Raw genomic sequence first — 138,647 nt, forward strand, 5'->3', positions numbered from 1 at the left:
AGTGCGACTCTCCAAGGACCCCCAGGCTAAACAATGTTTTCTGGGAGTCCTTTTGAGCTCAGGTGAGGAAAAAACCTCAATTGCATTCACACATACACTCATCCCAAAAGAAAAGAAAGAAAAAAAGGTAAAATATTTCCTTAAAAAAATAAAATATTCAAGACTATCAGCTTTTATATAAAAACACCAGCAAGCAAGCAAAAAAAAAAAAGAAAAGAGAAAAGAAAAGAAGAAATTAGGAATACTGAGGTAACAATACCCTGAGGTAGGTTTTTTGTTTTTTTTTCTTAATTTCATTTTATCTAATCTGTTCTAGGTTCAGTGAGAAAGGCCAACCTCATCGGCAAATGTCGAACAAAGCGGGAGAGAGAGAGCACAGAAGCCATTTTGCGGTCACCCGATCTTGACCTCTGATCTAAAGGCAGACTTGTACCCTTGTCATATCACGCCTGGCATTCAAGCCAACTATCCTCTGCATATTTATTCTCAGGAAAAACACAGAACACTCCGTCTGAGGGCCAGGTTTTTACGACTGCTTCTTTAAAAAATGCGAATATGTACAATCACACATTCCTAAAGGAGCAAATGTTTTGAAATTGTGGTCCTCTCATTTTTTAGTCTGCCTGCTCCAGTGCAATGAGGGGCCAGGTTAACTCACATATCATATATATATAATATACATAAAATATGCCGTTTGGGTGTGAGCGGCGCTTCGGCGATCATCGCCGGCGTAGTTCAGGGCGGAACTGATGGGTTTCCGCGCATCAAAGCAGAGCCACTGCAATACAACTGCAGAGGTCGGCTTTAGCCCACACGCTTACTGAACTCTCGCCGCGCGTCCCGCCGGCCAAGCGGCACGTGGCCTAAAAGGGAAGGTTTGCGGAAAAAAACACGCAACCCTTTTAAACCAGGTACGCGATTGGCGGCGGTTAAACATGCAGCGTTTCAACACAAAGTCATGAAGATTATATTTACAACCTCATTTTTTCATCTTTTTTTTTCATCTCGTCACCCCCACAGTTTAGCGTGGGGGGCTTCAAGAGCAGTGTTAACAACTTTGGCCCCTCCCCTCGTCTCTGATAGGCAGGGAGAAGTCACCTGATTGGTGGCTCCGCCCTCCGAAAAAATTGCGGTGGATTCTCTGCTCTCTCTTTCCCATCTCTACCTCACTGCATTTCATTAATAATACCTCTGAATAAACATTTCTATACATATATCTCTATCTTTAAAAAAAAACACAGTTAACATTTTGAAGTGACTGCTGATGGCTGAGGGTCCCGAGTAGCTCTAATCCTTTAGGAAAACACACTTTTGAGGGACCGTCATTTTGCCCTATTCCTAATAAGCGGCTATGTAAAAAAGCGCTCGCCAGCTTTGACAGACCTCCTCGCCATCCTCAGTCACTCCACCTGGCCTGGCATCTGGTCTCTGTTTTCTAGTTCTCTCTCTTTTTTTCTTAAAAAAAAAAAAACACTTTTTTTTTTTCGTTCATTTTCACTAAACTTGCTTCCTCGCCCTCTCTCAGGCATGTTTTTTTTGTCTTTTTTTCCTTTTTTTAATTTCCTCTCAGTTTGCTGCTCATTTCTCCCTGTCTACCGCTGGGTCTGTGTGTCACTCTTTCTCTCAGTCAGTCCGCTCGTTTGTCCTCCCATTTGTCTGTCCGTCTGACTGGGCAGCGGCCCCGGCCTCTCACTTCCTCCTGGGTTCTTGTGCCACTCCCTGAGGGGTCCCCAGCTCAGACATGCCCTGCGGTTGGGGCCCCTGAGGAGCTCCTGTACCTCCTCCTTTCTGCTGCTGCTTGACTTGTGTCAAAATGTCCCTGATCTTTCTCTGTGCCAACTGGAGGGGAGACAAAAACAGTTTTTTTAGCATTGTTTGCTCTTCCAGAGTGCCCACTTCTAATTTAAGAATTACCCCACTCCAGAATAAAAATTTCCTGACACTTAACTCACCCTTGTGTCTTTCATTCTTCATTTGCGAAGAAATTAAGTTTTTTTTTTAGGAAAACGTTCCAGGATTTTACTCCATGTAGTGGACTTCAATGGCGGTCAACGGATTGAAGGTTAAAAATGCAGTTTCAACGCAGCTCCAAAGGGCTCTACACGATCCCAGCTGAGGAATAAGGGTCTTATCTAGCGAAACGATCGGTCATTTTCTTTAAAAAAAAAAAAATTATATTTATACACTTTTTAACCACAAATGCGCTTCTTTTTCTAGCTCTACAATGCGCATGAGTAAAAAACTCCCATCTCGTTTTCTCCTCCAACATGTACATTTTTTAATGGGTGTTAGACCTTCTTTACACGTTTCCTTTGTAAACAGTGGGTCGGTACTTCTGCAGGGATGTAGGATGACTTTGAAGTTGGAGTAGAAAATGAGATGGATGTTTTTCAACATACCCTAATTGTCTTGAACTGGAGTGTGCAGAGTATGCATGTGCATCGCAGAGCTAGACAAAATGAGCATTCAAAGTTAAAAAGTATATAAATTGTATTTTTTTTTTTTTTTAGAAAATAACCGATTGTTTTGCTAGATAAGACTCATATTCCTCGGCTGGGATCGTGTTGAGCCCTTTAAAGCTGCGCTGAAACTGCATTTTTTATCTTCAATTTGTTGAGCTCTATTGAAGGAATGTTTTCCTCAAAAACCTTAATTTCTTTGTGACTGAAGAAAGACAGACATGAACATCTTGGATGACATGGAGGTGAGTAAATTATTAGGATTTTTTTATTTTGGAAATGGAGTAATCCTTTAGGTGCAAAGGAACACAGAATAAAAAGCAACTGACCTGACTTGCGTAGAAGTGGCCGATGATTTTGACGATGACCTGGTCGTGTTCATCAGGGGTCTGCTCTCGAGGAACCACTACTTCAGCAGCGGTGAGGTTCTGCAGTTCATTCACCTGTGATGGTTCGTTTAAACACAGAGGATCAATTAAATCAGCAGCTTAGTCTTGACCAGAACATTCCATGATTTGTTTTATTACATATATACATAATACATATCAGGGGCATTTCCTTTAAAGAGGCAAGGGAGGCAGTGCCTTCTTAAAATATTGAATGAGAAAAAATGTGCGGTACAAAAAAAATTAAACACCACCAATATTACAAAACATAACATAAAAAAAAAAAAGTGTATAAGTGCCTATAAATCATTGATATATTACTATAATTTCAGTTTTTTTAGATAAGGTTTAATTTGTATATTTTCTGTTTTCAATTTTACCTTAGTTAAAGGAGTAGTTGACTTTCAAAGAAAAATTTACAGATAACGTACTCACCCCCTTGTAATCCAAGATGTTCATGTCTTTCTTTCTTCAGTCGTAAAGAAATTTTTTTTTTTTTTTTGAGGAAAACATTTCAGGATTTCTCTCCATATATTGGACTCCTATGGTGCCCCCGAGTTTGAACTTACAAAATGCAGTTTAAATGCAGCTTCAAATGGCTCTAAATGATCCCAGCTGAAGAAGAAGGGTCTTATCTAGCGAAACGATCGGTTATTTTCTAAAAATATTTACAATGTACATACTTTTTCATCTCTACACAGAGTACACACAGAGCATTTGAGGTTAAAAAGTATATAAATTATTTTTATTTTTTTGTTGATTAAATAACCGATCGTTTTGCTAGATAAGACCCTTCTTTCCTCGGCTGTGATCGTTTAGAGCCATTTGAAGCTGCATTTGCGAAGTTCAAACTCGGGGGCACCATAGAAGTCCATTATATGGAGAGAAATCCTGAAATGTTTTCCTCAAAAAACAATTTCCTTACGACTGAAGAAAGAAAGACATGAACATCTTGGATGACAAGGGGGTAAGTATATTATCTGTAAATTTTTGTTCTGGAAGTGAACTAATCCTTTAATGTTCTAGTAATTCTGTTGAGTATTTGTACTCAAAAGTCTTATTTTTTAAATGTCTATATAGACTCTATTCATTTTTATTCATTAATTTTAGCTTATTTATTTTAGTACTAAAATGAGAAATGTTGACTTTACCACAAGCTCAAATAAAATAAATGTAATTATTTTATTTCATTTAACAGTAATTTTTACATCAATTTAATATAGATGACTAGAAGAGATACCTTAAGCATTTTTAGAGCTTGATAAATAAAGCGTACCATTTGCTGCGTTGAATATTATGGAATAAATAAATAAATAATATAATTTGTATTATATCAAACAAAAAAAATAAAATAGTTTACCCAAAAATGAAAATTCTGTCATTAATTACTCACCCGCATATCCTTTGAAACCCGTAAGACCTTCGTTAATCTTCAAAACACAAATTAAGATATTTTTATAGATTTTTCAGTGGGTCAGAAAGCTGTTGGATTTAATAAAAAATATCTTAATTTGTGTTCTGAAGATGAACAGAGGTCTTACGGGTTTGGAACGATATGAGGGTGAGTAATGAATGACAGAATTTTCATTTTTGGGTGAACTATCCCTTTAAAGCCAAAAAAAATTGGTTGATACCCATACGGTCACTGATATTTTGTGCAAACCTAATAAGTAACTTTCTCTCTAACAGTCTCTTAAAATTTTGTCATCTAAAATTTTTCAGCCATATGTTAATGAGGCACGACTTACGGTTTTCCCGCCCTTTCCGATGACCCTTCCTGCTGCTGCGGCTGCTACTTTGATGTGTGTCTCCAACTTCACCTCCTCTTTGGGGCCAAAGAAGTTCTCCTCCTTCAGCTTACCGTATATTCTGCCTTGAGCCTAAAACACACAGAGCTTCATAAATGACTTGGGTCTTCCTGACAGCAAATTCCTCTCAAATATTTTCTGAAATTAGTTTACAAAACATGCATTCATGCAAACCTTGAATTGGGCCTCAGGTGGTCCTGTAACAATGACCATTCGCATTTTCGAGTCTGGAGCCTCTGCTGGTGCAATCTGAGGGAAAAATGCATTCGAGAGCTGAAGTCATCTTGACACGGTTATGTAGTTCAGAAAAAGAGAACCTTTATATTTTACATGACATATAAAGACATTATTTGATTTGAGATTAGCTGTGTGATCATTTTAACAATAATTCCACCAAAAGATTTACCATCATTTAATCACCTTCATGTTTTTCTGAACCTGTAAGATTTACTTTCATCCATGGAACATATAAGATATGAATACTGTCATTCAGCATTGACTAAATTAATCAAAAGTGAGATTAAAGACATTTAAAATGTTACAAAAAAAATCAAACTCAAATAAATGCCGTTCTTTTGATTTTTCTTCATCAAAATCCACCAAAATAAAAATTGAATGATTTCTGAAGGATCATGTGACACTGAAGACTGAAGTAATGATGCTGAAAATTCAACTTTGCATCACAGAAATAAATTAAAATTTTGGTAATTTTTGAACGTTTTGAAGAATAAAATAAAATAAAAAAAAATTAATTTGTTTACCAATCAAAAACATTGCAACAAGACATTAAGGTGAATAAATAATACAGTAATTTTCATTTTTGGGTGATCTACACTCTTAAAAATAAAGATGCTGTAAAGGATAACTATTGCCAAAATGCAACCTGGGCTGTTTTTTTTCCTGTAAACGAGACAAACTTATATCTAAAAGCATAATTACGACAAACGAGCCGTTTTTGAGATTGACCGTGATTTTGTTTTGTGGTCAATGGCCGGTGAATGGGAGTACTAGGGGCATAACTTTGAGCGCATCAAAATCGATATTTTTACACATCTCTACACATGAACTCCAGCATTGAGAACACTGTTTGTGTACACAGAGTTTACTAAAAAGAAAGTTTTTGAACAACTCACTTTCACTGTTTGGGTTTCCGCTCGCAGCCGTCTTGCCAGTTAAGAGGTGTCGATCTCCGAATGCGAATGAATGGACTCCATAGGACGAAATATTAGTCTTATATGAGGCTCTTTTTACAACTAGAAGGTTAATATTGTTTTTCACTTGCGACAAAACAACAAATTAGCCGTGCATTTATATGGAAATATGCTTTAGGAGCTATCCATCCTCGCATTCGGAGATCGACACTTCTTGACTGGCAAGACGGCCGCGAGCGGAAACTCAAACAGTGCGAGTTGTTCAAAACCTTTCTTTTTAGTAAACTCTGTGTACACAAACAGTGTTCTCAATGCTCGAGTTCATGTGTAGAGACCCAGGCGATAGTTTCATGGTGTGTCGAGCCTTCTTAGTGTTGTAAAAATATCGATTTTGATGCGCTCAAAGTTATGCCCTTAGTTCTCCCATTCACCGGCCACAAAACTAAATCACGGTCAATCTCAAAAACAGCTTGTTTGTCGTAATTATGCTTTTAGATATAAGTTTGTCTCGTTTAAGGTAAAAAACAGCCCAGGTTGCATTTTAGCAATAGTTATCCTTTAAAAGGTTCTTCACAGCGATGCCACAGAAGAACCATTTTTGGTTCCATTCAGTCAAAGGTTCTTTAAAGAACAGTCTCTTTCTTACCTTTTAATAATCTTAAGAACCTTCTTTTGCCACCAAGAACCTTTTGTGAAAGAGAAAGGCTCATCAGATGTTAAAGGTTCTTTCTGGAACCCTTCAGACAAAAAGGTTCTTCTATGGCATCATGAAGCACCTTTATTTTTAAGAGTGTATCCCTTTTAAAAGTAAACGCTATTTTTTTGAAAGCGTTGTAAACCAAAGAGATTACCCTTAAAGCATTTTCATGAATGTTACCTTAATAGAAGCTCCAGCGAAACGGCTTAGCTGCTTAATATGCTGTCCTTTCTTGCCAATAAGGGCTCCTACGGCTTGGGCTGGGATGTACACATGGACGGTCTCCTGTTCAGAGGCCTGTGGGGAGACACAAAAAATGAATAACCGCTAAGAACCGTGGCACCGCAACATATGGTGAACGCCGCAAAAGAGAATTGCGTTAACCGACCATAATAAGGTAAAGATGCCACAGAAGACTACTTTATTTGACATTAGTATCTATGATTTAAAAAAATAATGAAGAGTGAGAAAATCTGTTCGTACACCAATAGGGCCATAGGGGGGACCAGGCACAGAGTTTCCGAGGGCAGGAGGCGGCATTGCAGAGGACGGCGGGAAGAGGCCGATTGCTCCCAGGTTTAGTCCAGGGATCAGGTGAGTCTGTTGCTGGATGAAGGCGGAATAGATTTTCAGATTACGATTAAATTCATGATTATTGGGCAGATAAATTACAATAAAGTATTCTCTCTTTTTGTCATTTTTGCCATTTGTAAATTTTATGATTGTGGCTTCCAGTCTTATCAGTGTCCAGCTATTTCCAGCTGTGCAAAACAGCTGGTTTTGCGGCTTGATATTGCAAATTGTGGTGCTTTACCATATAATTTAAATCTATTACCTTCATTATGAAACACACTGGTTTGTAGTGCAAACAGTTTTACCGTTTACTGCACTGTGTTATTCTTCACATTACTTCCCTACAAAAATAAGATGGATACAAACTCACATTCATGGCAGCGATGTCATTGTCGTAGGCCTCCCGCACTTTCTTCATGATTTCCTGTTCTGCCAGGCAACATGCTTCGATCGAGCCCTTCACTGTAATTGTCCTCTCTGGGTTATAAAGGGTCAGATCCTGCAGTCTGTTTTAAGAGACATTCAGCAAAATAAAACCATGTTAAGAACACAAAAATTAATATTAGGCGACTGGTTTAGTTTGCGATAGTGTTCTTTCATTGCTTACGGTGAAATTGTGATCTTGGTGTCGGTGTCTTGTTCCACTTTCTTCAGGTTGCGCCCCTCTTTGCCAATCAAGCGGCCAACAAAGTTGTTGTGAGCAAGAACCTTCAGAGGCACCTCGTCGGCACTAAAAGAAATGAAGAGTATGTGTTAAAACTGATCTGAGAACAGACATAAACTAGCACTGACATTTCAATAAACCGTAGGTTGAGAGAAAATAAAATCGAAAGTTTGGGGTCGGAAGGATTAAAGTAGCATGGGTATATTTGTAGCAATAGCCAAAAACACACTGTATGGGTCAAAATGATCGATTTTTGTTTTATGCCAAAAATCATTTGGATATTAAGTAAAGATCATGTTCCACTAAGTCATTTTGTGAATTTCCTACCGAAAATATATCAAAACCTAATTTTTAATTAGTAATATGCATTGCTAAGAACTTCATTTGGACAACTTTAAAGGCGATTTTCTCAATATTTTTTGCACCCTCAGATTTTAGATTTGTATCTCGACCAAATATTGTCCTATCCTAACAAACCATACATACGTGGAAAGCGTATTTGTTTAGCTTTTAGATGATGTATAAATCTCAATTTAAAAAAATTATGACTGGTTTTGTGGTCAGGCTCACATATGAAGAGATCAGATGCAAAAGCCGTTTGAAATTTTCCTCTAAAACGAGCATTTTTATCAGGTTCCTAAATGTAGGTTCAGCAATTTCACTCTAATGGCAATTAATGTGTTCTTTTCATTGACATTAAAGTGAAATAACTGAAAATAAATTTAGGAGCATGATAAAAAATGCTCATTTTGGCAGAAAATTTCAAACGGCACTTAGAGGTTTTTGCATCTGAACTCTTCATATTACAAATAAAAATAACAGTTTTCAGTTTTAATACATTTGTAAATGTATGCTAGTTTATACTTGTGATCAAAGCTGAATTTTCAGCATCATTACTGCTGTCTTCGGTGTCACATGTTCCTTCAGAAATCATTCTAACATTGTGATTTGCTTCTCAAGAAACATTTCTTATTATTATCAGTGTTGAAATCAGCTTAATTTTTTTTGGTGGAAATTGGATTTAACTAATACAAAGTTTAATAGAACAGAATTTATTCAACATATGTAAAAATGTAAAAATCTTTACAGTCAGTTTTGATTGATTAATGAAAAGTACTGATTTATTTTAAAAAAACTGACTTCAATCTTTTGAATAGTATGCATTTATATAAATTGGACATTATTACTTTATTACTTACACTGCTCTTCAAATGTCTGGGATCAGTAAGATTTTTTTAAAAATTTTTAAGAAGAAATATTGTGAAATATTATTGCAATTCAAAATAGTGGTTTTCTATTTTAATACACTTTATAATACAATTTATTCCTTTGATGCAAAGCTGAATTTTCAGCATTACTTCAGTCTTCAGTGTCACATAGTCCTTCAGAAATCATTGTGATATGCTGATTTATTATCAGTGTTGGAAACATTTGTGCTGCTTAACATTTTTTTGGAACCTGTGATCCTTTTTTAGAATTTTTTATGAAATAAAATGTTTAAAAAAAGACCAGCATTTATTTAAAAGAGAAAACTTTTCTAACAATATAAACTACTGTTTAAAAGGTTGGAGTCTGTAATTGTTTTTATTTCTTTTTTGAATGAAATTAACACTTTTATTCAGCAAGGATGTGTCAAATTGATCAAAACACTTTGGGAAAATTCTATTTTGAATAAATGCTGTTTTTTTGTTTTCAACTTTATATTCATCAAAGAATCCTAGAAAATAGTATCACAGGTTCCAAAAAAATATTAAGCAGCACAACTGTCTCCAACATTGATAATAAATCAGCATATTAGAATGATTTCTGAAGGATCATGTGACACTAAAGAGGGTTTCTGCAGGATTTTCAAATCTTATTTAATGCCTTTTAATGCCCTTTTTAATGCCATTTCTAACATTTTTAATGCCATACGCAACCAATAACTTAACACGGCTGTGTTATGAATGCGTGCATATTATAATGCATTTTTTTCATGCGGTCTTACAATGAGGCAACAATGAACATACATTAGTCTGCTGAACATAATTAGAAATGTATCAGGAGACAGCTTAAAATGTCAGCATTTATTTGCAGATTTGAAAATTTCAAATATCAAGTCTGAACAGAAAAAAAAAAAAAAATCACAAACTTCGAACTCTTAGAGGCTAAAACTGGCCGCTCTTAAAAAGTCTGCGTCACGCAATTTTGCACCGGCCAGAAGCAATTACCAAACTGGTTCCGTCTTTATCATACTTTGCGACAGTGAATCAAAGTTATTAATTATACAGGCTACATTCAAGATAACTGTTAATATTTGTTTCTTCAACACTATCTAAATTTTTAATGCCTGTATAAAACAATTTAATGCTTTTTAATGCCATTTAAGGCCTTAATTTTCGCAAAATCAATTTAATGATTTTTTAATGCCCCGCGGAAACCCTGTGTAATGATCACAGAAATAAATTGTATTTTAAAGAATATTAAGAAAAAAAACTGCAATAATATTTCATAACAACACAGATTTTTCTGTAGTTCTGATCAAATAAATACATCTTTATTGAGCAGACGTTTAAAAAAAAAAAAAAAAAAAACGATCCAAAACTTTTGAACGGCAATAAATAGTGTACAAATAGTGTTAGGGATGACTGTTCTGCTTGTGATTGTGGTTGACACTCACGTTTTGGTGTCCTTGGCTTCCTGGTTCATGATTTCCAGGATCATGCGGCAGGCAGCTGAACAGCCCTCTGGGGTAGAATGGATACTTATGGGCTTTTCAGCGGCACCTGCGTTCTCTTTACGATGCACATCAATCCTGAAAGATGAGAAGAGCAAAGAGGGTGGTACTGTAAAGGTTATGCAATAAACAGTCTATAAAATACACAAAGGAAAATCAGTCAAAAAAAGAAATAAAAAGAAGTGACATGAGGGTGAACTACTCCTCCATTTTGACCCTTTAGTCAACCACTCACTTGCTCTGAGTTTGCTTGGTGATGTTACGGATGGTGGCGCCCTCCTTGCCAATAATGGCACCCACATATTGCGTAGGCACCAGCAGCCTGAGTGGGATGTCGGCGTGCTGATGTTTGGTAGGGATTCCACCACCAGGCGACATCTGGCGGGAGTTTCCTCGCGGACCATATCCGGGACGTCGGCCGTTGTCTGGGCCTCGCTGAGAGTCAGTATCAGAGTTCTCATCGGGGATGTATGATACACGCAGGGCGTTGTTCTCAAACTGGTAACCGTTAAGCTTCTGGATTGCTCTGCAGAGACAAAAAGCATGAATGAGATGCATGAATGCAAGAGGGTTTATAATAACTGACAGCGTCATGGTAGAAATGTCACTGCGGTGCAGATGAATGCTGATTGATTAAAATGTACAAAGATTAAATCGTATGGATGATTTCACAGATTAACAGAAATAATTTGCCTAAATAGTTATTCAGCAACATTACGAATTAATCCGATGAAGAATCCAGGCTGACAGATTTCACATTTAGCTCACCTAAGTAAGCCTGCAAAGCAGCTGAATCACCAGTAGGTGTCAGCCGCAAACAAGGAAAAACCATACTGAGAGGACGCATGCTGTGTGGTGAATGTTTCATTTTTACAGAAAGATTTTAAAGCTTATGTTATTTTATGTCTTATGTTAAAATGCTTCCTTTTATCACAGTTTAACATGCACAGAGTGATTTGTAGATTTTTTTTTAAACACAGTGGTACTTTAAAGCATTGAGAATCCAGACAAACCCAGCACAGCAACATGGTCTGAGTTTAAAGAGAGGATCTTTTTGTCTGAACAATGGGGGATTTCATGTGGTGACACTAGTAAACTAGCTTCAATTTTAAGGGTTTAGGGCATAGTTCACTCACTGTCTAGCTTGCTCCCGTGTCCCATATGTGACGTTCACAACTGCAGTCTCACTGTCTGTATTCACTATGGAAAAAATAAGAACAGAGAAAGAGAACATAAATAACTACAGTTTTTGAATCTATTTGATTTCTTTTGATGCTGTAAAAGCACTTGCAACATTTCCAGATGTTCAGTATGCTTTTAATATATTTTAAGGACACACACACTGCCATTCAAACGTTTGGGATCAGTGAGATTTAATGTTTTTTTTTTTTAAGAAGTCTCTTATGTTCATCAAAGCTCCATATTATGTAATATTATGAAAAATTGCAATTTAAAATAACAGTTTTCTATTTTAATATACTTATATTAAATATAATTTATTTCTCTGATAATTTTTCAGCATCATTACTCCAGTCTTCAGTGTCACACGATCCTTCAGAAATCATTCTAATATGCTGATTTATTATCAATGTTGGAAACATTTGTGACCCTGGACCACAAAACCAGTCATAAGGTTAAATTTTACAAAACTGAGATGTATACATCATATGAAAGCTCAATAAATAAGCTTTCTATTGATATATGGTTTGTTAGGATAGGACAATATTTGGCCGAGATACATCTATTTGAAAATCTGGAATCTGAGGGTGCAAAAAAATCAAAATACTGAGAAAATCACCTTTAAAGTTGTCCAAATTAAGTTCTTAGCAATGGATATTACTAATCAAAAATTACATTTTGATATATTTATAGTAGGAATTTTACAAAAAATCCTCATGTAACATGATCTTTACTTAATTTCCTAATTATTTTTGGCATAAAAGAAAATCAATAATTTTGACCCATACCATGTATTTTTGGCTATTGCTACAAATATACCCCAGCGACTTAAGACTGGTTTTGTGGTCCAGGGTCACATTTGTGCTGCTTAATATTATTTGGAACTGTGGTACTTTTTTCCAGGATTCTTTGATGAATAAAAAGTTAAAAAGAACAGAATTTATTCCAAATATAAATCTTTTCTAATAATATGAGTCTTTACTATCACTTTTGGTCAATTTAACACATCCTTGCTGAATAAAAGTATTTATTTCTATTGAAGAAAGAAAGAAATTAAGAGAGAAAGAAAGAAGGAACAAATTTATTAACCCCAAAGTTTGAATGGCAGTGTATATTGTTAGAAAAAAAATATATATTTTAAATAAACGCTGTTCTTTTTTTAAGTTTTATTCATCAAAGAATCCTAAAAAGCATTACAGGTTAAAAAATTAATTAAGCAGCACAACTGTTTTCAACATTGATAATAAATCAGCATATTAGAATGATTTTTGAAGAATCATGTGACACTGAAAAGTGCAGTAATGATGCTGAAAAATCAGCTTTGTATCATGGGAATAAATTATGTTTTAAAAGTATATTAAAATAGAAAACCACCATTTTAAATAGCAGTTTTTAGTATTTTTAAATCAAACAAATGCAGCTTTGACAGGCAGAAAAGACTTCTTTAAAAACATTAAAAATCTAACTGATCCCAAACCTTTGAACGGCAGTGTAAAATAGAAATGCTTGTACAATTTTTATTAGCAATAGATAATTAAAAACATAAATGACATTCGAAACAACTTACCTTGTTCACAGTTCTCAACAGTTCCATACTGGGCAAGCAGACCATCAAGAACCTACAATAGATAAAGGAGAAGAAAACAAAACCTGATTGTGAATTTACTTTTACAAAACAATGCATCAGCAGAATGAATCAGTTTCACACAAGACTATAAGACTATATAAGGGCCATGGCATAGTTCATTTAAAGAAGTGACCCAAAAATGACAAGTTCTAATCATTTTTTATTCATTTTATTCTGTATTACAGAAACATCCCTACTCAGAATTTTATTTAGTATGCTAATTTCACTTAGGAGCTTTCAAGTGTGTGTCAAGAATTACAAAAACTCAGATTAGGACTCATCTCAAACCAGGTGTGTACTTAAAAATAAAGGTTCCAAAAGGGTGTTTTTGCAGTGATGCCATAGAACCACCATTTTTGGCTCCCCAAAGAACCTTTCAGCGAACGGTTCCTAAAAGAACCATTTTGAAGAACATTTTAAAAATCTAAAGAACCTTTTAAAAATATTAAGAACCTTTTCTACATTTGAAAGGTTCTACAGATGTTCAAGGTTCTTCATGGAACCATTGATGCCTATAAAGAATCTTTATTTTTAAGAGTACAAATCTTAACATCTGTCAAACTGAACTACATGTCTCTCTCTCCCATTAGAACCTGGTTGGCATCAGATTTTGGTTTTTGCCACCAAGGTGTCGCCTCCTAGCGGTTGACGTTGGCGCAAGTGGCTGGCAGAAGTGGGGCCTGCTGGAGACGTGCCAAGAGAGACCCCGCCCCGCAAGAACAACAGTCAGCCAGTATAACAACCATCGGAGAAAATGCACACTGTGCCACGCCCGCACACACACACACACACACACACACACACACACACACACGATGTAATCTCATAATCACACACAGATCACCTAACCTGAATGACATGGATAAAACTTGGAGTTTAAACCAACACAGGGCACTGCCCTTGCCAGAACATGTAGGAAAAGTTTCACGTTTTCTAGTCTGATTAAACCGACATGTTGCAGAAATTTGCACCAAACTGACAAATCACACAGCACTGATTACGCTGCTATTATTTTGCTGCGGTTTCTCTGTCCATGCAAAGCTTTAGCTTTTTTATTACTGATTTGAATTCATTTTTGTCAGGTTTCCGTTCGGAAGAGACCAAAGAAAAACTATTCATTTACATTTTTAAATGGCTTTTTAATATATTTTGTTCCCATTTTTGTTTTTTGAAAAGGCTTTAAAGAAAGCATTGATTTTTAAAATGCCTTTTTGTTTTGTTTTTTGGTCATGTTTCTTTTTAAAAGTAGCTAAGAAAATATGTTAAATAATTATAATGATGTTAAACACGTCTGGAATATGCAGAGCCAGCTATAAGTAGGCCATTTGCAACTTAATTTCACCCCAAAGTGTACATTTTTTAGCAACTTTATGGCACTATTAAAACGGATCTGAGCATCCCAACCGGCAACAAAACAGCAGCATTGGTTTGCAACGGCATAATCTGTCCGATCAATGTAAAATGAAATTGCAATTTCTGTTTGGTGATGCTTAAACCTTACATTCAAGCAGTCCAAGTCAAACTAAAGATGCTTCCCTTGCCAAAACATGTACAAATGATGCTATTCAAAGTCAGAACTGATTAGTTTGACTAATTAATGTCTTTTTAGTCCATATAAACACTTAAAATATAATATAATACAATATAATATTCATTGGAGGTCAAAAGTTTACATACACCTTGTAGAATCTGCAAAATTTAAATTATTTCACCAAAATAAGAGGGATTATACAAAAGGCATATTTTTTATTTAGTGCTGGCCAAATTGATTCTTAATATTGTGTTGTTACCTGAATGATCCACAGCTGTTTTGTTTTTTTCTTGTTTGTTCAGCGTTTAGTCCTTTTTTCTGTCCTGAACAGTTCAACTGCCTGCTGTTCTTCAGAAAAATCCTTCAGGTTCCACAAATTCTTGGCTTTTCAGCATTTTTGTGTATTTGAAACCTTTCCAGTAATGACTGTATGATTTTGAGATCCATCTTTTCAAACTGAGGACAACTGAGGGACTCATATGCAACTATTACAGAAGGTTCAAACACTCACTGATGCTCCAGAAGGAAAAACAATGCATTAAGAGCCAGGGGTGTAAACTTTTGAACAGAATGAAAGTGTACATTTTTCTTATTATGCCTAAATATCATATACGTTTTCATTTAGTACTGCCCTACAGAAGCTACAGAAAACACTTGCATGTTTCTCAGAAGACAAAATAAGATAAATTTATCCTGATCTCCAAATTCAAAAAGTTGTCACCCCCAGCTCTTAATGCATCGTGTTTCCTTTTGGAGCATCAGTGAGAGTTTGAATCTTCTCCAATAGTTGCATACGAGTCCCTCAGTCATCCTAAGTGTGAAAATATGGATTCTGCAGGGTGGATGTAAACTGTAATATAAATATAATATAATAATTTACAATTTTTAAATGCAATTTAGTTGCTTCCAAACAAATATGCAGAGAGATCTGTGAGATCTTATAAGTAATCCATTTATTTTAGTACTAAAATCCAAAATTTTAGTACCTCAGTGGCACTATTATAATATGGATTTTTCATATTTCTCTTCATCATGCATAAACATTAACATCCAGGATGTTTTCTAAGTCAAACTTAAAATGATTTCCAAATCTATGAATGGATTAGAATCATCAAGTACACAATACAATAAATTACAATGCTTTAATCGGTCTAAAAAAACATCCTTAGGAGTCACCCTGCCACTTTGGCAGAATACTTGGGTGAAGAGCATCGTTGTGTTGATTGAGAATAACTGAAGAAGTCTTATTGTCAAAACACACATAGACACACCCAGACTCACCTCCCACTGTAGGTGTGGTGGAATGTTTCTGATCTGGAGTTTTCTGGTCCTGTAAAAGAAGAAAAAAAGGGAAATGAGGTTTAGTGAAGGTTCCCTCACCAACTCTGCGTTATGAAACAACAGTCGTATACTGTATGTATACACACACACACAATACAAAACGAATGAGAGCAGCGGTTACAGCCGCAGACATCTGCAACAAAAACTGCTCAAGTTTACACCCACAATAACATAAAAACTAATTACACTAATGACATCCAACATCATCCAAATGCTGATTTACACTGACAGCTAGGGTTCAGAAAGGTCCCGGTCTTGTCTATATCTAAATGATGTGGAAAGAGATGCGTGGAAAGGTGAAAGTCAAAGTCAGAACAGGGATAAATCCACCTGAACGCTAACTTACATCATAAATGCTACTTCATTTTAGCTCTAGTATTAAAACTTTTATCCTTTCACATGTCATAGGAGTGAACAGATAAATCAAATTCTTGACGAATGTTGTAACATTGCAATTATGTGCTGACCACTGTGTATTGATCAACAGCCTATGACGGGGGTGTAGTCTAAAGACTAGTTTAGAACATGTCAAGTTTTTATTAATGCAATTTTCGCATTCATCTTGGTTTCATATCAATTTGATAAGCTTTTTCAAGAAAAGTTTCAGTTTGGCATAAAAACAACATGATTTCCTTAAACCTTGAATGTGCAAAACCGAATCTTAACACTTAAACATCTTAATTATCATTTCCAAAATATAAATACGAATGGTTTTCTAGTTGGTTGATATTATTGTATGTAACCTTATCTATTCAATTTTGCATTTGTGTTTGAATATACACTACCAGTCAAAAGTTTTTTGAAGTTTATGTTTTTACAAAGAAGTCTCTTCTGCTCACCAAGCCTGAATTTATTTGATTCAAAGTAAAGCAAAAACAGTACAATTTTGAAATATTTTTGCTATTTAAAATAACTGTTTTTTAATTTGAATATATTTTAAAATGTAATTCATTTCTGCAAATGTTAAAGCTGAATTTTCAGCATCATTACTCCAGTCTTCAGTGTCACACGATCCTTCAGAAATCTTTCCAATATGCAGATTTGCTGTTCAAGAAACATTTATTATTATTAATTATTATCAAAATTTAAAACAGTTGAGTACTTTATTCTGGATTCTTTGATTTAAAAGGAAAAAGGAAGATTTAAAGATCAGCATTTATCTATACCATTCAAAAGTTTGGAGTCAGTATAATTTTGGTTTTTGGAAAAGAAATGATAGAAATTAGTACTTTTATTTAGCCAGGATGCTTTAAATTGATTTAAACACATTTATAATGTTATAAAAGATTTCCATTTTAAATAAATGCTGTTCTGAACTTTCTATTCGAAGAAACCTGAAAAAAAAAATCTACTCAGTTTTTTTCAACATTTTTTTTAACAGCAAATCATAATTTCTGAAGGATCATGTGACTAGAGTAATGATGCTAAAAATTCAGCTTTGAAATCACAGGAATAAATTACATTTTGAAATACTAAAAACAGTTATTTTAAAAAGTAAAGATATTTCAAAATGTTACTGTACTTTGGATCAAATAAATGCAGGCTTGGTGAGCAGAAGAGACTTCTTAAAAAACATTAAAAATCTTACTGTTCAAAAACTTTTGACTGGTAGTGTACAAAGAGAATAGTAAAGAAAAAAAATTACTTTGAAAATGTTAAAACATTTGACTGAAAATGTGGTTTATTTATGCCTCTATTTATTTCCTTTCAAGAATATTTACCTAGTTTATCATATTAAAAATATAGCTAGGAAATGATCAAATTTAGTGCAGTGCGATTATGTGAACCAACCAGGTTTCGCAAACTTGTTTTTTTTTTTTACAAATGTTTTTGGAGAGTTGCACATACCCTTGACGAAATTAAAAACAAAAATAAACTTAATTTTTTTTTTAAAGAATTGTAATTGAGGAATTAAAAAAAAAAAAGTTGTATTGAAGTCATTGTATTTAACATTCATGATTTATTTTTAATGACTCTCAAAAAAACCCTGATAAAATATATACCTGGAATGCACTGCTCTAGACAAAAGTATAAATAAGCATAAATGTAAACATAAAAATTAGATGTGGATCAGTCCAGAACTTTGACATGGTACGTAAGTAAACCCTAACCTAAGGTGTTGATTGAAAAATCATTCAGATAATTCTAGTACGACATGATTTATGTTCATAAATTAACTCCATGCATCATTTCAAAATCGAGGACAGGACCTGTGAGGTTAGAGAAAATCTCTCAAAATGATCTGGAAGCAGGTATTATTTATAGGTAGATTTGTGAAGATGCTTGGGAGCATCCGTCCTGCTCATCGTTCCTTGGAAGTGAGGCAGAACGGGCAAAGGAGAAAGAGAGAGAGAGCGAGAAAGAGAGAAGAGTCTGAATGGGTATATTGAAACTAGACACTGATGTAGCTTAATGCCAGCTGCCCCGGAAGCATCCAAACTCATCGCCCAAGAAAGAGAGAGAGAGAGAGAGAGAAAAAGAAAGAAATGCAAGTAACTACAGCAATGTCCAAGCAATGCAAAGCTTGAAAAAAAAAAAAACTTAAAAAAAAGAGTGAATTGACTATAAAGTCCAATAGAGAACTGCGGCATGGCATTGCTCCATCACTATAACAATGACACAGTTATAAGGAGACCAGATAACCGTAGCACCCTGGAACCTCTAGAGGGCGTAGCAGCAAACTTCTAACGCAATGCATCTGTTTAGGATCAAGGAGGGAAATGGGTGCCAGGGGTCATGTGGGAGGGGCAACCCTTTTCTAGTAACAGAGAGCAGAAACCCTAAAGACCTCTGAACTCCGGAAGGTTGATGCCCACCGGTTGACAAGCCGAGAAAATGGCGCCGTACGCCCGCTTTCAAGCTCCCTTCATGCAAATGGCGGGCAAAACAGCCAATCAGGGAACAAAGAATCCTGCAAGGGTGTTTCACGCCACAAAGATCAACAAAGCGTGCGTGCCTAGGCCAAAGGAAACCAATTGAAACCACTCACTGTGCAATCTTGAAAATGGCGGTGCACATTTGAAGGCCTTGAAGCTGTTAATAGATGTGTAATAGATAGCATGTGCTTGATTTTTTGGATTATGAGGAGAACTGAGAACACGACCTGGAAAGCACCAAAAGGTACAACAGATGTTAACAAAAGCCAAAGGCCTGGTGAGACCACCAAGCTGTTCGCTCTCCCACTGATCAATCACCTCGTTCCCGAACCCATCCCCCAACCCAACGCATCCACATCCCACCCACAACTGAGTTTTTCATCCCCCATTACTACAAAAACATCCCTCTTGTTTGCCACCTTTGAACCCGTATAAACCCATCACATCTCGCCCAACCAACTCTCGGAGCACTTGGATTGGTCAACGGCGTGGAAATGACATCCAGATCAAAGCGTGAAGCAAACCAACACCCCTTTAAGTCTCTTTTTCCATTGTTTAGAGAAAACATACTTAAACTCTTGCAATTTACCTGGAAGTGGGCCTTACGTCCAGCAATGACGCTGTGAGTGATGGACACAAACCACAAAACCAAAATCTGTCAACATGCTCAGATTCTCCAGAAGGAACTGCATGGGATTTCTCCGTTTTATTGGTGTGGCAAATAAAATCTATGTTTGGATTTGGCTTTAGTTAAAACGGGAATCTCAACGCACTCTGAAACATAGAACGTTCAATAAAAATGCTAATAAAAGACTAAATAACAAGAACAGAAAAGAGTGAAAGAAAAAAAAAGGGAAGAGAGGGATTCACCCCCTACAAGGGTCAAAGGTGAAGACTCTATAGGCAAGCGAATAGCATTAGGGGGAGGGTGTGCGCATGTTCGGGTGAGGGTTGGTATGTGGTATTGTCCAACGGGAGCGGTACGGGTCAGCGGCGCATTAATGAAGTTTACTACTATCATGAACTTGCGAGCGTGAAGGAAACAGTAGAGATGTGACTATATGGCTTGAGATAAGATTTACCAGAAACTACAGCGACAGCAGAGTTTGCGATGTGATTTTAATGACATAACAATAATAACATAATATGATGATCAATAAAATAATCTATAAAGATCACTCTTTTAGTAAAGCCCACTCTGCACACACAGCATCACATGAGGGAAAAAAAACTAACATTAAAGGGAAAGTACTATATGTCTTGACATAGTTAAGCACATTCAGTTCCTCCACATATTACGCAAACATGCTTAAACACAAACGTTTACTTTGCTCATCTAAATGAGGCCATACCATAAACTACCAAGCATTAAAAAAATTAGCTTACATAAAAATATAAAGAGTGGCAAATCAACATTATAAAATGACTTCTGTAACAAATTAGTGTAACTGCAGTGTTTCCCCTAGGTTTCCAGTGTTGGGGGGGGGCTTAGGGGATTGGGTGCCGGTAGCCAACGTTACTTTTTTTTCCCGGTACTTTACCCTACTTTGTGAAATAACGAAAACATTATTATAGACTTATTCAGTGGAAAAATAAGTCCAAAACTCTCTATTTTAACATTTTGAACAATAGGGCTCTACCAACTTTTGCTTTTTTTTTTTTTTTTAAATTCTTGTGTGTATTATTTTTTCTCATAATCAAATTAAAAGTATAAACATTTATTTATTTTTAATCAAATGAAAAATAAACCCTTTTAATTTTTGGCAAACAAACAGAGGTTTACTGTTAAAATCAATAAATAATAATAATTTAACATTTAAATAATAATTGTAGTATTTTTTTCTACAATTAAGTGGTTAATCTTGTTATATTTATTTTTTTATCATATATATTGTTTTATGTCAATTATTTAAATAGGAATATATAAACACCTACATTATACTGTACAAAAGTAATACAAGACTAATGTTCTGTTACATGTTACATGGTACTTTTATTTTGACAGGTTGCCTTGAAGTTTCTGTGTGTACAGCATGATATGATGCTAGTTTTCTCAAATGAAACGGTAAAAGTGACACTCACAGCAGCTTTGGATTGAGTTTATCTGTTCATGTGAGATGCAAATGCCCAAAATTAGCGGGAGCGTCACGCGTACTTCACTGTGCGTGTAGTAAAAAAAAAACGCGTCTCCACCATTCAAACATACTGAGGCAAACGGAGCATGCAGGATTCATATTGAAACGGTCATTTTGCATTTCAGTTTTCACAGACACTAGTCCATATCGCGATTTGAATGAAGTGACAGACCAACTTTTGATTTATTAATCCAAAAATCGACAAATTTACGTGGCATTTCTCGCTATAGTAGATTCGGTTTTTATGAATGGAGTCCGCGATCCAGTCTGTGTTTTCGCGGAGGACACATTGTAAACACGCGATCATGTAAAGACAGAAATGACATGACTTCATGTAAATAAGATAAATAACATAAGGCAATTTAGTTTGTTTAATAAAAGACCAGTGTATAGACCTGTTCTATAGGAAAGATAACCTTAATGACTTCTATTGTGATCTGACGCTATTATCGAAAATAAAATGAACTTGACATTCAAGGGGGGCGGGGGGTGCCGTTGGGGGGGCGGGGCGCCCCCCTAAGATAATGGTAGGGGAAACACTGAACTGCTAAATACTCTGCTTTAACTACTATGTTCTTGCATTTAAATTACTCATTTGGTGGCATGCACTTATTACGTACATGGCATGCATGTTTTTACACTGTGCTTATATTTTTAAAAATATCTGCATGTGATTACATCTGTAAGTAATTTTTTGTAAATATTTTTTTATAATTACACTGGTGACCCATCATTCACACCTCAACCCACTCTTAAAGCTATCCATACCACCAAACCTTTCCCTAACCTTGCCCGTATACCATTTTAATAGCAGCAAGAGTGTTTTGCAATACAATATGAACACAATAAGTACCTTGCAATTATTTTCTGATGCAAGTACAAAAGTAGTTAAGGCCACCTAATATAAAAGTAGCGCCAAATATTCTAAAACACTACGGAAAAAAACTGTTAATAGGCTACTACATACAGGGAAAAACTGTAAAAGATCTAACCAGACATTTCATAGAATTTTAAAGTAAAAGACTTTTAAAATATACAGTTTTTAGAAGTAAAAAGGCTAATCAAATTGCAATTTACAGTGAAAAATGACATATTCCCAGAATTCCCTTTTGAACTCCATTTTTGAAAGTACTTAGTTTGAATAATCATGTTTCTTAATAGGTTTTCTTATCAGATCTGCACATTTGGGTTTTATGTTACATCATCTGTTGTTTAATGAATGTTTATTGCATTACTTTAGCGTTGTGTGTGCTACCATCATGGTGTTTAGTGCACCTTCTGTATACTAGTATAATTCAGCTCGTGCAAAAGCTTGATGAACTTTTTCATGATTCTTCATGTGGCTTTCTCTTTTACCACATGCATTATAATGGTTGTTGTCAGTATGTTAAAGGTGAAAAATAGATTTTAGTAGCAGTGTACATTTTTGTATTTACTGGTTTGAACGGCAATTTTCTTGTTTGTAAATTACAGGTTTATACTGTAAATTTTACAAGTTGTTCTGTAAATGTTTACATTTTTATTGTTTTTTATACAAAATTATTCTGCCAACCACAGATGCCAGAATTGTTTTTTTTTTACAGTGTGTGACACTGCAGACTAAAATAATCAAGGGAATGACATATTGAACTGTTTTTAAAAAGAAAAGTTATTTTAAATTGTAACATATTACTAATTTACTGTATTTCACTGCCTTGGAATTGTAAGGTTCTATCTGCATTCTAAGCCTTTTTGACATATTGAGCTTCAAAATTTTTGCATTCCATAGACATTTGTAGATAGAACCCTTTTTGTTTAAAAAAAAAAGAGCCCTAAATTCACACAACTTACAAAAAAACGACATCACATAATGTAAATAAGTTGTCAAAGAGTAATATGTGAATAACTCAATTTTGACAAAAAAAGTCAGATAGAACCTTATAATTCCAAGGCAGCGGTTTTTAGTAAACAGTCAAATCAAAATTTCTCACATTATCAGAGTTTATTCGCTATAGTTTAGAAAATGTTCATAAAACATGACAAGAACTCCAAGTTAAACTGGGTCAGAACAAATTCATCATGATAATGTCAGATAACTTTGATAGAAAGGTATGTAATGAATTACAATCAACCAAAAATTCATACTAACAATGGTTAGTATGACAGTCTTTACAAAACTACCAACACATTGTTGACTTATTACCAAGCAATGCTTAATTTTGGTGGTGTAAAAAGCAAAACATGGTCGGCTCAGTGTGACTGAATTGTTTTGGGACAATTTTAGTCCTAAATTTGTATTAAGGTTTGGGTATAATATGTCACAGTTTACTTTATTTTGCTATCCTCACTTACATAAATTAACTATAGTGTCTTGCACCAACTAGTAAAAAAAATATCAAAAATTATATCTGATGTCTGAATAATTTTTGGTTTGACTGTAAATGAAGCCCTGGTAAGTATTTTTTTTTTTTGACAAAAAACAAAACAAAACCACACTTTTGAATGGTAGTGAATATATACATGTATATACAATAACTACTAACAATGAGCCATATTTTCTTTTTTTTGTATTTGGTTGTTAATTATGCCCAGATGTGAATTTTTTAAAGCTTTTTTAAACTTTATAATTAGTTATAGACAACTATAGCCAAATAAATCCACACACACAAGGACAATATCACACACATTTATATAAAGCAGGTGCACCATCACCACCTTTGCTAAACATCAGAAAGACCTCCAGTATCCAGATGCGTGATGGCCCAGTCTCAGCTGGCTTGGAAGAATCAGCAGGGCTCTCTTAATGATATATAGACATATTCCATATTTAATATTCACAAACACACTCTGAAACACTGCCATGTCAAAACCGCAATCTCTCACACACTAAACTTATGGACATTGTCTGCTACATACATCTCTTACATGCAAGTTTGTCTTATAAAAAAAATAAAAACATCAACAAAATGTAAGTATTGAAATGAAAGTACAACAGAAAACTTGAAAATCACCAAGCAATAAACAAAATTGCTACCCCCAACACACGCTCACAATCTCAACATTTCAACAAACAACCCCACGGTGCAGGGAACAAATGCGTCACACTGACATTAAACACACAGGCAGACTCCCACACCGTCAGCACTACACAGGTGCATGTCGACGTAAGTCTGTACGAAACCTGCTAAAATATACCAAACCACTTCTGATGAGCGTCGGCCTGTCAAAATAGAAGAAAAGACACAAATCTGGAAGACAAATGCGTGTTGTCGAGGATAATATACGTGCTTCCCAAAACATCGCTCCCCATTTAGTCTCAATGGATACACTATATTAAAAAAAGTGAGCTGTGTCTGTTCTACAAGCTTTACCACGCAATCACCTTAAAAGCTTTAGACACTGGGAATGCTTTTCTGTCAACTGTGTATGTGGGATTTTTTTTTTTTACAGAGTAACACCTGTCAAGAAAAAGGAGCTGAGAGAAATGAAGAAATCATTGAAGACGGTTTGATGCGAATACATCTCGACAAACAATAGTCAATGGAAATAAAATCAAAAGGTTAATAAGATTTGTAGTTTACATTAGCTTACATTAAGGTCAACGTCTCCATTTCAAAGGCCAAGCTCTAAGTCCTAAGTGGCATTTAATTACGCGACTTAAAACGACGAAATGTAGTGATCTAACACTAATTAACCATTCGAGGCCCACCGTGCGAGAGGTCCAACACGAAACGGAGTACGCAGGAAGTCAAAAATCACCCCTTAGAAGTCACAACTTCCTGTCTTGCTTTCAGCCATTTCCACCTCAGCCAATCAGAGGTGAAGTTGGTTTGAAAATGGGGGAAGGGCAGATAAGCAGAAAGAGAGAGAGAGAGAGGAAGAGAGGAAGAAGTGAAACAATATGCCACCAAGAAAAGAGCATTTACTTGCATCCTAAACCCCTCCTCCATAACTTACTTGTTCATTCATCGCTTTACCTCTTTATATATAATATGGATACCTAAGAAGTTTTTCGTTAATGTACATTTTTGGCCAATAAATCAACCTAGCTTTCTTCGTAATTTGTCCACATATTCAAGTAGCAATTTAGCAACTTGTACTTGCAGTAATTCAACTGCATTCAGGCATTAGAGGGATCTGAAATTAAATTGCATTCCAGGTTCTTTCGAAAACACTTAGGAGAGGTCACAAATCCTCTAAATGAACCTTGCATTAACTCAACGTGCATTTGCCCATGCAGGTAATGGAGTCAGTTTAACCAGTTCTGCCATTTTGAGAATTTATTTTCAATTGAATTTAAAAGCAAATATGTAAAGGACTTGCAAAACTTGTATTTTAGGCTAAAAAGACTGTTGGTTTTACTAATACTACTACTACAAAGTTTTTTTTGTTTTGTTTTTAAATGATTGGTTCACATAAATCACACTGCACTAAATTTTATATACTCCTAGATACATTTGTGGTATGGTATATACATGCACCTACATAAATGTAGAATCAGAAACACAATGTACATTGTTAATAAATCAACCTAATTTTCCGATTAGGCTGATAAAAGCTAAATTTTAAAGGACTTGTGAAACCTATAATTTAGGCTAAAAAGACTTTTGGTTTGAATACTAATACAAAGTAAAACAAAATTTTATATGTTCTGAATTTTATATATTCCTACCGACATTTTTGGTATAGTAGTACTTAGTAGCAACTTGCACTTGCACAGTAATTCAATTGCATTTAGGAATTAGATGGATCTGAAATCATACTGCATCCCAGGTTCTTTCGAAAACACTTAGGAGAGGTCACAAATCCTCTAAATGAACCTTGCATTAACTCAACGTGCATTTGCCCATGCAGGTAACGGAGTCAGTTCAACCAGTTCTGCAATTGAGAATTTTTTTTACATTTCTACAAAAAAAAAAAAAAAAACTAATAAATTTAAAAGTAAAAATCTAAAGGACTTGTGAAACGTATAATTTAGGGCTAAAAAGACTGTTGGTTTGAATACTACTACTATGTAAAAAAAACTTTCAGGTAATGGACAATGTTCAATCAGTTCTGCAATTTGGAGAAATTATTTTCAAATTTCTCCAAAATGAATTTTATTAGATACATAAGCAAAAATCTAAGGTACTTGTGAACCCTATACTTTGGACTAAAAAAAAACTACTCTAAGACTGGTTTGACTACTACTACTAGATAAAAAAAGGTTGGTTCACAATCACACTGCACTGAATTTTATATAATGCTAGAAACATTTTTAGTATGGTAAACTAGGTAAACATGCACTTAACAGGCACATAATGAGTGTAGGATACGTTGTTGACCAGTAATCAAACCAGCTGTCCTCGTAATTTGTTCTCATACTCGAGCTGCAAATGATCAACTTGCACAGTAATATAATTGCATTTAGGCATTAGACGGATTTAAAATCAAATAGCATCGCAGATTCTTTCTAAAAAAAAAAAAAATTAGGAGAGGCTACAAATCCTCCAAAAAACCATGCCTAACTCTTTGAGCATTTGCTCATGCAGATAATAAAGTCACTTCAAACCAGTTCTGCAATTTAGAGAATTTATTTTCAAAATTTCTACAAAAAGAAATTTCTTAGATATAAAGGCAAAAACATAAAGGACTTTTGAAACCTATAATTTGTGATTAAAAAAAGACTGTTGGCCCAAATGCTACTACTAAAACTACTAATAATACTACTAATAATTCAATTTGTATTTGCATAGTAATTCAATTGCATTTGGGGATTATAGGGATTTGAAATTAAACTGCATCCTAGACTCTCTAAAACATTCAGGAGAGGCTACAAATCCTCCAAATGAACCATGCCTAACTCATCGTGCATTTGCTCATGCAGGTAATGGAGTCCATTACTAGAAGAGCCAAAGTTTGTCATAAAAGTAAAAATCTAAAGAAGTTGTGAAACCTATAATCTGGGCTAAAGAAAAGACTGATTGTTCTGACTACTACTTACTACTACTGCTACTAAAAATGTAGGGAGGAATTTATAAAATTTAGCACCGTCTGATTGTCAACCTATCTATTTTGTAATAATAATTAGTATTTAAACCAACAGTCTTTTTAGCCCAAATTATAGGTTTCACAAGTCTTTTAAAATTTTGCTTTTATCAGCCTAATAGGAAAATTAGGTTGATTTATTGGTCAATGTACATTATGTGTATCTGATACTACCCTTATGTAAGTGCATGTTTACCTTACCAAAAATGTAGCTACATGAACCAATCTTTTTTCTTTATTTACTTTGTAGTAGTAGTACTAGTAGTAATAGTAGTCAATTAACAGTCGGTATAGCTTAAATTTATATACATTTGTATTATAAACACAGGTTTCGCAAGTCCTTTAATTTTTTGCTTTTAAATGTAAAAAAACAACAACAACAACAACAACAACAACAAACAGATTTGTTTACATAATCCTAGCTAGATTTTTGGTATGGTAAACTAGGTAAACATAAGATAAGATACACATAATGTACATTGTTGACCAATAAATCAACCTAGCTTTCTTCATAATTTGTCCACATATTCTAGTAGCAAATATTCAGCTTGCACTTGCACAGTAATTCAATTGCATTTAGGCATTAGACGGATCTGAGCTTAAACTGCATCCCAAATTCTCTCCAAAACATTTAGGAAAGGCTACAAATCTTTCCAAATGAACCATACCTAACTCATCGTGCGTTTGCTCATGCAGGTAATGGAGTCAGTTCAACCATTTCGACAAAGTGGAGAATTTTTCAAAATTTCTCATGAAAGCAAAAATCTAAAGGACTTGTGAAACCCAATTTGGGCTAAAATAAAAGACTGTTGGTTTGACTACTACTACTACTACTTCTAGAAAGTGAAAAAAAAAGGTTTGTTCACATAATCACACTGCACTAAATTTTATATATTCCTAGCTATATTTTTGGCATGGTAAACTAGGTAAACATGCATTTACATAAGTGTAGGATAAATTTCACATAATGTACATTGTTGACCAATAAATCAACCTAGCTTTCTTCATAATTTGTCCACATATTCTAGTCGCAAACATTCAGCTTGCACTTGCACAGTAACTTAATTGCATTTAGGCATTAGAGGGATCTGAAATTAAACTGCATCTCATGCAGGTAATGGAGTCAGTTCACAACCAGTTCTACAACTTGGAGAATTTATTCTCAAAATTTCTCCAAGAAGAACTCTATAAAGTATAAAAGCAAAAATCTAAAGGGCTTGCAAAACCTGTAATTTGGGCTAAAAACCACTACTACTAATAAGTAAAAAAAAAAAAGGTGGTTCACATAATATCACTGCACTGAATTCTATATATTCCTAGCTACATTATACATTTTTGGTATGGTAAACTAGGTAAACATGCACTTGTGTAGGATAAGATACACGTGTACACTGTTGACCACTAATCAGCCTAGCTTTTTTCATAATTTGTCCACATATTAGTACTACTACTACTACTACTACTACTACTACTACTACTACTACTACTACTACTAACACACAAAAGCTATGATTTGCTATACCAGATCAAATCATAGCTTTTGTTTTTTGTGCTACATTTTATCTATTCCTAGCTACAAACTATATACTAAAAGAAACTATATTAATAAACAAATCACATTTTAAGTCAAATGTTTTAATCATTTTGAAAGTGATTTTTAAAATATTATCATATGTATTCAAATACACATGCAAGAAAAATGAATAGATGATAAAATACATACACAAAAAAAGTAGAAAAAAGGGAAGCTGACTGGGATTACTCAGCACAGCAAAGTTTATATTTATAGCTCTGCAGAAATGTTTCACACTAGGAAGAGTTTGCTAGACATGGCACTTAAAAAAAACTCAGAAGTGTTATTTTTACTAGGCTAATTAAACAGATGTAAATAAATGAGCATATAATAAAGTAAAATATAACTGAGATTTTCAGCTGATCTTCAGCAAATCTTATTTTATTTTATATAATTACTGTATAAAAATAAAAATAAAATAAAAAAAATCACATCTGAAAACCCAAATCGAACCAGTCTCTCCAAAACACAAAATATTCCACTCAGGTCAGTCACGAAACTGCACGCATAAATGTATACACAGCCCAAACTCAAATTATACAAAGCTAAACCACTTTTTAACATTGACGCACTGTGACAGTGGCAGGCAGAGGAACAACATGAAACAGGACTTCAGTCAGTGAACTGCCAGTGGAGCTTCGTACAGCAAGGCCTCTGAAAATGGCGGGTAAGTGTGGGAGGGGAAGGGGTGGATCCTAAGTTCCACACACCTCCCTTTCCCGCTCTTTGCGTAACAACGAGTCCACGGAGGGACGTAGTAAGCTGCTTAAGGTCTAGATGGACGTGGAGGTTCCTCAAGTCAATGAAAACATCCTCGTAACGAAGTTTGGTGGCTGTGCAGAAAGCTATAGGTGCGAGGCGTCATTGGAGATACCCTCTCGCCGGGGGTGGACCAGACACGGCGGTTCCAGGCACTGAATGGAGCAGCAAGGGTTAAGCCATAAATCAAAGTGGTGTAGAGAGTAGCAGCGATGGTGAGACAACTTCACCAGAAATAACAGACGTCCCATCCCCCCCTTTTCCTGCTTTCTTCTCACTCTGTTTCTCGTTCCCTCTTTCTACACTCCTCCCTGTGGAGCTTTCTGCTCTGCATTACCTGATAGGCCTTCCCTCCCCCTCGCAACTCCGCTTTTTTTCCCCCCCTTGCCCTATTCCTATGAGAGGTGAAAGGTCACTCCCCAAGCTTAGCAATCAACACATGCTGATGCAACCCGTAACATACCAGAAGAAGAGAGCGAGGGGCAATATATTGCTTACTGCCGGCTCCGGCAATACAGTCGTATAACAATGAAACCAATAAAAATAAATCTCCCACCTCCAAAAGGTGCCACTTGCCATTGAACACTGGTGCTGGCCAATAGCATGGCAGTAGTGGACCCCGTCTGCATTAAACTGTCAAATCTGGCACTTTGACTTTTGTATTTTGAGCTTACAAGAACTTTAAATCTTTAAAATGAAGAAACTGATTAGAATATGAATCCTATAAAAGCAACTCAATAAGCAATTGCAGGAAAAAGTGTAATAAAGCATCTTCATAAACAGATAAATTTATAAATCTCATCTATAATTAAGCATACACACGTATATATGTGACCCTGGACCACAAAACCAGTCTTAAGTAGCATGGTTATATTTGTAGCAATAGCAAAAAATACACTGGGACAAAATGATCAATTTCAATTTTATGCTGAAAACCAGTAGGATATTAAGTAAAGGTCATGTTACATGAAGATATTTCGTCAATTTCCTACCGTAAACATATCAAAACTTAACTTTTGATTAGTAATATGCATTGCTAAGAACTTCATTTGGACAACTTTAAAGGCGAGTTTCTCAATATTTAGACTTCTTTGTACCCTCAGATTCCAGATTTTAAAATAGTTGTATCTCAGCCAAATATTGTCCTATCCTAACAAACCATACATCAATGGAAAGCGTATTTATTTCAAAAACTTGACCCTTATGGCAGGTTTTGTGGTATAAGTAGAAATGTATCTGTTGTCATTCAAGCATTCAAATGTAACAGAAGAAAAGAGGAAGTTGACATTGTGCTACACTGATCTGAGACTAACCGTAGCTTCTCATAGGCTCCTATAGCTACACTGTCGAGCAGTGACAGTAAATTTTTTATGCTACTGGCAAGCAGAAAAATCAGAGTAAATATTTCATAATCCATGCAAAAGTGACCAGTGACTGAAAGTGTCTTTCTAAAATGGATTCGTGAAACACAAAGATTTGAGGAGCGAGGTCAAACCTTTGCAGAAACACGTTGCGAGAATGTAAGAGAGTAGCCAAATGTTTTGGTACTAGATACATTAAAATTATATGGATATTATTACACCGAAAAGATGGATAAAGTGAGAAAGACAATGAAAGGGAAGTCACAAGCTTTTGTCATTCTCTACATAAAGTAACAAAGACTCATAAAAAAAGGGAGAAAGAGAGAAACCAATTTGCACTGGCAGATAAACAGTATAATACTTTTGTGAAGTTCAGTCTGAATGCTTCCCTAATGAAATCAAATAGAAATAGGGCATGCTTTACATAGTACTTACATAATCTTTTTTTTGCCTGGTGCCTATAGATGTATCTTTACTATTTTTGCCTAAATTCTGTTCCCTCACAGAGAAGCAGAGAATTGCAACATAAAAAAAAAAAAAGTTTAATTAGGAAAAGAATGCCCCCAATGTCATACACAAAACACATTTGAATGCTAATCAAAAGTTATTAAAATCTGCTAAAAATACATGAATTACAAGACCAAAAATGTGTCTTTACATTCTCTTTCTACAAATTATCTTGACACACCAAAAGATTTTAAGTCTACGCATTCAAAGTTTAGATTCATTAGGCAAATGAATCAGTGAAACTAATTCTAACTTTTTTTTTTTTTTTTTTTTAAATGTACAACTATTTTTTTTACTTTGATGCGCCTAGCAGCATAGAGAAACCACTCTGCTTTTGACTGCAAATTTTTAAGCATGTCAAAGTGTGCAGGGAGCGACATGCTCAGCTGAGGAATGCAAACGGCCTCTGAAACGGCAGCCGGTGGGGGTGAAGCGAAGAGAACCTGAGGTCCTTTCCTGCACATTATCATGTGAAACACCCCTCCCTCTCATCCGTCATCTTCTCTTTCTCTCTCTCTCCCTTGGCCATTTGACTGAGACAGAGAGCCATGGGGAATGAAGAGAGAAAGAGAGAAAGACAGAGAGAGATTTCATCTTATCGACAAAGAGTTTTGTCTGCTAGTAGTTCTCAACCTTGCATCTCAACCTTTGACCCCGATGTGGATGGGGAACGCTATGGACGGAACTTTAAAAAGAGCCGTAGGGCAGGGCAGGGGACTGGGGTTACTAGCAAACAATTGAACTTTTCAAAGAGGCCGCAGATTATGCTGAGGTATGGCGGCTCGGTTAAAAGGGGGGAAGGGATTGCAAAACATAAAACAGCAAATATTAAAATCTTTATTACGTTTTGTGGTGCACTGCACAAAAAAAAATTAAATGTTAAAAAAAATTACTTTCAAATGAACAGGCCCCCAGGTAAGTTGCTGAAAAGGGGCGTTGTCTGAATCATAACTCATCAGCAATAACAGAAGGAATTGACTAAATGTTTTATTAGTTGCACACACTAACAATTGTAGCAGGTAATTGCTATTCAACTTGTACGATATTTACGTAAACACTGCGTAGCCCCCCATCTAGGCTATTCGGAGAAAAGCCGCTCAAGCACTAGCGTGTTTGCATCTTTCTAAAAATTCCATATGTATAGGCATTCCCCCCTCGGGTGGGGTTGGTTTGGTGGGTGGTATGTGAGAAACAACTGTAGAGAGTAACAACTCCGGGATCCAGTTAGTTTACAAAGGCGATATGCCCTTAGTTTGGGTCAAAGTTCATGCTTCGCTCTGCTGTGCCCTACTCAGCGTGGAGAAGATGGAAGCGCTTGTGCGCCTCCATTTTGTGACTCAGGAGCACAACACGGGACAGCATGACTGACTAGAAACTGAGTGAATAGACATACAAGTGAGCTCAAATACATTTGCATTACTATTAATCCACACACAAAGTTGCTTTACGCATTTTATGAAAACAAATTAAGAAAACTTGCGCTTAACTAAGGAGGCATAATCTGACACGCATCGTAAGAGTGTAAATAAACGTCCGGAGGACTTTTGCACGTTAATCAAGTTAGCTAAGCAACTGCAGTGTCAAATCTTAAATCATATTTTTTAATTTATACGTTTCTAATAAATCTGTATAAAAGGGCTTCGCCCTCCCCCCGTCTCGTACGTTCGCCATTTCACGAAAGCCAACCTACAGGAAGAAATGAAATGGCAGGTTGCACTTCAAAACAAACTTGTTCAGCATCAAAAGTCACAGAATCACCTTGTTGCTTTTGGATAATACGCATGCTCACGATTTCATTAAATAATCACGTGTTAATTGATTTAAGTTAAGGCGGAAAAAACGAACTTAAAGCACCGTAGCATTTGAATTGCATATTTAGTTTACATTTGAAAGCAGTAAAAATCTCACCTAACGAAAAAAAAAAATGTTAACATAAGTCTGCATAATTCTTAAATGTTTTAAAAGTCAAATAAGACTTAGGACAACGGACTTTAAGTTAAACAGCTTTATTTAGGTTAATATTAAGTCACGTATTTTGCATGAGAAGCGCATTGAAAAGAGAAAAGATATCAAATTTAACAATTAGCTTTACCAAATTAATTTTATATATATAAAAACATACAGTGAATCATTAAGCATGCACAATAAATACGCATACCCGCCATTTACTTAGTCTACGTCTTTTGTTGTGTGCCTAAGCTTTTACCTATCCATCCTATGCATACAGGTACGTTAGGATGTTTATGTAAAGCAAACTCATACAATTTGATTATCTCGTAGCACAACAAAACCAGCCGGAAATTCTGGCTCAGAGCGAGTAACATGGGCCTGGATACATCTCAACCATGTGGGCCAGTGTACGTTCAGCCATCTTCCACCGACAACGCCCAATTACCACAATGAATCTCAGTCACATGAGCAGGCGCAGAATGTGCTAGAAAACTATAGGTAACATATAGGAGGCGAATAAGCATCCATGTCAGCAGCACAGAGCGAAATGTGGCGTTGTAAGACTGCTTTTGCAAAATGCGTAAAAACAAAGAACGTGCATGTGAAAAATAGTACGTTTGACCTTAAAAAAAACAAAACAAGTAATCATGAAAAGGGTTCTAAGGTTACCATTATTAAAACCATCATTCCCTTTTAAACTACATAATAATGTAGTGTTGTTGCACTATCATTGCACACAGTATAGTGTCGGCTGATATGTAGGTATCATCGTGCATAACAATTACATTGTAGCTCAGGAATAAAGTGCTGTATTCCGCATTAAACTCCATTTACCAGCGCCTTTATTTGAGCCAAATCAAACTAATGATGTCGAATGTAAGGATTTGCCTTTAGATTAGTGCCTGCAGTGCAGCAGGCGCTTCTCTGGATCACTCCCCTTTACGCACGCCGCGCTGTGGCTTCAGCTTCTCGCAGGCAGTGAGGGGGAGACCTGCCTTCATTCATAAAGTCACCGGGCTACTCGAGAGTACTACTACAGCGCCGTGAAAGAGGCGGTGCGCACAGTCACAGCACCGCCCACCGCGGAGGAACGGAGGGGGTTGGTAGAGAAGAGGAGATCTGCACGTTGACGAGGAAATAGGGGGTGTGGAACGGAACAGAAACTGTCTCGTACAGAACCGAGCATCTACGCTTTAAGTGCCACAATGCAGTGCGCACCTGACTCAGCACGGTTTAATAACGATTTTGTCACGATTCGCATTGCTTTCCAGTGCTGTCCTCTTTAAGGGCACAGCTTGTAGCCTATGGATTTGCCGTGTCTTACCATAAAGATTAGCAAATTAATAGTTTCCATGATGTCCTGGTAATAAAACGCGCATTAAAAAGCCTGGGAATAATTTCGAATAAATTATTTCGTTCCACTCTCAACTCATCGGGAATATTAGTTCATCTGCGATTGTAAATAATTTATTCTTTCATATTCAAAGTTGCATATCTAGTTCAAGTTGCAATCTATATCATGTGAAAGTCATATTGTAAGCACGAAGATTCATTGGAGTTGCCAAGTCGACATGTCTAACACTGCAAATGTGAATGAACATGCCCTGTGTAGAGAAAAGTCTGATATTATCTCCTACATACGTTTTATATATATTTCGCAAGGTCAGCTTATTTTCGACCCGCACCAAAGATAGTTTACATTTTTTTTCTTTCAAGTAAATAATCATTTATTTCGTAAAACGATAGATCAAGGCAAATAGGCATGTGTTCTCGCATTTTGCCTTGTTCACACATTTGACGTCTTTTATATATCGCCTAAATGAATGAAAACGAGCAGTTTACCAGGCCATCATTTAGCAAGTAGATTTCTCCTTTTTGGCTAAAACGGAATCTTTCCATGCACAGATTTAAAATAAATAAACACACAAATAAATAAACCATTTCCAACTTTCCATCTAAACAAACTGAACAAACAAATTAGTCTTTCAATTACTACACACAGAGATATCTACTGTTTGCAAAGCCTTTGGCTTTCTTAAGCAATTAAACTAAAATAAAAAGAAAGAAAGAAAGAAAACCAACAGAGTGTTTATTTTAAGGCAGTTACTTGACTATTGAATTCAAATTTTTTTGATCTTTCTATAAATGTTTTTTTTTTTTTTTACTTTGATCAAAATGTTCTCATTCACAAAACAACACAGCCCAACAAATTAAAACTTTTCATTCAGAAAATATGATTAGAAACAACTTTAAAATGCAGCTTTGTTCAACAGATTTATTCAATTAAAACAAAGATTTAACATTAAACTAAACAAATTAACTAAATACATTTCAGTCAGAAAAAAATTAAGGACTCAAATGTTTTTACGGTTTTTATTAATGCACTTATACATAAATATCTAAAAGCTTAAAATCCTCCCACAGACTAGTTATAAATGTTTCAAGCTGTTCTACCAACAATATTCTACCACTAAATAAACCATTAGTTTGTCAGTAAATTACTGTGAATGTCTAATAATTTTAAAACACTTCTTCTGAACTTTAAGTAAATCTAACAAATGTCTCTTTAACCCATAGTCTTTGTTTCAAAGCCAGTTTCTTCTTTTGTTACGAACGAAGGACCTTCTTCCTTTCAAAGTGTGACGTCAGCCCCCTGATGTTATTTTTTTTTAATCTCTTGACTCTGAAAGTAAAGCTCTGCAGCATGGAAACATCTTCTGACAACACTTTCTTCGTACCGGTCTTCATTATCTCTTCTCTCGTTCCTTTCTTTAATGTACTTACAAAATAGTGACAATTAGAAACTGCTTTGTCTAAGACTTTTCTTTTGGAGGGAAAATATTCTTTAGTCTATCCAAAGATTAAAAATGCTCAGTAGTCCACAAAACAGCCTAATGAGGAAACAAAATTATACTGTCAAAAACGTTTTCATAAGAAACAAAGTCCATGCCTAAACAGAAAGCAACACAAAGTAACACATTTAAAATATAAAGTGAAAAAAAAAAAAAAAATTCTTTCCTGGCTGTATAGAAATAGCATAGCATAGCATCAAATCTTTCAAAAACAAGACAAAACATGACTTATGAGAAAAAAAATCTGAAATCAATTCCTGGTGAGCTCTTTTTCAGTATTTTACAACACCCTCTATACTAAGCTCTAAATGAATTGATTGCACTGAAATTATCAGTGCATAAAGTCCACTAAAATATTGTTCCGAATACCATCACATCAAATTGCATGCATTCTGAAAAAAATACTCATATATATATATATATATATATATATATATATATATATATATATATATATATATGTGTGTGCATATACACATGGCAGCTCTCCGCCGCCTGTGTAGGCCTTCGCTCTAGCCTGCAAGAGGAAGGTATGGCTCCATGTATGTCTTGAGGGGGGTGTTGCCGGCCCCTCCCCCCTTTCTATGCTTTTAAAATGCGTGTGTGTGTGTGCAAAGGGGGATAGCATGACCATACCAGCACATGCCTGTTATGAGGCCATGTGATCTAGAGGCTCCATTTTAAGTGATTTGGACTCGTAAGAAGAGAATTGCAATGTGGAGGAAGAGAGAGAGGGGGAGGAAGAGGGATACAGAGAGAAAATAGCATAAAAAGAGAAGAACAGCGTTGACTGATCTCTATGGCCTCATGAAGGGGAAAGGGGAAAGACGTGAACAAGCCATGTAGGTTCTCTTTTACACCTATAGGGAATAAAAAAAAAAAAATCAAACCCCTGCAAACTTCTGTTTTTGCTCATTTATATTGAGAATTGATTGCTAGCACGAATACTGCTGAAAGGCTTGAAAAAAAAGGGTAGTAGTAATAAAAGTAACTCTTCCTCAGCTAAAGAAGAAGGTTTGAAGGTTATGGACTGTGCAAATCAAAACTGCTAAACTAATTTTATTTTAATGCAAGCCAACATTAAAGCTGAGATGTAACTGAAGTATTGATCAAAATCCAAAATTATTTAGACATCAGATATCATTTTTGATATTTCTTAGTGGGTGCATGACACTAGTTCATTTATGTAAGTGAGGATAGACTGTGAAATATTACACCCATAAATTCTTCATACAGTGGACTATAAAACTGATAAACATTGGGACCAAAAATTATTCAGACACTTTGACCTGACAATGTTTTGCTCAAGTGTTTTTTTCTTTAATTGCTAATGTGACCTTTTTACACCACAGACTGAAGAAAATGAAGCATTGCTTGGTAATTGTTCAACAAAGTATTGATAGTTGTGTAAATATCATATCATCATACTAATAGTTGTCTGAATTTTTAGTTGATTGTAATCCGAAGTTATCTGATATTATCAAGATTAATTTGTTCCGACACAGAGTTCTTGTCAGATTTTAATACCATTTTCTAAGCTATAGCGAATAAATGGATAATGTGAGAAATGTTAATTTTGGTCTAACTGTATGTCGTATACATCCAAGTGTAAAAAGTTTAAAGTGGATTAAATGACTAGAAAAGTTCAGTATGCGTCACCAGAGAAGTCCGACGTTTCACTGGAAAACCCCATAATGATATTTTGATTAAAAATTGCAGGTAAAACTACTTTTACTTCTACTTCTTTCTTTTTTCAAATGAAACACGCACAATAAGATTAATAACATGCACTTACAAAAACGACGGTGAATTTGCATTTAAAGCCGATTTCAAGAGTAGACTTCAGTTTATGAAGTGTCCTGTTTATTTGGTGTGAACAGCTATGCAATGGCAGGTCAGCATCCAATTAATAATTGGCTGGCACACAGCTCTCTAAAACATACATTACATGCATGCATGCATACATTATATAAATGCATACATTATTTAAACACACGGTCACTAAAGAGAAAATAAGCTACATCTTTTCTCTTCTAATACGTGGTGTAACGTTCTCGTGATGATTAATACAGCAGTAATGTGATTCTGTAGGACTTGACTCATATCCTCATTTTTAAATTTTCCGGGATTTTTCTCCTCCTGAATTATTAATGCAGCCGAGAGAGAAAGAGCTTTCAAATAATTCTCGGTTTCCGTTACGTTGCAATGTACGAAAACAAACGGAAGCTAATTGGATATTAATTCCGTTTCTAATTATTTGTAGGTGCAAGGAACAATTATATGCTCAATCAATTGAGTAAAAGAGTAAAGCTATTAATAGGAGCTTGTATGATAGAAAGTTTTTTTTTTCTCTCTTTCTCTCCTGGTACTGGAAGATGACACTAAAACTGTCTGAGGCATCACAAGAAATCATTAGGAGCCATATAAAAATGTCACGAGCCTAGTTTTCGCCAGTCTATGATGGTGGCCAGCTTTTTTCTATTGTAACCCAATTCCACAAAAAGGGTATAGTAAATGTATGACCAGATGTGTGAGTCAGGAAAACAGGATTGCTTTGAGTGGCCTGTATATTTTAATATAATCGCAAAAGCAAAGTAGGTATGAACAAGTCAATAAAAAAAAGATTTCAATCAAATGTGACCCTGGACAAAACCAGTCTTAAGCAGCACAGGTATAATATTTGAAGCAATAGCCAAAAATACAGTGTATGGGTCAAAACTGTCAATTTTACTTTTATGACAAAAATCATTAGAATATGAAGTAAAGACCATGTTTAATTATGATATTTTATACATTTACTACTGTAGATATATCAAAACTTAATTACAAAAAAGAAATTCGGACAACTTTAAAAAGTGATTTTCTCAATATTTAGATTTTTTTCACCCTCAGATTTCAGTTTTTCAAATAGTTGACCAAATATTGTCCCATCCTAACAAACCATACATCAATGGAGCTTTCAGGTGATGTATAAATATCAGTTTCCAAAAAAATGACCCTTATGACTGGTTTTGTGGTCCAAGGGCACAAATGATAAAAAGCAGGTGATTTGAACATTTAGAAATAAAAAGCACACAAAGTAACAAAACAACTAGCTAGTTATCTTTAAGCAACTTTTTTTAGTTTTAACTCCATTCGTTCAAAAATAAATAAAAATAAATACTGTCCAAGAATAGCATTATGTCGAATAATAAACATTTTAATTGCTGTGCTTGTTGTGCATGAGTTTGTTTCGCCCAAGCAGGATCAGGAGCACAAAAAGCGCAGGAATTTAAGCCAGCAGCATTTTAACACACACATCCTGCGGAAGAACAATGTGCAAAAGAGCTTCATTATTTACAGTGCAACAAAACCAATTTGGAACACGCTCATTTATTTCACTCCTAACCAAGCAGAGCATACATTTAAATATGCAATGAGAACTTGAATGAATATTAATCCGCTCAAGACGCTTGTGTCAACATCATATGTACAATGACCCAAGCATTCAATGCATGCTCATTGGTCCATTTGGAAGGGGGAAAAGGGAGAAAGAAAAATGTAAAGAATTTAGGTTCAAGGGGCACCCCCCGTTCACCAGTGTTTATGATGGCAACGCCTTCAGAACGGCCTGTTCACCAGAGAAATAAAGAGTCATTTGGGGGGGCAAACAGGGGGCCCATACTTCAGAGGGGTAAACCACCATGAACTTTTTTTCCCCTTGGGAAACACCCCTAGTCTCACATCTCTCCCACACACACTAAAAAACAAAAACACAGACCTACATGCTGCCGTCACACTGTACTGCGTTTTTGTAGAAATACCCGTGTTATCTGAAAATTAAAAAATAAAAATAAAAATACGCTTGAGAATTCGCAAGTGACTCATCCAGCACAAAACAGCACTATTTTTTGGGAAAAGTCAACAGTTTAAATGTATTTCAGCAAATGTATTCAATGTTTATAATTTAAATAAATATGTAAATGTTCTAAACCTGTTCCAAAGTTGCAGCAAAAAATAAGCCCTGAAACCCGTCCCACAACTTGGGCAGCCATGCTGCAAAATGGCGCCAACTGATGATTTGAACTTTAAGCCAAGTCTCATCCACCTGTGCACGCTGCCTTGCAGATTCTGTAGTTAATGTATTCATCTTAGAGAGAGGGTTTCTGAAGCCTTATGTCCCAAATGTTATCAACAGACTAGGATTTCTCCTAAGAATCCTCTAGAATCTCTATTACTAGTTTCCTGAGCAGTAAGCGAACAAGAATCAGCTCTTACCAACACTGTAAATCCAAATCCACTGGCATAGCGCATTAGAAATTCTTATTTGAAGACATATCTCAATTAAACACATAAACACTCAGATTTATTGTGTTTATCTTAGGTTATTTAAAAGCCCTTGGGGTGTGAACGTGCTTGTGGTACCGAACACCAGTCCAAAACTGAGGTAAAGAGACTTCGATCCTTTTAACCAAAAAAAAAAAAAAAAAAAAAAAAAAAAAAAAAACACCGCACAGATGGTTCAAAATAGGGAAAGGGGGAGAGAAGACGACACGTTGGTAAGGGGTTAAAATGGGAGGGGCGCTCTTAAAGGCACAACGCACACTTAACTTTGCCATTTTCAGCATGCCTACGTGCAATGAGCATTTTTTTTTCCTCTTTGTCCCTCGTTCTCCATCTCGATCATTTTCCCTGTTCAAAACAATGGTCGTTTTGAGAAAATCGCTCTCCGTAACAGCAAAAAAAAAAAAAAAAAGGGAAGCCCACAAGGAAGTGCTGCTGAGCAAACCCTCCTCAATCCCCACCCCCTTCTCTCCTCTTCTCCTCGTATCTCCTCTCTTCTTTCCTCCTCTCCTCCCTCTTCCTGCTCAGGCAAGCCCTCAAGTAGGACGTCATATGACCGAACTGACAAGACTGCCTGCCTGGCTGCACGTTCTGCAGCCCTGCAAATGTGGGAATCAATCAAAAATGCATGCAGATTGAAAGACAGCCTGAGCAATACAGAGGGACAAAGAGAGGAAGGAAAGAAAGAGACAGAGCAAAAGTGCAAGCCAGGAAAAGAAAAGGGAAAAAGCTGCACGCAAGCAAGCACGCTGCTGAGAGAAAGAGAGAGGAAGAATGAGAACGAGGTTGCCTCGCGTGCAGCACCGTCAACGGCTTCTGAGAAACTGCACACAGGTGTTCCTGGCCCTCGATTGGTCGCACCTCCTTCTTCGTAAAAACCCCTCCCCCTGCCTTCTGTAGTACTACAATCACAAGCCGAGATGGAGAGAAAAGGACAGAGAGAAAAGGAGGGAGGGAGCCAGCGAGAGAACGAGTGAGGGAGAGGACAGAGCAGGCAAGTGTGGCTTCATACTGCCTGAGCATGCAATCGCAACACGCTCGTTTATTTACGCCGTGATTCGATTCAAAGCTGATGCTTTTTTTGGTTTTAGGTTTTTATCTTCTCCCCTTTTCTCTATGAATCCCCTTTGCAAAGGTCTGGTGAGACGTAGCTTCTTTAAATGCACGAATCCTTATTTAAAAGTTACTTATACAAAAATGCTGTTATTTCAACAATGCTGTAAGTGCCTGTGGGTTTTTAGTTCAGTCAAAGGGACCGAAGCATTTGATAGATACTGGGTGTATTACATTGTGTGTTTAGAAAAAAAATAAATACACACACACACACATACACACACACACACATTAAACAGGCTATTTGCAGCACTCCATAATTGCTAGACAGCAATTAGTCGTTCTTTAAAAAGATATTTTAGCACTAATCACAATGGATTTGACAGCAAACATGGGGAGTGGTAAATGGGGATTTCTAGCTTTCTCCAAAATTGAGCACTTGAAAGAAAAAAATAAAGACTGAACGGTCATAACACAGAGACAAAATCATCTCAACAGAGATAAACTACCAACACTACACACTCCTCAGCAGGTCTTCCCCTTCACTATTTGTGACCCTGGACCTCAAAACCAGTCTTGGGTAGCACGGGTGTATTTGTAGCAATAGCCAACAATACATTGTATGGGTCAAAATGATCAAATGTTCTTTTATGCCAAAAACCATTAACAATATTAAGATCATGATCCATGCAGATATTTTGTGAATTATCTACTGTATATATATTAATACTTAATTTTTTATTAGTAATATGCATTGCTAAAAACTTCACTTGGACAACTTTAAAAGGCGATTATCTCAATATTTAAATTTTTTGCACCCTCATATTCTACATTTTCAAATAGTTGTATCTCAAACAAATATTGTCCTATTCTAACAAACCATACATCAATGGAAAGCTTATTTATTCAGCTTTCATATTGTGTATAACTTTTAATTTACAAAAATTAACCTTATAACTGGTTTTGTGGTCTAGGGTCACATTTATCAATAAACCCACAGACAGTTTCACTTCAGTAACACATTTTTTCCCCCCTGTACTACTTACAAATACACACATACAGTCATACAGCGGCTACGTTATTTTAGACTTCTGTTTTCTGAAATAATTAATTTCAGTCATTTTCCAAAGTATTTCCTTTTTGCAATTTTAAATAAATATTTCTATTGCGGTTCTATACCAATGAGCTGCACCACACTGGTCTCTACTGCATTATTCAGTTCACAAAGAATTGCCACTGCCACTATTTATCCATATACATCTCTTGTCTGTTACAATTTTTTTTTTTTTTTTTTTTTTTTTTTGAGAGAGAGAAACAAAAACCATGTTGTGTTCTGGACCTTGATAGGTGCTTACAAGGGGAAGGGAGCACACAGAGTAGCATCTGGAAGAAGGGGGAAGGGCCATTGTTACACTTTTAACACCCGTTATTGTCATAAAGGTGTGGCTCTTCCCCTTGTCTCGAAATCTCTCCTGCCGAAGAACTTCAAAAGTGGCCCATCAAGCCATTGCAAATGGCCCCGTCAGACCAATGCAACATTACATAAAGCAGGGAGAAACTCAAGGCGTGAGACATGGAGCCGCCCACACAGCTCTATGCACAAAACATTATGGCTTACTCACTACACCCTCTATGGTTTTCACTGTATTCTTTGCACACATTTAACTTCAGTTTTACCAACAACTACTTTACATGCATACCTTTGAATACAAGTGAATAAAAATTAGCTACCGGTGGCCTTGATGTTTTGACAAGTTTATTTGTTTATACATCAAAAATACATTTCTTGTTTTACTTATAAGCATTACATAAGACAGACCCCATGTTTCCAAACGCAAGGGGTGTGCACAATACGAAAGGAGCTCTGCTCTGACCTTCCACCCCACCCCAAATCTTGTTACTCATCCTGCATTCACACTCCTCCAACTCAACAAATGAAACTTGAAGCATTTGAAATATTTATGCACAAAAAAATTATATATATCTGAATTGGTCAGAGTCACAATTCAAGCAGCACGTAAGCATACAACGTAACAAAGGGTCAAATCAACATATATGCTGACCTGGGGTTGTACGCTGCTTTTAAAGAGGCCAGCCCCACAAAGACGTTTATCAAAATGGCGACGAGTAACAGTTCCACTCTAATTAACATTTCTAATGCATTTTCCACAACTCTGGTTGTGTTTTGTGTGTGCGTGCGTGTGTTCTGGTTTCTTGGAATTTTCAAATCAAAAGAACCACACAGCGTCTCACCAGAGCAGACTATACGAATTCTAAAATTATCATACGCACACAGGCAGAAAAAAGTCCCTTAAGTATGAACGTAAATGGCAGAATATATGAGTTCATGGGCAAAACGTATTTTTAGCTAAACCACCTCACTATTGAGGATTAGTCTGCGGATTGGTAAACTGTTTACATTACGCTATCAAATGAATTTGTAAATATGCATTTGCACCCATTCATGTTAATGCCCCAGTGCTTTCAAATGGAGCCTTCGACAGAGGGCTACATTGTGCGCCATTTTCTCAATTGCTGACGTTGGTTACTCTTCACACTGATGGCGACCACGTGTCACCCTATCAGTGTAATGTTGGCCTCCCAACACTAATTAGTGATGTGCGATACCACTGGTTTCCTATCCGATCCGATACCAAGTAAAATCAAGGCGAGTATCGGCGATACCAATCCGATACCAATACTTTGCCCAAAAATTACTGTTTGGGAAATTAAAGTAACAAGTAGTGTACTTAAAAGTATCACTTTATACTGAATATGAGACATATTACGGGTTCTTCTTGTTTATTGATGAAGAATTATTATACAAAAAAAGAGCCTACTTACATATTTATTGACAGCATCTGAGCATGTATATCTTAAAACGCCTGCCTGAACATCTTAACATAAAACAATAAACCTTTCACACTTTTTGGTTTAGTGACATGTTAATCCAGTCCTCTTGAAGATTTTTAACCTTCTTTCAAAATTTCTCTCATTCACAGGTTTTTGTTTAGGAAGAACATATTAACAGTTTTTCCTTTGAGTCTGCTCAGTTTCTACATACAGTTTCCAATCTGCATACAGTTTCTATTTTATAAAAAATGCTGTGACTCAAACTGAAATGGCTAGTACAATACACAATTAGAGAAGTACCATAATAACTTCATAATTGCCAAAACCCACATTTTGAAATTTCTATTTAACCATCAGTCAAAACAAATGAGACGGAGAATAATACAACTGAGAATTATTCTATTGAATTATCTGTCTTCTTACCTATCAAATACTTTTCCTGGCAGACGTAATGTAAAGTCCAATGCAGCCTTGTCAAAGTAATTTAAATGATCTACTCTGCAGATAACCTTACCTAACTAAATCTGGGCCGGCTGACTTGATGTGCGATTATCTCAGGGACACATTTTACTCCAAGCTGAACTATTGCAGACATTTTGGTCATTTAATTATTTCATTACTTATTTCATAACCAAAGTTCTAAAACAAATTTGTTTATTTTAAACTTCGCTTGCGTTCACCCATATCCAATCCGCCGGACTGACAGCGTGACTGAACAGCATGTTCCAGCGCACTGAGTGGCTACTGGCTAGCGTGCTCTGCAGTTGTAAAGTGCCATATTATGCACATGACTTGGCAGGCGGAAGAACAAGTAGTTCTGACTAAATTGGCATTATTCAGATGAATTAGGGTAATTGTGGTTACTTTCCACTGTATTTCTATTTCCAATAAACTACATATTTGCTCAAAATTACTGAAATATCGATATTTTGATGAGATAATCGATTCTAGAACATACAAAGCTGGTATCGGAGATATCGATATTTTAGTATCGATCCGCACATCACTAACACTAATCACTTTATGCCATTGAGGTCTTTTTAAAACGTATATCTGATACAAAGAATCATTTTATGAAAAGTCCGCTTTATACATTTGGGGACGCGTTCTGCTTCTGCATCAGACATATGCAAAAATCCAAAAAAACAGCTATAGCATTCGTATAGTGAAATATCAAATATGCAAAGCATACGTTTTCTCACAAAAGGCCTGTCAGCAGTAAACAGGTTTATGGCTAAAGCGCGTAAACCATAACGCGCTGGTTCAACTGGTTAGAAAGCGGTGCAAAAAAAACAACGTAAATCTATAAATCACACCTACCACAGAATTATTCAAGCAGATATGAGACGTAGAATTTCACATATGAACTGCAAATTATTTATTTACGTCAATGAGCACACACTATCGTTTTACCATATAGATTCTCCACAGGATGCGACGTTTTAAAACACTTTACCGTCGTGTTACACCCTAGGTTAACAGGTGTAGCTCGAATGGTTGTGAAAAAAAGCATTTAGGGTGTAAAGAGGTAAGAAGGAGAGTTGAGTTGGGTGGGGACGAAGGGGAAGACCTTTTTGTTGCACAGAAACAGTCTAATACGCGCCATGCAAAGTCAACAGAAGAGAAATAAATATATTTCTGGAGATATTTCTCATTTTACGCATTAAAAGTTACACTCTCGTATTCACATTCACTCACAACGATCGTTATAAATACGGATGAGTGATAAATTAAACGTCAAACCTTTTAAACTGCACAGTTTGTGCAACATAGCCATATATATATAGGCTACGATTTGTTTCTCCAGCGCTGACCTGAAGCGGCGTTCCCTACAAAGTGTACCCTTTAAATATCCGTACAAAAGTACGAACTACGATGGTGTTCCAAAGTAATAGCAGCTTTTAAAACCACAGCGGGCTAGAAAACTAAATCTGTGTTGCATGAATTGTTTAAACGAATCAAGCACCGAGGCCTAGGCCTTGCAGTAGGCCAAGGCCTAATCAACAGGGAACCAGTGATTGAAATGACACGGAGAGCAGCATTTGTTACATGTTTGACAAATATGCACGCATATGCCTAAACTGGGGGACGAGTGCCATATAGCGCTGTAGTAGCTATGAATGTAACAGCACGTGGTGTAATACTACTAGCATATGCCACTTCAACATCCGTCACGTGAAGAGAAACAAAGAATATAGAGAGCTAGATTCTTCAAAAGTAGCAACAACTTAACTGTACAACCAAACAGACCCACAATTTAAGCACACAGCGAGATCCTGCTTACATAGTGCACATATTTGTACCACCGCCACGACATATATACACAGCTTTTATATACAGTAAGCAAACAATTGTTGAACGATTCAAAGAAAGCAAATACCTCTGCTTCTTAGGGACAGAATGTTCGACCTCAATTCGTTTGCCGTGAAGTTCCACTTTACCTGGAAAAAGGAAAGAAATCATTTTTTTGTTTTGTTTTTATTTTTTAACACCACTCACAAATGAGACCTCCAGGTTGCTTAAATGTCCCTCATAACTAAAACACAATAAATGTACCTCATGTGCTTCGTTATGTGAGGAGATTCTGTGTTTTTACAGTATAACTTGCTTCGCGAATGGCCTAAACGAGCTTTTGAGGTGTTGAGGTCGCAAGGGTGGGTGTTAATAAAAAGTAATTAAACTAAAAAAAATAATAATAGTTGGCTCTGGTTAAATGACAAAATGCTTAGGACGCTTTCAAGGTTCACTGCTCAGGGCTAACTTACACAGGCTATTTGCGTCAACTGTATGACAGAATCCATATGTGTAGGGTATTATTTATTGTTCGTGTCTAGTTGAGACCTAAGAGGCACATAACGATAAAAAGAACAGCTGAAGATGAATTAATCTTGACCGTGGATAGTTTTAACTGGATCCTTATCGGCATGGCGACCTTCGTGCTATATAGAGCACACGTCACATGCTACATATGTGGAGAAGCGAGGAGAGACATATTTTGTGGTCAGTGGGACAGATGCAATGCAACTGCATTGTTCAGGTCAGCATATGAGAATGCTACACGCTCGGATGTGTTAAAAGCAAGAGGGTATCTCTCACTATTGTGCCTGTTAACTCAATAGGGGCTTCACGAAACATGTTTCATTTTAGCTCCACTGGCCTATTAGCCAAAAGGGGGAGGGGTGAGACCTGATTCTATAGCTGTGCCCGGTAGGTTGGACTAAACCTAAAGACTGAGCTTAGGGGAACCACGTCCTACAGTTTACAATCAGTACGACGCTAAACGTACAGTTATTTCTTAAAGCAGAGCACACTGCACGTTTTAAACCTGTCAGAGCAAAGAAAGTAAAGTCGTGGCTGATGTGTGCATGAATGCTTTTAGTGTCTGTGCTCTTAAAAGTTCACTATCTCAGGCACCTTTGCACTGTAGAGCCTTACATTGCTCTGACTTCAATGGCAAACCGTAGAAACATTGATTCACGTCCACAATAACCCGAGTGTATTTTGCCAAACAGTACAATTTGACTTATAAACAAGCAAAACACTCACGAGAGGTTAACCAGGGTAAGTTACGAAAAAACCCGGCGAAGAAGCAAACCGGTAACCAAAGGCCCATTAAAATCAAGTTACTCACCAGAAAATGTTTCAATCGCTTTCATTGCCCATTGGTCGTCCGGGCAATCAACAAACGCATAGCCAGTTTTCATGAGAAACTGTCCAGAGTATGGAATCTTGTAATCTTCAAAGGTTTTAACCAAGTCTTCTGCGGTCACGTTTTCATTGAGATTTCCAATGTATAGCTTGTTCATCGTGAAAAGCTGTAACTGTCCCCCCCAAAAATAGAAATGAAAATAAAACTTTTCGGCAGAACGCTCTTAATTTTGAAAAAGGACTAAGACACCCGCAGATTACAAAATCATGTAGATGTCAGCCGGTTGGAATTAAAAACGGGGAGACAAACAAAAAAAATTAAACTGCAAGACAATCCAAAAAAAAAGGGGGAAAGTTTGACTAACAGTAACGTTGTAGTCTGTTTAAATCCTGCAGGCGAGTGGTAAATATTCTTCACTGTAGCAACCTTCGCGAATTCCCAGCGCGGTGTAGAAATGGTATCAGTTTGAATTAAGCTGATGTTTGTTACGATGGAATAGTAGCGAGTATATAGCGGGATCGGGAGAAATTATATCCTCTCGCTGCCCCTCAACCTAAAGCTGTACCCTGCACTGTCACACAGATCCTACCGCTTGGCGATGGCACCGCCTCTAAAACCGAGTCGAATTTACTAATTTTTTTTGTTTGCAAAGAAGAAACCACGTGGTCTCAGAGTAGCTGGAGAAGGGGCCGGTCCTCCGCTCTCTCTCGCGTGCGCGCTCTCTCTCTCTCTCTCTCAAGCTGTGCTTGGAAAGACAGGAACATTTTCTATACATTGCAGATTGCACCGTATATATGCTCTGCATGCACACAGATTCATACTAGCCCACACACGCGTTTCCTGTTTGTGTTTCTACATTTACAAGAATTTCAACGAGACAAAATTTACAGGACAAAAGGCCATTTAGAGTAATTATACATTTTAAGAGTCTTCGTGTAAATAGCAAAAACATATCTAAAACCCCTCTGCTTGGCTTATCCTCGCTCTTTTCGCATTCGCTTAGTCTGCAGCCTGACTCAAGTGGCTAAAGTTGATCACGAAACACGTATTTCCAATACTAAACCAATACCCTTTATGTAGCATTGTTAGCGGTGGGTCACGACCAGGGCGGTGAAGTAAAATATTTAATTAGGGTAGTTTTGCAACCAAAGTTTATGGCAAACATTTTTGAGGTGAAGTAAATACTAAGCAGTAACACACATACTCAATGCATGGTTTTTATTGAAACACTGTATCCTTTTTAATTCGGCTCTTGGGAACTTGGTCGTGCTGGTAACGCTCGATCCAGTTTTACTTTCACAGGTCAGCTCCAGCAGCAGAGTTCTCCGAGGCTTCCACAGAGATCTCGAAAGTTCTCCTGCTTACCTCCATGTTGCGCCAAACCGAGACACGAGAAGGTCCAACAACTGATTCAAAATGGGGGGGCGTTGAGACAGCAGGGCCTAGCGTCGGGGATACCGCCTACCAACAGGAAGTGAGCAACTGTTGCATTGCCTATTGTGTGTACACGCTGTGTATGATGTTTCATAGCGAGGATTTTTCAGCTACATACTCAGGGTATGAAGAATCCGACCTCAAATCCCCATTCAAATGAGTTGAACGCAAATCAGATGAGAATTTCAAGCGGTTACTTTTGTTACGTGGCTCTCAAATTGTACACGTGGCGGCAGTACCGGCTCTCTGTGAGAAAATGGCTTCCCGTCCATTACAGCAAGAGTGAGGAGTGATTCACGTCTTGCAAGAACTCTACCATAATGAAATATGTGTTGAACAAAACGCCATCTGAAACAAGCGCAAGTCCACATGAAACCCATTTCATTAGCTCCTTGAGCTTCTCGCATGTTTAAATCACACATGGCGGGATCCTTCAGTAACGAAGCGCCAAGGACGTCCTCATGCAAGAATGATTACGATGAGTTGACTAAAAAGGCGTAGTTGTGTACATACCTGAATTGTCTAACACGTCTGAAGTGATTAATATAAAGTATTCCCTGATGTACATAACGCGACTTCTATCGCGCAAGTGTAAATAAAGGCTGCTTTGGTGATTTCTCTCCTTATTTTAATACTCCTTCACCACAATTCATAAACGTACGCTCTTAGTTGTGCCTCAAGGCCATTCGTAGGTATTAAGGGTATTTGAATTCAACAGAGCATTCAGTTGCACACCATAGCTTTCACTGACATGCAGGTTAGATCTACTAACAACTAAAGAGGTCACTGATCTGATGGTCTATGCTTAAACACTTAAACACACTGTTGTTGTTTTTTGTAGTGGTCATACAAAGTTAGCTTTAAAGTTACTAGGTCAAATGCATGAGTAGCCTATATTCTATTTTTGGCAGTCGTCATCTTTTTTTGCATTGTGTGAGATATGAATTTCTTTTCATAGTCCTGGTACACTGTTGCAAGGGGGTGCACTTTGTGGTCATGTGAAGGAATTGGCATGTCAATACAACCCCCTGTGAGTTTAAGAGGGACTCTGAGATTTGAGATTGTGACCTGACCACACACTGTGAGGGGGATGAGGAATAGCTGGTGTGGGGGTAGGGCATCTCTTTTCTGGGTGAGGGGGACCACAGGCATGGAGCTCATCCAGGACAACAAGGAATTTAAGAGTTTGATGGTGCATCAGTGAAAAAAAATGTTTCTTTCTATTCCTCACAACTTGCTATGCTTATTATACTAATACATTTTTACTGATGCATCATACTTAAAAAGATTAACAAGTGCTTTGCTTTCCTTTACGTCATGTTGCGTTTAGCATGAAGGCTCTTGCTCGGAGGAACAAAGCGTGGTGGGAAGGAAGTTCTGAGAAGAAGCAAGAATGACTGTAAGAATAGTGTTTGTTTACAGTTTACATTCTCAGATGCATTCACTTGTAACTAAAAGTTACTTTGTGGAGAAAACAATGAACAGTGTAAAAAAAAAAAAAAGACACAAAGTTACAAAAACCTGTTTTGGTCTGGCCCCATAGTCCAGGGTTGTCTGATATGCTTCCATGCCTACGTATGTAATTGTAAGGCAAGGCTCTGCTGTAATTCTTAGGATCTTTTCAAACTGTTAATATTTGGAAAGCAACGTTTGCATACTAGAGACCAGAGGCAAGGTCAGTCTTAAACATGGAAATGGAAGACCTTAGCTGAAAAAAATCAGATAGTTAATCATTTTTTATGTAATCGGTGGATATGCATTTTTACATAGAAAAAAAGTGGAAAAAAAAGTTAATGATTTTTTTATTGATGATTTTTTGAGAACGAAAGTAGACATAACATTTTTTATATAGTCCAAATCTGATTAAAAAAAATGTTTTCTATCACTAGTTTGCATATTTGTCCAACCCACCAGAAGAAGGTCTAACAGTGCAAGAAGTAAAGAATTAATTTCTGGTTTCCATGAATGCTTCCATATTTGTTTTCTTGCTTCTTTTGTATCTTCCTGCTTGCATATAGGCAATTCTCATCATGGAAGGAAATACTAATAGATCTTTACAATCTTTATTAACTTTGTTATCAATTATCCATTAAATGTAGTAATAAATTGACTGAATCGGAAAATAAATAATCTTGATCATTAACCATTAATTGAATCTGACTAAGAACAATTGTAAATTAAATAATTAACTCTGAAAAAAATGCCACAAGTGTCTAATCACTTTTTGATATTGGATATTTAAGTAGCACTTCTTTAAATCAAACAGTTAAAAGGAGAATTGAATTAATTTAAAATATGAGTGATTTTATTTCGTTATCATGCACTTACAAATATAAAAACACGGATTTGAGTCATAGTTTGAGCAGTTATGCATGCTTTTGCCTGAACAAAAATAACAAATCAAATCTGATTAAAGTTTTCCAAGATAGAAATCTTTGAATCTCTTTCTAAATACCTTGGAATAAGAAATAATACATTTTCAATATAAAGACCATGCAAATTTTTAACCAATATTTTATTTATTTTAACAACCTGTTACATTTGTCTAATACAGCTTTTACACAGTTTGAAAGCAAATGATTGGACTATTTAAATACGGGCTAAGAGTGAAATAATTTCTGCCCTCTTGGAGGAAGTTGAGAATGATTGGCAGTTCCTTGTTATTTCCCATGATGCCACTCAAATGATGTGAGACCCCTTCTGCTGTCTTAGCAATAACACAATATAATCTGGGTTGGTAAAATCCTGTAAATCCAGCCCTATTAATCTAAGCAGTAAGCCACAATGAAGACCCAGTATGTTTAGTGTGTTGATTCCTGAAACAGTTTTGCTGCATACACATATAACTTTGTATTTTTTGAACAAACTGTTTCAAACAGTATTCTCTTTTATTTCTATTATATGTATAAACATATCTAAAAAAAAAATTCCAGTTTATCCCATCTAAATTATGTCTTTTAAAAAATAAATGTTTCTTAAAAAGCAAACCTGTTGATCCAAACTACAAAAAGACATGTGGGTTGATAAAATGTTTGGTTTAAATGCTGTGTGCAGATAAATAAATATAATTATTTACATTACACTACAAGCAGTGTTTTATTTCATATACATTTCCAATGATAAATAATTTGCATATTTGATATAACACAGCCTCTTCCAATAAAATAAGTTCCTCAAGCTTACCAATAAAATACGTTTTCAAATCTAACATAAATTGAAGTATGATCTAATCTCTAAATAATATAAGTCAATACAGTTTGATTAAATAAGAAGTTTACAAGTTAACAGTACAGCATATTTGAATTTTTTAGGAAGACAGTTATTTTCAACAAAAACAAAATAGTTAACAGCACAACATACAAGCAAATTTAATTATTATAAGTATGCAATTTAAACGCATAAAAATAAATAATTAGCACGAATTTAAAAAGTAAATCATGCAAGCTTTTTTAAAAAAAGAAAGTTTTGTTTACAAACTAAAGAAAAATGACTTTGACTTACAGATGTTTGATGTACAGTCATACAATAAGATAAAAGAAAATAAGACAAAACAAGACAAGATACATTAACAAGAAAGAAAGACAGAAAGAAAAGAGTACAGGAATGATCATTCAATGCGCACGGTATTGTTGAACTACCTGACTGATTCATATCAGCACTTCCTCTATTGTATTAAACTTCTCGATGATAATGCATTGAATATTCGATATCCGTTTTTCGAAGGACAAAAAAAAAAGTTTTTATGACCAGCAACTTGAAGCTAATATGCGTTTTCTCACAAAATGGAGAGGGAGGGTGTGTCCAATCAGAAAAGTGTATCGCCTCTAAACTGGTGACGTACATAACACACCCCCGCACGTACAATGTGAACAATTATACTCACCAGTTGTATTTCCCTCATCCGTATACACGATTTATATTTCACTTCACGCATATCTTAGTATATTCTTTTCTTCACAAATATTAGGTAGCACTACCGTACTGAGCGTCTGAACACAATAAGCAATTTTTATTCATTTAACCGTGTCAAAAGCGAGTGATTTACCCGTGGCGATGGATAGAGAGAGCGAGCTTTGGGAAAACAAGCTGTTGGTTGACTCTCATATCAAAGCTCGACAGTTGTATCGACAGCTCTCTGTATCAATTCTGCAAAAAACAAACGACATCTAACGCTCAAAACGAGATCAATAGCTGTAAGATATTAGTGTTTTAAGTATAGTGTGCCCACTAGGGCAATGACTTGCACGTGGCTGCTTCCACCAAGCGGGCATTTTGAGATAATGCATCTTTCGAAGAACTGAGACGCATAGAGAATTGTTTGTTCACTAAAAGTTCATTTTAAGTGCATATTATCATGTATTTCTTGCAGTTGTTTACATGTACCGCATGAAGCTGCATTAACCGAATTAAATTATGAGGCAAATAAGATCTAATATCAGCTTTCAAAGAGAACACAAAGCATTTTCATTCCATTCTGGGACGCAAATATCAAACGCCTGATAAAGATTGTAAATATCTTCGATTACAAACCACAATGAATTTCGTTCACTCGAAGCTTTTGCCTGATTGTTGTGACGTGAGATATAAAAACAGTGTAGTTTGCAGGCATTTTATTTATTATATGTAACTTCGATATGGCAGATTTGTTGCAACAGAGTTGCACTTGACTATGCTCAAAGTTGATGCAGGGTGTAATGATTTTATTTACTTGGTCAAATGCACAAATGCTACCTCACAAAGACATAGTTTTAACGATGTTCAATAGCCTACATTTATAGGGATTTTCAACGCGACAAAACTGAAAAATAACTCAACAAAGTGAAACGAAATATAGTGTTAGCGTTATGTCCTTAATTCGTATAGAATTTCCCCGAATAGCTACACATTAGATTCCCAATCTTTATCTCATTGCTTACACTGTTGTTTACTTTCAGCACGTTAAGAGCAAACAAATAACAAAGACTTAAAGACGCGTAAAATGGCACATTCAATCAAATATCGTGAAAGTTAAATAAAAGTTACATTAGATTATATCAACGTAACTTCAACACGACCAGTTAAATTGTTTAATGGTGTTCTACGAGTATAACGAGTTATTAAAGCGTTATAAAGCTGCAAAGTCAATCTGTTACAACAACCAAGATGTTTAGCTCTTTGTAATAATTGTATGAATTAAATAAACAGTTTGTTATAACGAAATACCAAAGTCAAATCGAATCTGAGTCAGTCAGACGACCGTTCTAAAGTGAATAATTTATCTGAGGAAATAAATCGTTTTGATAAATGAATAAAGTGAAACTCCAGTTGTTCAGAATGGTTCGTTTCCAGTTGATAACAATTCTGTAGTTCAGATAACGCATTCATATCACATGCCGGATTCTTTAAACCACAAAGCAGAAAGACCATAAAGAGACAACTTTCATCTGCTTAACATCTAACCTTTCCTCATGACTTCCTCTGATAACTTCATTTAAAACGGAACTTAAGCTGTTGGTGACTTAAATTCGTGGCTTCTTCGGTTTCTTTCCCTCTGCGGTGACTTTTGTTGTCATGTTCAACTTTTAGTTGCGTTATGCTGCATGGTCTTGTTGTTGTAGCCCCGATGGTTAGATAGGATAGATTTCTAGTGGTTTAAACTTACGCAGGATGGGTATAGTGACGTCACGAAACGTCAACTTTCACCGCCCCTCCCCTGAAATTCAAATGTTGTCATAGTTGTGCTATTGTTGTGAAAGAAAGCGAGTCAAGCGAGTCACAATTCATGAGGCAGTCATGTGACAAAAAGCCAAAGACGCTTGAATTTATGATACATGTGGGAAAATATATCATTCAAGATATGAAAGCATATGTGGCTATCCTTTTGAAGAGAAACGAATTTAAAACTGAATACTAGAAAGGCTGAAATGCAGCAACCAAACCTTGCTTCATTAGAACTAATAATCGTATAATATTTACAGGTGATCCCTAGCCTATAATAAAGAAATACAGTAGCCTACATTTATATCAGTTCCTATGTCACAATTATACACTTCCTGTGTTCAGGTATGTTCACTTTCAAGATGAATGTTTGAGAACGGTTTAACTGATTCACCTAAAAAAAAAAATTTGTTTCACATACCAGAACATGTTTGACCAAGAAACACTGAAAAAAAAAGAGTGAAGGGAAAGTACATTTAAAGGTTAGTATCATTTTAGTATCATTTTGTGGTCACTGTTATTTTTTAAAGTTTTTAAGTGTGGGATGTTACATGAAGATGTTTAACTACAGTGGTTCTAGAGTTAAACATTTCCACCAAGACCCTTTCAATCTTTGTCAAGTAGTTTGTCAATGATCTTACACTCTCAAAAAAGGTACAAACTTCTACTACAGAAGTACATCTTTGTACCTTTTTTGCCCCTAAAGGTACATACACTCTTAAAAATAAAGGTGTTTCACGATGCCATAGTGGAACCTTTTTGTCTAAATGGTTCTATAAAAAACCTTCTATAGTTTTACAAAAGGTTCTTTGAGGCGAAAGAAGCTTCTTCAGATTATGAAATGGTAAGAAAGAGATGACTGAATGGTTTTTTGTGGAACCAAAAATGGTTCTTCTATGGCATCGCTGTGAAGAACCTTTTAAAGCACTTTTATTTTTAAGAGTGTTTTAGTACTTTAAAAGTACATATTAGTACCTATAGTGTACATATTATTATTTAAACATTTATTTTTAATGGTCTTATGTTCACATAACTACTCCAAAAGGTTTACAAAGAGAAATTGCCTCTATAAGCACATCTAACAATTTAAAAAATCAGTTAAAAACAGTAAAAAAAAAAAGAATCCTCTGCCAGTTTCATTCCAGGCTATCACAGTGATTAACAGGGTATTTCTTTCTTTATCTTTCTTTATACAACCCCTGGCAAAAAATTATGGAATCACCACACTTAGATGTTGTTCACCCAATGGTCTTACTTCATAAATAAACGAATCACAGATATGACACAGAACAAAGTTTTGTTTATTAATTAAATCAAACAAATGAGATTAAACTCTTTTAATTAATGGAAAATTACTTTTCATATCAAGTACAGGAACAAAATATGGAATCATTCAATGTTGAGGAAAAAAATATGGAATCATCAGCAAAAACAATTAGTACTTTGTTGCTCCTTCTCTGGCATTTATGACAGCTTGAATTCTTTATTCTTCATCAAGCTGGCTCCAACTTTCTTGAATAGCGGTTGACAGATCAGCTTTGCAAGATGGAGCCTTCATGGACCAGTTTTTTTCAATTTCCACCATACATTTTTAATCGGATTGAGATCCGGACTGTGTGCTGGCAGTGTCATTGAGTTGATGTGCCTTTTCTGAAGAAAAGCTTTAACTCTTTTTGCTTTGTGGCGAGGTGCATTATCATACTAACACTTCATCACCAAACTTATTTTCTATTGATGAAATGAGAAAAGTGTCCAAAGTTGTAGTGTAAACCTGTGAATTGACTGTTGATGTAAAAGGATTGCCATTTTCTCCTGGTCTTTTACCTGACATGCATCCCCATAATATAAATGAGTTTGGAAATTGTTTTCTTCAGGCAGTCATCTTTAGAATGGCACAGGACAAAAGTTCCAGCATCATCTTCTTGTCCATTGCAGATTTGTGAATCATCACTGAATATCACTTCATTAAATCATCCACACCCCATGACTTCTTCTCTTTAGCCCACTCTAATTTTGTTTTCTTTTGTTTATGTGTTAGTACTGGTTTTCATTTGGCCTTTCTATATGTAAATCTCATTTCATTCAGCCGGTTTCTTACAGTTATGTCACACACATCGACTCCTTTTTCCACCAATTTGTTCTACAATTGTTTTATTGTGCATTTTCTATTTTCAAGGCAAATTGTTTTGAGTTTTCTATCTTGACACTTTGATGTCTTCCTTGATCTGCCTGTATGTTTTCCTTTTATAATCTTTCCATTTTGTTTATACTTACACCAAATTTTAAAAACAGCTGACTTGGAAGATCCAACTTCTTTCGCCACATTCCATGATGGATTTCCATCTTGAAGAAGTTTTATAATCCTTTCCATCATTTCAACTGACAGCTTTCTTGTTGGCGACATGCTTCCTTACAATTCGCCAAGTTCAACAGCTCGTTAAAGTCTGTAAGTACTCTCTTTTAACTGCTGGCTAATTAGCATTTTAGATATGTTTAGATATTTGTTTCAGAAATACTAATTACAAGCTGATTCAATACGTTTTTCCCTTAACATTGAATGATTCCATAATTTTTTCCTCTACTTTATATGAAAATAGTTTTCCATTAATTCAACAATTTTAATTTCAGCTGTTTGATGTATGTTTTACATAACCAGTGTGATGAATAATTAAACAAAACTTGTTTTGTGTCATATCTGTGATTGATTGATTTGTTATAAAGTAAAAAAAAAAAAATGGGTGAACAGCGTCTAATTGCAGTGATTCCATAATTTTTGAAGGGGTTGTAGTTGGCTCAATATCTGTGGTTGCAAAAGCTACACACTACTGCCCCCTAATGACAGTTCCACAATGTTTCAGAAGTCTAAAAGCTTTATCAACGCACATGAATTGTACTTCATTAAAAGAGCTTATTTCACGGATAAGTGTATATTATGGTTCGACTGTGTCAGATTAATGAACGTTTGCTGCTTTTGGTTTTTATTATTATTATTATTATTATTTTGTAGTGTTCTCTGAGGTCCACTTATTATGTTAGCATGATTTTTACATACAAAACATCATAGTTCAGAAGTAAAAGGCTATTTTCTGTTCTGTTTTGACCGCTTTCACCAGAACTCTCTGTTTGAATAACGTAACGGTCGGAAATAAACACTGCTATGATTGGCTAACAGTTTGACAGCTTCACAGATGGACTCTGCTGTGATTAATGTTAAAAGCACATGAATAGGCTACTCAGTACATATCAAACGATCTGTAATAACAGACAAAGCAATAGTGATACGTAATACAAACAGTTACTCACACTTGCGTGGTGCGAAATTACTGTGGATCCAATATATTCAGCAAAATCCCGTGTTGAATTGCACCTTGTTTGTAAACAATCCGCGATTAAAAAATAAAGTGAACAAAGAAACAAGTTCTTACTGACTCGTTCTGAAACTGAAAGTTTATCAAATAAAGTTTATCGTTTGGTTTCTGTGTTATTTACGCTACCTGCGCCAATCGGCGGGCGGGGCTAAACAGGCAGTGACGTACAGCAGACGTTGATCTTCTTCTGTGGAGGAGGTGTTTAGCCACAGTATTACGTCATAAAGTGGAACTAACTTCAAGCTGTTTTTAAAGGGGTCATCGGATGCAAAACTAACTTTTACATGTTGTTTGAACATTGATGTGTTTTGGCAGTTTGTGTACACACAACCTCCCTACAATGATAAAAATCCACCCAGTGGTATTTTTTAATCTTTAAAAGTAATATCCCCTTTTTAAAATCAGATAATTCTCAGCTTCTTGTCATTGTGACGAAACACAGTTGATTGACATGAACGTTTTACCTTAGCCCCGCCCTCACCGAGCTGCAACACTCCGACTTCGACTGCTATTGTGTGACTCAGGTGCAGAGGAAGACTCTGATTGAGCGACTGAGGTCTTCTGTTGTTGGATGTAATAATGAACATAGCAGTAGTTTAATTTTTAAAAGGAAAACACCGATCCCTATCTACACATGCATCTATGTTTGTGTGAATCATTCCTGATGCAGCTTCATCCACAGCAGAAGTGAGTAGAAGGCTTTTTTTATGCATCTTTGCAAATGGAATTTCTTAATAATGTGCTTGTTGGCAAGTTTTGCGCTAAATGCAGCTAAATGTGGCTAAAGTAAACATTACAGGTGGTAACCAGTGGCGATTTCTTTAAGACTGCAAGGGAAGCTCAGCTTCCCCTATAATGTCACAAAATTAATGGTCAAATTACGTACTATTGTATTAACATTTTATTGACTAAAAATGCATTAGAAAACGTTCATCTCAAAGACGGGTTCGTTCAGAATCAGTTAGACATAGCAGGTCGGCTGACTTGATTTTCTTCTCATACATTCCCGTAGCGTCACAGTGCATTTCCCCATTGAAGCCCAGCGTCCATTGACTTCAATGGGGCTGCTTTGAACGTTTTTTTTCAGTGCTTTGAAACTAGACGGTCATTGGATAAACGCTGCGATTATGTCCCGCCCACGGACGCCCAGCGTCTCTGGGGGTGAATGAGGAGTGGGCTGGCCTGGACGCTGAGCTTCTGCGTGATGATTGGAAGGTCTGTCGAAAGATTGCATCTCCTTTTGACTGACAGCGATTTTGTACTATAAGGAATCGCTGAAGCTATTCGCGCTCAGTCCCATCGTGGATTTCTCAAGTTCAGTCGAAATAAATACTGCTGCAACCTATTTCTTTATATTTGCTTGGCGAAATTGCTTGATTTTCATCACACATTTCACACAATTATACACCACATTCCTTGTTTCACTTTTACAGAGTTTAATTTTTTTTTTTAGATCGTTCATTCATTCATTAATATAGTAGGCTAGGCTAGCGTCTTGGGTGAAACTGCACACGAAAAGACGCCTAGTTGGTACGACAGGGTCACAGACCATTTTCTTGAAAAGGAACGTAGGGCAGAATTTACTTTTAAATAAATAGACAATTTTATGATGTAGGCCGAAAATGAGCTTCCCCTATTTGACAGACCAGTAGCCGCCACTGGTGGTAACCCCTCAGCAGAGAGGGGCGGGGCGAGCAGAGCTCATTTGCATTTAAAGGGCCCATGCCTAAAATGAGCTGATATTTTGCAGAGCTGATTTTGACAAGGTAAAATCGTGTTTTTTACACTACTATTGAGATTTTTTAATCTAAGTATATTAGAGACTTTTCATTAAGTCCCTAAAGAATCATATGAACTTGTGGAAAATGGGCATCCAACGACACCTTTAAACTAGAAAGTTTTGAGGTCTGAAACTTTGTTTTTATAGCACAATGACCTCTTATGTCGTAACATAAAGGGAATTTTTATTTCTGTTCATGACTCCTTTTCAAAGTAACACACAAAATATTTTTGTGCCTTGAAACTAAAATCTAAATGTGTTTTATGTTGATCTAATGTGCATAAAACAGTGAAACTCATGACATTACAATTTAAAAAAAAAAATCAGTTTCCAAAAGTTTCCAAATCAGTCACAGTCCGAAATGTTTTAGAAATATATGAACTGTATTATCAAATACATGCTTTTTAATGGTTTTGACAAGCAAATGAAACTTTTAAAAAAATGAGTAACTTATATAATTCAGAAATCTTTACAATTTTGCACCCCCCAATTTTGGGGGTGAAAACTTTTTGAATTTGAAAATCAGGGTAAATTTAACTTATTTTGTCTTCTGGGAAACATGTACGAATTTTCTGTAGCTTCTGAATTGCAGTACTAAATAAAAAATATGACATTTAGGCAAAATAAGAAAAAAAGTACTCATCCTCATTCAAAAGTTTACACCCCCGGCTCTTAATGCATCATTTTTCCTTCTGAAGCATCAGTGAGCGTTTGAACCTCCTGTAATAGTTGATGAGTTTTGATTGTCCTTTAAAACCACTAGGAAAAAAAAAATCAACTAGGGACTTAGCTTATGGAAAAAATAAATAATAAAAAACATGCAAACTTTATCATATTATGTGTTTAATATGGAAATATACACTCCCATTGCCCGTGCAATTTTTAATAATCAAAATAGTAAGTTGAGAAAAATGAAACCAAAGAGAGGCACAAGTAATCAGAATCAGATTTATATATATTTTCTTATTACAGTTGCAACTGATTGATACATTAATTAATTACATAATTCATTCTCATTTTGCTAACAAGGGAGAAGCATTAGTACATCACAAAGTCAAACTCATAGTCAGGGAACTGTTTCCTGTTGCAGGGCGCTCTAGAAGAGAAACACAGACTTAAGAGTCAAATTGTTCATTCAAAACAAACACTCAAGCAACCTAACAGTGTTGTCTTATCAAAATATGATGTCCTAGACCAGAATATATTCTCTCTCGCTTAAGAGAAATCATCAAAATGCTAGCACATGCAAAAACCATAGAACTGTACTTGGGCCCATCAGAGAATGTTGTGTGGTTCACTTAATAGAAGACTATATGCAATCCGCTTGCTCATGAATAAAATGCATTATAATTGTACATGTATACAAAATACTAAAGGCTGCCAGTTTGCCTGTGTTTAGCATGCTGTGGAAAACTATATGCCTGCTATTTAAAGGGATGGATTGCAATAGATTTTTGCTAAATATTTAGGAGCATAGATCGTCATGAACCACAGTGTCAAGTAACGGTTGAATATTATCCCATTCCTTCATCCTGTTGCATATGAGGACACCAGTGGCCACAGTATCCCCGGTAAAGAGAGCGACATTTGTAGCAGTATCGTGGGACACTTTGAGCAGAGGCTGGAGTGGAATTGCGGTCTAAGCATTATGAGTAAAATATCAAAGAAAAGTGAGCAAAAGTAAGTTTCTAGCGTGTTGAAAATTCAGGGTTATTCCCAGAACAATAACAGAACAGATGTCTCATTTGACACTCAACAGCTTGACAATTAGAGACAGATTGAAGTTCACCAAACGAAACTGTATTTCCAACAAGTCGACGACACTCAAATGGCAACCGTTCCCATAAGTGCTCGGCTGGCTGCTGATACTTTCACCAGTTCAATAGCATTTTAAGAACATTGGACATTAAAATAAAACTTCTCTATGAACAATTATATATATATATATATATATATATATACACACACATTTGAAGTTGCATCCGTTTGGTTTGCTCTTAAAGTGTGGTATTCAATTCTCAATTTGTGATCATATTCATTTTTAAACTATTTTATGAGTGAGCTTTTAGAAATAGAGGAACAAAAGACCAGGAAACTCACAAGCGAAGTGTGAAATGTGTATTTGCAAGTAAACCGGTTCGTTTTAAGAGTGATTTTATTTTCATTATTAATTATTTGTCTTAGTATGACTTGTTTTTTTTTTCTGTCAACTCTACACTGGATGCAGGAAGGGACAGAGAAACACAGACTCAAACGGTCAAGGCTGTGATGACCTGCTGAGGAGGAGTTGATGTATACATCTTTGTCACTTACAAATGTACACACGCACACATATCTATACACCTCATTCCCCCTTCTGACTAAACCTCTTCTCCATTAGGGGAAAACAAACAAACAAACAAACAAACAGAAAAACAAAAAAAGCAGTCATTGGCCAACACACAAGGAGCAAGAGGAAAATTATGAACCAATTGAGTGGGACAGAAACTCTGTCCTCTGTCAGTAGAATCTCAGCTCTCCTTGCATCTGTGCTCGCTTGAGAGGAGTCCCGAGCTGCAGGTAAAGGGAAACTATCTAACCTTGCTCGCACTCTAAGGCTGTGAGCTGCCCTGACTGTCCGGGTCAGTGCCGGAAGAGCTGGTGTCCGAGTCGGAGTCGCCATTGTTGTCTTCTGGCGGGCACTTTTCCCGCAATCGCCTCTGGATGGCTCTGAGACGGGTCAACAGACCCTGGTAGTCAAAACGACCCCTCTTCTCTCCAAACGGATCCTGCAAGAAATATAACAAAATTAGTGCAGTCAAAATTAGCCGATAGCCTTGTGGGCAGCACACCGACATACAGCGCTGTTGTGCTCCGGGCGTCCCGTGTTCGAATCCCGACTCGAGGACCTTTCCCAATCCCGCCCTCTATCTCTCTCCCACTTCGCTTCCTGTCATTACTGATCTGTCCTATCAATAAAGGCAAAAATGCCCAAAATAAATCTTTATAAAAAAAAAATAAAAAAATTAGCATGTTAGAGGAACACTCCACTTTTTTTGGAAATAGGCTCATTCTCCAACTCCCCCCGAGTTAATAAGTTGATTTTTACCGTTTTGAAATCCATTCAGCCGTTCTCCTGTTCTGGCGATTTCACTTTTAGCATAGCTTAGCATAGATCATTGAATCCTGTTAGACCAATAGCATCGCGTTCAAATATAACCAATGAGTTTCGGTATTTGTCCTATTTAAAACTTGACTCTTCTGTAGTTATATCGTGTACTAAGACCGGTGGAAATGCAAAGCTGCAAGTTTCTAGGCTGATAAGATTAGGAACTACACTTCCATTCCGGCGTAATAGTCAAGGAAGTTTGCTGCCGTAATAAGGCTGAAGCAGGAGCAGTAATACCACGCAGCACATGTGCAAATGCTAAACTAGCTGGGAACTCATTTCTGATGATACTCCGCCTGCTTCGGCCATATTACGGTTTTCCTCGGCTGTGATCGTTTAGAGCCCTTTGAAGCTGCATTTTGCAAGTTCAAACTCGGGGGCACCATAGAAGTCCATTATATGGCGAGAAATCCTGAAATGTTTTCCTCAAAAAAACAATTTCCTTACGACTGAAGAAAGACATGAACATCTTGGATGAGAAGGCGGTGAGCACATTATCTGTACATTTTTGTTCTGAAAGTGAACTAATCCTTTAATACATTTAAAATAGAAAACAACTGTTTTATTTTGTAATAATATTGTGGTTTTTACTGTATTTTTGATAATCGCAGTCTGGGTGAGCCTAAGAAACTTCTTTAGAAATAAAATCAAATTCAACACAGTTTGAACAACAGCTCCACTTAACCATGCGTGACATGACTACAAAATGTCTGAACACTGATTCATAGCGTGACTCGAGGACAATAACAACTTTGGAAATCCCACAGAAATGGCTGCTGGGGAATAGAGGCTGTGCTGAGTGATTCAGCTGAACTTTTTACTAGGAGGTGTGGTAGTACATCAGATTCTTTGTTCCTTCTGCTTTTTTGTTAATGCTGACATGAATGAGTCACTGCAGCGAATAGGAATGTTTGTAATGTCACAATGCAAACATTTGCATAAGGCTGTATTTCTAATGTTATGATGACAATCGAAATGACAAGCCATAAAGTGCAATGGTGAATGTAGCAAAGTGTGTTTGCAAACAGTCATTACCTGCATGTTCTGCCCTTGGAGATGCAGGCGTTCTTTGCAGACCCCCTCATAGAAATCATAGTACTCCAGGAAGGATTTCTCCATCACGCTCCTAGGAACACAAAAACAATGCTCTTTTTTATGCCTCATTTTTATGCCCAAAATCATTGGGATATTAAGTAAAGACCATGTTCCATGAAGATATTTTGTACATTTCCTACCGTAAATATATCAAACTTAATTTTTGATTAGTAATATGCATTGCTAAGAACTTAATTTAGACAACTGTACAGGTGATTTTCTCAATATTTAGTTTTTTTGCACCCTCAGATTGCAGAATTTTAAATAGTTGTATCTCGACCAAATATTGTCATATCCTAACAAACCATACATCAATAAAAGCTTATTTATTCAGCTTTCAGATTATGTATAAACCTCAGTTTCAAAAATTTACCCTCATGACTGTGGTTGAGGGACACAAGTAGTAATTAGTGATGCACTGAAATGATTTTTTTTCATTAAAACCAAAATCTAAGTTTTCATTTAGCCAAACACCCGAAACAGAAAACAAATAATTATTCAAATGTATTTAATAACAAACACTCATATGTTGTGCAAACATTTTAACCATACATAAGGGAGTTTTTATACCATCTTTTTAATATCAGAATTATGTTTCTACTCCAAATAGTTGTAGAAATATAAACATCCAAATTGTGGCTGTAATGAAAACTTGTTTTCTTGACAGATGTATTCAAACGTACATTAAGTAATAAAGACAAGTTGAGTAAAGATATACTGAATATGTAATGTAATGCATTTGTATTCATCAAAATGCTCCTTTCTAGAGTTATTTTTTTCTAGTTGACTAACCAGTTTATGGATATTTAATGTCTTTCCTTTCTGTTTTACGGACATTTTACCACTGTGTGCATAATTATTTGGCAAGTTGATATTCTGGTCGTATTTTTTTACCAAGCACATTTTACCAATCCCAAACCACATCAATCCTAACAACTATTAATTTTGTATTTAATCATTTGTATGTGATATATAATTGTCCATGAAGGCTGAAAGTGAAAAACTACTTATAATTATTAGGCACATTTTCTTTTACAGATAAAATGAGCCAAAAAAGAGATTTAACTCAGACTGAAAAGTCAAAAACTATTGAATGCCCATGAGAAGGATGCAATACTAATGCAATACTGGAATTTGCAAAGTTAAGGCAAGACCACTGGACAGCGAAATGCTTGTTGGGTCAGCACGGTCAGACAAAACAGGTGAAATAATTCAGAATTAAGGTGAAGAATTAGGTGTAAAAACCATCAGGAACCATTTAGTCTCCAGCGGCACCATTTTCTAGAACTGCAACCTACCTGAAGTCTCCAGAAGTGCAATGTGTCAGGTTCTCAGAGAGTTTGCTTGGGTAAAAAAATCCTAAAGAATGACTTTCACTTCATAAGAATAACACACTGAAGTCTTGTGAACTACAGGAGGGCTGTTTTTTTTTTATAGGCTTTATAGACAGATAAGTTGAGAGTGACTCTTGAAGGACCAGCACCAAATTATCTTGCAGCTCTCTTTCAAGAATTTATCTTCAAGACTGGCAGTAAGTTTTAGGAACTCATTTTAGTCCATCTCTGCAAGACAAACATTTCAAGATAGGAGACTAAAACTGAAGTCCCAAAAATAATACTGCCAGGTACTGGAGGATAAACTCTCAAAAGATTGCTACAAGAGGATGTGGTGCTGGTCCTTCAGGAGTCACTCTCAACTCATCTGCCTATAAAGCCTATAAAAAAACAGTTTCCATGTATTTTACAACACTTTAGCATGTTATTCTTCTTAAGTGAGGATTTTTGTTTTTTTAGGATTTTTTTTTACCAAAGTATTTGAGAACCTGACACTTCTGGAGACTCCAGGTAGGTTGCAGTTCTGGGAAATGGTGGCATTGAAGACTAAATGGTTCCTGATGGTTCCACACCTAATTCTTCAACTTAACCAGTTAACGTGTCTTTTCTTCTCGCTGTGCTGATCCAACGAGCATTTCAATGTCCAATGGACATGCCTTAACTATTGCATTAGTACTGCATCCTTCTCATGGGCATTTAATAATTTTGGACTTTTCAGTCTGAGTTAAAGGAACACTCCACTTTTTTTGGAAATAGACTCATTCTCCAACTCCCCCCCGAGTTAATAAGTTGGGTTTCACGGTTTTGAAATCCATTCAGCCGTTCTCCTGTTCTGGCGATATCACTTTTAGCATAGCTTAGCATAGATCATTGAATCCTACTAGACCAGTAGCATCACGTTCAAAAATGACCAACGAGTTTTCATATTTGTCCTATTTAAAACTTGACTCTTCTGTAGTTATATCGTGTACTAAGACCGGTGGAAATGCAAAGCTGCGAGTTTCTAGGCTGATAAGATTAGGAACTACACTCCCATTCCGGCGTAATAGTCAAGGAAGTTTGTTGCCGTAATATGGCCGAAGCAGGCGGAGTATTATCAGAAATGAGTTCCCAGCTAGTTTAGCATTTGCACATGTGCAGCGTGGTATTACTGCTCCTGCTTCAGCCATATTACGGCAGCAAACTTCCTTGACTATTACGCCGGAATAGGAGTGTAGTTCCTAATCTTATCAGCCTAGAAAATTGAAGCTTTGCATTTCCACCGGTCTTAGCACACGATATAACTACAGAAGAGTCAAGTTTTAAATAGGACAAATATGGAAACTCGTTGGTCATTTTTGAACGTGATGCTATTGGTCTAATAGGATTCAATGATCTATGCTAAGCTATGCTAAAAGTGATATCGCCAGAACAGGAGAACGGCTGAATGGATTTCAAAACGGTAAAAATCAACTTATTAACTCGGGGGGGAGTTGGAGAATGAGCCTATTTCCAAAAAAAGTGGAGTGTTCCTTTAAATCTCTTTTTGGCTCATCTTATCTATAAAAGAAAACTGTAATCTGTAATAATTCTGCACACCTGAATATAAGGGGTTTTTCACTTCCAGCCTTCATGGACAATTATATTTAACTATATATAATAATTAAATACAAAATAATTAGTAGTTATTAAGACTGATGTGGTTTGGAATTTGTACAATGTGCCTGGAAAACTATATGACCAGAATATCAACTTTGTAAATATTGTACTGTTCCCTATAACATCTGATGTTCATTAATGTTAATGTTGTGCTAGTACAGCAGAAGATATGATCGTTTCATGTGAAATGAGTAATCAATGTTGTTAGACCACATTGTGAGCACAAAATAGACACTAACACACTGAGAACTGTGTCAAACCACCGAAACTGAAAAATCAGTTTCGGCGGAAAATGACTTGTTGCCAAACTACCAGTGCATCACTAATATGTGACCCTGGACCACAAAACCAGTCTTAAGTCGCTGGGGTTTGTTTGTAGCAATAGCCAAAAATACATTGCATGGGTCAAAATTTTTGATTTTTCTTTTATGCCAAAAATCATTGAGAAATTAAGTAAAGTTCATGTTCCATGAAGATTTTTTGTAAAATTCCTACTGTAAACATATCAAAATGTAATTTTTGATTAGTAATATGCATTGTTAAGAACCTAATTTGGACAACTTTCAAGGTGATTTTCTCAGTCTTTTTGATTTTTTTGCATCCTCAGATTTCTGATTTCAAATAGATGTATCTCGGCCAAATATTGTCCGATCCTAACAAACCATACATCAATAGAAAGCTTATTTATTGAGCTTTCATATGATGTATAAATCTCAGTTTTGTCAAATTTAACCTTATGACTGGTTTTGTGGTCCAGGGTCACATATTAACACTTACTATACAAGCCCTTTAAAATTAACCATGATTATGCAAAATGTTTGATGGATAATCACTTACCACAAGGCCTCAGGACATGGCACTTTGCCCTCTAGCATATCGCACACTGCAACTCGCATGGTCTCGTGGCGGATACACTCGTTATAGTTTTTGCTGTCACCTGGATGCCTTTCCTAGCAAACAGAAGACAATGCAGAATCAACTATAGCATTCACTGTGAGCAAAATAAATGACAGATTATAAGATGACCGGATAAAGGCTTAAGATACTAAGAATGCATTGTGGGAGCTCTAGTACCTGCTCAAAGCCCGGCTCATTGTGGTAAGGGTTCTCTGTCATTAGGGACTGTATGGATATGAGAACAGAGGAGATGCTCTGGGCAGGACTCCATGCTGGACCAGTCCAAGTGCTGTGAAAAGAAACAGCAATCAAAATCAGGATCGGAATAAAGGTCTGTTCACAACAAGAATGACATTATAACATTATAGATGTGGTGTGGACTTACCTACTCTCATAAAATTGGATTGAATATCCAAACTTTATAGTTATTGTCCTTGGCCTTAATTTTGGAACTAAAAGTGGTCAAGTAAAATATATTTGGGAATCCACCCACAAAAAAAAAAGATATCATTCTTACCCAAGGATGCTGAGGCAAACTTTGCCGTTGCGGTAGAAGTTGGGGTTGAAACGAACAGTGTTGTGCCCGGTAGTGATTAGTTTGACGCGTGGAGGGTGGATGGGATAGTCAGGAGGGCAGCGGAACAGGAAGAGGAAGAAGCCACCCTCATATGGTGTGTCAAAGGGGCCGGTGATGAGGGCGTGAATCTGTGGAGACACGAGAAGAAATTACTTATTCTAAGCCACTACCCAACAAGCAATAGTCGTCATTTCACCATCTGGGTTACCTATAAACCTGATATAGTCCGGCTATGCGTAACCCACTTCCAGCCCAAATAACCTTGAATTTGGTTGCATGCCATTTTTTTGGCAAAATAACTAGTTAGATGTATGATATTCCATCCTGTAAGCAAACTCAGCAACGTTTACAAGGTTTTATGGTTTAATTTTTAATTTTTTTTTAATTGATGACTAGTCTAATATTAGGATATGTTTAGACGTCTATTAAATTTTCACTGACAGCCCAAATACAAACTTGTTTTAGCCTAGACGTCTGGGCTGTGTTTTCACAGCTAATAGATGTCTTTTAGACCAAAAATTGCTTGCTGGGTATAGAGAGAATAACCAAAGACATTCATTCACTACAACAATTTCCATGACTTTTTACATTTTCAAATACTCTTACAGCATTTGGTAATTTAGGTTATTGTTAAAGAGATCACCCTCTTGTCGTTGCAATCCATAAGACCTTCGTTCATCTTTGGAGCACAAATTAGCATATTTTTGATGAAATCAGAGCTCCCTGACCCTCCATAGACAGCATAGAAAGCTCTCGGATTTCATCAAAAATATCTTAATTTGTGTTATGAAGACAAATTAAGGTCTTACAGGTTTGGAAATACATGAGGCTGAGTAATTAATGACAGAATTTTCATTTTTGGGTAAACTATCTCTTTAATTTTATACCATCATATACTATTTGTTCATTGTTAATTCATGATTGTATATAAAATGTTAAAAACATGTCAATACAAAATGCAAAAAACTAATGATTACACTACCATTTAAGTCTGGGGTCAGTTTAATATTTTAATGTTTTTTTAAAAAAAAGTGTCTCTTCTTTGATCAAACATACAGTAAAAACAGTAATACTGTAAAATATTATTACAACTTATAATAACTATTTTCTAGTTTAATATACTGTGAAATTATTCATATGACGCAAAAATCTATTTACAGCAGCCATTACTCCAGTTTTGAGTGTCACATGATCCTTTAGAAATCATTCTAATATGCTGATTTGGTGCTTAGGAAACAACATTTTTCAGAATACTTTGATGAACTGAAAGTCCAAGAGAATTGCATTTATTTGAAATATATATTTTTGCAAAAGTGTAAAAATCTTCACTGTCACTTTTGATCACTTTAATGCATCCTAGCTGAATAAAACTATTCATTTCTTTCAAAAATAATAAAAAATGTACTAATCCCAAACTTTAGCAGTGTGTATTTTGAAACTAACAATAATCTACAATGATAGATGCTGTAAAAGTATTATTCATTGTTAGTTCATAAAACCTAATACTGTGCACATGCAATTATTGCCTTCAGTGTTTAGTAAGAACATAATAGAAGGGAGGATTGAGGGATTTTAATTGTGAGGGAGAAGTGTGCTGATGCTTACCTTGGTCATGTCATGAGGATCTGGAACCACAAACATACCTGGAGGAGGTTCTTTATAAATGGACATAATGTCTCTAAATGGAGGAAAGGAGAAAGAAGTATGAACAATAAATCAGAAAAACAAACTTCATTAATATAAAGAATCACTGGTCAGATAATGCACCATTTCTGTCAAAACACAAGGAAGAAACAAAAGTCACATTCTCTCTGCTAAGAAAATCATCATATTACTAAATACCTGGATTAAAGAGACTAATTACACATATACACATACTGACTCATTGCAACCAAGTGCTTTCGTTTTGTGTCCATGTCTCCATTATTAGTCCTCTGGGGATGGGGACATTTATCACTTTATGCCCAGGCCAAAGTCACTGCCAAGTGATAATTCCCGAGAGTGGCAACATTGTGTCTTATAAATACAGTTGCATTCGACAGATTAATTTGCTTGCAACATTTGGCTGGAAAATGTGTCAACATGACAAAATAGTAACGATTGACTGGTTATTGCTTTGAGCAATATTTGACCAATATTCTACTGATAAATGACATTATTTGTTGGGTTTCTAAACAAAGGTATCAACCAAACTACAAAATTACTATCTATTTATTATGTACCAAAAAACAAAAATGTGACCCTGGGTCACAAAACCAGTCATAAGTAGCACGGGTACATTTGTAGCAATAGCCAGCAACACATTGCATGGGTCTAAATGATCATTTTTTTAATTCATGCCAAAAATCATTAGGATATTAAGTAAAGCTCATGTTTCGTTAAGATATTTTTTTAATTTCCTACTGTAAATATATGAAATCTTAATTTTTGATTAGTAATATATTATTATGCATAGCTAAGAACTTCATTTGGACAACTTTAGAGGTGATTTTCTCAATATTTAGATTTGTTTGCACCCTCAGATTGCAGATTTTCAAATAGTTGTATCTCGGCCAAATATTGTCCAATCCTAATCATCAATCAATGGAAAGCTTATTTATTCAGCATTCATATAATGTACACATTAAATATAATGTGTAAAAATACCCTTATGACTGGTTTTGTGGTCCAGGGTCACAAATAGTTATATATTAAATCGGTTAGTTTGCATTAAATCGGAAGTTCATGTTTATTCAGCCTTCGGACACACATAGCCTACTTCCTTCACCATATGTCTGGACTGGAAAGTAAATAAGCAATGCAAATATCACGCAGATCAACATAAAAAGTTGCTTTACATTTCCCAAAACAAATACAGACCTATGTGAGAGTCCAGCATTACCTTTTTATCCGGAGAATACACTGCTGAGACGCCTTCTCGTTGTCCCAGTCGGTGCTTAACGTGGGATCCCATGAGGTGGCGTGAATTTGGGACAAGAGGCCCGCTCCGGCCGGGACTCCTGATCCGATGCCGGGCTGTAGGGTTGGAGGAACGGCCACCACGGGGACTGTGGGGTCGACCGCATGGGTCAGCACACCGAGTCCGCTCTGCACAGCAGGAGTGATGGTATACGGGATCCCGGGAGCAACCACAGCCACGGGGGTCTGTGCCGGAGGCGGTGAGGCTGCTGAGTGCCCCGGTATAGAATTACCAAAACTCGCGGACAAATGCGCTCCGTGGTCCTGCGCAGACCCCACAGAACCGTTGGCCTCCGCCCCAACGCTATCCGCCATCGTCGATGAGACCGAAGAAGCCGCAAAGTGTCTGAGCAGCTGTCAGATAAATCAGTTTCTTATGCAGTTTCTGTTTCTCCTCGCTTCGGAGGCAAGTAGAGGAGGGCAGGAAGGGAGAAATGACTCCTACATATTCTCCCGTTTCCCACTTCCGACCTCAACTATAACAACCTTTGTCGAAAGCAGCGCCGATATTAACGTTTTATCAGAAGTAGCCGAGCTTAGAGAAGCGTTTAGCATTCGCATCAATGAGTAACTGAGTCTGAACGCACGTAAACGTAGTTTCTCCTCGTTCGGCCTGGCCTGTTTATCACTGTTGTTTCGTTTCTCCTCACTTCCTCCTCGTTTAGAAGCAAATAGTGCCATCTAACGGTGCACTCCTGGAGGAGACTCAGGCTAAATGGAAGTCGTAATGGATTCAAACGATTCTTTTAGTTGTTTATTTATTGCAAAACATATAATACACACATCTTCAGGGAACATATGACTGTAGGCTATCTTTAACAACATCTACATTTACATCAACAACAAAACAAACATGGGTTTACGTACACAGATAGAGAAAAGCATAATAATAAAGTTAACGTTTTTTAAACACATCATCATAAAACATCAAATTTTGTGCTTTTTTGTTTTTTTAGTAACTTATTACACGCAATCTCTACGTAATCAGATTCCAAAAATTAAGTACTTGCAATTAGATTAAATTACATTTTAAAATACTTGTAATCAAACAGTTACTTTTTATGGATTACATGATTACATATTATTTACACAATATCAATAAATTATTCATTATTTTTTTATTCTCCCTAATTCCTCTTTCAAATTTTTCTTTTAAAAATAGCCTTCTGCTTATATACATTCAGAAAACGTTCAAGTTTTGTGGACATTCACATAAAGATCAGTCATTATTCATTAGAGCATTTGAGCACCGATTTACAAAATCATTTCAGGTTTAAGAAGTGTTTCAATAGTGCATCAACTACTGATGAACACGTTAATTTTTATTTGAACTATCACTCTGTAGGTTATGTCTTTGGAGGTATTTGTCTTTCTAACACATTAAAATTCACACATTTATATATTTTTTCTGTCATCTGATCCTCTTTCACCTGATATATTTACTTGAAGTATCTGAGATTTTAAAATAAATATTTTAATAATTTTCACATTTGCATGTTCATTGGTTATCTGACATTGGTTACTGTTCACACCACATGCAGGTAAAAAAATGTTTTTCAGTTTCAGGTTTTTTTTTTTTTTTTTTTTGATGGATTGATTTAATTTAATATTTTGATGATTTAATTCATTATTTCCTTTTCATTAAAGTCATAACCCCCTGCAGTTCCTTCTCAAACACCAGTTTGGGAAACCTTGACATTTAATGCATTTCATGTTGTTAATAACAACAAATGGAATATATTTTCTTACTATTTGTATTTTGTATTTATTTTGTCAATATGGTGCAGTATTATCCTATTTAAATCAATATGATAAACAAGATAGGTTAATAGTAATCTAAGAGTAATCAAAAGTAGTCTGATTACATTACCCAAAATGTGTAATGTAATGGATTACGTTACTGATTACAATTTTTGTCATGTAATTTGGAATCAGTAACGGATTACAATTTGTAAATAAAGCCATAGAACAACCTTTTGATCTAAATGGGTCCATAAATAACTTTTAACATCTGAAGAACCTTTCTGTTTCACAAAATGTTCTTTGTGCCAAATAAGGTTCTTCAGATTATAAAAAGGTAAGCAAGAAACTAAATGGTTGACATAGAAGAACCATTTAGTCAAATGTTCTTCTATGGCATCACTTAAAGAACCTTTTGAAGCACCTTTATTTTTAAGAGTGTCTGATTAGGCTATATTACTTTATTTGGATGTAACAATACTCGTTTCATATAAAACAGTGCAGCAGTCATTCTTGATACATTTGGAGTCAATTAGTAACCATGAGGTTCAGTATGTGAGTCGTATTAATTCATACGTGTTTAATTCATAAAAAAAGAACCTGGAATCGGATCATATTGGTTGCTCTGTGTTTTTATTCACTAAAGTGAATCGGTTCATAAGAGTCATTTGTTGGAGAATCAGATTACATTAGTCGCGCTCTAAAATGAATCAGTTCATAAGAGTCATTCGTTAGGGAATCGATTTATGATTTGATTCACTTAAGAGTCAGTACTCGGTCAGGACCACACCGATGCACATTCAAGAACCGTTAATGTAACCGAATCAACGAAATCATTCAGGTATTTTTTAATGAAGTCCGTTCTTGGTTCCCAGCACTAACAAAACGGGAGTTTGCTCATGAAAGTTGCTCATATGACAGAATAACTTAAACACTGAGAAGCTGAGCCCACAAAATACTTGGCAGGTAAGTTAACCATGGCTACTGACAACATTTCTACCTCTAGAAACGTGTAACCTTTGTTACATTGCAAGACGAACAGATAATGCCTGAGTGGCACCTTGTAAGAACTTTTTAGTAAGCCTACCATATTTTTTTTCTTTAAAAACAAAAACACATCCTTACTCAATTCAGTCACATATTTATGACGTAAATATGAAGTGTGACGCTGGGTCAGTCATAAGGTTACATTTTTTGACAATTAAGATTTGTCTGAAAGCTGATGGTTTGTTAGGATAGGACAATATTTGGCCGAGATACAGCCATTTGAAAAAATAAATAAATATCCTTTAAACTCGTCCAAATGAAGTTTTTCACAATGCATAGATCATATTTTATACATTTACAGCACAGTGGAACATGATCTTTACTTAATATCATAATGGTTTCTGGCATAAAAAATAATTTTGACCCATACAATTTTTGGCCATTAATACAAATATAGCCATGCCATTTAAGACTGGTTGTGTGTTCCGGGGTCAGTTTTCATTTTGGTAAACTATTTAACTAAAACTAATAACAAACTAGATTAACAGCAGTTAGCAAGAATGTTAGCAAATTTATACTGGGTATATTTAAATGTCAGCATGAAACAAATCACTACAAGGAGTCTTAAGATGTTCAGCTTGAGTGAGTTTTAGACAACCTATTAGACAGCAGAGGTTTTGAATAAAGGTTTAATTTAAGTATTTGATGAACATTCCCCAAATCCAATATTACTTTGAAAGGAAGAAACAGCCCAGTCTACCTTTTCCTAACATCCTTGCATGCTCAAGGCAGAAAATAAAACAAGAACAGCAGCAAACAGATTTCAACCATTTATTCAGATGGTCTTATGTGAAGTGAGTTCTTACATAAAACGTTCAGATAGAGAAAAACGGTACAGGGGAACATAAAAAGGGAGAGTTTCTTGTAGTTTTGTTGGAATGGCGGTGCCACGGCCTAAGCTGTGTGTCAGAGTTCCAAACTCCAGATTGAGGGAGCCGAACCGCATCGAAGAGAAGACATCCAAATTACATGGCGAACAGGATAAGGAACGCCACCATCAGACAGAACAGACCCATGGCCTCAGACAAAGCGAAGCCCAAAATGGCGTAGGAAAAGAGCTGCTGTTTCAGGGAGGGATTCCTATAATTGAAGGAAGCAATTAGGCACAAGTTCAGGGTTTGTACAGATATTGTAAAGGGAAATTCCAGAACTTTCAATTACTTTAAGCACTACTTGAATCAGTGCAATCACAAGCTTGAATCAGTCAGAACTGTTCCAGCGTAAATGAAAAATTAAGCTAATTACCTGGCATAGCCAATAATGAGGCTGCCGAACACCGTCCCGATTCCAGCTCCTGACCCGGCCACACCCACCGTGGCAGCTCCAGCACCAATGAACTTGGCCGCTGTGTCGATATCTCTGGATACAGCGCTGGTCTGGAACCCCCGGGTTATATTAAGGAGGGTCGCTTCACTGACTGGCAAGAGAGCAGCCTGGAAAGGGCAAAAAAAAAAAAAAAAAAAAACCTTGAGTATGTGCAAGAGAAGCTGCAAGTTCCTCTTGAAGGAAGGCACTTTTTATTTTTTACCTGTTCAGTTCTTGCTTCAGGTCTGTTGAACACCACTGAAACAGGTCGGGCCAAAACCCTGGATCCTCCACGGACCTGAGGGATGAAAAAAATATTCTGAATGAGAACTAAACTAAATGGGTTTCTATATCAACAAGCCTTATGAGAAAGCATGTTTTATTCAAATGTGACCCTGGACTACAAAACCAGTCACAAGGGTACAATTTTTAAATTGAGATTTATACATATGAAATTTGAATAAGCTTTCCATTGATGTATGGTTTATTAGGATAGGGCAATATTTGGCCAAGATACAACTATTTGAAAATCTGCAATCTGAAAAAAATTAAAATAGAGAAAATTGCCTTTAAAATTGTCCTAATGACCCAGCAAGCAATTTTTGGTCTAAAAGACGTCTATTAGCCGTGAAAACACAGGCCAGGCGTCTAGCCTAAAACAAGTTTGTATTTGGGCTGTCAGTGAAAATTTAATAGACGTCTAAACATATCCCAATATTAGACTAGTCATCAATTAAATTAAAAAAAAATTAAACCATAAAACATTGTAAACGTTGCTGAGTTTGCTTACAGGATGGAATATCATACATCTAACTAGTTATTTTGCCAAAAAAATGGCATGCAACCAAATTCAAGGTTATTTGGGCTGGAAGTGGGTTATGCATAGCCGGACTATATCGGGTTTATAGTTAACCCAGACGGTGAAATAACGACTATTGCTTGCTGGGGAAGTTCTTAGCAATGCATATTACTAATCAAATTAAGTTGACATTCACGGTAGGAAATTTACAAAATATCTTTGTAACATGATCTTCACTTAATATCCTAATGATTTTTGGCATAAAAGAAAAATCGATAATTTTGACTATTTCTACAAACACACCCATGCTACTTAAGACTGGTTTAGTGGTCCAGGGTCACAAATGTGTGTGCAAGGATTCAACTTTTCGATAACATTTTGATAGGACAGTAGCTGCGTTTCCATTACCCTTCAAATTGTGCAAACTGAAAACAGACCTAATGGAAACGCATAAATTTTGCAAAAACTTCCACATGTCGCAAAAGTTTACACGCGCATATGAGTTTTTTTTTTTGGCAACTCGAAAAAGGGACATTTCGCAGAACTGCAATGGAAACATCTTTTTCACATTTACAGGTCACCTTGCATTAGGGCTGGATGATAAATCGAACGATATTGTGAGGCACGTTTAGTCAATGAAGCCGGTACTTTGATTAGTAGTAAATCTCCATCACGTGCGTTCCGCTCAGGTTCTGCTGGAGCGGCAATTAATACACAGTCTTCTGACAAGCTACACCAAATCGTGCTCAATCGCATTCGATTCGCATTCGATTTTGAGCACGATTTGGCGTAGCTTGTCAGAGACTACTAATCAAAGTACCGGCTTCATTGACTACACACGCCTCACAATATCGTTCGATTTATCGTCCAGCCCTACCTTGCATACATAAGTCACATGATTATTCTTTAATGGTCTATAACCTCAAATGTGGCAATTAATACAAGCACTGTACACACAATGATTGAATTCTGATTGACTGGCTTCTTTGCCATTAAAGCTTGGATTACCCCTTATTTGTAAGTCTGTTGATCGCTTTCACTCTAGTAAATGCTTGCATTTATACCAAGTGCGCCGGGCTCGTTTCAATTTCAGAAGCGGCTCTTCACACTGCTTCTGTAAGAATAGATGCCCATGTCTCCTATGATTAAATTGATGGCTAGTGCGGTGGCCTCGACATACTTAAACCTAGTAACAGCGAAAGCACCAGCAACAGCGCTTTATGTTGACGCACTGCCCACAAGGCTATTGGCGCTGTTAAAAGAAATAAATTAAATTAAATAAATCAATTCTTCACTACTCTAGTGCACTTCCTAATCTAGCTTTCTGACATCTATGAATATTGTTGGCTCTGTGACAAAGTACTTATGCTCCTCCATTTTAAATCGCTTGGGATAAAAGCACCTTTTAAACTCAAATGTAAATTTAATACAAGCATTTAAATGCGTGATTATACAGACAAACCAAAAATTATTCAGACACAATTTTTTATTTTACTAGTGGGTGCAGGACACTATAGTTCATATGTAAGTGAGGATAGTAAAATAAAAGTAAACCATGACATATTATACATAATTCTTCATACTGTGGACTACCAGTAAAACTGATAATTTGGGACTAAAAATTATTCAGACACCTTAACCTGAAGTGTTTATTTAATTGCTAATACAACATTTTTACACCACAGACTGAAACTTAAGCATTGCATGGTAAGTGGTCAACTAAGTATTGATAGTTGTGAAAATCTTGAAAATGTAGTTTTTTGGTTGCTTGTAATCCATTACATATGACATCAAGATAAATTGGTTTTGACAGTTTAGTGCTGAATTCTTGTCATTTTATTACCATTTTATAAACTATAGGTGAATAAACTGATAATATAAGAAATGTTCAAGGTGACTGAATAAAGTTTGGTTTGACTGTAAATGAGGTTAGAACTAATATTAAAGTGAACAGTCACTTCCACAGAAGACAGAAAATGCTCAAACAAGCCTCTGAAAAGAATGGCATTAAGGTCATTTTCTGAGACAAGTCAATGGAGTGTGACTAGTGTATTTGAGCTTGAATACATACCACAGCAGGTGAGGTGACAAACTTAGCACATGCGTACATGGTTGAAGCCTGTGGAAAAGAACGATATTAGACAGGTGAGAGAAAAGCATTACCGTCATATACAATAGGGCTGGGTATTGTGACCAATTCGGCGATTCGATTCGATTCTCATTTTTATGGATTCGATTCGATTCCGATTTCGATTCGATTCAATTCAATTCGATATCGATTAGCTATCAATATTTCATTTAAAATGTTAGTTTTGCAGACATGGGATCCATATTTTGATATAAATGCTGGTAACTGAAACTCTCCTACTTAAGTTTATTACTGAAATACACATCTACATTAATAATAGGGTGCACACAGTTGTTTATTTTAAACAACTATTATTTTAAATGAACACTGTAACAAGAAGTCAGAAATATGTGCATCCATTGTACACCATGTAAACAAACTGCAAAATGCACATTACTGTAAAAAAATAAAAAGACTGTAAAGTGCAACAGTAAAATCTATTAAGAACTTCAAACATGTTTAAGAAATAAAATATTTTTCTAAATTCAAAACGTTCAAAACAGGCCCATTATAAAGCCTTTGTCTGCTTATACAAAACATTCTAACTGTCCATAAAACTAACAGTTCTTAACTACAGCCTTATCATTTTTGATCACCAGATTTTTCTGCAAAAAAAAGCAGCTGATCAACATGTTCTGATAGCTCCTTTGCGCTGTGATTAGATCACCAGCAGTTGAGAAAACTCTCTCAGCAGGAACACTAGTGACAGCTTCAGGACGAGAGGTGAATATTCATATCCTCATGCACGTGCATTAAGAATCGATTCGGGGATTTCCCGAATCGATATCGTTGCGTTAAACTGAAGATCGATTAAAATCGGAGAATCGATATTTTTTACCCAGCCCTAATATACAACATAACATAAAATTTCATGTTCATGTGTCCTTAAGACGGTATGTGCCAACAAGACTTAAGTTACTCATTTTGCAACTGAAGAGACTTAAGACCTTTAAGACCAAACTACTTAAAGCAAGTGAAATATTAATTAAGTGTACTATAATTTAATCCAAGCTAAAATGTGTTTTATATGCATAAGGCACATCGGTTTAGATCTGCTTGGATAATGTTTTTCCCGGTCCGACCGAATAGTACAGCCCAAAACATGACAATAATTTATCATTTTCAGCAGCAATCATCAGCAAAACATGCAGGTTTCGTTCAGTTCAGTGGCATTGTTTTGTTCAGTGCACATGCATCGTATTACTATTTTATTTTCTGAGTTGTGTTAAAAATAGAAACAAGTAGCGCCAGTAACTCACAGAGTGCAACCATTTGACGTCAATGAAATAATGGTGCCCCCCATAATCCAAAATATGTATAAAATGTGGATTTTTTAAATAACAAATCTTTTGTGGGTTTTCTACTACATACTTATGTGAGATACATCATTTCTGTTATATTAAGCCAAATATCTTCCAAGAATGTTTTGCATTGCCATTAAGTTATGAAAACTAACCAAAGGATGCAAGACTACTTCAACCCAAGAGCACATCCTCTCTAGGTCAGTGGTCAAACATGGCAGCATAGAGGTCATGTGTTGGGTGTTTTGAGTACAGTAATAACGTTTTTACCTAAAATAAGACGTATAGATTGGAGAAATAGTTTAAGCCATGAAATCTGAGGGTATTAGATAGAGCCTGTCCACATTGTGACACCAGCAGTAACTATAAATTAAGTACTCAATGTACTGATTACTCAATATTTCCTCCCTCATGCAACTTTTCTTAATTTCATATAGAGTATTCAGTTACCCATGTTGTCTATTTTGACTTTTCATTTCAGGTCACTGTATGGATAACCTTTTGAACAGCCTGAGAAGGCCCATGCTACTCGTTTCAAAATACATTATTATATACGAAATTACATTAATAACCTTTTCTAAGCTGACTTTTGAGTCCTAAGATTGAGGTGTTGAACTTGCCCGCAAACTGCTTGCGCGGACAAGCTAGAGACTGAAGGTCACCAATAGCTTTGACTCGTACTTTTTTGAAACTTAGATGCATATAAACTGTCTCACAACATGAAACATACATAATTTATAGTTGCACGTCATTGTAGTGTTAAAACACTTGCAATTGAATGGCTTGGATACAGCGTGAGCTTTCAGGCTGATGCGGGCCCAGCGCAAGTCAGACATTTTGCAAGTGTCACGAACAGTATGAGAATAAAACACCCGTGCATTTAAAAAGCTACAGAAACCTCAGTTCTAAAAGGCATTTGTTTTATTTACCAGTTGTGTCAGTGCCCTGAGATGTGATCGCAAATTGATTCTTTCATTCATTCACATGAAATGACTTTGACAAGCGGCTAGCGGAGCTTTAGCAACGCGCTTCTCTGAATGGCAACCTGAAAGCCGCAATTACCTTAGCCGGATGCACAACTTCCGCACACTTTCACAGATTTAAACAGTTTACTGTTATGTATCATTAGACGAATGCAGAGAAAACCTGACTCACCTAATAGTTACAGCACACAAGGGCCCGGGGTTACAGGGACAAGCTTGCAGCTAGAGGCAACGAGTACGCCGTGAAAACTGTCACCTTGTCATTTATAAGCTTCGGAACTACGTCCTCGTTCGTGATTGGGCAGAGGGTCACGCTCGATTTCTCTGATTGGCTATTAGGCATGTCACTGTATAGAACATATCAAATCATGTGCGTTGTCAAGAAGGCGGCTTCTCTTTGATTGGTTTAAATGGTTTAAGGAAGCACGCCGGGAAAGTCACGAATCGCATCCCGTGTCCCCTGTTTCTATTGGATGCTCTGGGTGGAAATCCCGCCTTAGAGATTTTAGAGGACGGGGTGACTTGCAACTGAATTGCAATAGCGGCTGAATATCTCTAGAGGGCGACCTGTGCTCTTTTATCTGAGAGAAATTGAGAGCAGGTAACGTTAGCAGGGAAGAGCAGGGATAACCTAGGGTTTTTTCTTGTTTAGAAATGTTAAAAATGTTTGCGAATGTGTTTCATATTGACTAAATATATTCGAAATGTCAGCAGTCATTATCCATACCAGTTCAGTTTGTAATGTATTTTCATTTTTTATGTGTAATCTGATGTAATCTAGTTAATTTAAAAACATACACAAACATTTTGCACATCCTCAGTTTATGAAGGACTTAATAAAGGGTTTGCACTTTTGTCAGTTGCACGGCCGTATTGGCGATATACTCGGATGTAAACAACAGCATACTGAATACGTTGTTCTGCTAATTTATGCTGTCTAAACCATGGAAAAAACATGTGGAAGCTGCTAAATCATATATGGAAGGATTTAGTAAGCAGGAAAGGGGTGGTAGAGATACATACGAGATAGATATTAGCCTAATATTTCACCTACCTGACCTGAAATAATAAGAACAAACACAAATGTTGTCAAGATTCTTGCCCTGGAAATCCTGGTTCAGTTTGGCCAACAACAAGCGCCTTCTTTCCTCAGACAGTTTTTTGCACTCTTCTCTTTGATTTGATATAACTTTTAGCAGTCTAATAGTACTCCAAATTTTTTTCCCGGTCCGACCGAATAGTACAGCCCAAAACATGACAATAATTGATCATTTTCAGCAGCAATCATCAGCGAAATATGCAGGTTTCGTTCAGTTCAGTGGCATTGTTTTGTTCAGTGCTGCCAATATGGCTAATTGACAACATGTCGTAAAAACATCCTATAGTGATGTCAGACTGTACAGAAACACAGCAAGAAAGACAAACAAGTTTATATGGAAAATGCATTTTACTACAAAATAATAACTTGATATGAATTATGAGTTAATTAGAGTAGCTAAAATATGGTCTGTTTTCTCCATGTTCCAATTTCAGCGGAATTTGTACCGAAGTGGACCCACATTTCACTGGCCTAGATACATTCATGCAGGTAGGAACAATGCAGATTTTTTTTGTAGTATTGCTATCAGATGCTTAAAGGAAGCCCCAGGTATTAAGACTTGTATGGCTTAATATAACAATAATTATGTATCTTACTGAAATATGTAGTAGAAAACCCATGAAAGATTTACATTATTTAAAAAATCCACATCGTTGTATACATAATTCTGATGATGTCAAATGGTTGCACTTTGTGAGCTACTGGCACTACCTGTTGCTATTTTTACCGCAACACAACTCAGAAAATAAAATACTGATACAATGCCACATTGTGCGGCTTTTAGTTTCAATTTTCAGTTGAAGGGCAACAAGAGAACTGCTTTCCTAGCGATAGGAAAAGGAGAAAAGAATGGGAAGATGCCTGTGGACGAATAAAGCTTCCACAAGACCTGCGTGTTTGTTCTCTCCACTTTAGCCCTGATGCCTTTAAGGATTTTAGTAGACCACAGCCACTTAAAGATATTACAAATGGCAGAGACAAGAAATGCTAAATGCCATCCTGGCAGGATGTAAACATGCTGATGCTTGTCATGGCGCTGCAGCCACTAAAGGAGTTTCTCAGCATTGATTTCACTCGATATACTGGAGCATTTACACTCCTTGTGGGGGAAAAATCATTGGTACAGTATTTGGTTTACACTATATGCTTATATCCATCACCACCTATAGCTCTTTCAGTGGCTGTGGTCTTCGTATCAGTATTTTATTTTCAAAGTTGTCTTGTGGTAAAAATAGCAACATGCAGCGCCAGTAGCTCACCAAGTGCAACCATTTCACGTCATCGAAATAATGGCACCCCCCATAGTCAAGACTTATATGGCTTAATATAATGTAAATTATGTCTCTTACTAAAATACGTAGTAAAAAACCTGTGAAAGATTTACATTATTTAAAAAATCCCCATTGTTTTATACATATTTTAGACTATGGAGGGTGTCATTATTTTGATGATGTCAAATGGTTGCATGGAAATGGAGCTACTGGCGTTACCTGTTGCTATTTTTACCACAACACAACTCTAAAAAAAATAAATAAATACTGAAACGATGACCACAGCTACTGAAAGAGTTCACATGCATCGTATTAGTATTTTATTTTCTGAGTTGTGTTGCGTTAAAAATAGAAACAGGTAGCGCCAGTAACTCACAGAGTGCAACCATTTGACGTCAATGAAATAATGGTGCCCCCCATAATCCAAAATATGTATAAAATGATTTGGATTTTTTAAATAACATAAATCTTTTGTGGGTTTTCTACTACATACTTATGTGAGGTACATCATTTATGTTAAATTAAGTCAAATATCTTCCAAGAATGTTTTGCATTCCCATTAAGTTATGAAAACATTTTTAAATGTTTTATAATTTTTTTTCTTGATTATGCAAACATTAAGAAAACATTCCATTTTATAGTTCCATGAATGAAGTTTTTGTGCTAATGTTTTGAGAACATTATTAAAGACCAGATGTCTCTGAATGAATGTTTTTCAGAGGTCATAACTTTCAGAGAACTTTGTCAGAACTTTAGCCAAAGTTTTGAAAACGTTCCCTGTTAGCTGGAGATACTTTTATTGTAAATAACACTAACTTCTGACAACAGTGAAACATTTCAAAATAAAATAAATCTACTTCATAACTTGGAGAGGCTCCAATTATAAATGAAATAATACATTTCACATGTAATTTATAAGATATACTCTGTTACAAGAATGTATTCTATTACTATTCACTGAAAAAGATTCAAATGTGGGCTTGCTATGCCCCCTAAATGTGCCATGCGTTCGTGTCTTATTTCATTCATGTGATGTGCAGTATATCTGACGGCTTCTTTTAGTGGTTGAGACTTGCATACCTTCGTCTGGTGTGAACTTCACCTTTCTCTATAAGTTTCCTTTATACTCACCTGTGTGTCTATATCATTTTAACTGCCTGTCTGAACAAGACCTTTTATGGATTATGGGCATGATAAATCAAATCGAAATCTTTCCTCTCTACCCCTAAACCCCAAGTTGGAAAAGAAAACACAAAATATTCTCCTAACATTTTTCAGCTGGTGCCTGTGTCTATGTACGAAACCACAGTATGAAACCCTAAAGGCTGAATTGTGAATTTTTGGAAACCTGCCTTCAGAAACATGTTTATGGTGGACAATAACATGATTTATGATGATGAATGAATCACTGATGAGAATGAAAATGTGGTTTATTAGGCTATTTGATATCTAAATATTTAATGCATAGATATTCATGCATGTATTTTGTGCATATAAAAATCTATTTTTTGTTTTACTGCTGTCATTCATTTCAGTTGGCAAGTTATACCCATTTTTTTCTGATGTTCATTATACGCCTGTTTGTTTTGCAAATATTAATAACCAAAATAGCCATAGACAATCTCACAATACAGCCCTTGTGTCACTGATTAAACAGACAATGAAGCAGAACACATCCTTCAAGTAAATGTGTTTAACTGCACAATAATTCATCCAAGGCTTTACAGATTTTTAGCATACTTTGAAGAAATTAGATACAGTCTGCAATTCATCAAAGTGGTACAGCGTGAGATAAAACGAAAGATTTTGAACGGATTTCGCCTGAGGTTTTAAACAGAAAGGGTTGTTTCATAAAAGTCTTAATTTTATGTGCACACAGAATTGAAACCTCTTTAATGTTGTAAATGAGTAATTCACTTTTCCCGTTGAAATAAATTGGAAATTGAATTTGAAGCAATAAATATATTTGCTGAGAAAAATACGGGTGTTCTTCATGAAAGTATTTTCTGAATATTCCAGAAACAGACCCTTTCTAAGAGTTTAGACGCTCTCTCTCAGCAGGAGGTAGATTTGATAAGTTTTACAGATGACAGGGGCAATAAATTACAGGTCTTTACAAGCTAAAGCTGGCAAGGTTTTCCACAAAGAGCCGCAACTAAAGCACAGACGTGGAGTTATGTTCAAGATCTGCCACTAGGCACATTCAGAGTGACGTCTGTAGTAATTGTAATTACACACTTCACATATGTCAAGTGCTTTATCAACAAACATAGCAATGAGTTTACCTATACACAGTTTAGAAATGAAAAAAATTCTTAGTGAACAGGACCACAAACCTGTGTTGGTTTATTTTAGAAACATGTGAACGCCTATAAAGACATACACTGAACCAACAAAATATTATCATGTACTGTACTGGTTAGACGTTATATTGCAGGGTTTTTCAAACTTTTTAATGCCAAGAACCCCTAAATTTATTGCCCTTACTGTTACATATTTTCATACATAAATGTACTTACAGTCAAGCCCGAAATTATTCATACCCCTGGCAAGTTCTGACTTAAAGTTACTTTTATTCAACCAGCAAGTTTTTTTTTGTTTTGTTTTTTTTTTAGAAATGACACAGGCGTCTCCCAGAACATAATAAGACGATGTACAAGAGGCATCATTGTGGAAAAATGTATTACTCATCTTTTATTTACATTTGAACAAAAAGTGGCATGTCCAAAATTATTCATACCCTTCTCAATAATCAATCAAAGCCTTTATTGGCTATTACAGCAATCAAACGCTTCCTATTAGGATGCTTTAGAACAGCTTGGACTATTTGGAATGGTATAGAACTTTGGATTTTCCCATAAACTGACAGTTTTCAAAGGGTATGAATAATTTTGGACATGCCACTTTTTGTTCAAATGTAAATAAAAGCTGAGAAATATTTTTTTCCACAATGATGCCTTTTGTATCTCGTCTTATTATCTTTTGGGAGAAGCCTGTGTCATTTCCGGTCCAAAAAAAAAACTTGCTTGTTGAATAAAAGTAACTTTAAGTCAGAATTTGCCAGGGGTATGAATAATTTCGGGCTTGACTGTACATATTTGTGGGAGGGAAAATATTATATCATATTGTATTATATTATAAATATTATATTATATTATATAATAATATATATTATTATAATATTATATTATAAATAAATCATTAAAGTATTATCTAGAAAAAAAACATGAATAATTTCTGACCAGTTTTTAGAAATCATAATGAAATATAAAAATATAAAAAAAATTGAGCTAGCATGTTTTATAATAAGAAATAATATAATAATTTGTAATAATATAACTCTTTATCCTAAAAAAAACCCCTCCCAAGCACCCCTTTGCAGACCACTATGCCTGGACGTTTTTCATTCTTTCTTTTTTTTTTTTTTGTTTATAAAATTGACTGTGATTTTTCTTTTCAGTTCCCTACTTCTGCCAGTAAGGGGCGCCACTGTAATACTCTATGGTTATTGAGTAAAGCACTTTGCTATAGGCTCAAAAAAGGACAGCACCATAGAGGTCTAAACATTTCCAGGTGATATTTCAGGCTGTTTTGCAGACATGTAGATTTCTACAGCAATGTGGACATAAAAGCTTGCCTTTGATGGAGCGCTAAACATTGCAGAATTTATCCCAGAAGGGGGGGTTACTGAGATCACAGTCCCTATCTATTACAATTTTGTCCTTGAGGAAGGTACTAAATCACTGTTTGCAGTTAAATTAAAGTTAAACACTTCACAATAAGGTTCATTAATTAACATTAGTTAACTAAACTAGTTGTGTTTGTTAACATTAATGCACTGTGAGTTAACATGAACAACTGTATTTTTATTAGGCCTAACTAACATTAACAAAGCTTAATAAATCATGTGATAAATGTATTGTTTATTGTTTGTTCGTGTTAGTTAATACATAATGTTAACAAATGACACCTTATTGTAAAGTGTTACCAAAAAGACATTCAACGAGATTTTGGTGCTCATTTTGTAACTTTAATGATAGCAATAATTCAAAAGTCTCATGAACTATCATGTGCACATGGCATGTTAATGAGTTTGCATATGACTACATTCTTGTGGATCTGTTTATAAATGACTGACAGCTGACACTAACAGGACATTCCGGTGAACCAAAAGGTGTGCCAGCTTGGTCAACGGGTGTCAGATTACCTTCAGCCCACCCTGACAGTAATTCATATGGAGCTGCAGGTTTTAAGAGGCTCTTGTTGAACAGTTTTGTTAAACTGCAACTGGAGCAGTACGCACGCATGAAATAAATACCATATACAGTCAAGCCAGAAATTATTGATATTTTTTTTACTAGTGGGTGCAAGACACTATATAATTAAGGATAGCAAAATAAAGTAAACTGTGACATATTATACCCAAAAATTCTTCATACAGTGGACTACCAGTTAAGTTGGAGTTATATTTAAAAATGTCCTGACTCCTCCAATCTTTAGAATGGCAGTGAATGGGTGTTGAGATCCTGAAATCCAATAAGCTGCGTCAATGCGTCATAAAAAGTGCTCCACATGGCTCCAGGGTGTCAATACAGGCGTCTGAAGTGAATCAATGCATTTTTGTAAGAAAAATATCGATATTTAAAACTTTATAAACCGTAATCTCTAGTTTTTGCTAACTGTCGTACACGTGTATGAGAGAGTGGCATTCCTGTGAATGACGTAGGAGGTACATGAATACAGTGATGAACAGAAAAGTGACAAACATGGACGTGCAAAACAAAATACTGGTCATGAATTAAGTACAAAATGGATTTGTAATAAAAATGTCTGAGGATTTCAGTATAAACCAAGAGGAGACTGGTTTTCCTTTGCTGTAAACAAAACTTGGTTCTCGCGAGACTAGCATATTCTCTCTTGTGCTTACACTACGTTTACCTCTTACGTCATCCACTGGAACGCCACTCTCTTGTGAACACGCCTATGACAGTTAGTGAAAGCTACCGATTACGGTTTCTAAAGTTGTAAATATGGATATTCGTCTTACACAAATGCATCAATTAACTTCAGAAGGCCTTTATTAACCTCACGGAGCTGTGTGGACCACTTTTTATGATGGATGGATGCACTTTATTAGACTTCAAAATCTCAACAGCCATTCAATTCCATTGTAAAGCTTGGAAGAGCAAGGACATTTTTTAATATAACTCCGACTGTATTCATCTGAAAGAAGAAAGTCATATACACATAGGATAGCTTAAAGGTGAGTAACTCATACAGTAATTTTAATTATTGGGTGAACTATTCCTTTAATATATAATTAAGTGTGTTTTTTAAGTATTTTTTAAAGATTTTAAGAATATTTTTGGCTGTTTTGGGGTATAGGCACACACTGTGCCTATGAGCGTGCATTTTGCTATCTCAGTTTAGAAGCATAGGTAAATAATTACATGAGGATGCATTACTAATTACAGTTGAACATTTGGGGAGTGAGAAATGTGCACTTTAAGGTCAAAGGTCAGTTTTTTTCATTATGTCGCACCTGGTAAGCACAAGGCACAGATGGATTGTGGTGGCCATAGAAACAGGATGTTGTTGGCACAAAGGAGTGGGTGGTCCTAAGTGTAAAGTGGGCATGGTTAATGTACACAGTATGTCACACCCATGAATTGAAAAACAGATTTTTTTTTTTGTTTTTACAAAAAAAAAATCAGTGAATGGAATGTTACTCTTGCCTGATGTTGTAGACACCTCGTATAATCATTATTTTTATAAATTACCATGGACTGTGACAGTTATTGGACTTTTCACAAGTTTCAATTTTGTGCTAATCTATGACCAGCACCACTTAGTACTTTTACACTCAATCGTTTGTCACATAAATCGCAAAACTGGTCACAAATCTGCTGCAAATGCTACTTCGTACGACACTCTACCTTCTGCCTCTTACATCTGCTCTTGCACTATCCTGAGTATCCTCTGACTGTAGGCAGTGTAAAATCAATAGACTCTTAACAGGCCAGCTAGGCTTATTTCCCGGCCTCAACCTTGACAAACGAGGCAGTGTGCTAATTGATCGGCACAGCCTTCGCAATGTTCTCTGCATGGTACTATGTGCGAACCATACTTTAACACGCACGGTGAGCATGTAGGGTTGATCACTACATCTGCTGCATTGAGCCAGCTCTTAACACATCAAATCATGTCCATGAATCATCTTCATGGGACAAACTGTCGATAGTGAAGCTAGCATATGGGAGGCAGATCATTATGACAGAGTAGATAGTGACGGAGAGATGCACGGGCTAATTTTAGTACTCAGTCTCAGCTAGTCACGTGAATCTTATAGGCTACTGTAACACGTACGTGTCGCATGACAAAGGAATTGTGACTGAGAGGATGGGATCTGTGTGGAGTTTGCTGAGGTTCATTTGAGTTCCTTGACTTACTTTACTTATATATAACTTACATATATAGCTTATATCCATAATTTAGTCAAAATGTGTTTTAAAAATGAGAGCAAATTTGACTTGAATTAATTTACATACTGGTAACAAACAGCAGGGTTGTGCAAAATTCAGAATATCCAAATGAAGTTGAATTGCACATGCAATGCATCATGGGAAACGTAGTTGTTTTGTGCCCTAGATATGATGGAATACTGTAGCAATTATACATTTTATGGGTGAAAAATAAAGATTTTTATTTTAAGCCATGTTCCATGAAGAAATTTAGTAAATTTCCTACTGTAAATATATGAAGACTCAATTACTGATTAGTAATATGCATTGCTAAGAACTTAATTTGGACAACTTTAAAAGTGATTTTCTCAGCATTTAGATTTTTTTTTGCACCCTCAGATTCCAGATTTTCATATAGTTGTATCTGGCAAATATTGTCTTATCCTAACAAACCATACATCAATGGAAAGCTTATTTATTGGTTTTGTGGTCCATTGTGGTTGAAAATGAATAAGGGAAAGTCGATTGGATATGACTGGTTATGTCTGACTGTGACTGGTTCATGCAATGTGTTTGCGAATTATAAAAAGTATGTAAACAACCCAAACACTGATATAACCACTTTGTTACATCAAAATAACACTCAAAATGGCATGAAAACATGACTGTGATCAATATTTACTATAAGCCTGTTTCCACAGCTGAAAAAAAAGTTATTGTGACTTGTTATTTCACAATTCTGACTTTTTCTCAGAATTGCGTGATATGAGCTTGCAATTCAGACTTTTTTTCTCAGAATTGTGAGATATAAACTCACAATTGTGAGTTATAAAGTCCAATTTTGAAGGCAATTCTGACATTTTTCTAGCAATTGTGAGTTTGTATCTTGCAATTTTGATTTTTTTCTTGCGATTGCGAGTTTGTATCTCCAATTCTGACTTTTTTTTCTCAGAATTGTGAGACATGAACTCGGAATTGCGAGTTATAAAGTCCAATTTTGAGGGCAAAAAATACGCAATTGCATGTTATAAAGTCAGAATTGTGAGATATACACTCGCAATTCTGAGAAAAAGTCAAAATTGTGAGTTTATATCTCGCAATTCTGACTTTATTTCTCAGAATTGTGAGTTTGTCTTGCAATTCTGACTATAACATGCAGTTGCGAGTTTATATCTTGGAATTCTAAATGTTTAACTCACAATTGCAAGTTTATATCTCGCAAAAAAGTCAGATTTGCAAGAGGTAAATTGTCAGAATTGTCAGATAAAATGTTGCAATTACCTTTTTTTACATTTTGTTCAGTTGCAGAAACGGGCTTCCATAATTTTACCAATCTATCTATCTATCTATCTATCTATCTATCTATCTATCTATCTATCTATCTATCTATCTATCTATCTATCTATCTATCTATCTATCTATCTATCTATCTATCTATCTATCTATCTATCTATCTATCTATCTATCATTATCAACATCAACTAAATCTATGCAAACATTGTAATTGTAATTTAAAAGGCATTCTCAGTTCAATTCAGAATGGCACACACTGGTAAAGAGTCAGCATCTCAGGCATCTGCACTTTGTGATACTAAAAAGTACTTAACTTTTTCCAGATTATGAATGAAGAAGGCTTTATATCCTTGGAAAAGAATGAAAGTGTTGTACTTCCACACACATGTGCCATACATTACGTCTTATTTGTTGTACTTGCAGTAAGAGCGACGTACACAGGTTTGTTTTGATAGACCAGATTTATGATGACAGTTGTTCTGTTGTTGTACCTCTCCTTACAGATAACAGTACAGACAATGTGAGTGTGTGAGTGTGTCTGTGTGTGTTTTTGGCTTTAGAAAAAGAAAACCTTTTGAGCCCACAGACCAGCTGCTCATTTCTGGCCAGAGAGAGAGAGAGAGAGAGAGAGAGAGAGAGAGAGAGACAGATGGGGGAGGGAAACACTTGGTTACAGCTTGTAAATAAGGCTCATCCCGTCCTTTTGATGTTACACACACACACACACACACACACACACAGGCACACATGGACATCTGAACATTAGATACACTCACTTGCATGAACAAATATCTAATGCAGGACTCATGTGACTTGAAACCAGCTTGAAACCTCCCATCTGCTGCGTTGAGGAAATATTTAGCCACTCCGTAACAGCACAATAATAATAGTACTACACAGAACCCACATAATCAATAGAACAAATGCCTCGATTCCCTTCACAACCATCCCCCACGAACCGTTTCTCACAGACATCAGCTTCATCCGTGTCAGCGCGGTGAGCAAGTGCTTTCCCGAGGAGCTGCTGCTGTTTTTTTAATGGGCTGAGAGGGATGTGAAGAGCCCGAGCAGTCATTCAAAGTATTATTACACTCCTGGGCTGCGCACTGCCTGCTTGGCCCCCTCGCTGAGGTCGTGGAAGATGGATGGCTCGCTGGAGCAGCAATTAATAATGTTTTTACAAGAGCAATGGAGGCGTGCGCGAGCCACGGACGGATTGGGCAGAGTATTGAAATGTGCAGGTGAATTGATTGGCCCTTCGGATTTCCTGTAGAAATCATTTGGATTAATTGAAAGCACTGGGAAGGAGGAGGGAAGGTACGGGACACGTATTGATTTATAGGTCTCACTCAGAAGAAGAAGAAGAAGAGAAAATGGCCACCTTGCTCCTGGAGACAGGATGAGGTGGTTTCAGGCTGGCTGCCATTCAACATTCATTGTTACTATGGAAACTCATCCATTGCCACAGGATGAAGATTCATGTATTTAATCAAATATTGCTATCATCTTCCTAACTTTACATTTTTGTTCATTTGCAATCACATTTGCATTCTAAGGCCAATGCTGATCAGATGAACCATCTGGAAACACAAGAGAGCGTGATTTTTAGTTAGTTGCTCAATACTGCCCTCTGTGGTGTCTATTTGTTACTAAGAATTTTAAATTTTGGCCAGTACACTGTTATCATTACTTCTATATCTTATTCATCTATTACCCTAACTTGCAACAGTATAACATATTTATAATAAATAAATATGGTTGCTTTACAGTGTGTATAAATCATTTTTATAATCCTGTTTAGACAACAATATATTACATATAAATAGAACTTAGAAATTGTAGAACTAATGAACTTAATTTATTAACATGATTTGTACAAAATTAACACATTTTGTAAATATAATTATTTATACATTTCATTTAATTTACAATAACCATTTTTTTAAATCTATAAAACTTTTGTTTAAAAAAAACTGGTATCTGAGTAGAGGAATAAAGGTTTTGATGTGCTGATAACATTTACTTTTACTCCGTACAGTAAACATGAGTGAATCTTTATTGCCATTTCTAGATGTCTGCTTGCAGACAATGTGATGAGGCAAGTTAAAGAATAAACTACAGTGGCACCAGCTTTCGTTAATAAATGCATGTTTGCTCACTAAGCTGAACGCAAAACAGGATCTGCCGATTCATCTTGTTCTTTTAGAGATAAGAATGCTCCATTATGTCCTAAAAATCAGCAAACATCAAACAGATCTATTTTTATAGATGTAGAAGTTATATAAATATGCCTTTTAAGGCTTTGCTTTTTCCATTCACCGTTTGATCTAGGGGGCAGTATTGCCTCCTGAATAAACCAGCAACTACCCCTCTTTAGGACTACTGAGTTTATCGCAATTTATAACAATATAAAACTATGTGTGACTGGTTTTATAATAAAGACTGTACACGTGTGAAATTTTGTGTGTTTTATTATATTTATTATTATAATGAATTTACTTATATAGGGACAGTATAAAAAATAATCATAGCTAAAACACCAAAAAAAAAAAAAAAGCAAATCTGCATTCCATGTCCCTGGAAAGGCTTAAGAGATAAAAAAAAGAAAAGAAAAGAATAATAACAAACACTGCCATTCAAAAGTTTTACAAATGAATTAAATAATTATAGTTAGCAAGAATGGATTGAAATGGTCAAAAATTACATTACATAAAGTTGAAGTCAAAAGTTTACATTCAACTTGCAAAATCTGCAAAATGTTAATTATTTTGCCAAAATAAGAGCGATTATACAAAATGCATGTTGTTTATTTATTTAGTACTGACTTGAATAAGATATTTCACATAAAAAATGTGAAAGGCATATAGTCCAGATATAAAATATAGACCACAAGAGGAAAAAAAAGACCCAGTTCAAAAGTTTACATATACTTGATTCTTAATACTGTGTTATTTCCTAAATGATCCACAGCTGTGTTTTTTTGTTTAGTGATAGTTGTTCATGTGTCCCTTGTTTGTCTTGAACAGTTAAACTGCACACTGTTCTTCAGACAAGAAATTCTTTGGTTTTTCAGCATTTTTGTGTATTTGAACCCTTTCCAACAATGACAGTAAGACTCTGAGATCCAACTTTTCACACTGAGGACAACTGAGGGACTCATATGCAACTATTACAGAAGGTTCAAACGCTCACTGATGCTTCAGAAGGAAACACAGTTCATTAATTCATTACATCGGGTGTAAACTTGAACAGAATAAAGATGCATACATTTTTCTTGTATATTTTTTCATTTAGAAATTCTGAAAAAAATCCAATAATTTGTGGGACCTGAAGAATTTTTCTGCAGAACAGCGAGCAGTTTAACTGTTCAGGACAAACAAGGGACTTATAAACAACTATCACTAAAAACAACAAAAAACAAAACACACACAGCTGTGGATAGTATCAAGAATCAAATGTATGCTACGGGGTAATTTTTATAAATTCAGCTGTTATTTTCTCTTGTGGACTATATGTAAACATCTTATGTGAAATATCTTATTCAGGTCAGTGCTAAATAAAAAATAACATGCATTTTGTTGATATTTTAAAATTCTGCAAGGTGTATGTAAACTTTTGACTTCAACTGTACATTCTGTTACAAGATTTCAATTTCAAATAAATCCTGAAAAAATCATGGTTTCCACACAATATCAACCAGCATAATAATTTTCAACTGTGACAATGTAGAGAAATCAGCATATTTCTGAAGGATCATGTGATACTGAAGACTGGAGTAATGATGCTGAAAATTCAGCTTTGCTATCACAGGAAAAATTATATTTGGAAATATATTAAAATAAAAAAGAGTTTTGTTAAATTGTAATAATATTTCAGAATATTACTGATTTTAATGTATTTTTATTGCATTCATTTACTACGCACTGACATTTTTTACTTTACTAAAGGGTACATCTTTCCAAAAAAGACCTAGGCGAAACAGTCTGGGCTGAATTGATCTCAAGTCCCATCGGTTCACCAACATTTCAATAAACTAAGGAAGAAAATGTGAAATTAAAGGAACTTAAAAGATCGTCCGAAACTGATGGTTTTTTTATGATGGCTAGAGTTGTGTGCATAAACCTCAAATTCCAAGAACTAAAAGTAAACTGAAACCACACTGTACACCCTGAATATCAGTCTGTTAGCCAAAATCACCATATGTGACACTGGACCACAAAACTAGTGATTAGGGTCAATTTTTTGGGGTCAAATATTGAGAAAATTGCCTTTAAAGTTGTCCAAATGAAGTTTCTTAGCAATGCATATCACAAATCAAAAATTAAGTTATATATGTTTACAGAAGGCAATTTAGAAAATATCTTAATGGAACATGATCTTTACTTATTATCCTAATGATTTTTGCCATCATTTTGACCCATACAATGTATTTTTGGCTATTGCTACAAATATACCCATGCTATATAAGACTGGTTTTGTGGTCCAGGGTCACATATATTCCAGCCTTCCCCAAGCCACGGAACAGTGAGTGTGTGAACGCGGGAGGTTGTGAGCAAAGGGTGGTGGGACGTGATGCCCAGAGGCAGGCACTGGTTATGGCCAGCTGGCTGTCTGTAAAGAAAGCGGGTGACGCTGAAGCAGGCAGGAGTAGTGCTCTCCGGTTACAGTACCTGTCTATAAAAACCACTCCCGTGTCCAGCATCCCTCTCCTTCCAGACCCCCCAGGGTTCCCCCCGAATAGTACCAACGATGAAAGCCATGTCTTGGGTTGCAGCCTCTACAAACCTGGCCTGTTTATGAGGCCTCGTTTGATGTCTGCGCCTGGTTAAGGGGCACTCGCACCCAAATACGGGTGAGCTGCGCCTGGGTGGTGCGTGGAAATTTGCACAGAGATGCTTTAACTCACGGGAGGGCCTTTAAACATATCACTCAGCATTACAATAGCACTGTTTTTCCAAATTTTCATGTGCAAGGATTGGCTAGTAGCTCAATTATACGGATTAGACGCCAGTTACATGGAGATAATCTTCCTTTCAGAATGTCGTCACACTGAACAGGCATCAAGCAGTTGCTAAACAGAAGCTACAGTCTAAAGCGATGTAATCTCAGATGCATGTTTGTCCCCTAAGGGTTAAGATCATCTCTTTGCACCCAGTGCACCAGCTCAAGCCCTGTTAAAATATCTCACATTCCCCTTGACATTCAAGAGGCTGCTGAAGGACTCTGAGTCAGTGGAGTTAAAGATCGGCTCTTGTGTAGTTCCAGTGAAGGCGGTTTATTGCAGATTTCTTTACTGCACGCTGGTGCACACCTTTTTTTACAACGCAGAGAGAAGGCTTAACGGTTGGGGAACGAGTAATAAGTGGCATGTGAATGATGCAGGTCGGTCTGAATGAGCTGCCTCTGATGCTGTTTACAAGAGCTGAGCCTTTTTTAAGACTCTTCCCCAACCGCAAAAAGTCAGATCGCCCTCTTGCTTAATTACTATCAGGGTGTATGATTTTTACAGGCAGGCCAATCACAATTCAATTCAATCCTGCCTCTTTTATTTTGACAGCTTTAGGAAAGCATAGCCGGGTAATTTATTTATTTACTTAGTTGGGCTTCTGAATTTATTCATTTATTCTGTCAGAACGTCACCAGCGAGGATAACATCTGTGCATAATTATTGTCTTTGTATTATTTTGTAGTCTTTTAGCCTCTTTCATCCAAAGCAGCTTTCAAACGAGGAACTCACAAACTGTTTGTCAAAAATGGGAAAGGTAACTTAAAAAAATTAAAAGTCTGTTTTCATGTCTTTCCAAACCTGCATGACTTTCTTTCTTCTGCAAAACACAGAAGTAGATATTTTGAGGAATGTTGGTAAGCAAATTGTTTTAGTGACCCTTTGACTTCCATTATGGACCAAAAAATACAAATAAAAAATAATCCCACTGAAACATTTCCCAAAATATATGCTTCCATAGAAGAAATAAAGTCATATGTGAGGGTGCAAAAAAATCTAAATATTGAGAAAATTGCCTTTAAAGTTGTCCAAATTAAGTTCTTAGCAATGCATTACCAATAAAAAATTAAATCTATCTATCTATCTATCTATCTATCTATCTATCTATCTATCTATCTATCTATCTATCTATCTATCTATCTATCTATCTATCTATCTATCTATCTATCTATCTATCTATCTGGCATTAAATTCCCATCAGAATGCGCTGCCACTATGGATAGCTTATGAGGCAGGACTAACCCATAACTTTGCCCCAAACTGAAATATTAAAATAATGTGTATATATTGTTGGAAGGAAATAAAGGGTAGATTGTCAGCACACCCTGGCTCACCCAGAAAAGTCTCAGTGGTCTTTTTGTAATTATACTGAAAATTTGTGGGAATAATTATAGTCTAATAATGATCTCAGTCGTGCAAACATGCTTGCAGGGCAGAATCTGATTCCATGTGTGCTGTTGACCAGTAGGTGGCATGAGAGACAGTGTGCATAATGGAAAGGGTTTGCTGGGTTCTGGATATAACAGCATTATAAAGCAGAGAATTACCATAATTAAACTGTAGCAAAGTATATGTCTGAAAAATAACTACACTGATTATTCAAAAATCTGCACTTAATGAAACTTTGAGCTGGCCTGATATTAAAGGTATTCCTGTCACAGTTTTTATACTAAAATTAAATAGTATTATTATATCTACTGCTAAAAGTTCAAAGAAAAACAACGAATGTCTGCAGGGATAAATAGGCAGACTACAATAACAAATAGTTTTTCAAAATCAACCAAATCACAAAAAAAGCTAGAAAAACGCATATTTGGACCATTTTAACAACAACAACAACAACAAAAAAAATCATAATCAGTAGATATGACATGGGAAAATAGGCATATATCTTAATTGTAAGAGATACAAACCAGAAAAAAAACCCTTAACAAATACAACCATAGTCTAGCCAGGCAAAATAGGCTTCCAGAGGGGGAATGTGCATGAATGAGTCACGGTGAGAAACAAAGACACTTTTTCATTTACTTTAATAAACAAATACCTTGAAGAAGTGTTAAACTTCATTCCACATTTTTCTAAACAGCCTGAAATCAATACCAGTGGCACTGGTGGAGCACAGTAATGCTTTTGCAGCAATTTAAAATTGAATATTTATTGTCTGTCTAGTAGGTTTTAACGTCTACCTTCTTAAATTCTACTTTATTCAGTTCTGTTGTGTTGTATTTTTTATATATCGAATTCACACATCTGCTTTATAAATGTAGTAGGCCTACATACCTGCACCCTTAAATAAGCTCACAGATATCTCCATATAGAGAAATTAGTTTGTATCGAATACCCAAACCTTTCAAGACAGAACTAAATGACGATACAGGCTATAGTAATTTAAATTTTCATGAATAAAAATATGTTTAACTGCGAATCCTTGATGCAATTAACCAACCAGAAACGTTCTACAATGGAAACGCCAACAAACTCGCTGCAACACATTTATCGTCTCCGTCCAACTACCTGGTTTCCGGAAGTAGTTTATTTATCCCATTCTTTTTCTCCAGATATTTTAGATCTTAACCCCTTCAGACCTGATTTTTTTTTATCCGCTTGATATTTGCTCTTCTCCAACATATAAATGAGTCTAAAAAAAGGTTTGTGCCAACTAATTTTTTATTAGATTTTTCTCATGTCCCCTACAATGGACGCCGGGTCTGAAGAAAAAAAAAATCCTCATATTTTAACCATAAATGTCTTTGTGCATGTGAATTTTGTGTGTGTTGCTGTGTATTCAGTGATCTCATCCATTATGGCTGTTTCTCACTAAAACCAATGAAAAAAATATTTACAGGCTATAGTCAATTTGAAGACATAAATGAAATTATAATACTATAAATTTAATGAATTAACATCAATATTCATAAAACATCAACATTAGAATTTGTAGCTCTGTATTTAGCATTGAAATGCTTCAACAAATTTGTCAAACTGTGTTCAATCCTGTGTTCTGGAACTTTGAAAGATCTTTATAATAACTTGAATATTATCATCTGATAGTCTCAATTTTATAATAGATGCAAGTTGATGAGGCTACCATTAACATTAAAAGGTAATATGTGGGCTTCCTCCTCTTCCTGCCTAGTTGGTTATTATGTCTTGTTTTTGTGATGCCTGTAGCTCAATCAGATTAAGGTAGGAGTCATATCTTCATTGTGAATGGTTGATCAGGGCCCAATCAGTGACCAGGCATTGCTTATATTATAAAAACATAAAATTTTATTGGTTTAAACTAAAAATCATGTGATGTCCATTAAAAATGGATGCAGGGTCTGAAGGGGTTAAACTAAACTCCTTAGAGACAACATTTCTGATTTATATATATATATATATATATATATATATATATATATATATATATTTTTTTTTTTTTTTTTTTATACATATATATATATACATACACTGCCGGTCAAAAGTTTGGGGTCAGTAAGAGTTTTAATGTAATGTAATGTAATGTAATATTGCGAAATGTTATTACAATATAAAATAATGGTTTCTATTGTAATATACTTTAAAATTTAATTTATTCCTGTGATGCAAAGCTGAATTTTCATCAGCCATTACTTCAGTCTTAAGTGTCACATGATCCTTCAGAAATCATTCTAATATGCTGATTTATTATTAGAATGATCTGTATTGGATCTATATTGGATTATATATTGCAACAGTTGCCCTGCAAAGTATTTATTTAGAAATTGTGATATTTTTTCAGGATTCTTTGGCCGCTTCGCGTCGTGCCTAACAACGCCCTTCAGCCGTGATTTATTCATGATACAGCACGGACTCTGGTACCTTATTGCTTAAATGTTTATTTTTAGAATATGCGGTTCCTAGCTGTTCTTGCCACAGATGTTACACTATATTTAATCTATTTTCTGAGACTCTCATCCATTTGATTCTGGTCTAATTCTTCTTTACTTTTTGCATGGAGTATAACACTTAAGATTTAAGCATCATTTTAGGGAATTCATGTCAGTAAAACTAGGTATGAATGTAAGAAATTGATCACTATCCACCTTATTTTGCCATAAGAGTGGTCGTGGTCATTTGTAAATTTTATGGGTCTGGCTTCCGGGTTCATCGCATCCAGCTATTTTTAGCTTTACAAATTGCTAATTGGTGTGTCTTGCCATATCATTTTAATGTATTATCTTAATTATGAACAAGCTGGTTTGTAGTGCAAACAGTTTTACAGTTTACCGCACGTTGTTATTCTTCTTGTTATTTCCCTACTGCGACTAATAAACCAGAAGTCTCACTTCCTATAGAAGACAACTACTGCATGATGTGTCTTTGAGATCCTATCAACTCATGAAAACAATTTTTTTTTCAGTAAAGGGTCACTGAAACAATGCATCCAGAACATGGGTCAATAATCTCTTTAAAGAAGTCTTAACGGATGCGTGGTTTGGCCAAAAAACATTCCTGAAATCTTAAAACACTATAATAAAGGCAGTTAATAACAAACATGAAATGGTTTATCCAGAAGTCTTATTCATAGGATTTTTGTTTAATGAGATGGGAAAGATTTTTTTTGCCATTTACATAATAAGCACAGCAAGAATGACTGTCCCCCAGCTACAAATAGCAGAACATGAATAGCTTCAGACTCTAGGGCCCTGGGAGATCCCCATGTTCTGTGAAGGCCCATAAACTTGTGGCATGTCTCATTGGCAGGCTCAGTGTACAAGCAGTGTGTTTCCAGCTTACCAATTCATAGCACACACTGATAACACAGAAACCATTGCTTTTTAACACACATCAACAACTGTACAACCACATCAGTTGACCTACAGCATTCCAGACTGCGAAAATACCCACTGACATGCTTTATATGAGACCATGGACATTTTATCAGACACAGATAAGGTTGTGGCTACACTTAACAGGTTGACAGAAGTCAGACATATCCTGTCGACCACAGGACACAACCACAACTCTGTATGTGCATTAACCCACAGATTTATTGTAAAAGGATGCAAGCAGTTACATTAGCGAAGACATGAATTTAATCGGTTTCCCAACCATTAATCAACTCAGCACGAAACTAGACGCATATAAACAAACATTTTAGACTTATTGCTAATAACATACTTCCTACTGTACATTAACCCTATGAAGTGTGTCATATTTGATATGCAGATTTCTGGCTTCTAAATGATTGATATGATCGAATCTTTGATTAAAAACCTGTTGTATACAATCTACTACATGCTTTCAGATGTCTGTTTGATAGTTCATACTTTTTTTAGCAAGTAAAAGGCCTTTTTATATACAGTCAAATCAAAATTTATTCAGACACCTTCAGCCTTTCTCACGTTATCACAGATTAGTCACTATAGTTTAGCAAATGGTAATAAAATATGACATAAAGTCAAGAGTTAAACTGTGTCAGAACAAATTCATCTTGATAATGTCAGATAACTTTGATAGAAATTAAGGTATGTAATGGATTACAATCAGCCAAAAAATCAGACAACTGTTAGTATGACTATATATCTTTACACAACTAGCAATACTTTGTCGACCATTGCATTTTCTCAATTTTACTGGTAGTCCACTGTATGAAGACTTTTTGGTATAATATGTCACAGTTTGCTTTATTTTGCTATCTTCACTTACATAAATGAACTATAGTGTTGTGAACCCACTAGTAAAAAAATATCAAAAATTATATCTGGTTTCTGAATCATTTTTGGGTTGACTGTATATACTTGTTCTTTTTGCATTGAAAACTATTGATTAAATGGAATAACTTTTATAATGTTAGTCATATTTAATGTTTAAAATGACTTGCTGGATTGACTGTTTTCAAAACAACAACCAAACTGCAAAATAAAATAAAATAAAAATTATTTAATTTAATTTAACATGCAACTATCATGCCCTGCTCAGAAAAACTAGAGATGAAAACCTAGAGATGGCCCTGATTTGCATTCATGAACATGACCATTCTGTTTTCTTTCAACAGTGCTGTGCAAAAATACAGTATGGCCTAAAGGAGGTACTAGATGGAAATAACTGGACCAATGAGAGCAATTGAAGACCAAGCTGTCCTCTCCCTGGAGTACCATATTACCATATACAGCTATCAGGTTAGTCAACCTGTTAGGAATCCACTACTGTGCTGGTACATTTCCCTAAAGCTATGCAATACAGCTGTGAAAATGATCAGCTCACTGATTTAAACAAGCTACAGGGGACTTGGTGACACAGATTTCTTTTTAATTTGATTGTTTACATCTATGTTCCCTGGTTTTACTATTGCCCTGAAAGCTGAACAAATCAAATCCTCTCCTTATTTGAGGTTGTTACAGCCTGTTCTATTCCCCCCTCTAGCAGAAAATTTTAATTAAACTGGTGTCAGATGTTGTGTTGATGTTGTGCCCACCTCTGCAGAAGATTATCCGTTTCCCTGTAATGACTGAGATGTTCTGTTGATCAAAAACATTTAAACAATGGAATATTTCCCTGAAGAATATCATATCTTAAAACCTGGTATGCTTGTGGTATTATGCAAGTTTATTGCTTTTTCTCCACGTGTTTGTATTTTTTTCCCATCTGACAGAGCAGATGTTTTACCATATAAAACTATTTGTAGCCTTGCCAAAGTTCACCACATTATGAGTTTTGGCGAGTTAATGATTAAAAGCACTGTATCTTTATAAAAATGTTACAGGTCTTGCATTGTGCATTCCAGCAACATCCACTTTAAACAAGATTTGTCAGTAATTTGAGTTTTGATGCAACAGTTTTAGTCGTAATCTGGCTGTTATGACCTTTGTGTTTGTCTAACAAATAGAAAAGACATTCCTGTCGGTTATATCTTCGAGTTAAAATGAAATGCAAAACCCCATTGCAAAAGCACTGGAAGATACAATTCAAGATTTTGTGTGAAATATAATAATGTAGCATGTTATTTTTCTTTTTAGTGATATTGGATTTCGACGTCTATGACTTGGATTCCCATTATAGATATTGGCAAAAACATGCATTTTGTAGCTGTGCAAGTCTTTAGACGGCATTGCAGAGAAAGTGATTGATGCATTGTTTCAGAGCTACAATTGTAGCTATTTGTGGCTATCTGCTTAAAAGTGATACAGTGCTGTTGTTATTATTAGTGCAACAGTTCAGTCTTTCTCCTCACAGTCGATGTTCGAGCTTTGAGGAGCCTGATAGTCTGAGAGAATAAAAACCGCTGCAGTCTTTTGGTGTTGACGTGTGCACTGCGGTAACTGCGGTTTTGTGCTGGTTGAAAGGAAAAGAGTTTGTCCAAGGGTGGGTGGAGTCTTCTGTGATGTCTGGGATCTGGGATGTTTATGGTAATGAATGAGGCTTCAATAAATTCTCATTTGGCAAATGATTTTTGGTAACATTTTAGGATGAGTTTTTCCTCAGTAAATCTTCTAATTTGCTGCTTATTAATAGTTAGTTAAGTAGTTGTTTAGGTATGAGTTGAAAGATCTGGAATATAGTCATGCAGAATAAGGCATTATGAACATATATGAATAAGGCCTATATGTGCTTTATAACTATTAATTAACATTCAGTATGCTAGTAATATGCATGCCAATAAACAGCTAGTTAATAGTAGGAATTGGTTATTAAAATGCAGTGTTACCGATGTTTCCAATTATCATAGAAAATAGAAATGTTGATAAAAAATTATTTTATAGACTAAACTACTTTTGAGAATACCAGTCAAAAGTTTTTTTTTAAATGTTTTTAAAGCAGTAATATTGTGAAATATTTTTACTATTTAAAATAACTGCTTTCTATTTGAATATATTTTAAAATATAATTTATTCCTTTGATCAAAGCTACATTTTTAGCATCATTACTCCAGTCTTCAGTGTCACATGATCCTTCACATGACCCATTTTTAATAAGGGAAGAAGGTTCTCACCCAAGATTTGACAGTACGTGGCCCTGTCCATCATCCCTTTGATGTGGTGCAGTTGTCCTGTTCCCTTAGCAGAAAAACACCCCCATGCATAATGTTTCCTCCTCCATGTTTGATGGTTGGGATGGTGTTCTTAGGGTCATAGGCAGCATTCCTCCTCCTCCAAACACAGCGAGTTGAGTTGATGCCAGAGAGCTCGATTTTGGTCTCATCTGACCACAACACTTTCACCCAGTTCTCCGCTGAGTCATTCAGATGTTCATTGGCAAACCTCAGACGGCACAAACATGTGTTTTCTTGAGCAGGGGGACCTTGCAGGTGCTGCAGGATTTCAGTCCTTCACGGCGCAGTGTGTTACCAATTGTTATCTTGGTGACTGTGGTCCCAGCTGCCATGAGATCATTGACAAGATCCTCCCGTGTAGTTCTGGGCTATTTCATCACCGTTCTCATAATCATTGAAACTTCACGAGGTGAGATCTTGCATGGAGCCCCAGGCTGAGGGAGATTGACAGTTATTTTGGAGGAAGTGAGGTGAGGTGAGGCCAAGTATGGTGATCCATACTAGGAATTTGTGCTCTGCATTTAACCCATCCAAGTGCACACACACAGTAGTGAACACACACACACCGTGAACACACACCCGGAGCAGTGGGCAGCCATTGCTGCGGCGCCCGGGGAGCAGTTGGGGGATCGGTGCCTTGCTCAAGGGACTCACCTCAGCCGTGGTATTGAGGGTGGAGAGAGTGCTGTACATTCACTCCCCCCACCTACAATCCCTGCCGGACCTGAGAATCGAACCTGCAACCTTTGGATTACAAGTCCAACTCTCTAACCATTAGGCCACGGCTGCCCCGTGGCCTAATGGTTGTGTTTCTTGTGTTTCTTTTATTTGCAGATAATCGCACCAACTGTTGTCACCTTCTCATCAAGCTGCTTGGTGATGGTCTTGTAGCCCATTCCAGCCTTGTGTAAGTCTACAATCTTGTCCCTGACATCCTTGGACAGCTCCTTGTTCTTGGCCAATCTCAGCTCCTTACCTGTATAAAAGACTCCTGGGAGCCAGAAATATTGCTGATTGATAGGGGATCAAATACTTATTTCATTCATTAAAATGCAAATCAATGTATAACTTTTTTTAAATTAGATTTTTTTGTTGTTATTCTGTCTCTCACTGTTAAAACAAACCTACCATTAAAATTATAAACTAATCATTTCTTTGTCAGTGGGCAAACCTACAAAATCAGCAGGGGATCAAATAATTATTTTCCCCACTGTATACATTCAAAAGCTTGGAGTTAGTTAAATTAATACTTTTATTTAGCAAGAATGCTTTAAATTGATCAAAAGTGAGGATAAAGACATTTATAATGTTACAAAAGATTTATATTTTAGATAAATGCTGTTTTGCGGAACTTTCTATCCATCAAAGGAACCTAAAAAAATTCTACTCAGCTGTTTTCGACATATTAACAATAAAAGTTTTTTGAAACAGCAAATCAGAATATTAGAATGATTTCTGAAGAATCATGTGACACTGAAGGCTGGAGTAATGATACTAAAACTCAGCTTTGAAATCACAGGAATAGATTACATTTTTAAATATATTCAAATAAAAAGTAGTTATTTTAAATACTAAAAATATTGTGGCTTTTGCTGTATTTTAGATTAAATTAATTCAGGCTTGATGAGCAGAAGAGTCTTCTTTAAAAAAAAAACATTAAAAATCTTACTGTTCAAAAACTTTTGACTGGCAATGTATTTTTTTTTTCTGTGGACTCTTTCCTTCTCAGATGTTATATACATAATAGCATTTTAACATTGTGCATGCCTTACAGAAAATACAGTGTCTTTAAGTCAATTTTGTACTTCTATAACTTTATTGACTTCACTTTCACCCTTAAAGTCTTCGAAAGCATGTGAAGGGGCTTCTCTGAGAAGACCGAAATGTTCTCTGACTGAATCATCATCACTATTTAACTTTTTACTCACTCTGAACAGACAGTTAAAAAAAGACAGACAACTTTGACACAGACAGATTTCATCACTCCGTCTCTATATCTGAGTTTTACAGTATTTAAATAGCTTCAGTTGACACAGGCCAAGCCTGTAGATTTTACTGCTGCAATAAAGCTCTGTCCTAGCAACAATATAGAAACATCATACGTACTCATAACTCTCTGGCTTGCTCTCCTTTGCTTTTTCTGTCTTAGAAGGATGTCTGCATGCACATGAGTAATTATGCTATCAACCGTTTGAGATTGCAGAAAGGACAAGACAAGGACAGATTTCCAATTGTTCAAGGACATGGAGGATGATTCAGTGGTGGTGCATACAAACTGGGTTTGCTGGTTGGAAGTTTGTTGGATAATGTATGGCTTATGCTAATCACTATTACATCTTTTGGAAATACAATTGTTGTAAACTATAGAACAAGTGAAATATAGGATATAGCTTAATGGTTAGGGATTCTGGATGTCCAATTACTGTTTTTGCAATTGGTTAAAAGCATCAGATAAATGGTAAATACTAAATATTAAACAATAATTTTGTGAATTTAGGAGTCTATCATAACTTTAGAGGTTTGTCTCTGTTCAGGGAAGTTCTTTAGCAGGACATATGCTTGCATATTCATTGGGTAATTGCTTCAGGCAGCTTCATGCGATCTTTCAGCCATGACGATGCAGCTGTGGTTGTTGGCACACACAGCAGCTTCTCAGTGTGGCTGCCTCATGAACCAAACAAAGCTTTCCGCAGCCACCTACCTACCGCTAAACCGCTCATCTTACTTTCAACTATACCAATATGTGCAGCTCGGTGCATATGCTTGATTGTATGAAACCCATGGAAATGTTTCACTTTGGCTATCACAGTTAACAATACATCTGTTTCCATGTATAAGACTGGTTTCCCTGAAGGGCTAATGTGTTTATTTTCCTTAATTTACTTCTTAATTAACTTAATTTTCTTTTAAACCTATTGTGGCTTCTTCTCATCGTGTTTCTATTTAGTAATGAAGTGTGTGACCCACAAGGTTTAGAGAAGGATGTAATGTTTTCTTCACAGTCACTCTTTTTTTATACTCCCTTTCTTGTTGCTTTTTTCCTCTTGGCGTCTAGACTTGATGTGGACATCTAATACTTATATGATCATGTTTGGAACTTTTTACTAAACCAAATATCAACATGTTTTTTGCATATCCTTTTTGCAACAAACGTGTACAGTTTGACACTATGAACATTGAATTCATCCCCATCTAGCAGTTTTCTCATGTGCAAGCAAACTCAGGGTGGGTGGCCGGTAACAGTGTGGGAAGTCCAGCACTGAGATGCATGGATCTCGTTTTTTAAACTTAACTAACATTCAGGCGTAGGTGAATCAGTGAGTATAATTACACTACTGTTCAAAAGTTTAGAGTTGGTAAGATTTTTTTTTGGGAAGGTTTTTGAAAGAGGTCGTTTATATTCACCAAGGTTGTACATTTATTTGATCAAGAATGCTGTAAAAGCAGTAATATTTATATAATTACAGTTTAAAATAACTTTATTTTAGTATTGGCAAAGCCGCATTTAGCAGTAATACTCTAGTTTTTTTACTGTCCTTTACAAATCCTTCTAATATGCTGATTTGCTGCTCAAAAATGCCCTATTATTATAGAATAATAATATTAATATTTTTTGTGCAAACTGTAACACTTCTTTATAGGATTCTATTAATGAATAAAAAGTTCAAATGGCAACATTTATTCAAAATAGAAATCTTTTGTAACATTCACAGATTAATTTAATGCATCCTTGATGAATAAAATTATTAATTTCTTAAAAAAACAAAACTTACTGACTGCAAAACTAGTGTAAAATTCTGTAAAACTGTTGAAAATTGTTGTCTAAGAACTGCAGGGAACTTTTCTCTACTTTTTAACTTCTGCTTTAGCTTCTAAATTATGATATAAAAATAAAACAAAAACTGATTGATCTTAATTGGCATATGATGAATTTTGAAGCAGCTTCCCTTAAAGTGCTAAAAAATTATTTTTAATAAATGTTTATGTATGGCTGCATTGATTAAATACATAGACTACAATTTATATTTATATTATTTATGTCTACACTACTAGTCAAAAGTTTTTGAACAGTAAGATTTTAAAAGTCTCTTCTGCTCACCAAGCATTTATTTGATCCAAAGTACAGCAAAAAAGTCAGTCAAAGGAATATTTGTACTATTTAAAATAACTGTTTTCTATTTTAAAACATTTTAAAATATATATATTTTTTTCTGTGTGATTAAAGCTACATTTTCAGCATCATTACTCCAGTCTTCAGTGTCACATGATTCTTCAAAAATCATTCTAATATGCTGATTTGCTGTTCAAGAAATGTTTACTTATTATTATTATCAAAATTTCATTATCCACTATAGAAGCTTGGAGTCAGTATAATAATTTTTAAATTTTTAAAGCAAGGATGCTTTAAATTGATCAAATGTGATGATAAAGACATTTAAAATGTTACAAAAGATTTCTAGTTCAGATGAATGCTGTTCTTCTAAACTTTCTATTCATCAAAGAAACCTGAAAAAATTCTACTCACCTGCTTTCAACATAATAATAATGATAAATGTTTTTGAGCAGGCTTGGTGAGCAGAAGGGAGTTCATTAAAAAACTTAAAAATCTTACTGTTCGAAAACTTTTGACTGGTAGTGTATATTCATATACTGAAGCTAGAAGAGCAAGGTTTATGGATAATTTGCAGTCATGTCAACCTGTCCACCTCTGACTCCCTCAGGGCCGAGGCAGTATTAAGAGCAGGAAGTTGTAAAAATCACACGGTAGTGCTCTCCAGACAAAAGAGGATCCGCTACTGTGTGCTCAATCGGTGTTCCCAGAGTCACAATCTCTTTAAAGTCTTTCCCAATTTACCACATCACTCGCAATTCACAGGAGCGGCCGTTTTTTTTACTGTCATTTCCCACCTATTGCTGGGGCTTTACTGCAGACGTCACCCATTGAGTTATTGTCAGACTCAGACAAGGGTACTGCAGACTGTTAGTCTCTAATGATCTAAGCATCCAAAGTGTTGGAGCTTACACCTCTAAACATGAGATGTGATAGCATTACATCCATATTAAGGACACATTTTACTGAGTAGACTATCATTATTTTACATAAAGTAATGTAAAGTAATGCTATAAAAATATTTCATCCATATGAAACTGCACACTTTTCCCTGTAGTTTTTACAGCACAGAAATTGTTCTGAATGTTTGAATGTACAGCATTCAGCTCATTTTCTTCTAACGGTTATCATGACACAAGCCAGACAAGGTTAATTTACGCTGAGACATTCAGAAGCCTTTCAACTTGAATTCACCTGTAGCAGGTGGAGGTAAAATAAGCCGACACACCTGGATATTCAGCAGGTGCCTTCATTCACATAACCATGGCTATAATGCTGTTCACCTTCTCAACTACTTAATTCCTAATTTCTAGTGTGGTGTGTTGGAAACAAGGGTGTCTGTCCTCTTTTGGCTGTGTGTATGTGGTTTTAAGTAGGATATTCTGAAAAGTCATGACTGTGTCGTAATTTTATAGACATCAGTAACCAGTGTTGGGGAAAGTTACTTTTAAAAGTAATGCATTAGAATATTGCGTTACTCCCTAAAAAAGTAACTAATTACGTTACTTAGTTACTTTTCATGGAAAGTAATGTGTTACATTACTTTGGATTACTTTCAAAATCTGGACAGGGCTTGCTTGTTTTTAATATAAAAACTTTGATTTTTAGCAAATGTATAAGCCCTTTTATGCCAAAAAAAAAAAAAAAAAAAATGAGCCTGAGGATAAAGGAAAAGTAAATTCACGTATGTACAGTATAACTGTAGGAAAAGGAAGTTCAACACTCTTTAGCAATAAGAAAAAATTAAGCACAAATGTTAGTTAATTTAAAGTAAGTTTTGTTTGTTAGTATGGTTGAACTGGATCAACAAAGGTCAGCAGCAAAGACATTGGTTAATAAAATGGGATTAAATACATAAAGGAAACAAAAAAGTAACTCAGATATTTTCTTGTAAATGAAAAAGTAATGTGTTACTTTACTAGTTACTTGAAAAAGTAATCTGATTACGTAACTCACACAAAGGCTGCATTTATTCAATCAAAACAGACTGTAATATTATTAAATATTATTACAATTCAAAATAACTGTTTTCTATGTGAATATATTTTAAAATGTAATTTATTCCTTTGATGGCAAAGGAATACAGTGTTACATGATCCTTCAGAAATCATTTAATATGCTGTTGCTCACGAAACAAGTTACAGTATTATAAATGTAAAAAACTTTTTTGTGAAAGCTGTGATTTTGATGAACATAAGGTTTATAAGAACAGCATTTATTTGAAATAGAATGTCGTTTGTAACATTATGAATGTTTTACTGCCATTTAATGCATCCTTTCTGAGCCAAAGGAGCTTTTTCAAATAAAACGCTTCCAAAATGTTGTATGTTATCTGTATATATACATTTATACATTTTTAAAGTGTGGCTTAAGTCTGTTTTGCTGCCACTGTCATATTTTATGCATTAATTCAAGCTTTTCAAATGCACACTTGCAGACATTATTTATTAGAGCAAGGTCTGTGAGGCTCAGACACTCCTGTCCACCTGCTGATGTTTTGTCTGGTTACAGGCTGTTTGATTTTAGATTTTCAAGATCATAATTCAGCAGGCTGTGTCTAGGATGGAGTATAATGACAGGAGCTTTGTGTCTGTAAGTTGATAAGTAGTCTTTAAGATTACAGTGCTGTTTGGTCAACAGGTTGGTGTTAAACAATGACAAAAGTGTCAGCGTGAATTACTAGAGTCGTGTCGGCTGTAAAGGCTTGAGGATGTTAATGAGTAGAGCCTTAATTGTTTTCTGTCCTTCTATAACCTTGTTATTATAACTATTGTTTATCTGGCAATGAAAAGGCAGGAATACATGAGGTAAAATGTTTCCATAAATATTTTTAATAGTCAAATTTGTCATATATATTTTCGGAAAGCATATATGTACACAAGTTCATCTACCACAGTGTTCAGGTGCAAAAATGTCAACAGATTAAAAAAGCTTTCAAAAGATCAAGTATTTTAAGAATTTTAAGCAAAACTGTCTATATTACAGGAAGATAAACAACAAAACAGCTCTTCTAGATTCGGAATAACTGTACAGATGCATAAATACAACAGCCTTAAACTTTCATAGTATGGATGAAGAAAATTCAAAATATATTCTTTTGTGTCCCACAGAAGAAAGAAAGTCATACAGGTCTAGAGCAACATGAGGGTGTGTAAATGACACACTCTTAAAAATAAAGGTTCCAAATGTTTTTGCATGCTATAGAAGAACCATTTTTGGTTCCTCAAAGAACCTTTCAGTGAACAGTTCCTAAAAGAACCATTTTGAAGAACATTTAAAAAAATCTAAAGAACTGTTCTCCACTAAAAAGAACCTTTTCTGCATTTGAAAGGTTCTATTGATGTTCAAGGTTCTTCATTTTTAAGAGTGTAAACAAACTTTTTTCAACATTGTAAAGTCATCACTATTCTTCTATCCTGAAGCACTGCCAAATGTTTTGGGCTGAGTGGCTGTCCTAGTTACCCCTCTAGGTTTCATCAGGTGGTCTGATCTCCAGTGCAGGCAATGGGGACAGTGGCATCCTGCGGGATGCACTGTCTGGACGGGGGAATACAGAGCCGGCTGTGGAAGTCCACTGAGCCATGGGTAGGTCGAAGGATGGAGGTGCAAAGTGTCCACTGGCCTTGTGGTGGCACTATAGGGGTTTGAATAGCCTGAGAGGCTACCCATGCCCAGATGAGAGTACAGATGAAGGGGCAAGCGGGGCAGCAGTGGATAGGGGAGTCCAGCAGCTGCCTGACTCACCATGAAGGCACACAAGTTTGGATCCAGTGGGTTAGGCCAGTTCAGACTGTGACGCTGCCTCTTGTCCTTCATCCTCCTGTTTTGGAACCAGACCTATAATGAAACAGAGGGATTAATGGTTTTAGTAAAGGACACAGTATGTTGGTGGGATTAGGTAATGGTAGATGTGCAATAAAATGTTCAGTTTGAGCAGGGATGGAGATCAGGTTTCTGATTTTATCAGGTTGGCTGTAACTCATAGCCTCAAAATGACAAATTCTGTGGATGTGTTGATAAATAGCAGAAGTTAGTTTTTAAAATTAGCACTTTTGATGCACTTTATATGGTGACTGTTGATTCTGAGAAGCTTTTGTTGCGCCAGAGGTTGAGACATTGTGAATTACCTTTATTGTGGTCTCGGGCAAGTTAAGCGCTGCCGCCAGTTCGCATCGTCTGGGTCGAGACACGTAACTTTCTTTGCAGTATTCTTGCTCAAGACGGGTCAGCTGCTCCCTCGTGAAAGCAGTCCGGTGCCGCCGACTCTGGTCTATCCCATTCAGCAGTGAAATACGAGGGCACTCTTCTTCTCCTTGATCACTGTCAGCATGAGCAACAGTAGACACTGGCGACTCCCTGCCTTCTGCTACTGAAACAAGTTTACTTCACATTAGGCATTCGTTTACTTTGCGTATATCACATTTACAGTCAGTAATAACTTCCAGTTTCCTAAATGAACTCGCTACACAGATGTTTATTTTGCACGGTAGGCCTATATACTTAAATGTGACATATGAAGTACCAGGCTTGTTGTCAGAATATATATGGATGTTGTAGGTTACTTACGCATTTTATCGATATCCACGTCCGCTATCCAAATATTCCCCGACTGGATTTTCACAAGCTTCTCATAGTCCTCAAAACAGTCCTGGACCAGGCCCTCCCCAAAAAAGGAATTCTCTCTCGTCACTGCTTGTCTTCCGAGCCAAGTTCGTTTATGAAGGGAAAGATGAGTTGTTTTTGTAGTCGCTGTCCACCCCCCCTCCTCCCTCACCTCTGCATCTTTCAGGTCGTCCCATCTTGTTACTAATGAGAGACGCGCTCTATCCGCTGAGGCGCCGCCGGGGCGCGCGGACGGAGGGAGGTGTTAAATTGTCTTTGGTCTCCGACCGGCCTTTGTACTGTTTTGTTATGGAGAATTAAGATCGACCTCCCTTTGCATACTGTCACAGTGGCTTCCCCGTCGAGATAGGCCAACCCTGATTGTTCCTGGGCGTTTGATGTTTGTATTTTTGGAAGTCAATCATTAGAATCCTAATGTCCCCAAATTGCAGAGGTCTACAGTTTATAATAGAGATGAAAGCGTTTCAGGAGACGTATAAATATACTTAAGGTAAAGATTTATTTAAAAAATAAATAAATAAAAAAAAGACAATTAATTGGAAAATTGTCTGAAAATTTGAGCATTAACTAATTTTATAATAAACAAACAACGTTGGCAGATAGGTCTATGCTGACATTGGATATTGTAATAAACATCAGACGATATCATCGAAACATCAGAGCTCAGTGGCCTTAAGGGCTCAAAGTTCATCCAAAAAACGAAAATTCATAATTTACTCATGAAATTCCATATTTATTGATTATAATTAAATGCATTTCCTTCTTCTGTCGGAAAGAAAGTGTATTGTTAATTGTCTAATGTTGTTTTGGACCATATTGACAATCTGTTCGGCAGAGGAAATAAATAAATACTGGTTTTAGAACTTTATGAGAATTACTAAATGACAGAATTTTCATTTTTGGGTTAAAAGTCTCTTTAAGTGCATCGTTGAATTAAGGTTATTAAGGTCAGTATATCCACAAGTTTATCTCAACAACACAAACTAGTGTGAGTGAACATAAGCGAGCCTGCTGAATATTTTCAGTGTGCTTTATTAACATTTGTGACCCTGGACCACAAAAAATTAGTAGCACAGGTATATTTGTAGCAATAGCCAAAAATACATTGTATGAGTCTGATTTATCAACATGTTATTCGTAAATACCGTAAATATATCAAAATATCAATATTTTGTTTTTTTCCACCCTCAGATTCAAATTTTTCAAATAGTTGTATCTCAGCCAAATATTGTCATATACTAACAAACCATATATCAATCAAAGGCTTATTTATTTATTTCAGATGATTTATAAATCTCATTTTCAAAAAATGTACCCTTGGTACTGGTTTTGTGGTCCATGTTCACATATTATCATGAATATAATACCCTTTGCTAATCAGAAACGTTAATGATACGTGCTTCAGTGCAGGTACAGCCCAGAGAAAATGTCATGTGACTGAAGGCGATGTGGATCATTAAGGGCTTCGGTATTTACCACCCTGGTTTAATTGGACATTAATCTTATGCCACTCAGTTTTTTTTCCACATTTATTTATTTAGGTTTCACATTTCTTGTGTTTTACATATCGAAGTATATTTGTAAACATATATTGTATTTTGCCTTTCAGTATGTGTTCCTGTTCATATTTTAGAAGTAGTTTTAGACGATGAGTGGAATAAGGTCTTAATATAGCTTTACATTTATTTAGAAACAAAAAAAGTTGCTCTCTCTTTCCCATTGACGCAGACTGTGGCGTACCCCGTATTCAGACAGTATTTCAGACATATGCTTCCATCCATGGCGATTCAGATTAGCCTGATATCAAGCTTACTGACGGTTGTATTGTTATACACCAGTGCTTTGATCACTTGTCAATTAAGGGAAAGGCTCCACCAGGACTGTAGTCTGTACCTGGAGACTGGCGCAGATATCGCATAGAGGTGACAGAAATTGCGCTTCCATGAACAGACAAACCTGTGTGTGTCTGTGCCACTTTAAAAACGTTGGGATACTTTGTTTAGCTGACTAAACCACATATAATCTGTACTGATAACTGTTGAGTAAGGCGTCCCCGTTTCTGATCAGTACACAATGACCAAGAAATGCACAGTTTGTGGGCGTGTCCATTTCGGTCCTTAGCATAAAACTGCAGTGATCTACATAATCTCTGCAGCTTTGTTTCAAACTCTGTTCATTTGTTCCCTTATTAATTTGTCCTTTAGTTCATGGTACATAAAAAGACCAGACGTACGTTTTTAAGCTGTTTTTGTGCTTTTTGTATTTTTTTTAAATTTAGTTTTTAGTTTACAGTAAATTTCGACTATAGTTAGTTATAATATATAGTATAGCCTATGTTAGTAATATTAGTGTATAGTATATATTAGTGCTCTTTCTAATGACCTTCATTGTAGAAATAGAAGAAATATATATTTAATTATGAATGTCCATCTAATATTTAGATTTTTGCATTAGTTAATTTATTTTAAACATTACAAATGGTCATTATTCGATATATCGAAATGTTCAGCAAATTTCTTGTCTTGATTGTACAGTGAAAGGCAAAAAGTAATTTAATTAAAATGTTTTCTTCTTCTTCCTCTTCGTATATGCATAAGAAAAACTAAAGATATGTTACATGGGTGCCTCTGCTCTGCAGCCTGCTCCTTTTGCTTTCCTTCCTCTTTGTCCTTACCTCCTTTATTCAAAGGGTTAAATCTAAATCTATCAGCCACACAATATTTACCTATAGTATCTTTATTGTATTACATAGGTGCACCTGAACCCGTTAATGGACTGGTAGCGCTGGACACAAAGGTACAATTTTTTTGCAGACTTGTCGTCCAAAATACATAATTTACTTTAATTGTAACGTTTCTTGAAAATGGTTTATTGTTTCAAAGTTTAAAGTTTTACATATATGGAAATGCTTTTCAGGAAATGTCAGTTTTAGGCTTATGATTAGAGATCAGAGATCATGCTTCTACTTCCTTGTTAATCAGCTATCATTTCCCTCTGATTTTAGGAATAAATTATGGTTAGGGTTAGGGTTAGGGGTAGGGATTGGGTTAAATCTATATTTTTGGACACTAATGTTGATCCAGGATTAACAAAACATGTTGATCCAGGAACATGTCTTTGGCAAAGACATGTTCCTGGATCAAGACCTGCTGAAAGACTTGGCAAAATCACGTAGAGAGCTATGAACTCTCATTATGCTGCATGCATAACGCAGACCTGTACAGTGAGCCACAATGTTTTGCGTTCACGTGGAATTTTAACGTAGTACCGCATAAAAACTAAATTCTGGTGATCTGAACATTATAATTCCCGCTCCAATACACCTGGCTGAGAGCAGGATAAAGTTGTAAATAATAAATGTAATTAATAACAATGCGTGTTATTTACATATTTGAATGCAATTTCTCATTTATGTTTAAATATTTCCACAATGATCCAGACGGTCTTTTTGAAGTTTATGATAGTCTTTTCCATGATTAAATTTTGTATCTTCAATGTTCATTATGGTTCCAACTCAAAAATATAATGTCATAGTTTAAACCTGTCGTCCGTTGAACGCTAGAAAATCAGTAATGAGGCAAATTATTTGGCTATTGAAAGTCTTTGTGTCAATTATTATGTATAATTTAATAATTATTTCTACAAAACAGATTATCTTTTGCTAAACGTATGCACATGCACATAGTGCACATATCATCTGTATATATGTCCTGCACTTTAATTAATTATTTGATATCATCTGGCACTGTCAGATACTCTTAAAGGATATATTAACACTTTGGTTTCTCATTATTAAGTAATTGGTTATGGCTGTTTATTAGTACTTCTAAAGCACATATTAATGTATGACTATTTTTCAGGTCTCTCTAACCCTAACCCCTAAACCTAAACTTAACAACTGCCTTACTAACTATTAATAAGGAGCAAATTAGAAGTTTATTGAGGCAAAATAGTTTTGAGAATTGGTCCCCAAACTAAAATGTGACCAAGTTTTTTCTTCTGTTGAGCACAGAAGATATTTTAAAGAATGTTAGCTGACAGTATGATTGGAGTCAATGGCTACTGCCAACTGTTTGGTTACCGACGTTTTTCAAAATAGATTATTTTCTGCTCAACAGAAGAAACAAGGGTTGGAACAACTTAAGGGTGACTAAATTATGACATAAATTTCATTTTGGGGTGAACTGTCCCTGCTCTAAGATGCTAAACATATTTTAAGGGTACTGTCCCAGTGACACTCTGTTTTATTTGTACCCTATGGTACTTTTTTTGCACATTATTTGACTGCAGAATCAAAAGTTGTTTTCAAAAGCACTTCAAGTTCTTCATAGACACTGTATACATCTACAAGTGCACTGCAGTAATTGTAATACTGTAGTAATTATTTTGTGTTATAGAATTTTTTATCATAATGAAAGAATAATGATAACGATAATAAAGCTTATGTATTCCCATTTTACGTGTATGAATCCTAATAAAGTTACAGTAAGGTATAATGTAAATACATAATGAACAAAGAGCATGTACTGCTTGCATGTGAGGAACATTTTTGAGATAAAGGTTGAATGTTCCTACTTTAACCAAGAGTTTGGCATTAAGATTAGTCATTATCAGAAAGCAGTGAGACTTTTATTGTCTAGGAAGCTATTTGGATATACTGTATGTGATTTTATTTTTATGGTTTTGTGTGATTGCATGTACTGTATGTGATAATGTTTATAATATAAATAGGCATTTGGGGTAAAAAAAAAAGAGAGCAGTAGCCAAGCATTCTGCACTGGAGTGCAAGACTGATATGCTTTCCCAAGGGGCTGCAAGTTCACCTGCATAATTGCATTAAGGCTTAAATTCAACCAAAACCAAAATTGTTACATATTTTCCTATGTAGATCCTCTCTTTTCCACAGAATCAGTATTTTTCTCCCTTGCCACAGTAATTTGAGGCCCATATTCCACCAAGCCTGAAGAAATTGGCTTCTATGAATTATTATTGAATGCAAATATTTTCTGGTTTTAACTTCCCCCGTCTTTCTTGTGATTCTTCCTTACTCTCTATTTGACTGTCTACCATCTATTTTTACTATACTGCAACTTATAAGGCTCTATACAGAGATTGTGTTTCAGTGTGACTTTATAAATACAGAAAGTCTATTTTATTTATTTGTAAGGTGACAGTTTTTTACTGTACTTAGATCAGTGGCATAAGGCATTATGTTATTATAGGCAGCCTGGTGTACTGTAATTCACATATTCAGAAAACTCATGAACTATTCTGATTTAATTCTAAGCCCTAGTTATCCTCACATCATCACAACTGTTCTTTCAATATGTCCTTGATATATGTCGTGTCTCGTAACAATTTTTTAGTCCGTGCATTTAACTTTTAGATATTTATTATTTTGATTTGATCCTTTCTGTATTCTTACTAGGTGAATATATTTTCTTAAATTCGGACTATACATCAAACGAATTGGCCTTAGAGATGCATAGTATCTAGTAATTTTTATAACTATAAAAAGGGATGAATATCTTGACTTTTATTTTTGCAAGTCAGTGTTCAAAACTATTATGTATTTGAGATTTAAAACTTCGCTATAGATTTATTCAATTCCTTGCGCGTTCTCAAGCAGAAGAAAGATCCGAGTACAAAGGCGCCTCTGAAAAGATTGAAGGATGCGGTGGTCAGTATGGTTTAACTGGATGGAATACTTGGTGGGAGCTCAGTTTAAAAGTGTGGGTCTATAGCAGGCATCAATGGTGTTGCTTGGACACCAAAAATACCGGTATTAATAGGCGATATATTTTAATATATTTTTTCTTTTCACGACACATTTTCCAATATTGTCGTGAGATTTGATTTATAGGTCGATTTGTTAAGTACATTCATCCTTTTTTTACGTACTGTATTTACAATGACATTTCGGAAACTGGAACTAATTGAAACTGTACATTTAAAAGTGATTAGATGCGATGCAAAGTATTATTATTGTTGTTGTTGTTGTTATTATTATTATTATTATTATTATTATTATTATTATAGTGGCTTTGTAATTTAGAGTTGTGCAGAGCAGTAATATATTTATGCGCTTACCAACTACCATATAGCGAACTGCTCCATATCTTACATATATAAAGAGAAACTTTTCTTAGATTTGGTTTGAGTGGTCAAAGCATTGTTGTAACTGTCATTTTATTAAATATGTAATATGTGACTGCCATGCTGCAGACTAGGGTAATGAACATTTAAGGATTATGCGTGAGGAATATGATGAATGGGAGCCGCTTATGTATCGTATATTAGTCACTTACTTTATTTATTTATTTAATTTACAGTATTGCAGGGTGTGCAATTTCATGTGAAATTAATCATTGCATTGATTAATTATTCACTTAATTCATTTTTACTTCACAACTTTAACTGCAGTGAGTTGATACAATGAACTTGAAGTATATAAGGTATCTCCCTTCATGAAAATTCAGGAATTATAACAGGAATGTAACTTGGCAATAACTATCTCTACGATGTTAATGAATTGCGATTATATAGTCTCTGATAAACTGTCAAAGTAATGATAAAGATCCTTTTGATTTGCATGCAATGTGGTATAGAGTAGTCAAGGGCGCTCCATATTTTGCGCATTATTTGTGCGCTTTGATATAACATGCTGTAAAACATGATGTAAAGCTGTCCATATGTACAGGTTGCCTGTTACTAACGTTTTGCTAAAGTGCTTTGGTCCCCCCAGCCAATGTAATTTATGTTAAAATCCTTGTTTTATAACTAGTTTTAATCACTAGAAATTTTGTCGTGTGTTTCCTTAAACGTTTTAGACATAGTTGAACCAGCGAAGGTTAGTTCACACAAAAATGAACAATTCTGTCATCATTTACTCACCCGCTTTCTTTATTATGTGGATCACACAAGATTATATTTAAAAAAAAAAATCTTTCTCTCATACAGTGTAAGTCAATCCATTGTAGTTTGGACCCCAGCATTATTCAAAATATCGTCTTCTGTGTTCTACAGAAAGTCACAGAGGGTTTGAAGGTGAGTACATGTTGACTAATGTTTAGTTTTGCGGCGAAATATTCCTGTAATTTAGAAAATGACAGTGCTCAGACAAATGACAATAACCACAATGTCTATTGTTTTTCTAAGATATGTACTGTACTGAACGGCCGCATGACTCACAAAGTACAGCAAATTACACAATGCACTGTATAATTTCCATGAAGAGATAATGTTGTAGCCTATATAGTCGCTTTTTTGAAACATAATAGTAATGAGTATAAAAAAGTATAAAAATTATAAAATACGAGTGAGTAGTTTTAGGATGCCACGAATCATGTATCTGTATTTTTCAACGTGAAACGGCTGTTTTATCGTTGTAAACATTACCAGCCCACTAAACGGACTTAAAGAAGTATTCATTATATCTCGTTTATGTTAATCAAACTTAAACTAAATTATACTAAAGTTATTTATTTTAAAACATTCACTGTAGCGTTTGATGTGTAACAAAAGGGCGATTTAGGAAAAGAAGTGAACTTGAACTTTTCTTGTAATTGCATTTAAAAATTTGCATCGAAACTTTCGTACTGTTTTTGTATGTTTGTAATTTTGCAACAACTTAGCAGTTCTAGTTGATCTGAGCATGAACCATCTCATTAACTATGCAGGCGTAGACACTAGTGTAAACGTAGTTTGTTAAAGAAACGCCGAACACCTCATTTGTAGATACCTTTTGTTTAAGGTTTAAAAGAAATATAGCTTTTGATAATAACTACTACATCTGTTCACGTAAAACTTCTAGTCAGTTCACCTAAAGCTTACAAAGCTTAGCTATTTATTTCAAGTTCGCGTAGCGCCATCAATACTCTTTTGTGTATTCTTTAGCGATCATTAGAACTTTTTAGCTTACTTTACGCTGGAACTGTTTTTAATGTTGTAATAATATGCTGATTACAAACTTACCCTCTCCAAAATGAATACATATGTGTCTGTCTTCTGAAGATGTAGGCTAAGTTAATTCATGCTGGACTGATTGTACACACAGTTTCTTGTAAGACCCCTTGAACGTGGGCAGGGCGTTTTACAATTAAACCATTAAGGCATTTCCTGGGTACAGTAGCTGTCACGTAACAGAAATGAGGTCTGGGTCCAAAAGCAGGTAAGAAATGATTTAATAAAGATATAACACAAAATAAACAAACAAAAGGCCAACACGGCACAAACGTAACAAACTGAAACACTAAATAAACTAAACAGGGAACATGATCTTGAGCCAGGAATTCAGGAACGCAGAGTGAACAGACAAAACAGGAGACATAAGACAATGCAGACCTGAAAACGGAATGAAGTGTGAGTGTTCTTATACAGAGTCCAGATTGTGAACAGCTGTGTGTGTGAATCAGTGGTAATGACAAAACAGACGTGATGAATCAGAGTGCAGTGCAAACAGCGACCTCAGGTGGCTGAGGGAAAACCCACAGCCCCGATCATGACAGTACCCCCTCTCTAGGGAACGGCTACCAGACGTTCCCAAAACAAAATTTCTGGAGGGAGGAGGAACGGTGGAAGGTGCATAAGGGGGAGGGATGGCGGGCCAGGCCCGTGCAGCGGAGGGACGTGAGCGGACACCGCCGCCAGAGGAACGTGAGCTGGCCTCGCCGCCAGAGGATCTTCAGCGGTCACCGCCGCGTCCGGAGCAGAGAGAGCGGTCACCGCCGCGTCCGGAGCAGAGAGAGCGGTCACCGCCGCGTCCGGAGCAGAGAGAGCGGTCACCGCCGCGTCCGGAGCAGAGAGAGCGGTCACCGCCGCGTCCGGAGCAGAGAGAGCGGTCACCGCCGCGTCCGGAGCAGAGAGAGCGGTCACCGCCGCGTCCGGAGCAGAGAGAGCGGTCACCGCCGCGTCCGGAGCAGAGAGAGCGGTCACCGCCGCGTCCGGAGCAGAGAGAGCGGTCACCGCCGCGTCCGGAGCAGAGAGAGCGGTCACCGCCGCGTCCGGAGCAGAGAGAGCGGTCACCGGCGCGTCCGTAGCAGAGAGAGCGGTCACCGGCGCGTCCGGAACAGAGAGAGCGGTCACCGCCGCGTCCGGAGCAGAGAGAGCGGTCACCGCCGCGTCCGGAGCAGAGAGAGCGGTCACCGCCGCGTCAGGAGCAGAGAGAGCGGTCACCGGCGCGTCCGTAGCAGAGAGCGCGGTCACCGGCGCGTCCGGAACAGATAGTGCGGTCACCGCCGCGTCCGGCACAGATAGTGCGGTCACCGCCGCGTCCGGAACAGATAGTGCGGTCACCGCCGCGTCCGGAACAGATAGTGCGGTCACCGCCGCGTCCGGCACAGAGAGAGCGGTCGACGCCGCGTCCGGCACAGAGAGAGCGGTCACCGCCGCGTCCGGAGCAGAGAGAGCGGTCACCGCCGCGTCCGGAACAGAGAGAGCGGTCGACGCCGCGTCCGGCGCAGAGAGAGCGGTCACCGCCGCGTCCGGAGCAGAGAGAGCGGTCACCGCCGCGTCCGGAACAGAGAGAGCGGTCAACGCCGCGTCCGGCACAGAGAGAGCGGTCACCGCCGCGTCCGGCACAGAGAGAGCGGTCGCCCTCTCCCGAAAAAACGCCTCCGCCCTGGCCCTATAGTAGGGGCGCTTCCGCTCCGCCTCAGCGTTAATGGCCTCCATCGCCGCCAAACAGGCGTAGATGGTCTCAAAGCGGGTGGCCGACGCTGCCTCCGCCTCCTCAGAAAAAAAAAAATTACTCCCCGCTGGACCCATCAGTGAGGTCTGCATTCTGTCACGTAACAGAAATGAGGTCTGGGTCCAAAAGCAGGTAAGAAATGATTTAATAAAGATATAACACAAAATAAACAAACAAAAGGCCAACACGGCACAAACGTAACAAACTGAAACACTAAATAAACTAAACAGGGAACATGATCTTGAGCCAGGAATTCAGGAACGCAGAGTGAACAGACAAAACAGGAGACATAAGACAATGCAGACCTGAAAACGGAATGAAGTGTGAGTGTTCTTATACAGAGTCCAGATTGTGAACAGCTGTGTGTGTGAATCAGTGGTAATGACAAAACAGACGTGATGAATCAGAGTGCAGTGCAAACAGCGACCTCAGGTGGCTGAGGGAAAACCCACAGCCCCGATCATGACAGTAGCTGCCTCGCACAAACACGACGTGTTGTGAGGTTGCTCAGCTCTGACTACAAACACAGAACGGCTCGTGTCTTGAACCCAGAGTAACAGCTGTGCCTGTGCATGGTAATGGGAATACACTGATGATTCACAGTGTTTAAACAACATGAAAAGCGGCTAGTGAATTATTTTCGTCTGGTTTTAGGACAGATTAGTTGAGTTTCATTCAGTTAAATGGCGTTCTGAGTATGATTGCTTGAATCGTTTCTTTGAAATCTACGCAATTTTGTTTACTTTTAGGTCGCTTTATTATTCCAGCTCGATTCGGAGACCTTGAACTTGGATAGTTTGCCTAAGGAGGGACAGCGTCTATCATTGCCTCCTAAACAGGCCCTTCAGGGAGGGCTATACTCATCCCTTTAAACTTGGCCTTGACCTTGAGGGCCTTTCCTGACCTCTATGTAAAGACGACTGTCTGGGGAGGTGTCTGTGGGAAGGAGAATTAAATGGGAAGGCTGTTGTTGTTCCCTGTACACAATTTTTAGTACTTATTTTGCATACACAATGACACGTCCTTTACGTTTTAAGCGTATAAAAATATATTTTAGAAATCAAGTATTTATATTCGACACCTTTGTTATAGTAGACCTAAACATTTCTAATGGTATTTCTGAGGCATGATAAATATATATTTTGACACATCTTTCTTGTAGTCCTAAGAGGTTTGTTTTTTGCTTACAGAGGAGATCTCATTCATCTTTTCTTTCTTTTCTTTTTTTAAATATTATTCACCGGATCACTCTTTCTAAAGGTAAAATATCGAGTTTTGGTCGAAGAGAGAGGGTTCATGATTTTAGTCAGTTGTATTTTTTTTATCAGTAACTGATAAAATGTGGCACTTAAATAGGCGCACAGCTACTTTGTTTTAAAGAAACTTTTGAACGCTTTTTCAAAATATTTTGTGTAGCTGCAGTTATAGTAATATATTTTTTGGGCTGACACTTTACAATAAGGTGTCATTTGTTAACATTAGTTAACGTATTAACTAACATGAACAAACAATGAACAACATATTTATTGCAGTGTTTATTATTCTTTGTTAACGTTAGTTAATAAATATACAGTTGTTCAGTTTGAGTTCATGTTAGTTCACAGTGCATTAACTAATGTTGACAAACACAACTTTTGATTTTATAATGCATTAGTAAATGCGGAAATTAATAAATGCTTCAGAAGTATTGTTCATTCTTAGTTCACGTTAAGTAAAGTAGTTCACTTATGCTAACTAATGAAACCTTATTGTAAAGTGTTACTATTTCTTGTATTAAAGTTTAGAATGCTAAAATGCACCAACGTGGCGATAGAGACATTTCAGTAACAGCTGAATAGGGAACCATTTTGAAAGTATTTTACCTCTTTATTTCAACGGATTATTTCAAGTATGACATTTCATAAAATGGTACGAGGCGTATGTATGAAACAAGTTATGATTTTTCATTTTTATGGTAATGATAAATAATTTATACATTTGGCACTGCTGATTATGGCCCTTTAAAATGTCTGTAATGATTTAAATGCATTCCGGCGTGTGCTTGGCCAATGTGTAATTAAATCCTAAATAAAAAAGTATGACCTATTTAAATATTTCTATTGCTTTTTGCAATGAGATGCTGGGAGAAATCGTTATAGCAATTGATGATCAGCAAGGGAGCTACCACGAATATCTCTATATAAATTATATTATTTTCATGTAAGTGCGCCTATCTCTTCAGTTCAGTTCAGATGACATATTTAGTGCGTAAGATGACATATGAGCAAGTATTAGAAATAAAAAAAACATTATTATTATGTTATTATATTAACATATATTGTGGCCATATTTGTTAAACGAAATAATTCAGATTAAAATATATTTTCTTACAAAAATAACAAATAGCAGCATGTTATTTAGAAGTTATTTTTTGTAATAAAATGAATGAATTAAAAATAAATAAATACAACGCCAGTGATTGCTCTGCGAGTTAAAGAAAATGAAGCGTATTAGGGTATTAATGCATAAATGCAATGCAACAATAAGGTAGTATTTGAAGACTGCTTTTTTAGAGACCTAACCTGAGCTTGACAAAAAAAAAATCTTTGACATTCTTCAGTCAAGGTTTATTTTATGCGTCACGTGGTGCAGCTCTTATCCAATGAAGGCACTGCAATGCAGACTGAAGTCCATTGCGTCAATGCAGCTGTACCAATGTAACTGAGTGTCCTGCTTCGGACTTGAGTCTTTGCAACATAATTTTCCGTCCGAATGGTGAGCGTGCTATGACCACCTCCCTGGTCCTGAATCCTCGCTGGGCAGACACGGTTATGTTTGTATATGAAAACAACTTGGATGAGCTGAAGAACATGGAGGGTCTGGTTGGAAGCGGCAATTTTGCGGCCAACCAGTGCAGGAATCTGATGGCCCACTCGGCTCTGAGTGGCCACCCGTCCAGCCTCGTCCACGGCTCCAGCTATTCCACTGTGGACGTATCGACTTCAAGTTCTACAGAGTCGGCAAAGCAATGCACACCTTGCCCAACGGTTCCACAGGCCTCGTCCACCGGTCCCATCCCGTACGGCTACTTTGGCAACAGCTATTATCCTTGCAGAATGGGGCGGGGTTCCCTCAAGTCATGCACGCAGCCGAGTGCACTCAGCTACTCTGCAGAGAAATACATGGATACCCCGGTCACATCTGAAGAATATCCTAGCAGGGCTAAAGAGTTCGCTTTTTACCACAGCTACCCCAGTCCATATCAGTCCATGGCCAGTTATTTGGACGTGTCAGTGGTACAGACGCTTGGAACCGGAGAGCCGCGACACGATAGTCTCCTGCCTATGGATAGCTACCAGCCCTGGGCTCTGGCTAACGGATGGGGTAGTCAGATGTATTGCTCCAAGGACCAGAGCCAGGCGGGACATCTCTGGAAGTCTGCATTAGCAGGTACGTTTTAAACCATGTTACGACTGAAATGGGAATGTTCAAAATAAAACTCTTTAGCGTTAAGGTATAGCATAATCTCTCACAAATATCCAAGGAAAATTATATTACTCTTCTGGTCAGACAGAAGACAGATTTTATTTTAGATAGCTACAGATTTGAGAAACAAAAGCACCAATGTGCCTTCATTTTTTAGAGAACACAAAACACAACACGTTTACATAAAAGTAACAATTTGCTAAGCAAATAACGTCTAAAACAAATTAGTATTTAAAAAGATAAACTCCAAAAATCTAAAAATGTAAATTTAGTTTAAATGTAGTTTAGCTAGAAAATGAATGAGCCCATTAATAATAAACCCTTTTGTTATTCGTTCCAGATGTTGTGGCCCACCAACATGACGGGGGCTCATTCCGTCGAGGTAGAAAGAAGCGGATACCGTACACAAAAGTACAACTCAAGGAACTGGAGAAAGAATATGCAGCCAACAAATTCATCACAAAGGACAAGAGGAGAAAGATTTCAGCGGTAACCAACTTATCCGAGCGCCAGATCACTATTTGGTTTCAAAACAGGAGGGTTAAGGAAAAGAAATTCATTGCCAAAGTGAAGAACAGCGCGCCATAGTGCAGAGCTGAATCTTTGTTTTTTTCTCGGTGACTTGAAATTATGGAGAGCAAAAAGTCGTGGCGAGGACTTTTCTTGGACTGGGGCTGAATGTTTTCTTTTCCCAGCGCATTTACACCAAACAAATAAATGGACGGACTCAGAAATGAATAATCTAAATAAAATGGAAAAAACATGAAAGGACAATACAGCTTGTAAATTAAGCACGTGCCTGCCTATATGTAACTGTGTTCGTTTGAAGTCTTTCTGTCCTCTTTAGCTTGCATTTAATGTTAGGTATGTCAATGTTGTTGTTGTTATTGTTGTTGTTGTTGTTGTTGTTGTATTAGTCTTATAGCTTATTACCCAATACATGTCAGTACTTATATACTATGTTTATATCGCTTGTAAAACATAATAACATATATCAAAAACCTTAATAAATGTGTTAATTTCATTCAGTGTTTTCTAGCAAAGTAAGTCGGTGTTTTTATGTATTATTCGTACTGACTCTTTTTAGTCCTCTGTTGCCAAATTACTCCTGTCTTTGATGACAATGTGAAAAAAATCAACAAACAGTTTCTGGCATTATTCTGACATTGTTTCAAAACAATTTACAGCACTTAGGTATTGATTCCTAAATAGGCAGCTGTTTGGAGGCTACCTTTATTTTATTTAGAAAGTTATGTGTTTATTTAAGTGACTGTAAAAAATCGCATTTATCTCGTAACATTTTTACTTTTACATTTGTTCGTATGATTCAGCAGAAATATCGGAAAGTTAAGTCCTTTATTGTTTTACAATGTTCGGCGTTTGAACACGTAACTCAAAGCGCCTTAGATTTTTTTGTTAACCTTTTAAAAATTGTTATGGTATTTTATAACAAATTGGAAAAGTTAACAGTCGCTGTATGTATCCTATCAGTTTTCATATACATTCATAAAGGCTGCACACTTGTTTTTAAACTTAACGATAAGGGATTTCCTCCTCACTCTTAGAGCAAAAGCGGTAGTGTTTTGATGTTGGCAGAAAAAGAGGGGGCGCTCGACTACAGAAGATGTACTAAATCAGCCCTTAACCTTGACCTTGAAAGTCACATGCTTAAAGATAAGAAATAGCTTTTGTCTTTCCCGAAACTATGAATTTTCAAGAATACCCATTTAAACAACAACATATACTCAACACCCTCTATTTGCTGGTGGGCGCTTCACATTTGAATGCAAAATGCCAATTTCCTTCAAGTCAAATTAAACGCCAGCGATTTCATACTAAGGATGCATTAGCGTATATTGAAAATATACTCTGGGTGCCTTCTTATATAACGCTACATAATAACTCTTCTTGAGAAATGTAAAGTAAGTTACCTCTTTCCTCACTATTCCTAGATTTATGTACGATGATCTCTTTTTATAGTCTCCAGCAGGCCTAATTTACGTTTCTGCCCAAGTCCGAGCAGTTTAATTGTCAGACAGTGAACAGAGCCGCAGCCTATTGCCTTTGCTACCTGCACTTAATGTCGGTCTAGATTAGTAAGGGTGTAAAAGGTCCGTCGTTACTCAGCGGCTTCACGTTGTCACCTTCGGCAAGCTCCAGTCCACTTTCAAGTTGTGCTCTTCCTTCTTTCTTTATTCAGTCTACATCCGTAGCTGTGAAGGGTCAGCATAGAAATGTTTTATATTCTACCAGCATCAAAAACGAATTAATGCTGTGATTGTTTTAATTTTATTTTCTGGGAAGAATGGATGGTCAAGTCCTGGGGTGGTTAGTTCTCGTGGTCACGGCGTAAAATTTAAATGCGCAGTTTATAATTTCCGTATCTCATCAAATAACAAGTAGTCTGCATTTTGCAAATAGATTTTGAACATCAAGCTTTAGTATAGCTACCAGGTGAAATTATTTGCTTTAAATAACGTTCTAAGCTTCCATCAAACATAGCGATATATGCGTAGGAGGCCGTAGCTCCTGATGTTATTTTGTTAAATTTTGTCTGTGATGTTTTGGTAAATTTTTATATAGCATACAAGCCACACAGAAGTCTAACAATTTTAAGAATTCTGAATCAATAAAACAGTCACTTCTGTCGAACGTCAGTAGGCCTTTATTAATTTGAATCTGACATTCGAATTAGGTTTTTGCCAGAGATAGTATAATTCTAAAACTATTTTTCACACAAATTGATACATTTAACTCCTACCTTGCTTAGACAGCCCAGGGGGCAATAAAATGTCCAAGTCCTTCCTTCCACTTCTAGTTAACATTGAACTTGACAAAAGCGTTCAAACAAACGGTGCGTCTGCTTTTGAGTTTACATTGTGATTTAATGGCGACTCTATTTTCTCATTTGAAAACGCACAAAGCTCAAAGCTCAACCAATTTCAGCACTAACAATAAAACTGCCACTTTTGTTGAGAACTAAAATTCGTTCTTTGTTGTCGTTCTAAGATGGGGTTTGTTTTCTGTGGGGCCGATGAAGAAGCCCAACAACTTGTCGACATATCTACTTTTCACCTACGATGAAATGTTAGTCACTGCAATAAAAAGTATGTAGCTTACAGGCCACTGTAAGTGAAAATAAAGTGCAAAATGAGTAATTTAATATTACAGTTATGTTTCATTTTTGTGATGCTGTCCTTATATTCCATGCATGCAACATATACATATAAAATGAAATGTGACAAGACAGCGACGAGATTTGGCAGTTGCTGCCAGGCCATCTATTTGAGTGAGGAATGTCAGATTCATCTCCCCCAAGTTCACGTCCAGATCCCCTCCCCCACGTTGTCTGTTGCCTCTAGCTCTAAAACAACTCTTTCCCCACGTCTGCATTTCGGACAGGCTTTTGTTAAGCGGCGGACTTCACAGTTGAACTTGAGACATCTTGTAAACAATAAGTAGTCTGGACCTTGTCTGGCCAGAGGTTGTCAATAGACCTGTAGAGTAACGCGAGGCCTCCGGAAAAAGGGGAGAGGAAACGACTTCACACGAAAGGCCCCCAACGACGGAGAAATGTTCACGGTCATAGTTGACGTTCTGTGCGATGATTAATATATATATTGGCGGGGTTGTCATGGTGCAGTTGGTCAGCACTTAGCTAAAGCTGGCTCGCATCTTTGCATTAAAGGTCAAGTTCAATGCCTTGCTCAATTACTTAATTAATGCAACTTATTGGCAGGTTTTCCTAACAATCTGGCGTTCAGAGTGGTCGTAAATATTGAAAGGAAACTACTCTCTTTTCTTTGCTCTGTTCTAGTTCTCGTAATTCCTTCGAAGCTTTTATGAAATTGAAATTTCCAGTATAACTGAACCTAGATTTGAATGGATTGTTTCAATACTTCTTTTGCAGGAATAGCAGTCCAATCCACTGTAAAAAAAAAAAAAAAAAAAAAGCGGTAACCTGCAATTGTTACGTTAAAGAGCTATTCCTACCTGATCTTATACCCTTATATTTAATTTTGCTGGTGTAACCTAATTTATTTAGGTTGATTCAGTAATTTTAAATATATGTATTTAAAAAAAAATCAGTATAGATGCTCACTTTCAATCTTTTGTAGTGCATTTATTTGACTATTGATTTCCTAAGAAAATTAGGTTACACTTTATTTTAAGGTATCCTTGTTACAGTGTAATTATACTGTACTGAGTAATATTAATTAACTACATGTACTTACATGGTTAGGGTTAAGACTAGGGTTTGGCTTAGGGTTACTTGCATGTAATTATGCATAACTGATTGCTATTATAATAGTAAATACATGTAACATATATAACAAGGAAAGTTTTACATAAAGTGTTACCGAAAATTAAAACAGTCAAAAAGTAGTAAAAGTAAGATAGGAATATAAAGCGATTTTTTTATCGAATGAAAATTAAAATGAAAAAAAGAATTAAGGTTTATAGCGATATGTAGCAATTTACTGAACGGCACATTCATACCAAATTTAAGCTGCACAAATCGCTCTATTAACATAACTGACACAGAAAATATTGCATTACGTTATTTCATTAGGTTATTTTATTACGTCTGATATTTTATCAAATGCACTGACGTTGGATTTCCACATGGCAGGTTAAGTGAGGGTAACTGTATGAAGTTGTGTAATACAAATCTAAAAGTGTACCAGCTTAATATTGTTTTTTATTAACGTTAATTACATATATTTTTTTTGAGTTTATGTGTAGTGTACAGCGTACAGTAGCGTCCATAGATGCTTGTCACATGTAAGCATTGTGTAATTCTATTGTAAACCTAATTTGCTTATTTGTTTGCTTCATTTTTATATTCCCGAGTTAAATTCTAGCTGTTTTATCTGTTACTTTAGAATTGATTATTTTATTTGTAATTCAGTACATTCAGGTCGTTTTTGCTCGGGTTAAATGATTCTGACTCGATACATTAGGGGTATACCATATTTTCAAATGACTGTAGGGCAATGTTGAAGAAACTAGTGTATTTAACAGACGCAGATATTCGGGCAAATGTGCGTCAAGTTGTACCTACTGCCTGAGCAAATTCAAATACTTTACCATAATCAGACCTTTTTCGTTTATCTGTAAAAAGCTTAGTTACAAACAGCAAAACAAACTCTTAGATTTTTTTATGTAGTGAATTTACAAGATTATGAGGCTGAACTGATCCATCTGGCTAAAATAAAAAAGAAATCTGTTGCATTTGTTGTCGTATATCGAGCACTCTTTATAGTGTTGCCAACATTTCTATCTAATACGTGACTTGATTTTCTCAGTCTTAAAGTGATGTCAACAACAGAGCCGTTTACGAGCCTCCTTTTCCATTGATTAATTTCCATTAATACCATTGCAAATGGATATGGATATGCCTGGCCAATTAAGGTCAAAACATTAAAGTTACGAAAATTCCGATACAATCCAATACATGTCATATACACTTACACAAAAGGATTTTAGTTTTTATTTATTTAGAAATTTCTGTTCACGGTTTTGCTACGGGGAGAAAAGGTGGACATGTTATTTGATCAAGGATGGGATATTTGCGTGAGAAGCATGCTTCTGGCAATGCCCTTATGATGTCCCAATGTCGCAAGCATTTATTTGTTTATTTAACTCCAAAACAAACTGTTCAATAATCAACCATATATATTTTTTATTTTCTATAAGTCTAGTCACATAGTCACAAAATATAGAGGTATCATAAGTGCATGAAATGATTGCCAAAACAATTGTTCAGGAGTCCATTCTTCATTTTAAGGCTATGAAAGAGCGTGGTTTAAATGAGTGATTATAATCTTACTGAACACAGGAGGAGCTTGGTCATAGCTCTTTTCTTGGTGAAGAGAAATGCCAACCCGCCTAAACAGACATTAACATAACTGTATGGCAGTAAAATAACCAAATGTATTGGCATGCAACATGCAACTCATGTGTGAAATTTTACAGGGCACTACAATTATGCTGACCTTATAAATCGGAGTTTTGGAAGAAAGAGAGTTCTCTGATACTGTGAGCTCTAATTTATTCCATTATTTTCTGTGACACCGAAATCATTTACACTTTTATGTCGAGCTTTATATCGTAGCACACAATTGCTTTAGAGATATGTCCATTCTTAGAAGCTTTGGTTCATTTCGGTTCGGTTTAAAACCCATTTTCTTAGTTGTTGTGAATTTTGTGATTTTTGCGAGACTTGCTGACTTGAGATCCAATAAATTCACCACTTAATTCTACACACATATCTCATATCTTAGCTCGAAGTTCAGACGTTTGAGCATCTGGTTGGCTGTGCGGGGATTTGTAATGGGCAGCTGCATAAACCCGTTGGCACTCCAAGGATGCGATTCAGTTGTGACCATAAGCGCGCTTATATATGACGTAGCAATCTGTAGTTCCGTGTTGAGGTAAAAAGCAATACCAAATCGACTTCGGTCCTATTTTTTGTCATGTATTTCAGCACCAGCGTGTTTCAGGATAAACACATGACCTGTGTGTACTGTGTGGATCTGTGCTTCGGGATGAAGTGAAACCATGCGTTTATTTTGAGCTGCTTTCATTCATTTATATACAAGTTAACACAAATATTTATGAATCTATTTCGTACCAAAGATAAGAGAGTAAATATGAAAATTAAAAAAACTAATTATATTCTTGATTTTTCATTATATAATTTTACTTCTATGAAATGAATAACAAATGTGAGGTATTCTTTTAAGCAAGAACTCTTGTTCTTGCCATATTGTATTACAATTTTCTAAACTATTGCAAATAAACTGTGATAATGTGAGGAATTTCGAAGGTGTCTGAATAAATTTGGGTTTGACTATAATTTATTTGTGATTATCAAGATGAATTTGTTCTGACACAGTTAAACCCTGAGTTCTTGTCATAATTATTATTATTATTATTTTTTACCATTTTCTAAATTATAGCGAATAAACTGTGATAATGTGACACTGTCTGAACACATTTTTCACATTATAAGCTCAACATAAGATAATATTGTGTCTGATAAAGATGCTAGTCCAAAGTAAAAAAAAAAAAAAAAAATACTTTAATTTCGTTCTTCGGTATATGAAGCAATTATTATTATTTTTTTTTTACAACGAAACACTGTTTTCAAAGTGTTGTACTTCAGGATATGTAGAATTTTGGCATATGTTAAGCTCCTTTGGACCTGAACAATGCACTTAACGGGATAGTTTACCCCCAAATTAAGAATTTAATCATCATTTACTTACCTCCGTTGTTCCAACTCTATGCATGTCTTTCTTCTACGCAACACGTTCACAAAAGTACATTTTGAAAAATATCTGTGTTTTTGCCCATACAATGAAAATAAATAGGTTTCTAATACAAATGTTGTTTGGACCCCAGTGTTTTTTTTTTTTTTTTTTTTTCAAGATTTTGTGTTCTGCAAAAGACGAAAATGCATACAGACTTGGGACGACATGATAGTGAGTAAATAATGACAATTTTAATTGTAAGTTCTGCCTAGTAACAAGCTATCTATAGGTGTTGGTTCTGGGGGAAGTCGTATGATGTCAGTTTGTCTGAGTTACTCTTTAATTGCGGAGTGGTAAAACTGAGGAATGTACATTGTTCATGACTTTGCATGAACATTGCTGACATCTACTGGCGATAGATTGTTACTGCTTACAACTCCCATTCCCTGTAGGATTTAATGAACGCTCTGCTTTTCTTTGTTGTGGAATGCAATGTCAGTTCATTTTACTTCTGAAAGTAACATCTATCTTACACGGTATGATGTTTCTGTCTGAGAACAGAGAGAGGGAGGGAGAAATGCACTGCTTACTAAAGTAGGCTAGTCAAGTGGTGAATTCTTGGAGGTTTGCCCTTCACAGTCCAGCAAGGTCACAGCAGATTTCATTGTGGAGCCTCTGATTTGAACACGACTTGGAATTTTACGATTCTGAAAAAGGCGCTCAGTCTCCCGATGACGACACCCACTGCGGGGTTTACGGGAAGCCTCTTTATTGAATTGTTCTCGCTCTGATAGTCATCCAGGACATTGGGCGTGTGTTCTTTGACTTAATTGTCTATTGGCGGCTGTAAAGCGTGACTGAAATACACAACAATAAAAAAAATCACCCATGTCCACTGATAGAGATTGTCTGTTCGCATATAAATGAAATATTAAATTCGAAGCTTTATTAGAAATGCATTTTTAAAATCATTTTAACTTCGTTTACATTATCAATTCAGGCTATGATCAGGCCAGTTGAATGAAGAGTTCATTTTGCACAACTCCGCTGTTTGTTCACTTCTCAGATATTATCTCATCATCGATACGTCTGTATAAGTTCAGTAACTACGCCTAAATAAAAACACATAGGCCTATATGAGATTCAGGCCATTCATACCATCGAATTCTATTGAATGAGTTCACGTCTCAGCAAAGGTTCACTGAGGTTCCCTGTGTGGTGAAGTAAAAATATGACAACATAATGCATTTTGAAAAACATGCTGACAGGAAATATTTGCTTTCTTTTATTTTCTCCGACTTGGTTTCCGTGTTCTTTTAACTGAACTGGAGAGCAATGGCTCCACCTTGTGGTCATTATATGTAACGACCCCACTCGTTTTTCAGGGTGTCATTCATTTTAGAGGTAGACTTTAGTTTCCTTTGTTGTCTCTTTGGAAGTTTCAAGCAGACTTATCAATTTTTTTTTAAGTAGTAGTGGATATAAAATAAGACAGTGTCTTTGATATTTACTTATTGAAACATGTATGGCTTAATTTCTAGCTGAAAGAAAAAAAAATCCAAAACTTACTGCACATACAATGTCAGTACCATACCTAATAATTACCTTAGCATAATAATTAATCCAATTACTACAAACAGTATATTAAGTTAACAGTTCACTTAACAAGTCTTAAAATGTGTAAAACTGATTGCCTTAAATTTCTCAACTAAGTTGTACTCAAAACTTTAAGTTGTTAATACAAAGACAGACAACATATTGTTGGCACAACAGTATTTGTATTTGTTTAATGAAACTTAAAGTCATTACATTTAAAGCATGCTATCAAATCAACAAAAATGCACATACTGCACTCAGAAAATAAATAGAAAAAAATCAACATCCTTTTTATGACATCTTGTAAATCTAGATTTGCTTGACAATACAAAAAGCAGTGAAGAATTGCAATTTCAGAAATGGAGAACTCACAAAACTCTGTAAACAAGTTTCTTAGTAAAAAGAAAGTTTTCTAGTTCTCTTAAAAATGAAAAGTTCCTAATCCACTTAAACAGATAGGTCACCCAAAAATGAAAATTCTGCCATTATTTACTCAACATCACTTCATTCCAAACTCAGACTTTTGTTCGCAAATAAAATACTTTTAATCAAACCTGATAGATTCTTTTTTACTGAAGGTCTATTCACAAAAACTTGACACTTCAAAACTTTCATAAAAAGATCATAAAATAAATTCATATGAAACAAGCAGTTTAATCTAAGTCTTTTGAAGAGACGTTATCTCTTTATATGATAAACACAACATCAGCGGACAAACAGAAGTTTAAACACACTTGCTTTATGTGCACAAGCAAACCTCATTGGTTCGTATGGAAGCTCAAATGTGCGGAGTAACAAAAATAAACCTAATTGATTCTCATGCATCAAGCAAGCATTGAACTTCTGTTTACCAAAACTGAACGTAAATAATTATGTGCTGATCAATGTTTATATGTGAATACAAGCTTAAATTAAATCTGTTCATCATATAAAGTGATTGTGTCTTTTTAGAAAACTTGGATTGAAGCACTTCATTCATATGAATTTGTTTTACTACCTCTTTATGAACGTTTTGAAGCATAAGAGTTTTGGGCGAATAAACTTTCAACAGAGGGAAAGAAATCTCTTAAATGTCATTAAAAATATTTTGCATTGTGTGTCAAAGATCAACAAAAGTTGACTTAACTTTAAGCAAACTGCAAGTTTTCCTAAATGAAATGCATCCTTTAGTAGTGATTTAACATTTTCTAAATCAATAATAGTCAATCATGAACAAAATGCTCCATCACACCACAATAACATTTATACATCAGATGATTTTTCAGGGATTGTATTTTGAATGAAAATATTGAATGAAATCAAAGGTATCCTTCAGTACTGGAGGATGCTCTAATTTCATAGCATAACTGAGTCCAAACACCAGGCACATGTCTAGGGGAAGATTTTCCACATCCAGATTGTCCAATACAATTGTACCTTCCAAAATGATTGCAGTAGATCTGGCATCAAGATTCAGTGAGTTAGGAAAGGCTCTAGAGTCCTCAGCTCAGGGATCCTGGTCAATATGCCGACTGACATCTCTTCTTCATCACAGTCCTAGAAACAGCAGCATATGACTAAAAAAAATAAGTAACTACATATTGTTTTAAGAATACATATTAAGGTTGTTCAACTGCATAAATGAATAACTGTGTATTGTGTTTAGATGTAAAGGCCTTTTCAAACTGGGCAAAGCAGCGGATGCCAGAGATGAAAAAAAAGACATTAAATCGCTTGTACAAAAAGATATTTTGATTAAACACTGACATATTTATATTTTGCATGATTTCTAAAGAATGATCATAAAACCATGATCAAGAGGGCACCATCTTAAGCCATGGTTTTCAAGTCTCTGTCACTTATATATAAGACAGAAGATACACGGGGCAACTTACTGAGCAATGTTGCTTCACAACGTTGCAGTAAACAGGCAACCAGGTAAGACACAGGGCCCATGACCGATCTAAAGTGGCCAGATAGAAATTTGTTGCCCATTCTCAATAGGAAAGTGCACAAGCAACATCATTTGGCAACAGTGCTCAAAAAGTTGCCCTGTGTATTATCAGCCTTAGACTCTTTTTTTTTATTTGGTCTGATATGATTTCTTTATTTCTTTCTAATCTCCTTTTTGTTTCATTTCTTCTTTCATTTGCTTACCTTCATTCTTTTTTGTCCTTCCTTTCTGACTTCTTCCTTTTTTGGTTGTGTTTCTTTTACTCTTGTTCCATCTAATTTTTCAGCCTTCTTTTTACCCAATTTCTATTGTCTTTAAAATGAAAATTCTGTCAATTACTCACCGTCATGTCGTTCCAAAGCTGCAAGACCTTCATTCATCTTCGGAAAACAAATTAAGATATTTTTGATGAAATCATAGACAGCAACACAACTGAAACATTCAAGGCCCAGAAAGGTAATAAGAACTTTGTTAAAATAATCCATGTGACATTAGTGGTTCAACCATAATGGTATGAAGTTACAAAAATACTTTTTGTGCGCAAAGAAAACAAAAAAATAGAGACTTTATTCAACGATTTGTCAGTTGATGTGCCTTCATGAGAGTACCATGATGTTTGGTATAAATTCCTCTGCTTGTAAACAAGGTGCAGCGTATTCGGGTTCTATGCCAGAACACCGGGTCCTGCGGGTCCTAAAGTCTCTTATGTTTTCTTTGCGCACAAAAATTATTCTTGTAGCTTTATAAAATAACAGTTGAACCACTTGTGTTTCTGGGCCTTGAAAGTGTCAGTTGCGTTGATGTCTATGCAGGACCTTTAATTGTGTTCTGAAAATGAACGAAGGTCGTACGGGTTTAGAGTGTGAGTTAGTAATGACAGAATTTTAATTTCTGTAATCCCTTTATGTCACGGATTGGCCAGGTTCTTCACGCAATTACTCATCAACGATCACGAGCACCTGTCTGTCGATCATCAGCACCTGTCTTCAATCATCACTCTTCCTTCAAATACACGCCACACACTCCACTCTGGGTCCGGGCTCGTCATTACCAAGCGGACTCAAGCGAGAGCTTTCCACAGCGAACGCTACTCTCTTCACAAGCCATTATCTACGAAACCTTCGGTAAAAGATACTTACCTGTTTCTACTCACCTGTGTCTGATCTTCTTCAGTCTTCTGTGCAGATCCCATCGTCGAGGACGATCGTGCCGTAAGCCAGTCCTGATCTTCAAAGTGCGTGAGTGTGTGCCATAAGCCTTCTGGTCAGTCGCCACTTCAAGCGTGGCCGTTGATGTCTGTCATCTGTCCATCCTGCAAAGAAAGAGAACTATTAAAGATCACCAGTCAACGCATCCAAAGAAACCTGTCTGTGAACGCCACCACTCACCTGATCCACCAACCTGCTTCACGTCTTTGCACTGCTGTTATTAAATAAACTCACTTACCTTTACTTACCTTGCTGTCCGTCTGCTTCCCTGACAGAAGCCCGGACCGATACAGTAAAACAGCATGTGCAACCCCGATCCAGAGCCCAGCCAGCTTTTATCACCCTGCAGCACGGAGCACC

At 36.1% G+C, this 138,647-nt stretch overlaps 5 protein-coding genes across 5 annotated transcripts; 1 reads left to right on the forward strand and 4 right to left on the reverse strand.

Moving 5' to 3' along the window:
• Positions 1-1,689: 1,689 nt before the first annotated feature.
• On the reverse strand, positions 1,690-48,201 carry igf2bp1 (insulin-like growth factor 2 mRNA binding protein 1). The gene is made up of 15 exons (XM_073833496.1): positions 48,012-48,201; positions 46,761-46,821; positions 16,073-16,121; positions 13,201-13,252; positions 11,591-11,654; positions 10,690-10,980; positions 10,398-10,532; positions 7,682-7,804; positions 7,445-7,580; positions 6,985-7,107; positions 6,682-6,798; positions 4,828-4,902; positions 4,594-4,725; positions 2,789-2,902; positions 1,690-1,839 (listed from the first exon to the last, which is right to left on the reverse strand). The coding sequence occupies exons 1-15, from the start codon at positions 48,184-48,186 to the stop codon at positions 1,690-1,692; spliced, it is 1,797 nt and encodes a 598-aa protein (XP_073689597.1). The 5' UTR covers positions 48,187-48,201.
• Positions 48,202-61,242: 13,041 nt separating this feature from the next.
• Positions 61,243-72,595, reverse strand: ube2z (ubiquitin-conjugating enzyme E2Z). Its single transcript, XM_073833497.1, has 7 exons — positions 71,879-72,595; positions 70,603-70,675; positions 68,938-69,125; positions 68,598-68,709; positions 68,361-68,473; positions 64,492-64,582; positions 61,243-63,076 (listed from the first exon to the last, which is right to left on the reverse strand). The coding sequence occupies exons 1-7, from the start codon at positions 72,268-72,270 to the stop codon at positions 62,900-62,902; spliced, it is 1,146 nt and encodes a 381-aa protein (XP_073689598.1). The 5' UTR covers positions 72,271-72,595; the 3' UTR covers positions 61,243-62,899.
• A 2,904-nt stretch (positions 72,596-75,499) lies between these two features.
• Positions 75,500-81,528, reverse strand: atp5mc1 (ATP synthase membrane subunit c locus 1). Its single transcript, XM_073842446.1, has 5 exons — positions 81,431-81,528; positions 78,918-78,965; positions 76,271-76,345; positions 75,988-76,175; positions 75,500-75,822 (listed from the first exon to the last, which is right to left on the reverse strand). Exons 2-5 carry the CDS (start codon positions 78,954-78,956, stop codon positions 75,708-75,710), a joined length of 417 nt encoding a protein of 138 aa, XP_073698547.1. The 5' UTR covers positions 78,957-78,965; positions 81,431-81,528; the 3' UTR covers positions 75,500-75,707.
• A 29,821-nt stretch (positions 81,529-111,349) lies between these two features.
• On the reverse strand, positions 111,350-114,397 carry eve1 (even-skipped-like1). Its single transcript, XM_073833498.1, has 3 exons — positions 113,082-114,397; positions 112,643-112,884; positions 111,350-112,352 (listed from the first exon to the last, which is right to left on the reverse strand). The coding sequence occupies exons 1-3, from the start codon at positions 113,083-113,085 to the stop codon at positions 111,927-111,929; spliced, it is 672 nt and encodes a 223-aa protein (XP_073689599.1). The 5' UTR covers positions 113,086-114,397; the 3' UTR covers positions 111,350-111,926.
• Positions 114,398-125,536: 11,139 nt separating this feature from the next.
• hoxb13a (homeobox B13a) lies at positions 125,537-127,315 on the forward strand. Its single transcript, XM_073833499.1, has 2 exons — positions 125,537-126,255; positions 126,632-127,315. The coding sequence occupies exons 1-2, from the start codon at positions 125,592-125,594 to the stop codon at positions 126,877-126,879; spliced, it is 912 nt and encodes a 303-aa protein (XP_073689600.1). The 5' UTR covers positions 125,537-125,591; the 3' UTR covers positions 126,880-127,315.
• Positions 127,316-138,647: the final 11,332 nt, after the last annotated feature.

This window comes from Garra rufa, chromosome 1 (genome assembly GCF_049309525.1).
Source record: "Garra rufa chromosome 1, GarRuf1.0, whole genome shotgun sequence".
Taxonomy (NCBI): Eukaryota; Metazoa; Chordata; class Actinopteri; order Cypriniformes; family Cyprinidae; genus Garra; species Garra rufa.

Coding starts and splice junctions, on each gene's coding strand:
- igf2bp1 (XM_073833496.1), bottom strand. CDS start 48,186: ATGAACAAGCTATACATTGGAAATCTCAATGAAAACGTGACCGCAGAA. Junction 13,253..16,072: donor CACCACACCTACAGTGGGAG/GTGAGTCTGGGT, acceptor TATCTATTGTAG/GTTCTTGATGGTCTGCTTGC. Junction 10,981..11,590: donor ACACGGGAGCAAGCTAGACA/GTGAGTGAACTA, acceptor TTGTCTCTGCAG/AGCAATCCAGAAGCTTAACG.
- ube2z (XM_073833497.1), bottom strand. CDS start 72,270: ATGGCGGATAGCGTTGGGGCGGAGGCCAACGGTTCTGTGGGGTCTGCG. Junction 69,126..70,602: donor ATCCTCATGACATGACCAAG/GTAAGCATCAGC, acceptor GTGTCTCCACAG/ATTCACGCCCTCATCACCGG. Junction 63,077..64,491: donor TCCAAGGGCAGAACATGCAG/GTAATGACTGTT, acceptor TATTTCTTGCAG/GATCCGTTTGGAGAGAAGAG.
- atp5mc1 (XM_073842446.1), bottom strand. CDS start 78,956: ATGTACGCATGTGCTAAGTTTGTCACCTCACCTGCTGTG. Junction 76,346..78,917: donor TTGTCACCTCACCTGCTGTG/GTATGTATTCAA, acceptor TTCATCCCTCAG/GTCCGTGGAGGATCCAGGGT. Junction 76,176..76,270: donor CTGAAGCAAGAACTGAACAG/GTAAAAAATAAA, acceptor TGCCCTTTCCAG/GCTGCTCTCTTGCCAGTCAG.
- eve1 (XM_073833498.1), bottom strand. Junction 112,353..112,642: donor TGCCCGAGACCACAATAAAG/GTAATTCACAAT, acceptor GTTTCATTATAG/GTCTGGTTCCAAAACAGGAG.
- hoxb13a (XM_073833499.1), top strand. CDS start 125,592: ATGACCACCTCCCTGGTCCTGAATCCTCGCTGGGCAGACACGGTTATG. Junction 126,256..126,631: donor CTGGAAGTCTGCATTAGCAG/GTACGTTTTAAA, acceptor TATTCGTTCCAG/ATGTTGTGGCCCACCAACAT.